At 35.8% G+C, this 137,106-nt stretch overlaps 6 protein-coding genes and 1 non-coding gene across 13 annotated transcripts in view; 2 read left to right on the top strand and 5 right to left on the bottom strand.

Moving 5' to 3' along the window:
* Positions 1-12,353: 12,353 nt before the first annotated feature.
* Positions 12,354-12,707, bottom strand: LOC133291964 (uncharacterized protein At2g29880-like). Its single transcript, XM_061490328.1, has one exon. It carries the CDS (start codon positions 12,705-12,707, stop codon positions 12,354-12,356), a length of 354 nt encoding a protein of 117 aa, XP_061346312.1.
* A 12,562-nt stretch (positions 12,708-25,269) lies between these two features.
* LOC133291913 (DDT domain-containing protein PTM-like) lies at positions 25,270-36,852 on the top strand. The gene is made up of 9 exons (XM_061490273.1): positions 25,270-26,388; positions 26,547-27,242; positions 27,469-28,702; positions 32,540-32,825; positions 33,293-33,417; positions 33,535-33,995; positions 34,107-34,135; positions 34,463-35,041; positions 35,126-36,852. The coding sequence occupies exons 1-9, from the start codon at positions 25,586-25,588 to the stop codon at positions 36,034-36,036; spliced, it is 5,124 nt and encodes a 1,707-aa protein (XP_061346257.1). The 5' UTR covers positions 25,270-25,585; the 3' UTR covers positions 36,037-36,852.
* Positions 36,853-37,127: 275 nt separating this feature from the next.
* LOC133291992 (AP-2 complex subunit alpha-1-like) lies at positions 37,128-78,037 on the bottom strand. Of its 7 annotated transcripts, none has more exons than XM_061490371.1 (27): positions 77,686-78,032; positions 66,857-66,988; positions 66,568-66,693; positions 65,192-65,254; positions 65,017-65,114; positions 64,716-64,923; positions 64,100-64,171; positions 63,927-64,019; positions 62,750-62,851; positions 62,443-62,540; positions 61,079-61,160; positions 60,849-60,937; positions 55,413-55,518; positions 55,266-55,331; positions 51,345-51,451; positions 51,152-51,256; positions 50,935-51,055; positions 50,632-50,830; positions 50,251-50,459; positions 49,822-49,902; positions 49,485-49,649; positions 49,317-49,403; positions 38,619-38,744; positions 38,364-38,444; positions 38,189-38,260; positions 37,745-37,824; positions 37,128-37,664 (listed from the first exon to the last, which is right to left on the bottom strand). In XM_061490371.1, the coding sequence occupies exons 1-27, from the start codon at positions 77,815-77,817 to the stop codon at positions 37,514-37,516; spliced, it is 3,051 nt and encodes a 1,016-aa protein (XP_061346355.1). In that variant the 5' UTR covers positions 77,818-78,032; the 3' UTR covers positions 37,128-37,513. The 7 variants fall into 7 exon arrangements, 6 of the variants coding, with proteins under 6 accessions (XP_061346355.1, XP_061346364.1, XP_061346339.1 ...); XM_061490380.1 differs by having other exon boundaries at positions 50,251-50,456; XM_061490355.1 differs by having other exon boundaries at positions 50,251-50,472; positions 50,636-50,830.
* Positions 78,038-79,352: 1,315 nt separating this feature from the next.
* On the bottom strand, positions 79,353-79,434 carry TRNAS-GCU (transfer RNA serine (anticodon GCU)). The gene has a single exon. It is a non-coding gene; the product is annotated as a tRNA-Ser (tRNA).
* An 842-nt stretch (positions 79,435-80,276) lies between these two features.
* Positions 80,277-83,668, bottom strand: LOC133291975 (BTB/POZ domain-containing protein At3g44820-like). Its single transcript, XM_061490338.1, has 4 exons — positions 83,435-83,668; positions 83,258-83,327; positions 81,156-82,364; positions 80,277-81,072 (listed from the first exon to the last, which is right to left on the bottom strand). The coding sequence occupies exons 1-4, from the start codon at positions 83,482-83,484 to the stop codon at positions 80,503-80,505; spliced, it is 1,899 nt and encodes a 632-aa protein (XP_061346322.1). The 5' UTR covers positions 83,485-83,668; the 3' UTR covers positions 80,277-80,502.
* Positions 83,669-88,217: 4,549 nt separating this feature from the next.
* On the bottom strand, positions 88,218-91,191 carry LOC133291903 (UDP-D-apiose/UDP-D-xylose synthase 2-like). The gene is made up of 9 exons (XM_061490262.1): positions 90,773-91,191; positions 90,584-90,676; positions 90,327-90,434; positions 89,747-89,861; positions 89,521-89,654; positions 89,322-89,423; positions 89,096-89,188; positions 88,866-89,001; positions 88,218-88,775 (listed from the first exon to the last, which is right to left on the bottom strand). Exons 1-9 carry the CDS (start codon positions 91,040-91,042, stop codon positions 88,663-88,665), a joined length of 1,164 nt encoding a protein of 387 aa, XP_061346246.1. The 5' UTR covers positions 91,043-91,191; the 3' UTR covers positions 88,218-88,662.
* A 41,530-nt stretch (positions 91,192-132,721) lies between these two features.
* The window catches only part of LOC133291983 (putative phospholipid:diacylglycerol acyltransferase 2), a 4,709-nt gene continuing 324 nt past the window's right edge, over positions 132,722-137,106 (top strand). Inside the window, 7 exon segments of the mRNA XM_061490346.1 lie at positions 132,722-132,761; positions 132,764-133,169; positions 133,326-133,548; positions 134,278-134,561; positions 135,198-135,537; positions 135,988-136,253; positions 136,947-137,106. The exon segment at positions 136,947-137,106 is cut by the window's right edge and continues 324 nt beyond it. Of these exon segments, the coding sequence (XP_061346330.1) occupies positions 132,722-132,761; positions 132,764-133,169; positions 133,326-133,548; positions 134,278-134,561; positions 135,198-135,537; positions 135,988-136,253; positions 136,947-137,106 (1,719 nt within the window).

The raw sequence follows: 137,106 nt of genomic DNA, 5'->3' as shown, positions 1-137,106 counted from the left end.
GGTTTTGTTATGTTTCTGGTTCGGTTGGTCTTGCTGTGTTGCTTTCTTGGAGACCAAGAAAGAAGTTTAGCTCTGCCATCATAGACATTTCGAATTCGCTTTGCATGAGATTAGCAAACTCTTCACAAAGATTAAGGTTAGTGGCACCAAAGATATATCATCAACATAAATTTGTGCAAATAATAGATGATCATCTTTCTTCTTTATAAAAAGAGTTGTGTCCACTTTTCCTCTTGAAAAACCTTTTTCTAAAAGAAATTTGCTTAATCTTTCATACCATGCTCTTGGAGCTTGCTTTAAACCATATAAGGCCTTTTTAAGTTTAAAGACATGGTTAGGTAAATCATGATCTTCAAAACCAGGAGGTTGATGAGCATATACTTCTTCTTGAATATATCCATTTAAAAAGGAACTTTTAACATCCATTTGAAAGAGTTTAAAATCCATTAAGCATGCAAATGCAAGTAGCAATCTGAATAGCCTCTAGTATAGCAACGGGAGCATAAGTTTCATATAATCAATACCTTCCTCTTGATTATATCCTTTAGCAACAAGTCTAGCTTTGTTTCTAGTTATTATGCCATTTTCATCAAGCTTGTTCCTAAAGACCCATTTGGTTCCAATTATTTGATAATCATTTGGTTTTGGCACGAGTTCCCAAACTTGATTTCTTTCAAATTGATTTAGTTCTTCTTGCATTGCCAAGAACCAATGTTCATCAATAATTGCTTCATTTATGGTCTTAGGTTCAATTTGAGAAACAAAAGCTAAGTGATTACAAATGTTTCTAATTGAGTTTCTAGTAGTTACCCCTTTGGATATATCACCTATTACCGCATCAATGGGGTGTCCTCTAGCTACTCTCCAATCTTGTGGTAGATTATTTCCATCATTGGTTTGTTGACTTGGTGTTTCTTCATTGTTTGCTTCTTTTTCTTTTTGCCTTTTGTCTTCCTCTTTGTCATTCAAGTTTATGTTTTCCATGCTTTCTATAACCTCATCATCACAAGGTTCCTTTCTAGGCAAGGCATTGTTAGTCTCATTAAATACAACATGAATAGACTCTTCAATGACCATTGTTCTTTTGTTATAAATTCTATAAGCTCTACTTGTAAGTGAATATCCTAGAAATATGCCTTCATCGGCTTTAGAGTCAAACTTGCCAAGATTTTCTTTTCCATTATTTAAGACAAAACATTTGCAACCAAAGACATGAAAATATGACTTCAAAATAGGTCTAATTAAAGCACGGTTCATAATATAACATGTGGTGCCGACGGCTTCCGCCCAAAAATATTTTGGAAGATTATTTTCATTTAACATTGTTCTAGCAAGTTCTTCCAATACACGATTTTTGCTTTCTATAACTCCATTTTGTTGTGGAGTTCTAGGAGCGGAAAAATTATGTTCAATACCGTTTTCTTCACAAAACATTTCAAATTCTCCACCATGATCGGTTCTAATTGAAACAATATTTGAAGATTGTTCATTTTGAATAAGCTTGGCAAGTCTCTTGAATGATTTAAAAGCATCGCTTTTATATGTAAGAAATAAAGCCCAAGTATAGCGAGAATAATCATCCACAATGACCAAAGCATAGTAATTGCCACCAAAGCTCATGGTTCTAGTTGGTCCAAAAAGATCCATATGTAAAAGTTGTAAAGGCTTTGTGGTAGAAACAATATTTTTTGATTTAAAAGAAGCCTTTACTTGTTTTCCCATTTGACAAGCATCACAAACTTTATCTTTTTTAAATTTGAGCTTTGGTAACCCAATTACTAAGTCTAAGGATATCAATTTGCTTAATTGACCCATGCCAAGGTGTGCTATTCTTCTATGTCATAACCAAGAGTCATCTTCCTTACTAATCAAACATTTATCGTCATTTGAAGGCATACCATCTAAGTCTATTATATAAATGTTATCCACTCTATGACCAATAAACTTAACTTGCCCATCAATTAGACTCTCAATTTTACAAGAGGTTGAGTCAAAAATAATTTTATAATTTTTATCACATAATTGACTAATGCTAAGTAAGTTATGTCTAAGGCCCTCAACAAGTAAAACATTTTCTATAGAGACGGAGGAGGAATTACCAACTTTTCCAATACCAAGAATCTTTCCTTTGTTGTTATCTCCATAGGAAACATGTCCATGTTCTTTCTTAGTGAATGATTGGAACTTAGTTACATCTCCCGTCATGTGACTTGAGCAACCACTATCCAAGTACCACTTGGAGCTTTTAGCCTTCAAACAAACCTCGGTTTCGGATTCATTTTTGTCCTCATTTGCCATTAGACATATATGTTGAGTTCCTTTACTTGATTTTTCCGGTGGTCTTCCATCTTGCATGAAGCATAGATTTGCTTCTTCCTTGGAGTCATCATCAGAAGAACTAGATTCATCATCCCAAGCAAGATAAGCCTTCTTGAAGTTCCTTCTATCCTTGCCTTGCTTCTTTTCATATTTGTCTTTCTTTTGAATATTTGGACAATCTGATTTGTAGTGACCGATTTTTCCACATTCAAAGCAAGTGATGGTGAGTTGTGAGGATCCTTCATCTTTAGATCTTCTTCTAGGAGGAAATGACGATCTCTTTATGAAATTCTTCTTAAGGAATTTTTCATACTTCTTTACGAAGAGACTCATCTCATCCTCATCAAGCCCATTTTCGGAATCTCCATCTTCTTTTTCCTCATCCTTCTTTTTGCTTGGTGTTGAGGCTTTCAAGGCAATTCCCTTACTTTTCTTGATGGCTTGTTCCTTCAAGGTTATTCTAGATAGCTCCATTTCATACTCTTGGAGCTTGCCGAACAAGGTTGCAAGATCCATAGTTTTCAAATCTTTTGATTCCATAATAGCCGTCAACTTGGGTTGCCATTCCCTATTATGCACACTTCTCATCACCTTAGAAATCAACTCAAGGTTAGTAAAAGATTTATCTAAAGCATTTAGATGAGTGACAAGGTGTGTGAATCTTTTTTGCATACTTTGAATACTTTTGTTTTCATGAATCTCAAACATTTCAAATTCTCTAGTGAGTGCATTCAATTTTGTAAATTTAACATCACTAGTTCCTTCATGGGTTATTTGAAGAATATCCCACATTTCCTTAGCATTCTTACAATTTGAAACACGAAAGTATTCATCACGACCTAAGGCATTTGTGATCAAGTTTTGAGCTTTAGCATTCCAATTTCCTTTCTTAATTTCATCTTCGGTGTAATTATCTATATTTTTAGGAATATCTTCATCTTTCTCATTTTTTTATAGTAGGTGGTGTATACCCTTTTTCAACCACACTCCATACTCTTGAATCATTAGATTGAAGAAATATTTTCATTCGACTCTTCCAATAGGAATAATCGACGCCATTGAAAAACGGAGGTCTAGTACTAGAAGATCCCTCAAGGGGCATATCATGGTTTAAAGAAGCCATCCCTTCTCTTGAAGCGGTTAAGCTCTTTACATAAGAGTTCAAGCTCTGATACCACTTGTTGCACAAGTGGCTTCAATACTCAAGAGGGGGGGTGAATTGAGTTTTACAAAATCTTTTCGCAAGGTGCCTCCTTTGATATTTTAAAAACTATTTCTTCAATAAAGTGATTTAATGAGGAAAAATCTAAGTGTGAGATCAAGTGTAGAGATTAACAAAGTAAGCAAGTGAATAGATAAAGACAATCTAAAGATGCAATTTCAATAATAAAGTAAAGAGGTAAAGGTTAGAGAAATTGCAAACTAGATATATCCTGGTTCGGTCACTACCACCGTGACCTACGTCCAGACTGAAGTCGCTCGATCAATTCTTTCACTAACTATCAAGCTTGAGGGTGCTTGACAAACCTCTACAACCTTTCAAGACTTCGGGCTCTTGATGCCTCACAATTTTTCACTCCAAATTTACTTAGGAATTTGGTAACCTCTTAAGTATAGGGTTCACTTCCCTCTCAAATCAAGAAGTAAGATTGAGGTGATTAGAAGTGGCTAAGTACTCTCAAAGTACAGATTTTTCCAATATTGTACATATGAGATCATTTGTCTTGACTTTTCTTTTAAGGATGCATGCTTTTGAAATATATGACTGATGAATGACCTTGAGCTCATGTAATGCTTTGTATCTATACATCTTTACATATTTTTCCTAAGTCCTAAATAAATATACCATTTGAGATTTTAGACTTGGATTGATGCTTGAGACTTGGTGCATGCTTTCACGTTTGCTTTTTGGATATTGCTTTGACTTTGAATCATTCCTCTTTGTTGTCATCAAAACTATGTTGACGTGGAATTATCAAGTGTACGTTGTATCCACATCATCACTTTGATTCATCAATAACAACACTCCATGCACCTTTTGTGCGATAACCAAGTTATATTCTACATAGCTGCCAATCTGGTATTTCATGAATGTACTAAACACATCGAGTTTGACTATCACTACAGCCTCAGACACAACAATATTTCAAACAATGTTGGGAAAATTAGGCATCTTCACTCTACATGCTCGAACTTGAGGGAGAGTGATTAAGTGATCACAACGCCACCAGTTATGATATTTGAATTCAAATGCTATAAGATTTGTTGTACAAACGCTATTAAGTTGTATTATCATTTGTTATTATTCGCCCTTGTATATTACAAACAAATTGTAACATATAATTATTGGTCCTTGATGTTTGTGATAAATTTTAACTTGTAATGTCTATATTAAGATGTTCATTATATTCAATCAAATGATCAAATGAAAGATACAAATTTAATAGAAACCAAATAGAATCTATAGAAAATTATGTATATTATACATACACACATAATTGATTAAAAGTTCAAAACTATATTTAAAACAAAATTGAGTTGACATACAATAATGTTTGAAAGCCAAAAACAAATTAAAGAAACCTAGTAAATGGACACGATCTATCGTTGCATTGCAAAGTAAAATGGTAAAGGTTATAAGTGAACAGTACATGTTTTGCACAATGGAATCACAAAGTTGTCCATGATTTGGATCGATCAATTTAGTCAGACAAATAAATATTTGGCCGATATCAATTGCAAATTGTGAAGATAACATACTACTTCATTGCTTTACATATTCTATTGTATTTTTAGGAAATCCCATATAGTAATGGTTAATCTCATTGCCCAAACATACAACTTACTAACCTTTACGTTATACAATTTTTTCTTGGGTTAAAACTTAAGTTCAATAGTCTGACCTTCATGATCCACCTCAATACACAAAGTCATTTTATAGGAACAGTGACCAAAGTGCCACTGTTGGCAAAAAAAAATTACCAGACTGCCACGCTAACAGTAAATTTTGTCAAAATGCCACGTGGCATATTTCGCTACACTGTGTAGCGAAATATGTGTGCAAATAATTCGCTACACAGTGTAGCGAAATATACCACGTTTGTTTTTCATATGTGTGCGAAATAATACCACGTGGCATAATAATACCACGTGGCGAAATAATATACCATAAATATACCACGTGGCATATTTCGCTACACTGTGTAGCGAAATATGTGTGCAAATAATTCGCTACACTGTGTAGCCAAATTCTCCCCGTTTGACACGTGGCATTTTTGGTTCTGACGTGGCATATTTCGCTGCACTGTGTAGCGAATTATTTGCACACATATTTCGCTACACATTGTAGTGAAATATGTCATGTGGCATTTTGGCAAAATTTACTGTTGGCGTGGCAGTCTCGTAAATTTTTTTGCCAGCAGTGACAAAATGGTCACTGTTCCCATTTTATACACAAGTAGAATCACAACACCAACAATCAGGATAATGAATTATTTGCCACATTTTTTCATCTTAATTATCGAAATGCCACACTTTAGAAATATTTTTACAGAATGTCACATTTCAGGACCTGTTATCAGCCAAAAAATAGGTTATTTTTGCCATGTGTCCAATGCTGAAGCATCTAGGACCCGCTATCAGAAAAATGTATCCAGGACATGCTAACAGAGGTGATAGTTGTAGGACCAGTCAACTGCAGTAGCTAGCCTTTGCCTTTTTCGAAAAAATAAACTAATTTATTAATATGTATAGAGCAATGAAAATTTCTCTCATATTTTCTAGAAACCTATTACAGATTCATTAATAACTTAACTTTTTCATGCCCATTACCATTAACAGTTTTTACTTTTATTTTAAATACACCAAGGGAAAGAGCCCCAAGCAACTATTGCTCTAGTTAGAAAAACAACTATTTTTATATCATAATACATTTTTGTTGATAATGGCTTAATCTATTATCCTTTAAATAATGACATATGTTATTTTCAATTTCTTTTGTTTTAAAATCAAATTATTTTGAATTAGTTATGCATATTTTTAAATTAATTTTATGCAATAGTTTACATTTAACTTAAATTAATAATGTACTTTTTTATAATTTAAAATATTTTTACTTAAATATGTATTTTAATATAAATTTTGAATTATAATTCAAAATATTCATAATATGTCTAATTTAAAATATTAGAGATATTAAAATATTTATAATATATACAAGTGTTTTAAAATTAGAATTAGTCATCGACTCGGTTGAGGGACCAGGTCACTGGGACAGTGGTTCCACCAGATTTCAAAATAATACATAATAAATATTAAATTATGAACATTATGTCCAACAAATAAAAATGGTTTGGTGATAAGTCTTTCGATCCTCAAACAAGGAAACTCCAGTTTGAATCCTGTTGTTGTAACAGGCCATTGTACACCGGTACTGTTAACATTAATTATGATATTAAGCGCAGTTACAATCACAGCAATTCTTTTATAAAAATGCGAGTAAATTTTTTCCGTTTATTACGCGAGCATCTAAAACAATAAAAAGCGTAATAAATAAAAGTTGTGACCGTAACTGTAAACTCTTTGCGGAATAATTATTTAAACTAACTAGATATCATATATTACATCTCTCAAGTCACTAAGGGGGTGTTTGGTTGAGGAGAAATTTTTTGAATACTGGGGAAATGTAATTGATAGGGAAATGGTTGGAATGTGAGTTTGGTAGGAAAATGTAAAAAAAGTTGTTTGGTTCACCGAAATATTACCGGGGAAATTTATGTAAATTTGCAAAATCTATGTTTGGTTAAAGATAAAATAGTGATGGGAAAATTGATTGAATTGACCAAAATGACCCTGTTGTAAAAAAAATTAAAATAACCACCGTATACAAGTGAGTGTTGTACCATATCTCACCCCAACGCCCATTGGTCAGTGATCAGTGATCACTGTATCAAGGTGGAAAGGAAATTAGGAGTTGGTGAGAGAGCGTGGAAAAAAAGACAAAAGGAAGCAGAGACGTGAATGGATTTGCAACCATAAGGACAACAAATGGGTAGCAGGTGATGTTGGGGTCATAACAGAAACTGAGCAAGATGCCCAGAATTCTCCTACTCCAACTTGAGCACTCTGAAGCGAACGATATTGCCATTTACTGGGGTCAAGACTTCTTTGAGGGAAGCCTTACTGAAGCATGTGCAACTTGATCAGAGGGCTCTGCAATATAAAGAGGAAAGCAGTTGTGACAAGTATGTGGGAAGCAGTAAGCACAAGGGTAGTTTTGGCACCATCCATTTTCATAGTTTTTGCTTAGCTGGGTATCCATGGAATACCACCGTAGAAATAGGATTTCATTGCCTTAGTTTTGGTCCAATTTTGCACAGAAAACTTAAATGCTAGGCAAATCAGTTAGGTAGGGAAATTTTGGGAAACCTTGTTCCAAACGTGGAGAACCAATTTATCCACCTTCAGATGCCTAGCAAAGTTTTGAGATACCTTCTACCAAACACACCCTAAGGGGTTCTCATAAACTCACTTAGCTAAAATCTCACTTTTACGTTTTCTACCTATCCGAACATTGTTCGGTCATTGAATTTCTGCGGACAAACCGCATTCTACAAGTCTCTCATCTTTTGACATGTTATTCTACACTTAAATACCTTTCTAACAAGCTATCACACGTGTCATAAAGTTCTCGTTTGCTCCGAATATCGCCGATTGAAGTTGGGCAAGCAAATCTGCCAGCCAACCTCAAAATGGCTCCAAACAGCCTTCACTCAATCAATTATTCTGGAAAATCCACTCAACCAATTGCTCTCAAATTTGTATAAAATAACCTGGACACCTCAAGCTTCAATTTTACATATCATACACCTAATTTGACCAAGAAATGAAGCGGGAATAATTTTCCCAAACTCGCTCCAGATCAGCCACATGTGCAGTGGCCAAATGAGCAGTCTGTGCTCTCTGCCTTCTACAGGCCGACGCCCAACCCATAAAAATCTCAAATTTTACCGCAAGGTAGAGGACATCTCAATCTTCAAAACGGAATATGGAACATCCCTATTGGACTATGCTCTCCCAAAGTTCACCTAAATTCTGCCAATTTCTAGAAAATTCGCCAGAGTTTCCTTTGTTTTTCCAATAAATCCCAAATTTGAAAATATGTTCTCTAACCTCAATTTGTAGCTAATAATCATTGGGTGGCACACAAGGACCAGCAATGCCTTGGTGCTCTTACAACCCTTCACAATTTATATCCAATTTAATCAATATACATACTTCATGCTTACTTTCTCATTTTACTTATTTCAATCACAAGGTCCAATTGCATGCATTCTTTAAATCATAAATCATCATTCACATCCTAGAATAAGCCTATTGCCCTTTCATCATATTACATACTTCATGGTTACATCAATTCTCCATATTACAATTTGCAACTTCACAAATGGACATATTACAATCTTCCTTCAAGTATACAAAATAAATGCTCCAAAATAAAACATGATAATCAAAGACTAAACTTAGACAAAATACATCATGAACAAAATGATAACCATAATCCTAATCATATGCATTGTTCATGACCTAAGTCTAGCCTTGGCTCAATGGTCCCAAAATGCAAAATCATCATAAGTCTACGAGCTCCTACGGGCCTCTTGTCCGCCGCTCCAACTCCACTGGCACTACCTGAAATAAAGCCCCTAAAGCGGGGTGAGATATACGAATATATCTCAGTAACTCAGAGGTTCTGGAGAATACTCCGCCCAATGACTCACTTCGATGCATATAAATAATACAACATAACATCTGAAAACGGGATAAAGCAAGGGATTTAGTGAAATACGGGAGCATAGGGATACAAAATACGACGAAGCTGGAATGGCCAATGCCAAAACCACGCAACGTCCAGCCTATTGGCCTCGGCATATAAGCCTATGGGTTTCAAACCAAGGAGTGTTCCCAGAACATCAACCAAGGCACCCTCCATCAATATCCACCCGAGACTTCCTAGTGTGCTCCTCTACGGATCACACACCACGACCCTAGGTCAACTGAAACTCCCTCACGGAGACCTATCCAGTGAAAGTCTGTAACGCCCGAAGGCAAACAGTCTACTGGCCAGAGACACGGTACATCCTATGTACCACTACACATACAATATGCATGAACATGTTATCCTATATTATTTACATACATTTCCTACCATTACCCTCAACGGGCATGGTGGAACACACAAGGGGATCAAACCCCAGTACCAAGGGATTACCTTACCAATCACCTTCTCGTAGCTCCAATGCAATACTTTCCCGAGCTAGGTACAACAGAAATGCCTACACATAAGACATTCTCAATTTAATTTCCATTCACCAATTACATGCCAATTATCAAGCATAAATGCATGATTCAAAATACTTACCACAATCCCTTTTGGTCCGGGACCAAGGGCAACCCACCAAGCTCACGGTTTCGAGTTCAATTCCGCGAGAGGCAACCTACAATGATCACACAAGGATCATCAATACAAGGTGCAATCAACCAAGATTACAAAGCACCAAAATCCTCCCCTACACAATGGTAGGTTCGGCCAACATAGTGTTAATTTTCAAAATATTTTCCTAAATTTTCTTTTTATTTTTCTTTCGCATCATAATGCTACCACAACACTATTTAAGGTGCTACTTTCCATCCTACACCATCACAAAATCCTTTTTCCATTTATTCTACTCTAGGTCCAATTGTAAATTCCACACAAACCAAGTATTTTTCTTTTATTTTTCATGCTTCCACTCATCACACAACACCTCTAAACACCATTTAACACCACAACACATCAATTACATAATTTTACAACATCACACCCTATATGCCATCTCTAGGCCGAATTCAACATGCTCACAAACCAAAGGGTATTCAATCCAATTTAATACTTCCACACACCTTACAATCCTATATTTAATTCATACAAACACTCCACAACTCAATTACACAATCATCCCACATAGTCATTTCATAAAGTGTTGAATCATCCATTCCAAAATTTGACTAAGTTACCAATAAATTCATCAATAATTTTTATGACATCAATCACTCTAAAACATCATTCTAAGTCACTTTCATCTAATATACAATTTCAATTTGAGCTCTCTAACTACATCAATTACACAACTCATGCTCTAGGTTTTCAAAATTTAGATTCACGAGTCAAGCCATAAAAGGGGTTGAAATATACTCACAAGCTTGGCCTAGGACCCCTCCAAGTGATCCCCAAGCAATGGCTTGAACACACAACTCCAAAATCACAAAAAATCCTCCAAATTTCGTGGCTGGTTTTGCCCCATTTCTCTCAAATGATAGGGTTTCAAGGAAAACTAATCGGTGGGTTGTGTTCGGATGATGATTTTCAACAACTTTGCTCACAAACTTTTCTTGATTCGGGGTTGTATAGAGAGAGTTATGAGAGAAAGAAAATTTGAAAGCAAATCTCCCCTTCCATGGAAGCAAGCACGGTTTTGGTGAGGGAGGAGGAGAGAGAGTGAGCTGATTTGGTGGTGAGGTCCAAGTGGCAAGGTCCACTTAAGTGAGGTGGGCCCCACCGCTACCTCACGCAATTTCAAACTAATTCGTACTTTTCTCATATTCCGCTAAACGTTCATATTTTCTAAACTAATTAGAAACTCTAATTTTTAACATTAATCATTGTCCTTTAATTTCCCTTGATCAGATGAATTTGTAGTTTTCCAGTCATTCGGAGAAATTGCAGTTTTAAGCTGTTACGCGCGTTGTGGGCACGCTTCTCCAAACTCACTAATTTCCGTATATTTTCCTCAGAAATCATATTTCCTAGTCCTATATATCATTTATAACTTATATCCAAACCTAGAGCTCAAAATCTATTCGGCACGCTTTACGGTGTAACTGTACCACGGTATTTTTACCTGGTAAAAATACTATTCACCAAATTTTCTGAAACTTGCCTAACCACTCAATTTTTCATTCTGAATCCATTTCCAGGGTTATTTTTATCATTTGAGATCTCCTACTCAATTTTACCTGCCTAGGGTTACGTGTTTGGCTAATTACCTTTTTACCCTTACTTTATATTTTGACCTAATTTTCAGGATTTTCACTAATTCTTCCCTTTAATCCAATGTTAATATATTAATATATAATTTAGAAATGTGAGGTGTTATAGTTGCTAAGCAAAATGTTTATATTTTATACAATTTAACATAAGATGGTTGAACCCAATTTTCGTTCTGGTTAAACACGGTTTTGGTCTGGTTCAGACTGGTCAATTGGCTCGAGTGCATAATCGATATGATGCCCAGCTCGAATCGGTGAGGGCATCGACTTATCGAAACTTTGGTCGACGCGGTCGGTCCAAGTCGGGTTTTAAAACACTGATATATACAATATTTTGATATATCTCTAATATTTTAAATTAGACATATTATGAATATTTTGAATTAGAATTACAAAATAAAAATAAAAATACATATTTTAGTAAAATGTTTTAAATTATAAAAAAGTACATTATTAATTTAAGTGGAATGTAAAATATTGTATAAAAATTATTGAAAAATATGCATAACTAATTCGAATTTGATTTTAAAATAAAAGAAATTGAAAATAACATATGTCATTATTTGAAGGATAATAGATTAAGAGATTAAGCCATTATCAACAAAGATGTATTATGATCTAAAAATAGTTGTTTCTCTGTTTAGAGCAATAGTTGCTTGGGTCTCTTACCCTTGTATATTTAGGGGAGTGTATTGGATTAAGATTTTAAAAGACTTTTTTGAGATAAAAAATCCTACAGATTTTAAAAGACATTTTAGAATTAGAGAGACTTTATAGAGTTTTTTGAAAGACTTTTTTTACAATCAAGATTTCATAGGATTTGATTTTAAAGGATTTTAACAGAATTCATAAGATTTGAAAGGACAATGTGGAGTTATAAGATTTTAAAAAATTATATGAATTTTTAACAAATATTCAAAATTACAAGAGTCAATACAAACAAATATTCACTATTCTTCCCATACTTCATCACTAGCAGTGAACGTCTTTGTAACCGTGTCCCACCCAAAGCCAGAGTTGTTATGCATAAGCGTCGACATTTTGTTATATTGGTTCTTCAACCACTTTAGCGTACTCAAGTAATGATTATAAGTTTTAGGAAACCTAGTCTTTGCATTAAGATGATGAAGTACCACTCTTTCTACATTTTGTTTGCTAAGTGATCCGTTAGCATCACGCAATCCATTGTTGATAGCATCCACCAAGAGGTGCAACAACTCATTAGTATCATCCATGGTCCAAGATTCATAGTTCTCTTTCTCTTTGCCGTTTCCTTTCTTAGTTCCTTGTTGTAAATCCCCCATTTACTATAATAAGATTAGAACTAGACAATAATTAAATAATTTTAAATGAGATTAATATCAACACAATTTAAAAACATGTTTATTCAAACGAGTAAACCAAACTAACGTTACATAGTTCAATCAACAAACAATAAAAAAAAGGATTGAATAAGCTAATTCCTATCAACATGAGTTTTTGAGTTATTAAACCAAAAAAAAGGCTTGATTTATTAGATATTCTGGTGTTGTATGTTCTTTCTTATTGCTCCCGAGTCCCGACAACATTTTTAATATTATTTTTCTGATTTTTACAATAGTATAGCATTTATTAAAAAAACCTGAAAAATAATCATTACTTGCTATATAAAAAAATATAGACGAATAGTGATGAAGCATAAAAAAATCTATATTATTTTGGTTTTTTTTTTTGGGCAGCATGGTGAAGAAAGCCTGATACTAAAATATAAACGCACATCATTTTTTTTTTTGGGCAGCATAGTGATGAAGCACATCATTTTTTAAAAAAGCTCCGATACTAAAATTATTACGAATAGTGAAGAAAAATAATAATTACTATGTGTTCCCACCGAGGTCATATTCAATGGTTATGATCATATGACATCTGTCTTTCTCCACCACTATGCCTTGCAATATCAATATTTTAATAAGTGAAAATTATAAAGGTCAAATCATTCACAACAAATATAAAACAGTTTTTTAATCAATCAGAATTAAAAGAATTAAATGAAAAATATAAGAACCATTACTTTATGGTAGGAATCAAAACCTAAAAGAGTCAAAATCATTTTTTTAATCAATCAGAATTTATACTTTATGGTAGGAATCAAAACCTATAATAGTCAAAATAAAAACCAATAATAGACGACAAACATGGAGTCAAAAAAACTGATACATGCATATATTAATGTTTTTGAAGCACATTAATATAGATTGTGATTTTTGAAGCACATCAAAAAACAGAGTCAAAAAATCAGAATTAATCACGTCGGATTTTTGAAGCACGAGATTGTGATTAAAAAAAAATACAGATGACAATGAAGCACGTTAAAATCGTCGGATTACGAAGGAAGATACAGACGGTAATGAAGAATGGATTTTCTGACTCCACGTTAAAAAAAATACAGACGGTAATGAAGCACGTCGTTAATTATGAAGGAAGAATACAAAACCCTGATAAATACAGATGACAAACACAACCATTAACCAGGAAGGAGGAATATGAGAGCCAAAAAAGAACATACATTGGCTTTGAGAAAAAAGACTTGTGAAAATATTGCAATAGAACAATCTCAAGAAATCCTAGGAGTTAGGGTGAGATTGTGAGAGAAACATCCTATTTATATTTTTCACTAAAAAGTCTCACGAAATCCATACCAATAGAAAATCCATTAAAATCGTCGGATTTTTGAATACCACGAGATTGTGATTCCATCGTTTAAAATCCTGATTGAATACCAACAGATTTGAAAGGATTCTAAAATAATCCGTTAAAATCCTAATCGAATACCATATAACTTTTTTTTAGTCCATTAAAATCCTAATCGAATACCAACAGATTTTTTTATCCAAAAACAATCTATTAAAATCCTTTGAAATCGCAATCCAATACACCCCTTAAATAGAAATAAAAATTGTTAACGGTAATGACACGAAAAAGTTAAGTTATTAAGGAATCTATATTTCCAAGGAAAATTTATGGGAAATATGATAAACAATAAATTAGTTTTTATTTTTTCGAAAAAGGCAAAGGATCAGTTGTTGCATTTTAGGTCCTGGAGTTGTCACCTTTGTTATCGTCTTCAGGACAAACTTTTTCTCAGAACATGTATTGAAACGTGGTATTTCGATAATTAAGACAGAAAAACGTAGCAAATGGGTTGTTATTCCCAATAATCACTACACCCACCAATGAGAATATTATGTCAAATTTAGAATATTTCAAATAATCTCTATAATTTTTTTTTGAGAAAAGTGTGTGTTATTTTAAATGATGTAAAGTTGTGTCATTTTAAGTAAGAGAAAGAGATAGATAAAAAAAAAAGATAATGAACCAAACAAATAAAAATGTGAGTTTTACCTCTTTCTGAGAGTGAAATGTAGAGCCGTCAAAATGCTGGCCCGTTAGGCCCTTACCTGCGCGGGTCAGGGCCAAAAAACCCACATATTAAAACAGCCCGCACGAGCCAAAAAATTATATAACCCCACGGGTTAGCAACCAGAAATCAATTTTATTCATGATACTGTTATACACGTTTGAAAATGTTGCGGATCAGAAGATAGAGAATCAATCAATAATTAAAGTCAGACCAACCTTCAGCACGGACAAATACATGCAGATACAATTTAGAGATCACTTACTAGGCACATTCAACAAGTTTTCCAAGATTTTGATTGTCCAGTATTGCCATAATCAGCTTATTGTTCTCATCAAGATACTGCATCATGTACCATGAGAGGGCATTCAAATTAAAAATGAGTTTCTTACTACATATTTGGCAAATGCCAAAAATCAATTTTATTCATGATACTGTCATACTTCATAAGCATGAAGCCCATGCAGAGTCATCTGAAGTTAAGGATTAAGATCCCCAGATTAGTGGTGGTCACAAAAATGCAGAAAAAATACTTTAATAATAATTCTAAAAATAAAGATGAACAATGCTAGTTGTATGGAAAACTCAAATTTGTAGCATGAAAATCAATTAAGACAAATATCGTATACCAGTTATCATATCCCAATGATAGAGTACATCTAAAGCATCAAGATAATTTCCTTCTTATATCAAAAACAAATATATAAAAGAGATAGGAGGTGAGGTGAAGTCATCTGAACCATTCATCACAGTTGAATATAAAAACATGTAGTCCAACTGAATGTACCAGCGGATGCAGCAAAACCAAAAAAAATTACTAGTGCAGAAAATTCAGATAGCACACGATTTGTAGTAATTGAAAGGGGTACCTGATTGAATTTCAAGCAAAATAAAAATAAAAATAAAAATACACCGAATAAATCAAGACTATTTGATATCCAATTCTGCACCAATTGTGATATTGTCCACACTAGTGAAATTGAAGTAAGTACCAAAAATTGAGCAAACATATCATTAATTACTTGTTTGCTTCAACTCTTTGTTTGTAGGAACAATGCACGCATCTTTCAGAGAAAATAAAAAATAAACAACACTCATTTGTTGGCCAGAGTCAAATTAGAATTAGAATGGAATGACAGGGACATAGTGACACCTATGAAGTAATAAGTTAAAAATAAAAAAAACATCCCGATCGAGTAGCGATAACATAAGCAGAGACCTAGAAGCAGAGGGTTGAAGAAATATCCTCCATCAACATCAACATCAACATCAATCATCATCATCATCATCAAATATGCTAGCTGGCTATATTATAATAATATCAAGACCCCATTTAATAACTGTGACTAATCTGTACAAAAATGTTTTCTTTCCTTTAACTATTAACTTTGATCAACCCAACCTATCACGGAAAGGGTAAATCAGGATTTAGGAGTGGAGGCTCAGATAATCAACTGCTACATTTCATTAATATCCATCGAAAAACAAAAGCACACAAAACCAAGGGGAGACATGATAACAGAACTTGTATTTATTACCTATTGTTTTTGTTCAACTTCTTTTCGTGGCAATAAAAGTATAACCAGAAAAAAAATATGTATCTAAAAAGGATACTTATATCACTAATAACAATATTTTGGTGTAATTTGTCTCTCGCTTAGAATATATAAAATATTTCAATGACACCAATCTATGGACACTCGTGCCTTGGACAATAGCTAATATTTATAAGGGATAGGATATTGTGACACCCAAGTTATGTTACACTCATGTGACACTCAGTCAATCTCACCGTTAGATCGCTTATGTTGATCCAACAATTATATTTATTTCCATCTTTGTATGGTCATGATTTCCCAAATTTAAAGTGAAAGCATTAAATATGGGAAATCATAACCATACAAAGGTAGAAATAAATATAAAATATTAAATTTGGGAAATCATGACCATACAAAGATGAAAATAAATATAACCGTTGGATCAACATAAGCGATCTAACGGTAAGATTGACTGGGTGTCACATGGATGTAACATAACTTGGGTGTCACAATATCTTATCCCTATTTATAATATATAAAAAGGATGCTTATATCTCTAATGAAATAGCTAATACTCAATCAGAACAAAATTCCTGTCCCGCGGCTTCTCCCTGTCTAAATGCCTTAGCTATGTCGTCAATGGGAATCAAAGGCAAATACCCAAAGACATTTTATCCCTTTCCCTATGCCGAACCACTTTTCTGCATCCACACAATAAATGCAATCACATTCGCATTAACAATACAATGCTACATAGTAATTATTCACAAAAGAGACACTTGAAAAAGGGTATTCTAATATATTATAGAATTGTAAATAATCTGTACAAAGGGTTCTCTATTTATAGAGAATATTTGACCTAATTTTAACCTAATGGGCTTGGCCCAATACAACAAATAAATGACTAAATAATAACTAAATAATTATTATTTACAACACTCCCCCTCAAGCTGAGGAATAGATATTTATCATTCCCAACTTGCTAGTAAGTTCTTGAAATCTGTCTGAAGGAAGCCCCTTTGTTAATAGATCAGCTAATTGACGCCCAGTGGGAATGTATGGAGTGGTAATCAACCCGCTATCAAGTTTCTCTTTGATGAAATGACGGTCAACCTCAATATGTTTAGTCCGATCATGTTGGACTGGATTATGAGCTATACAAATAGCGGACTTATTATCACATAGCAGCTTCATAGGTCCCTCACATTTTATTTTGAGATCATCAAGTACAATTTTCAGCCACAGTAACTCACAAATGCCTTGAGCCATAGCTCGAAATTCAGCTTCTGCACTTGATCTGGCAACCACATCTTGTTTCTTACTTCTCCATGTCACCAAGTTACCGCAAAGAAATATGCAATAACCAGTGGTAGAACGACGGTCAGTCACGGATCCAGCATAATCAGCATCTGTGTAGACTTCTAAAGATAGATTGCCATCACGTCGGAATAACAATCCTTTACCAGGAGTACCTTTAAGATACTGAAGAATTCTCTCTACTGCCTGCATGTGTTTTTCTTTTGGATCGTGCATAAACTGACTGACAACACTAACAGCATAAGTTAGGTCTGGTCTAGTATGGGTCAGATATATCAATTTCCCAACTAGCCGTTGATATTGTCCTTTATCAACTGGAGGACTCTCTTCTTCATAGCACAGTAAGCTTCCCATTTTGGGAGTGCTTGAAGAAAAGAGTGTGATCTCCTTGGCTCTGTCTGTATCCTAAAGTTATCATAACCTTAGTAAATCTTCCAAACCAAGCACGAGGTGACTGCTTCAATCCATACAAGGCCTTTTTTAATCTACAAACTTTTTTTCCCCTTCACAGAATCAAAACCATGCGGGATTTCCATGTAAACTTCTTCTTCTAACTCACCGTTGAGGAAAACATTTTTCACATCAAATTGATTTATATCCCAATTGTAATGGGCAGCAAGGGATAACAAGATTCTCACTGTATTCATCTTTGCAACTGGAGCAAAGGTTTCTTCATAATCAATGCCATAGGTTTGAGTGTAACCTTTGGCCACTAATCGAGCCTTATATCTCTCAAGAGTGCCATCAGAATTATATTTCAGGGCATAAACCCATCTGCACCCTACTGCTTTCTTTCCGTTGGGTCTATCAATAACCTCCCATGTTTTATTTTTCTCCAAAGCATTCATCTCCTCTTGCATGGCTTGAGCCCAATTCCTATCTTTCAAGGCTTCATGTACTGATTTTGGTATTGCAATAGAATCTAGTGCTGAAACAAAGCTTTTGTGCTGCACAGAAAGATTAGCAGAGGAAACAAAGTGGGAGATAGGGTATTGAGTACAAGAGGGACAGGAAGAACAAGTTTTCTTGTGACAAGATCTTTTTCCTTTTCTAAGAGCAATATGTAAGTCATCAGAAGTAGAAGCAATGGGTAAGTCATTAGAGATATCAGAAGAAATAGACAAATCATGAGAGGAAATAATATTAGAATCAGAAACAGGAGATTTAGGAGACTCAGAAGAAATAGGAGATTCAGGACTTACCAGTGGTTCAGACGATTGAGGTTGCTGGTGAGACAGTATGGGTTATATCTCAGGTGTATTTGAAGGTTCTGACACACCAGGAGCAGACACACTAGGAAGAGAGAAGATTGATCCAGACTCAAAGAAGGAAGGGGACGAGTCTTCTGAAGAACTATTCTCCCCCTGACGATGAGGACCCGGGAAATAAGATTCAGATTCTTGAAAGGTGACATCCATAGAAACAAAAAATTTCCGACTTGGTGGATGATAACACTTGTACCCTTTTTTATAAGGGTTATAACCAAGGAAGACACACTTAAGAGCCCTAGGATCCAACTTACTCCGATGTTGTTTATGAACATGGACAAAGGCAACACATCCAAACACTCTTGGTGGAAGGCTCTGCAATATGGGGACAGAAGGAAAGAAGAAAGTCATGGAATGAATATGACTGATATTGTTAAGGACCCGTGAAGGTAAACGGTTGATCAAAAAAGTTGCAACTAATACTGCTTCTCCCCAATAAGAACTAGGAACAGATGTCTGAAAAAGTAGTGCTCTAGCAACTTCAAGAAGGTGACGATTTTTCCTTTCAACAACCCTGTTTTGTTGAGGGGTATCAACACATGTGAGCTCATTAATCATACCTCTGTCTGAAATGAATTGTGACAGGCGTTGATTGACGTACTCAGTACCATTATCAGATCTGAGTCTTTTAATACCCTTACCAAACTGAGTTTCAACCATGTGATGAAACCGAATAAATATCTCTGGTACTTCAAACTTGTCTTTCATCAAGTATATCCATGTTATCCGAGTACAATCGTCAATAAAAGAAACAAACCACCTTGCACCTGAAACACTGTGCACTTTAGAAGGGCCCCAAACATCAGAATGGATAAGAGAAAAAGGTTCCCTGCTTTTAATAGTGCTAGAAGGAAATGACACTCGATGGTGTTTTGCAAATTCACAAACATCACAATGAAAGGTCTCAATTGACTTATTGAGAAACAGAGGGGAACATAGACTTCAAAAGACTAAATGGTGGATGCCCGAGACGCTTGTGATGGAGCCAAATCATAGACTCTGCAGTAGAAGGATGACGTGTCATTAATAACTGATTTTTGCTAGCATGGTCTGGAAGGAGATGATACAACTCATCCTGTTCATTAGCAACTCCAATTGTCTTCTTCGTGGTAAGATCCTGAATAAGACAATGAGAAGGAAAAAATGTGATAGAACAATTCAAATCAGTTGTAAGTTTTTGAGTGGAGATAAGATTAGTAGAAAGCTGAGGAACATAAAGAACATTTTTAAGAAACAAGGAAGGTTGAATTTGAATGTTACCAGAACCAATAACTGATTTATGGGATCCATCAGCTACAGATATAGTATGACTACCAACAACAGTAGGATGATAAGAACAAAACAACTCAGTACGACAAGCTATATGATCAGTTGCACCAGAATCCAAAATCCATGAGGTTTTAAAATCAATGCAAGAAGCAAGAAGAGATATAGAACATGTGCTCTTACCAGATAAGATCGAAGAACTATCATGCTCGGCCATTCTTTAACAAAAAAAGTTAACAACCAGCGATAAAATCAACCAAACAGAATATCAAATGACCTCTGATCAGAAAAATAATTACAGATCCAGACAGAAGACAAGAAGACGAGAAGAATGGTGGTGGTCCGGTCCAAAAACACGGCCGCATGCGCCTCCACGCACCCGAGAAAGGAGCTGCGCGTGGGATTCACTCGCCGGGAAAGGGGCGGCGCGTGAGAGCGCGTGGATGGGCTTCGCCGGCTGAGATTTTTATGGTGTGGTCGTCCGGTGAGTGCGCACCTGTCTGTGGGTGGTCGCGGTTGAAAAGTCGCCGGAAAGTGGTCCAAACGGTGAAGACAGATCTGATTGGAGGCGGTCGGAGGTGTTTCGGTCGTTTGTGGTGGAGGAACAGTGCGTAGAATGATAGATCGGAGAAAAATTAAGGTCAACAATGGTCCCCTTGGTCCAAAAGGTCCCCGGAAAAATTTTCCGGTGGCGGCTGATGGCGGCAAGAGGCAAAGAAATTAGGGTTTTGTTAAAAAAGAAGATAATATGTGCGGAAGCAAAGCCCTCAGATCGAGAGCTCTGATACCAACTTGAAAAAGGGTATTCTAATATATTATAGAATTGTAAATAATCTGTACAAAGGGTTCTCTATTTATAGAGAATATTTGACCTAATTTTAACCTAATGGGCTTGGCCCAATACAACAAATAAATGACTAAATAATTATTATTTACAACAGAGACTGAGAGAGAGAGAACGCACATCTTAGAGAGAACACATACTATCAGATTATTAGAGTTGTTCATCAACCGATTCAAACTGCGGTAACTTAACCGAAAAATCGATAACCGAATAAACTGAAAACTGAAAAACCGAGAACCGAATAAAAACCGCAAATTTTAATTGGATTGGATCGGTTTTCGGATGGGTTGATGAAAACCGATCCAATCCAAACCGATCCAATATATTAATTCCCCTCTACCTACTTTGGTCTTTCCTCCCATCATATCCCAAAATTTTTTAAACCCAAGACCTATTAACCCATCAACTAAATCCAAGAAAAAACCTAGTTACATCTCATCAACAAAAATTTATTTGTGTAGAGCTTCATATCTCATTGCAAAAAAAAAAAAAAGCTATATTATCATTTACTTTTCTGTTTAATTTTTTTTTTACAAAGCCTATTATACAAAAAAGTGTTATTTGCACAATAACCATAAAACAATTTGTAAAATTTTTAAAAAACCGAAAACCGATCCAATCCAAACCGAAAAAAATTGGATTGGATCAGATCGGATTTGAAAAAAAATCCAAACCGAATGGATGATGACATGATCAAACCGAAGAGATTGGATCAAATGATTTTTGCTTTCAAAACCTATCCAGTCCAGACCGCGAACACCCCTACAGATTACGATGAAATCAATTTGCAACAGAATCAAAAAAATCAAATCGCAAGTGAACAAAAAAAAAACCCCAGATCTCGATCTTCAGACATAGCCAAAAAGATTATTTGAAAACGAAATTAAGAATGAAGACAAACCTAAATTGAGTTCAAACCCATCAATAACGATTAAACGAAGAAGAAAATCGCGACTAGAAAAAGAAATTAGATATTTAGAGTTTAGAGAAAAAAACATCGGGCTGGCCCATAGGGTTAGTGGGTTAACCCAAAAGAGATAAGAGTTATTGGGGTTAGGGTAAAAAATAACCCTACTAAATGTGAGTTGAAAAAAAATGGGGCTGGAAAATGAGAGTGAAGGGCTGGCCCTTGGACTTTGGCCCGTTTTGACAGGTTTAGTGAAATGATACAGGTTGTGTCATTTAAAAAGATAAATATTTTTTTTTCTTCGACTTATCCATATCAAAACAAAAAGTAGTAGGAGCATCACTATGTTTACCATTCACCTTATAAAGCAAATCGCTACACAGATTCATAAAAAGGATCAAGAACCACGTCCAGAAATAAATGAGTGTTCAGATTGTTACTATCACTTCAATACGTGCCATACTTATCACATATAATTGTCCAAGTTCGTTCGCACTCATAACCCACTTGCTTAATGTTTTACGAATGCAACTGAATTTGTGAAAGTTTTGTGTGAATGACCTTGGCCTCTGATAATATAGTTGCAAAATCTTTTCTTCACAAAATTACATAGATATTAACTTTCATACGAAAATTACATTTATACATAAATTGTAATTTTACCTCTGTTTTAATAGTTCTATACTCAATAGTAATTATACCCTAGCATATATTTAAACAAAAATCTTCAAATTTATTTAAACTAAATTTTTTCAGCAAGATTTATTTATTGATTTATTTATTTTTTTACAAAATACATTACACCAATAGTGCTGAATCTTATATCAAATATTCAAACAAACTCAAGTAACCAAAGACATTTGCACGGTCATATATAATTCTCAAGGATATATGTGGGATATAATCATCACATTTTCAATTGTTTTAACAACTACCAATATCACATATATGAAATTTTACTTAGTAGGCATATTAGGGCTCATCATTTATATATTTACAAAATAACAATGATTTATCTATTGCTACATGATACTTTACACATATTTTCTAGCCTATAATAAGTAACGATGGAATAAAATCACAGTTTAAGGCATGAACAAGCGACACAAACATACAAATGGTTGCGGTGACTAAAATAAAATCATTTGATTAAAAATTTAGCGGGAAAATCTGATTGAGCGGAGAATTATTCCCGCCAATAATTTTCTTATGATTTACCGTTTTTAAAGACGTGAGCAAAAGAAAATGCAACAAGCTCACTTTCACTAGGTGCAGGGCCATTGTGCTGCCGAGTTGACTCACTCTTCTTTCCGGGTCAACTCATCGTTCAGTTTTTCATTCAAAAAATTGTTAACAGTATTATCACCGAGCCTTAGGAAAAAAAACATATAAAACAAGGAAAATAGGCATTAGTAGGTGAAAATAAAAATTACCCTCACTATTGCTTAGATTTTTGTTAATATATAATCAATTTCTATATAATAAAATAAAATTAACACTCTATTGAGAGTGAGATAACCTTTTATTGTATTTTTTTTGCTAATTAAGAACCTAATTTTACTGTTAAGTATTATTATTTTTTAAATTTAAATTTTTATTATTTTAAAATTTTCTTTTTACATTGAAATTCCTTTTTCCTTTTTTAATTCTCAGTAACTTATACTTTTAAAATAAATATTATTACAAAAATTAAAAATAAATTCTCTCATGTTTTATTTAACGTGTTCATGTTATATAGGGAATCCTAACCATACAAAAGTTAGATAATGCTGATGATTTTGTAATTGTCCATCACAATATTTTTTTTCTCTTTTTTCTTGTTACTATAAATTTATCTTTATATGATTATGATTCTTTCATATGATATAATTATGTTAAATAACACGTGAGAAAATTTACTCTAACAAAATTTGACCTAATTTTTTCTTCTTAAATCTCAATCTCTCAATTCCCAAATCAATTTATTTTTTACATTAAAATTTACTTTTATACATATTGAATTAGGGGAATGGATCCACTTACCACAATTTTTTTTTTACCACTTTTACAACCAACTTAATCACCATTGATTTTCATCAATTTAACGATTATAATTTATTGGAAATTAATAATATTTATTGGGTCGCACTTATTAATTAATTTTAATTCTCAATAAATTATAACCATTAGATTAACGGAAATCAATGGTAATTAAGTTAGTTGTAAGAGCGGTAAACTTTTTTGGTAGTAAGCATATCCGTCCCCTCCAATCAGAATACAACATCTTGACACCGACTTAGTCCTTTTTTTTGGTAGATAGTCTTATTTATTATTTCTTTAAGAATGCTATATATTTTTTTTATTTTTTATTTTAATTTAAATTTGTATATTATTCTTAATTTTTTATTTATACATATTTCATAATTTAATTTTTTTCTTTTTATACTTTTTATTTTAATTTATATTTTTAAACTTTTTTAATACTAATGAAATGCACAAAAAATGCACTGGATAGTAATAAGTTTAGGCAAACAATTTCACTGCCAACTTAAATCAATGATTATGTTAAAATTTTAATTTTAATGCTTCCTAATAGCAATTTGGTATTTAAACTTAGGAAAAAGTGTGTGTCATTTTAAAGGATGTAAAGTTGTGTCATTTTAAGAGAGAGAAATAGATAGATAAAGAAGGAGAGAGTTGACAAAAAAAATAAAGATATGGATCCCACCTCTTTGTGAGAGTGAAATGATATAAATTGTGTCATTTAAAAGGATAAACACCTTTCCCTTAAACTTAATTATCGTGTGATCAATCAGGAAACCAATTTACTTTAGATTGATAATATTCCAAAATTATAATAAGAGAACAATAACTAATATTTTTGTATTGAATGATATATTTTAATTTTTTTTTGATAAACAATAATTAAAAAAAACCACCCTTTTATATTGTATTGATGAAGAAAAAACTTACCCATTGCTGTTTTTACACATTAATATTGTAATAATAAAGGTAGTTGAGATTTTAATTTAATAATGTTGAAAAATAATAAATAAAAATAAAATGAAAAAGAAATAGATAGAATAATATGTTTTATCACAAATCTTATTGATATTTTGTTATACTTGATTTAACCTAATAACAATATTATCACAATGCATCACATTACTAGTACTATTTTACCTCCATGCAGTGTAAGGGGTTTGAACTTGGATCTGATGGCGTTGGCAACTCGGACGGAACGAGTCCACCCACAACAAAACTCGTCATAATAGGAATAATATAACTCGGTTACTGAGTCTCTAGAACAAACCATTGTTCTCTCTACATTTTGTTCCATTAGGGTTATCTTTTTCATTTTTCTTCTTCTTTTTCGTATTGATCTTCTAGAGCCTTCTTCTTATCTCAGAAGCAGCGTAATCTTCCTCTTCAATGTTGCTGCTATTTGAACCCTAACCACGAACACTCTCTTATCCTCTGTCTCAAATCTTCCAAAATCGTTTTTTCATTTCTCGAATTTCCATCCACTCCTCATTTTCCATTTCCACTTCGGTTTATGCTTTTTCAGGATCTGAATAAGCCCTAGCCTTTTGCTTGTAAAAAATCAAAGGCGCTCTCTCTCTTCCTCGAGGATCGTAGGGTTCCGATTCTCGTTCTGATTTGAAGATGGAACCGCCAGTTGTCAGATCGAGAGGTCGCCCGAGGAAACGGAGAAGAAAAGAGGATGAAGATGAAGGAAAAACGGTTCCTGATGCGAAAGGGCTAGCTGTGGGGACAAGACCGATAGCATTGGTTGGACGATACGTGCTGAAAGAGTTTCCTAGAAATGGAGTTTTTCTCGGGAAAGTTGCGTATTACGAGAGTGGGTTGTATAGAGTCAATTACGAGGATGGTGATTACGAGGATTTAGATAGCGGTGAGGTTCGTCCGATACTTCTCAATGATGGTGATTTCGATGATGATTTAGCTCGGAGGAGGGGAAAATTAGAGGAATTAATGTTGCAGAAGAGTGAAAAGGTCGCAGATATGTCGGAGAAGGGTTCTGTTGACTCGAACAAAGAGGTATCCGCGGTTGATGTGCCTGCTTCGAGTGAATTGAACGATGGGTTATCGATTGAAAACAATGAGGAAGATGATGACGAAGCTGATGTTGATTCGTCAAGGGATAGTGAGTCTGATTCCGAGACACCGCCTGTGCCGCCGCCATTGCAGTTGCCGCCGTCTTCGGGAACTATTGGCGTGCCCGAGCCATATGTCTCACACCTCTTTTCTGTTTATGGATTCTTAAGATCATTCAGCACTCGCTTGTTTCTACTACCGTTTACTTTGGATGAGTTTGTTGGTTCTCTTAATTGCCGAGTTTCAAACACATTGTTTGACGCCGTTCATGTTTCCCTAATGCGGGCATTGAGGCATCGTCTTGAAACCCTTTCATCTGAGGGCTCGGAGCTTGCATCACACTGCCTTAGGTGCTTATATTTATTCCTACTTTTTTAGTTTGGTGAAATTTTGTTCATCTAGTATACCTCTGTAGGATTGTCTATACAAGTAAGTAATATTTTATGCTTTATGCTGTTATTCTTTTTGTAAGAATTTTTTTAAGATATTAAATTTGATGTATCTACAGGTGCAATGATTGGAGCTTGCTCGATACATTGACTTGGCCTGTTTTTGTGATTCAGTATTTATTAGTTAGTGGATACACAAAAGGACCTGAATGGAAAGGATTTTATGACGAGATTATTAGTGGCGAGTATTATTTATTGCCTGTAAGTAGGAAGTTAGTGATATTGCAAATTCTCTGTGATGATGTTTTGGAATCTGATGAGCTAAAAGCTGAAATGAACATGCGTGAAGAATCAGAGGTTGGGATGGATTATGATGCCGAGGATATACTTCCTGCAGAAATGGGGACTAGAAGAGTCCATCCAAGATATGCCAAGACTTCTGCCTGCAACGATAAAGAAGCTATGCAGTTTGTTCCAGCATCAAATGCTGTGAGCCAACCTGGTAACTCTCTTTCATATTTCAGAGACACTAAAAGTACCGAGGATGGTGATGTTGATAGAAATGGAGATGAATGTCGCCTCTGCGGTATGGATGGGACCCTGCTTTGTTGTGATGGGTGTCCTTCTGCTTATCATTCAAGGTGTATTGGTGTGATGAAAATGTTTATACCAGAAGGGCCATGGTATTGTCCAGAGTGCAAAATTAATATGACCGGGCCAACAATTGCAAAGGGAACAGCACTTAAAGGGGCTGAAATATTTGGAATGGATTTGTATGGGCAACTCTTCATTGGTACTTGTGACCACTTACTTGTGTATGTTCAACATCTTTTTAGTATTACTTTTACCCTTTCATTTGTTATGCTAGATCAGTACTTGTGCTATATTTGAAGTTAATGAAATTTAAAGTTCAGTTCTGTGTTCTTGCCTTAGACTTGAATTTGTTCTTTAATTTTTTTTTTCTTGCTATCATTCTCACCATAGATGCACATCAATTTCTAAAGTTTTATCTTTATGATCTTTCAACATGGATCATTGCAGGCTCAATATTGACAATGATGAATTTCATCTTAAATATTACAATCAGAATGACATTCCTAAAGTTCTCCAAGTGCTTTGTGATTCTATGCAGCATAGACCAATATACTATGGTATTTGCATGGCAGTCTTACGATATTGGAATGTTCCAGAAAATTTCTTGCCTCTTTCTGTTTCAACTGGAACAATTGTAAACTCAGCAAGTATAAAAGAAGAGACAAAGTTCTCTACTTCATTACTTCCTCCTTTGGGTGAAGACAACCATAAACCTGTTAGTTTGGGGAAGGGAGAGTACCCTCTAACTACTGTGAGTTTGATTCATACTGATAATATGGTGCCATCTCTCTATGCTTCATCAGTTACCACCCAAAGTCCTGCTCCTGAAAGTAGTGTCAGTGCTTGCAGTAAAGAGCATCCTACTGTGGATACGAAGATTCCTGAGGAAACTAGGATGGAGTCAGTCATCTCTGCTGGTTCTGTTTCTGTTAGTTACCAGTCTGATGTGAGCTATCGAAGTTCTCTTAATAGGCCAACTACAGTAGATCCTGCTAAGTGTGCTTTGGTAAACAGCCGAACTAATTATTATGGCCATGCAAATGATATGGGGTTGCCTATGAGTTTTTCGTTGCAAACCAAAGAAAGTACTCAAGCTGGTTTTGGAAAATCTGAAGGCAATGTAACCAATGATTTTGGATACATGGGTTTCTCTTATAAACCTCAGTCATACATTAATTACTACATGCATGGTGATTTTGCTGCATCTGCAGCTGCTAAATTTGCCGTTCTTTCTTCAGAGGAATCCAGGTCGGAGGGCCATATTTCCGACAATCAGAAGAAAACTGCATCTGGAAACACTTATTTGCAAGCAAAAGCGTTCTCACTAACTGCTTCACGCTTCTTTTGGCCAAGTTCTGAAAAGAAGCTTGTGGAGGTTCCAAGAGAGAGGTGTGGCTGGTGCTTTTCTTGTAAAGCTCCTGTTTCGAGTAAGAGAGGATGCATGTTAAATCATGCTGCTCTAAGTGTCACAAAAAGTGCTATGAAAATCTTTGCTGGTTTTTCTCCTATAAGGAGTGGAGAGGGAATTCTTCCTAGCATTGCAACTTACATTATATACATGGAGGAATGTCTACGTGGCTTAATAGTTGGGCCCTTCCTAACTGCAAGCTACAAAAAGCAATGGCGTAACCGAGTGGAACAAGCCACAACATTTAGTGCAATCAAGCCACTTTTACTTAAAGTGAGTGACTTAAAGTATTTAATTTTATTTGATGTTATATTTTAGTTTTTGCAAATTGTTTATTTTTTTGTTGATGAAGGCATATGTTGGCATTTAGTCTGATATGCATTTGTTATCTCAACTTTTTTAAGTTTCCAATGCAAAATATGCTACTTGCAATATGTTACGATCCAGTTGCAAGGTATAGAACTTGGTGTCCCACATCGGAAACACAGGGTTTTGGTGTGGGGTTTATATGGACTTTGAGCTCTTCTACCTTACAAGCTAGCTTTTGAGGTGAGGTTCTTTCAAGGTTTGTATCATTTGGTATCAGAGCTTCCACTATGTCTCCCAATTGCAATCGAGTGGCGCGGCTGGTGATGCTGGCATTGGCATTGCAATAGCGCAAAGCCCGTCTGCATGGGCTCTAGGGCTGTGGAGTGTGGTGAGATGTTACAATCTAGTTGCAAGGTATAGGATTTGGAGTCTCACATCGAAAACATAAGGTTTTGGTGCGGGGTTTATATGGACTCTGGGCTCTCCTTAGGTTCATATTTGATGGGCCTTAATGTGAGTGGGCCTGTTAGTTAGTTATTCTAGAATATTCCGTGAGTAGAATAAAAAAAGGGAGGTGTGGAGAGTGGGAAGCATGTATTGAGTGAATTTAGAGTGAGACTTGGGGAAGGATCTCTTTGGGGCCTAGGTATGTTGGTCTTGAAGGGTGAGTTGAGATCTTGGTTACTGTCATAGTTGTATTTTCTGTATTGTCATTGTCCCAGTTGTGAAGCCTGGAGGATGAATATAGAGTCTGTTGATTCTATGTTCTCTCTCGTTATTGTTGAGTCTGTAAAAGGAGTTATTTTCCAATGGATTATTGAGTAATAGAAGTGTTTTTATTGTTACTTTGCTGTTGAATTTGTTTGGGTTCCATCAATTGGTATTAGAGCTATCTGATCCGGGTAGCTTTGAATAGTACTGATACAATGGTTCCAAAATTTTATGGAGAGGGAGGCGATGCTTGGGGATGGTTAATTGTTGTGGAACAATATTTTCAAGAAAACAGAATAAATGAAGATGAACAATTAGCAGAAACTCTGAGTGGGCTTCGAGGATGTGTGCTCTATTGGTATAGGCGTTGGAATTGTCACAATCCTAATGCAATTTTTTGGGATTTTACCAAAACATTTATAAGTAAATATCTACCTGAGATTTGTTTGGTAGACGAAGAGGAAGAATCGGAGCATCCGGAACTAGCAGAGAAAGATAAACAAAATTCCACTCTAGGAGATAAGGAGGGAATAACACCTCAAAAATCAGATCCAGCAATTGATGGTGATGGCGATGATGTTGCAGAAAGGAAAAAAAAAAATAATAAAATGTAGGAGAACAACCAGAGAAAAAGGAGAAAAAAGAAAAAGAAGGTGAAGAAAAAGAGGCAAAAATCAAAAATGAAAAAAAAAGAAAACAGAAGAAAAAAGAAAAAGGAAGCGTAGAAGAAATCAAAAGTGAAGAAATCGAAAAAGAAAATATGAAGAAAAATCAAAGGAAGAAGAAATAGAAGATGACGAACAACCAAAGAAAGCTGAAGAAAACAAAAACAATACTGAAGATCCAGAGAAAGAAGAAGACAAAGAAAAGGAAGACGCAGCGGAAGCAGAAACAGTGGAAGATGAAGAAAAGGCTGAAGCATTAGAAGGAAAAACAGAAGATGAAGAAGAAGAACACGGAGTTAGATCTGGAACAGGGAGACGATGCGCGAACAGATTTAGAATCGGTAGAGAGACTGCGCGCGAACAGTGGCAACGACCACGAACGGTGGCAAAGGTGGCGGCACAAGGAGCTCAGGCCATCGGCTTTGTTGCTCATTGGAGAAGATCACTAACAAAGACGTGTTGCTGGCGGGACGTGCTTGACCATGGACAACCCAAAGAAACAGAAGAAGGAGGAGAGGAAGAAGAAGACGTAGTGGAAGAAGCTGAAAAAATACAAGAAGGAAAAGAAAGAAGAACATACCTGCATTGTGAAAAAGACGTCAAACAGAAGGAGAAAGAGAGAAGAAGGGCAAAGATGGTATTTCAGAAATTGGGTCAATTTTTTGACCTAATGGGCCAAGCCCAAAATAATTATGAGTTAGAAGAAAAAAAATGGGCTTTGTCCATCCTATAAAATAACTTAAGCAAGCTTGTTGAACCAAGGCCCAAAACTTAAAAGTGATTAAATCTGAGTTAGTGTTGAAAATAGTCATGGGCCCAGGAAAAAAACAAGCCACATGGGCCAGAATCAGTGGATCAACTAAACATGATACACGTGTGTAACTTGGTCTATATGCTTTAAGTAATGGGATCCAGGTGGACTCCTAGTCTCTTCCTTCACCTTGAGGACAAGGTGAATTTTGCAGGGGGAGTATTGATGGGCCTTAAAGCGAGTGGGGCAATTAGTTAGTTATTCTAAAATAATCTGAGTAGGATAAAAAGAAGGGAGGTGTGGAGAGTGGAAAACATGTATTGAGTGAACTTGGAGTGGGACTTGGGGAAGGATCTCTTGGGATCTCTTTGGAGCCTAGTATGTTGGTCTTGAAGGGTGAATTGAGATCTTGGTTACTGTCATAGTTGTATTTTCTGCATTGTCATTTTAAATTGTCATTGTCCAGTTGTGAAGTCTGTAGGATGAATATAGAGTTTGTTGATACTCTGATCTCTGTCGTTATTGTTGAGTCCGTAAAAGGAGTTAGTCTCCAATGGATTATTGAGTAATAGAAGTGTTTTCATTGTTACTTTGCTGTTGAATTTGTTTGGGTTCCATCAATATCGCAATATAATCCTTGCATGTAGCTCCCCAAGCGCTAAGGTGACGTGAGGTGTTAGAAAAGCAATGTCCTTTCTGTGAGGCGCTTGCTGTTTGTGCCTTTCACTTTTGATCCTTGTCGAACTTCAAGGTGGTTTTGTGTTGTTTGACCAGAACAATATAGAAGATAAAACCTAAAGATCATCACATTTTAAGATAAATAGAATAATTATTATTTATATTGCTTCCTTATGTTCCTATATTGATACCAAGAGAAACAAAGTTACACAAAAAATCTGTATGATTTGCTGGTTGAGTTGTGACAAATAATCAAGTTTTCGAAGCTCGTTGTTTTGACCCCACCTCTTGAGATTATATTTATTTTTGGTGATGTATTTGTGAAGCAAGTAAAGAAACAAGAAGCCATGACAAGAAAAAGAAGGCTGACTCAAGAGCTAAGCTATCATCGAAAGAATAAAACTCACTTTCTGATATTTAAGCAGATGATGCTGATTCAGATTAGCCAAAAGATGCTGAATGACATAATTTCAATGATAACTCCATGGATGAACTATAGGGCTCCTTTTCTGTTTCTTTTTTTTTACAGCTCTTTATCTCCTTTTGTTATGAAATCTTGGGTTGGCAAAAGGGACCTAACCTCTAGTGATTTAAGGGTGCCTTTTGCTTTAAGTGACTTTACATGCTTGAGTAGATCTTGTATAACTTTGTGTTTATGATAATTTTCATGTATCCAATTAAAGGTGGGTTCCATGTGAGGGTTATTGTGGTTGAGTGATTAGACAGTTGATATGATGTGTTAGTTTGACATCATTTGGTAGCAAAAAGGGTGCTGTCAACTTGGTGATTTTCATAAAGTTTAGACGCTGGTGAAGCTGCCAGTTAAGTTTGCTTTTGGGTTTTGGTATGTACAATGTGTTTAATGTGTTCCTTGTCCAGAATGATGTATTATCATGCATGTATTGGGAATATCTTATCATGACATTCTTGCTTGTGCTATACAAGCAACTTTGTAAATCCTTCATTTTCCAATGTCTAATAAATTTTCATTTTCAGCTTGAGGAGAACATTCGTATGATTGCTTTTTGTGGGGACTGGATTAAGCTGGTGGATGATTGGTTGGTTCGATTCTCCGTAATACAAAATGCTGCACCTTCTCTTGGAACAACTCAGAAACGTGTACCTAGTGGAAGGCGTTACAAGAAGCGGTCAGCTGCTGATGAAGCTACAGCTGATGGTTGCCATGAAAACTTTGTGTGGTGGCGTGGTAGCAAATTCACCAAATTTATATTCCAGAAAGCAGTTTTGCCAAAATCCATGGTAAAAAAAGCAGCTCGCCAAGGTATTTTTGTTTTCAACTATGGGATATACTAGGAGGGGTGGAATTGAGCTGTGTTGAGCTTGAATGAGAAATAACTATCTAGGTTGTAGAACCAAGCTCAAGGTTCAGCTTGGTTTGATTTAAATCATGATTTTTTATTTTTTATTTTAATATACTAAATGATTACAAATTTTATTTTAACATTGTAATTTTTAAGAAACCATAACAATATGTATATATATCTAGTTGAGAAGACTTGTGGGCTTTCAAGCTGAATATTGGGTGTTCAAGATATATTTGAGTTTAATGCCTGACTTGTTTGATATAATCAAGGTTCAAATCGAGTTAAGTTGAGCCTATAAAGCCTGTTGAATAGTTGAATGTTATTGTCTCCCCGTATACCAGTGGACAACTATTTGCAATTTTTTCCTGTTGGTTTTAATTTGTTACGGAATAAAAGCATATGTTCTGTTTATTGTGGGCAACAGGTGGTTGGAGGAAAATTTCTGGTATATTGTATGCTGATGGCTCTGAAATCCCTAAAAGAAGCAGACAGCTGGTTTGGAGAGTTGCAGTTCAAATGAGTAGGAATGCATCGCAGCTGGCACTTCAGGTTCCCTATTTTTACTATGATGAGTTCTATTCCTTGCATTGGCTAATTTTGTTTGGCTGTAAGTATATTTGATCTTGCAAGCCTTTTGACTTGGTGAAATTTGATTATTTGAATCAGGTCAGATATCTAGATTTTTATCTCAGATGGAGTGATCTGATTCGTCCGGAGCAGAACATCCAGGATGGAAAAGGTCAAGAGACTGAAGCTTCTGCTTTCAGAAATGCAAATATTTGTGACAGAAAACTTGTAGAGGGAAAAAGTTGTTATGGAATAGCTTTTGGGAATCAAAAGCATCTTCCTTCTCGGGTGATGAAAAGTGTTGTTGAAATAGAGCAAGGTCCAGAAGGAAAGGAAAAGTATTGGTTTTCTGAAACTCGCATTCCTTTATATTTGATAAAAGAATACGAGGAAGGTAATAAAAAAGTACCGTCTGATGAAGAGCACCTGAGTGTTGCACCTCAGTTGTCCAGAAGGAAGTTGAAAGCTACCTGCAAGGACATATTTTTTTACCTTACCTGCAAGAGAGACAACTTGGTCATGCTCTCGTGTTCTGTGTGTCTGAAGGGTGTTTTAATTCGGTAATTACTCTTACTTGGTCACTCCTTCATTGATGTATTTTTATTTTCTTCTCCTTTCCTCTTTACACCTGTTTTTTCCATGACCATAATCTTTATCTCCTTTGATTTCAGGAATGCTCACAAGTGCAATGCATGCCAAGGTATGCGGTATCCATCATCCTTTCCCTTACTATATTATGCTGTCATGAATTTCTAAGATAATCTCTGTGAGAGTCTCGTGATGTTTCTTATATAATAAGTCATATATTATTTTACATGTAATTAACTCAATTACACACACGTGTACACACACACATCAGCAAAGAACAGTTTGTGTTGATGTTAAATTTTGAAATCCAAGATCAAAATCTGTTGTTGGTATGTGAAAAGATGTGGCATATGGTTTTCATTTTTCTGTATCTTAGCTTTTAATATTATTCCTGTTCATAATTGTATTGTTTCAATATCTTGTTCCATATGGGCTTTAGGTTATTGTCATGAGGGCTGTTCCATGAGTTCAGCAGTCTCTGGAAATGGAGGTGAGTACTTGACCACATGCAAGCAATGTTACCATGCCAAATTACTTTCTCTGAAAGAGACTAGTAATGAATCTCCAACCAGTCCCTTACTCTTACAAGGACGACAAAATAGCTCTCGGACAGTTTTGAAGGGACCAGGGTCTAAATGTCATGATGAAACACTGAAATCTGCCAGGACAAAGGCTAGTCATACTGACATGAATCAAGTTACTTCTATGACAGTTTTGAAGGGGCCAAGGCCTAAATTTTATGATCAAGCACTGACTTCTACCAGGACTAAGGATAGTCCTGCTGACATGAAACAAGTTGCTTCTGATTCCACTTTGGCAGCAAAAAGCCGTCGCAAGAATTGTTCTTGGGGTATTATATGGAAAAAGAAAAATAATGAAAGTACAGACATTGATTTCAGGCTCAAAAACATACTTTTAAAGGGAGGTTCAGGCATGCCTCAATTGGAACCTGTTTGTCACTTGTGCCGTCAGCCATATAGATCTGATTTGATGTATATTCGCTGTGAGACATGCCAACGTAAGTTTTTTCTGTAATAAATAATTGATAAAGTATCAAAGTGCTTATACTTATTTATCTGGTCTCTGTGTTTGGCTTTCACAGATTGGTATCATGCTGAAGCTGTTGAGCTTGAAGAATCCAAAATTTTTTGTGTGTTGGGCTTCAAATGTTGCAAGTGTCGCAGGATAAAATCACCTGTGTGTCCTTACTCTGATTTGAAGCTTAAGACTCAGGAGGGCAAGAAATCACACACAAGGGCTTCAAAGAAAGAGCATTCTGGAGCAGATTCTGATTCCGGAACATTTTCTGATGTTAAAGAGTGTGAAGCTGCTACTCCTGTCTTTCCTGTAGAGGATGATCCTCTGCTTTTCTCTCTTTCAAGTGTTGAGCTGATTACAGAACCCAAGTTAGATGTAGATGTTGAGTGGAACACTGTCTCTGGGCCAGTGCCTCAGAAACTACCAGTGAGAAGGCATGTTAAGGTTGAGGGGGATGATGATGGTTCTTTTGGAGGTAAACCTTCACATGCTGAATTCTCAACACACAATGAAGCAGGTAATCTGTCCAAATCTACAGAGGTGTTATCACCTTTAGAATATGACTCTGCTGTGCGCTTTGACAATGATCTGCTGATTGACTCTGAAAGTTTAAATTGTGAATACACGGAGTTTGAACCCCATACCTACTTCTCTGTAACGGAATTGCTGCACCCAGGTGATGGTGGCCAGTTTGAGGAAGTTGATGTGTCTGGGGACTTGTCAGGATATTTGGAAAATTCTTCTACCCTTGTTCCTGAAGAATATGGGGGTTTTAGTTTAGTTGATAAATCAGATTCTGCAATTTCCTTACAAGACAGTGTTTATAGTTGTTGGAAGTGTTCTCAAATGGAACCAGCCCCTGATCTCTGTTGTGAGATTTGTGGGATTTTGATTCATAGCCAGTGTTCACCCTGGGTTGAATCACCATCCAGGCTTGGAAGTTGGAGGTGTGGGAATTGCCGTGAATGGCAATAGTTGATTGATTGACTGGTCATCCTGTTGAGCTATTTTGCTGTTGAATCTTGGAAGCTCTCTTGGGCGTAGGCGGTGCAAGTCTTTGAGAAGTAATTTTACAATAATAATCACGCGAGCTGGGTCAATTAGGGTGCATAATTGGTTTCAGGTAGCTCACCATGGACGAGTTGAATTCATAACTGTGGAGCTTGGGGTCAAATTTATGTTGTGCACCTTCAGAGGTTAATTGGCTTCTGCCAGTGTTGTCATGGTTTACTGCTTACGGTTCACATAAATGATTGCTGCTTCCTCGGTACCTAGTGGACCCAGTTTTTCCAAATCGAGTGATATGGTGTGATTGTTTGTCAACTTGCAGTTGTTGGATTGGTTGATTCTCTGGAATCATGGGATATCGGCTGATTTTATCACCTAGTCAAGTATGGGATTGTTTTTCCCATTTCACAATTCACAGAAATATGCTGATATGAGATAAGCAGGTATTTTTTATGATGCTTATCTGACAGAATTATTTGTATAGATTACAATTATCATTTTTTTTGTTGAGTTCCGTCAAAATTAAGAAGCTTCACTCAATTGAAAAAGAAGCTTCTATACTGCTCCATTCATATTACTCGTAGCGAAGGCGCTTTAGGATCAGTGCTATTCTCAATATTATCAGATGTTATTAAATGATTTTTGTCATATACTCCATCTAGCGAACAAGGCTTGCGTTAATGTTTTAGGTTAGTAGCTCACAGTTCGCACCCGAACCAGACCTTAGTAATGAAAGCATTTATAGCTGCTAATTGTATAACTCGTACCGCTGAATTGAACATGCCAACGGATTCGCACTGGTGGTTACTTGTGTTTGTTTGTATTTTACTTTTTTTTTAACGATATAAATCATTTTTCGAAATAATTTGCTTCACTTTAATCACAACATATTCTATGATTTAAATTTTGGATGTTTGTTTGCGGTTCATTAAGTCTCCTGCCAAATCGCATAAAGCCAGCATGGCACATTATAATCTCGTGTCAAATGGATTGAATTTTCAGACATCATAACACTGAATCCAAAGCATTTTGAAGCAAAAATATATATACTCCCCAAGATATAATTTTAGGGTATAAATATTTCAAACCGATAAAATTTGTTCTTTCCTATGCAAGATTTTACATGCTATAAAATTTATGTGCACCACAAGCAATCCAGTGAAAACAGGAAAGGGTAAAAAATATATGAAAAAAAAACCCTTGCCCAAATATGATAATAAAATCGCTTTTAAGGAACAACCACTTTATGCTGAAAGAACCTAAAAAAATGCCGATCAACCCAGAAATATCAAACACTCAGCTACTAACAAACTAAGTCAGCCTCGATTCCGCCAGCCCTTCCATCATGGCTTTTTTATCCACCCCACTAGCTTGAGGAAAGGGGCTGTGTAATTCAGGTTTACAAGTGTAATGAACATCCTCATGAATTGTCGCCTTTATATTGTCACAGAAGAGCAGCCAGCATCGCCCCAGGGTCCGTCAATGCTTCGTGTGCATTGGCTTGTTGAGCTATTGGTGGTGTTGGAGGTTCTTGAGTAGGTATATGGGTTGCTGTGGGGATGTTGACTAGTTGTTCCTTGATGAATTCCTTCAACCTGCAAAACCAAAATCAGAATATGTACAAAAGCTGTAGAATCTATCGATAGCTTCCTGTAACTTAAAAACTAAAACATACTCAAATGTTAGTGATGGGTCCCCTGAAGCAACTGTCATTCGCAGCTGGGTTCTGTCTGCTGGATCAGTTTCAATTCTTACCTGAACATCATTTAAATAAAATGTTAAAGAAACTATCTCAAATTATTTCCATGATTTTAGAAATGCAGAATAATTTAATAAGTTCAATAACGAATGCATGGCAAATGTAATAAAACCAGAGTTTAATCACAGTTTAGTGTTGACAATCAATCAACATCACAGCACTCCATCCCTGTCTGCACGTAGGTACTTACCAAAACTGACAGTTAAAGAAAATAATCATTTATGATCCTGAAGTTGGAGCAGGCGAAAATAGCTTCTTTCATTTCCCCTCATTTTCGTTTAAAAGATTACTTCAAGAATTCTAGATTATACTCTTTAGCAGGAACTGCAATGAGATATGCTGTTCAACATATATACTTACCAAACAGAGCATGGCCTTTGTACTTTCTGAATAGAATGTTGTACTTGCAACAAGATTGTTTGGATTGGGGTCCTAAGGCAGATAGAAAGCAGAAAAAAATTATAAATAAATATAGGTGTTAACGAATTAACAGGAAAATGAACAAAAGCAAAAAAGTGGGACTTCAATATCATACAAGCCCTGGGCAAATGGTCAAAGAGTAACTATTGAAAAAGTTTGCCAATTCAAGCAGTTGAAGTGGTCTAACACCTCTAACCTGCAAAATAAACAAAATGAACCTATGACTGCAATGATCAGAAACAAGACAGTCAATCAGCGAAAGATATGTGCAAGGTTGAATTTAACTTGACTGAAATTAACACAGCCTAATTGGCAAATATACAAACTTCACCTAATAGCATGTTAGGTGTACATAATTCAGAATGCATACCACTTCTTGAACCTTTAAAGGTGGTCCAGTAAGTGATCTCCATTGAGGGAAAAACTCCACAGCAGATACTACTATAGGCTGAAGAAATTTATTCAGGACAGCCGGAAGGCGAAGTCTGGCATTGACCTATGAAATGACACAGATGAGTATGCAGTCACAGATTGAGTACCAGGGTTTATAATTGTCGCACGTTGAAAATTTAACTCTATTTTCCCAAACTTACAATTGAAATTCAAAATCTTATTATTACAATCATTTTTGTGATATTTCGATTTCTTCAATAACAAGGATCAGTTTAATATAAGGAACATGTTTTCTATAAACTAAAAAATTGCACTAAATCACAACTTCGATAAGTAATTCCCACTATCCAATTGAACTTTGAAGCAAAATCAACATGATAAGGTTTAAGATTCCATGTTGGACTTAATTAGAAACATCTCTCAAGATAATTTGTTTTTATGGGAGTAATATAATGTTGCAATTAACCAAACTCTTTATTTTCATACATTTGTTTTTATGCAGTACATGATTAACTGTGTTGGGCATTGTTAGAATAGATATGATTAGATTACTTTTTATCTGTAAATATTCTTCTTGGATTAGATCTGGGCTTCTCACTTAAGCCCATTAGGGTCTCTATATATTGTAATTCTTTGTATTAGATTAATATACAACACGTTATTTTATATTCAAGTTGGTACTAGAGCTCTTTTGTTCTGGGGACCCTCGCTTTCGCTTAAAACTTCGTTCTCGCTTTAAAACCTAAGCCCACTGCTTAGGAATCCTCTTTTCTTTGCCGTGCGTCCTTCCGGCAAGCCATACAGGGTTGTAAGCTCCCTTAGAATAATTTCCGAACGCGTCAGCACCTCCGACAGCCACCAGAACCGCCGTCCAGCACTGTTCAGGCCGCCAGAGAAGTTTTCCGGTGAGTTTTCGAACCCAACCACCCGCGATCAAGAGCCTCTCCTCCCGGCGACCAAGTCTGTGGAAGTCCAACCACCATCGCAGCCGTCACGCGCCGTTTTTCTCCTCTGCACGTGGTGCTCACACGCCACCTTCTTCCGGCGCGTATGCACTGTTATGGTGGAATTTTTCGGCCGTTTTTGGACAGAAAAGCTCGTCCTCTCCTCCCCTTTTCAGATCTGTGATTGGATCTTTGTGGGTCTCACTTTTTGTGCGCGCCTCTTCTTGATTTGTGATCAGGTTCGTTCCTATTTACCCGGTTTATACCCTTGTGATTTAATATAATGGCAGCAACTCCTCCTGTTCATTAGGAGGTCAATTCTCCCTGTCGTCTTGTCAAAAGTTCTCCTAATATCATCTCCACCAATGTTGGGCTCATTACCTCTTCAAAGTTGAAGGGTTCTGTTAATTACAAGAACTAGGCCACCTCTGTTCGAGTTTGGTTCTTTGGACAGGGACATGGGAACCATCTCACGACTAAATCTACTGATATTCCTAAGGAGGAAAAATCTGATTGGGAAAGGATTGACAACCAACTTCTCAGTATCCTTTGGCAGTCTATTGATCCAGTCGTCTTGGACATCTTCTATTCTTTTCAAACTTGCACTGAAGTGTGGGAGGAAGCAAAACACCTCTACACTAATGATGTTCAGCAGCTCTATTCCATCATGTCTCAGTTTATGGATCTGTGCAAATCATTTGACACTCAGATGGAGACATATGTTGGCAAAAGTCGATCTTTGATGCAGGCATATTTGGATATGTTGCCTTACCCTACTGATGCTTCTGCATATCGGAAACAGGTGGAACGTCTCTTTATGGTTGTCACACTTTCTGGTCTCCCCGAAGAATATGATAATGTCCGGGATACTATCTTGACTAGTGGGGATCCTGATCTATCAATGACGTATCAGCGTCTTCTGAATCTTAATAAGAAATCTGCTCCTGCATCGTCTGCTGTTGTTGATTCCACTGCTCTAGTTTCCCGTACTGACTTTCGCGGGTACATTGGAGGTGGACGTGGACGTGGTAGAAGCCAGGGAGGACGTGGCCAGCGACCTCGTTGTCATTAGTGTCAGCAACTTGGTCATTATGAGGAACGTTGCTACACAAAGTATCCTCACCTGCAACCTTCTCATGCTGCTAATATAGCTCAATCGGATACTGCTTCAAATGGTACAGTCTCTCTCCCCTCTGAAGACTATGCAGCACTCCAGACCCTTCTCAGGAAGGCCTCTCCTCAGTCTCAAGCCTCTACTTCAGAAACTGGTAATCCTGTTGCTTGTGTTTCTCATTCTGCATCACTTGGTCCTTGGATATTTGACTCAGGTGCTACTGATCACCTCTGTGGTAATAAGGAACTCTTTTCACCTCTTACATATTCTGACAATTTACCCTCTTTTACTCTTGCTGATGGCACTAAAGCCCCTGTTCATGGGATTGGACAAATTTGTCCAACCTCCTCATTGACCTTGACATCAGTCTATTACATTCCTGATATCCCATATAACTTAATCTCTGTTAGTAAGTTGATCAACTCTCTTAATTGTTTTGTTACCTTCTCAAACCATTTTGTTTCTGTGCAGGATCCGGGTACGGAGAAGACAATTAGAGTGGGCCGTGAGTCACGGGGTCTGTTCTACCTGGTTGTGCCGAGTCCTTCAGTTGCTTGCTCTCTCATAGAATCTCCACAACTCATTCACAGTCGCCTCGATCATCCTAGTCTTTCAAAATTGCAAAAGATGGTTCCTCTTTTATCTGGTCTTCAGACTTTAGATTGTCAGTCCTGTCAGCAAGGGAAGCACATACGCTCCTCCTTTGCCAATCGAGTCAATAAACGAGCTGATGCTCCCTTTTCAATTATTCATTCAGATATTTGGGATCCAAGTCGTAGTGTCTGTTTTAGGGTTTCGATATTTTGTTACCTTTATTGATTATTTTTCACGTTGTACTTGGATTTATTTAATGAAAAACCGTTCTGAGTTATTTTCTATTTATCAAAAATTTTCTGCTGAAATTCAAACTCAATTTGGTGCTTTTATTCGTATTTTACGTAGTGACAATGCTAAGGAATATGTTTCTGTTGACTTTTCTAATTTCTTAGCCACACAGGGTACTTTACACCAAATTACTTGTCCTCACACTCCACAACAAAATGGAGTAGCTGAATGTAAACATAGACATCTCATTGAGACTGCACGAACTCTTCTTATTCACATGCATGTTCTTCTTCACTTCTGGGCCGATGCAGTCCTTGCCTCTTGTTTTCTCATCAACCGTATGCCTTCATCTGTGCTTAATAATGACATTCCTTATAACTTGTTGCTTCCAGATGTTCCCCTCTATCCTCACATGTCTTTGGTTGTACCTGTTTTGTTCATGATCTCACTCCTGGTAAAGACAAGTTAACATCCAAAGCCTTTAAATGTATTTTTCTTGGTTATTCTCGTCTTCGAAAGGGTTATCGTTATTCTCCCGATCTTAAGCGTTACTTTGTTTCCGCTGATGTCACTTTTCTTGATCAACAACCCTTTAATTCTATCCCATCTCAATTGTCACAGGTTGATCATGTTCTTCCTGTTCTTTTTCTTGACTTGTCTTTGCCAGCTGCAGGTACTTCTATTCCAGATGAGCAACCTATTGCTTCCATACCTGAAGACCGTCCTCTTCTCACCTATCAGCGTTGCAAAACTGTGCCTCCTGTCGACTCGACTCTTGCTGACTTATCGCCCACTCCAGTTGATTCTTCCCCTTCGGCTCCTTCACCAGAGGCTCTTCCCATTGCTCAAAGAAAAGGCACACGTACTACTCGTAACCCTTATCCTCTTTATACCTTTTTGAGCTATGACCGTTTTTCTCCTCCTCATTTCACCATTGTTTCTAGTCTTTCTTCTGTTTCTATTCCTAAGACCATAGGTGAAGCACTTTCCCATCCCGGGTGGCGCCAAGCGATGCTTGATGATATGACTGCACTTCATTCCAATGGCACTTGGGACCTTGTTTCTGCTCCTCCAGAAAAGTCTATAGTTGGTTGTCGTTGGGTTTTTACTGTGAAAGTTGGACCTGATGGCCATGTTGATCATCTCAAGGCACGCCTAGTTGCAAAGGGTTTTACTCAAATCTTCGGCCTTGATTATAGCTGTTAGATATGATTAGATATGATTAGTCTGTAATTCTTCTGATTGTATTAGGTGTGGGCCTTTCCTATAAGCCCATTAGAGTCTCTATATATTGTAACTCTCTGAATTAAATCAATACACAACATATTATTTTATATTCAAGTTGGTACCTGAGCTCTTTCGTTTTGGGGACCCTCGCTTCCGCTCAGAAACTTTGTTTTCGCCTTAAAACCTAAGCCCACTGCTTAGGAGTCATCTTTTCTTTGTCGTGCGTCCTTCCGGCAAGACATCAAGGACTGTAAGTCCCTTCCAAGCAATTTCCGAACGCGTCAGCACCTCCGACGGTCAGCGGAACCACCGTCCGCCACCGTTAGCCACTGTTCAGGCCGCCGGAGCACTTTTTCGGCAAGTTTTCAGCTCGGTTAGAACACGATCAGAACCCTCTTCCCCCGTCGACCAACTCTGCCGAAGGCACATCACCGGCGGCCAAGTCACGCGCCCTCACGCGCGGCTGAGCTTCTCTGCGCGTGGTCCTCACGCGCCGCCTCTCACCGGCGCGTGAGCACTGTTCCGGTGAAACCATCACAGACAGACTCGCCCTTCTCTCACCTTTCCAGATCTGTGGTCCTTCTGTCGTGGGTCTCTTCCGTTGAGAAGATATCGGACAAAAGCATTTTGTTCCATAGCCGTTGGTCTCTTTCCGGCACTGTTCCGTACGTTTGGTCATTCTGATTATTTATTTTTTGCGTGATTTCTTGTGAGTTTGCAGTTCTTTGCTTTTATCTGGTCATTTTTTTTTATATTTTTGAGATGGAAGGCTTAGGTAGTATATCCAAAAACATTACCAGTACTACCCCCTTCATTACAACGATCAAACTGACCGGAGCTGTTACTTACAAGACCTGGTCTACCTCAGTTAAGATCTGGTTTACTGGTCAGGGATACGGTCAACATCTCACAACTAAGTCTCCCAAGGATCAGGCATCTGACTAGGAAAAGATTGATGCTCAACTCCTAAGTATCCTTTGGCAGTCCATTGATCCGACACTTATAAACATTTTCATCTCCTTTGAGACCTGCAATGACGTATGGGAGGAAGCTAAAAACCTGTACACCAATGACATTCAGCAGCTTTATTCCATTGTGTCTCAGATAATGGAATTGCGCAAATCTCCGGAGTCTCGAATGGAAACTTATATTGGTAAGATTCATTCTTTGATGCAAGAATTCTTAGCTATGTTACCTCATGCTGCAGATGCCACTGCGTACAAGAAGCAGGTGGAGCGCTTCTTTATGGTCGTAACCCTCTCTGGTCTTTCTGAGGAGTTAGAAAGTGTTCGTAAGAATATTCTAACCAGTGCTGAGACTCCTAGCCTATCACACACTTTCCAGCGCCTTCTGAATCTTAAGAATAAATCAACAGCTCCCACACGTGTGCCAGCTACCGATTCCACTGCATTCTTTTCTCGCTCCAATGATTCTTGGAACAGTGGACGCGGTCGCGGACGTGGCCGTGGACAGGGTGGCCGCGGACAGAGGCCTCGTTGCAATTATTGCCAGAATTTTGGACACTTTGAAGAACGCTGCTACAGGAAGTACCCTCACTTGAAACCACCGACTGCCAACTTTGCTTAGATTGATGTTACACCACCTTCCGCTGGATCAGTAACTCTTTCCAGTGCCGAATATGAGGCACTTCTCAAGAAGGTTTCCTCTCAGCATCCCACTCAAGAAACTAGTAATCATGTTGCTTGCCTTTCTCAATCATTTCTTGGACCCTGAATAATAGACTTAGGTGCTACTCATCACCTTTGTGATAATAAGGATCTTTTCACTTCACTTTCTTATTCTAATAATTTACCCTCTGTTACTCTAACTGATGGCACTAAGGCTCCTGCTCGTGGAATTTGGGAAGCCAACCCAACTCCCTTTTTAGCCTTGACCTCTGTTTATTATATACCCGACATTCCTTTTAATTCAATTTCTGTTAGCCAGTTGATTCAGTCTCTTTCATGTATTGTTACCTTCTCTAAACAATCCTTCTCTATGCAGGATCCGGGTACGGGGAAGACGATTGGAGCGGGCATTGAGTCACGAGGTCTTTACTATTTGATTGCACCACCTTCTCCAGTAGCATGTTCACTCACAGAGTCTCCTGAGCTACTTCACAGTCGTCTGGGTCATCGAAGCCTCTCCAAGCTTCAGCATATGGTTCCTTTTTTATCTAGTCTTAAGTCTTTAAATTGTCAGTTTTGTCAGCAAGGAAAACACACTCGCTCCTCCTTTGCTAATAGAGTCAATAAAAGAGCTGATGCTCCCTTTTCTATTGTTCATTCTGACATTTGGGGTCCGAGTCAAACAATGTCTGTTTTGGGTTTTCAGTATTGTCACCTTTATTGATGATTTCTCTCGTTGTACTTGGGTTTATTTAATGAAAAATCGTTCTGAATTATTTTCAATTTATAAAAAAATTTGTGCTGAAATAACTACTCAATTGGGTGCTTCTATTCAAATCCTGCGTAGTGATAATGCAAGAGAATATGTGTCTTTTGAATTTTCTAATTTTTTGGAGAAACGTGGAACGATACACCAGACCACTTGCCCACACACTCCACAACAAAATGGAGTGGTTGAACGTAAAAATAGACATCTGGTTGAAACTGCACGTACCCTACTAATTCACATGAATGTTCCACTCCGTTTTTGGGCAGATGCTATAATCACCTGTTGCTTTCTCATCAATCGCATGCACTCTTCCGTACTTAATAATGAAGTGCCATATAGTGTTTTATTTCCAGGAGCACCTTCCTATCCTCTACCTCCACATGTATTTGGATGTACGTGCTTTGTTCATGATCTTACTCCAGGTAAAGATAAGTTAACATCCAAAGCTTTCAAGTGTGTTTTCGTTGGATACACTCGTTTTCAAAAGGGGTATCGTTGCTATTCTTCTAATCTCAAGCGTTATATTGTTTCGGCTGATGTCACTTTCCTTGATCAACAACCTTTTCATTCTATCCCGTCTCAGATAACACAAGTTGATCATGTTCTTCCTGTTCCTTGTCTTGATTTGTCTTTACCAGTTGCAAATGACTCTATCCCGGAATAGCTACCCCTTGCCTCCATCCCTTAGGAACGTCCTTTTCTCACCTATCAGCGTCGTCAGCCTGCGCCTCCAGCATATTTGACTCTTACGACTCACCACTTGCTCCAGTCGACTCTTCCCCTCCGGATCCTCCATCAGAGATTACTCCCATTGCCCTTCGCAAAGGTATTCGATCCACTCGCAACCCTCATCCACTTTATAGTTTCTTGAGTTATGATAGACTTTCTTCACCACATTTTACTTTTGTTTCTAGTCTTTCGTCTGTTTCTATTCCTAAAACAACCGGTGAAGCACTATCTCATCCGGGTTGGCGTTGGGCGATGATTGATGAAATGCAAGCACTTCATTCCGATGGCACCTGGGATCTTGTTCATGCTCCTCCCGGAAAGTCAGTGGTCGGCTGTCGATGGGTATTCACTGTCAAAATTGGTCCTGATGGCACTGTTGATCGCCTCAAAGCTCGTTTGGTGGCCAAAGGTTACACTCAGATATTTGGTCTTGACTATGGGCATATTTTTTCTCCTGTTGCCAAGATGGCATCTGTCCGCCTATTTCTTGCTCTTGCTGCTGTTCGTCACTGGCCACTCCTTCAACTTGACATCAAAAATGCCTTTCTTCATGGTGATTTGCAAGAAGAAGTTTACATGGAGCAACCACCGGGTTTTGTTGCTCAGGGGGAGTCTGGAAAAGTGTGTCGTCTTCAAAAATCCTTACATGGTCTCAAGCAGTCTCCTCGAGCATGGTTCAGTCGCTTCAGTTCTGCCGTTCAGGCGTTTGGCTTAATCCGCAGTAAAGTTGATCATTCTGTATTTTATAGGATTACATCTCCTGACAAGTGCATCTATTTGTTAGTCTATGTTGATGACATCATTCTCACTGGAAGTGATCAAGACGGAATTCGTCAGTTAAAACAACATTTATTCAGTGCATTTCAAACAAAGGACCTTGGGAAGCTGCGTTACTTCTTGGGAATTGAGGTGGCGCAATCTAGACAGGGCATTTCTATTTGTCAAAGGAAGTATGCCTTGGATATCCTTGAAGAAACTGGTATGTTGGAGAGTAAACCAGTTGATACACCCATGGATCCTAATGTCAAGTTATTGCCCGGACAGGGGGAGCCGTTATCTGATCCTGGACTTTATCAGAGGCTAATTGGGAAGCTCAATTATCTTACGTGACTAGGCCAGATATTTCTTTCGCTGTTAGTACGGCTAGTCAGTTCCTTGATTCCCCTTGTGATTCCCATTGGGATGCTACTGTGAGGATCCTCCGATACATCAAAGGAGCACCAGGAAAAGGGTTGTTGTATTCAGATCAGGGAAATACAAAAATTTGTGGTTATTCAGATGCTGATTGGGCAGGATCACCCTCGGACAGGCGCTCTACTTCTGGCTATTGTGTCTTCTGTGGAGGAAACTTAATTTCGTGGAAGAGCAAGAAACAACCTGTAGTTGCTCGGTCTAGTGCAGAAGCTGCGTATCGTACAATGGCAAATACTACCTGTGAGTTAATCTGGTTAAAGCAGTTGATTCAGGAACTTCATCTTTGTGAACAGAAACAACCAATGACACTCATCTGTGATAATCAAGCTGCGCTACATATATCCTCTAATCCTGTCTTCCATGAGAGGACCAAACATATAGAGATTGATTGTCACTTCATTCGAGAAAAGATTCAATTAGGAGAAATCAAGACTGCTTTCGTCAACTCCTCTAATCCACTCGCGGATGTCTTCACTAAAGCTCTTAGAGGTCCTCGGGTTCAATACATTTGTAACAAGCTTGGTGCTCACAATATATACGCACCAGCTTGAGGGGGAGTGTTAGATATGATTAGATATGATTAGTCTGATTAGATATGATTAGTCTGTAATTATTCTGATTGTATTAGGTCTGGGCCTTTCCTATAAGCCCATTAGAGTCTCTATATATTGTAACTCTCTGAATTAAATCAATACACAACATATTATTTTATATTCAAGTATAGCGATACATTCTCTCCGGTCGCTAAGATGGCGTCAGTTTGCCTATTTCTTGCTCTTGCTGCTGTTCGTCACTGGCCACTCCTTCAACTTGACATCAAAAATGCCTTTCTTCATGGTGATTTACAAGAAGTTTACATTGGAGTAACCACCTGGTTTTGTTGCTCAAGGGGAGTCTGGGAAGGTTAGTCGTCTTCACAAATCCTTATATGGTCTCAAGCAGTCTCCTCGGGCATGGTTCAGTCGCTTCAGGTTCTACTGTTTAGGCGTTTGGCTTAATTCGCAGTAAAGTTGACCATTCTGTATTTTATAGGATCACATCTCCTGATAAGTGCATCTATTTGTTAGTCTATGTTGATGACATCATTCTTACCGGGAGTGATCAAGCTGAAATTCATCAGTTAAAACAGTATTTATTAAGTCAATTTCAAACAAAGGACCTTGGGAAGCTGCGTTACTTCTTGGGAATTGAGGTGGCACAATCTAGACCGGGCATTTCTATCTGTCAAAGGAAGTATGCCTTGGATATCCTAGAAGAGACTAGTATGTTGGGCTGTAAACCAATTAATACACCCATGGATCCCAATGTCAAGTTATTGCCCGGACAGGGGAGCTGTTATCTGATCCTGGTCGTTATCGGAGGCTAATTAGGAAGCTCAATTATCTTACTTGACTATGCCAGACATTTCTTTCGCTGTTAGTATGGCTAGTCAGTTCCTTGATTCCCCTTGTGATTCTCATTGGGATGCTGCTGTGAGGATTCTCCGATACATCAAAGGAGCACCAGGAAAAGGTTTGCTGTATTCGGATTAGGGAAATACAGAAATTTGTGGCTATTCAGATGCTGATTGGGCAGGATCACCCTCAGACAGGCGCTCTACTCCTGGCTATTGTGTCTTCTTTGGAGGAAACTTAATTTCTTGGAAGAGCAAGAAACAACCTGTTGTTGCTCGATCTAGTGCAGAAGCTGAGTATCGTGCAATGGCAATTACTACATGTGAGTTAATCTGGTTAAAGCAGTTGATTCAGGAGCTTCATATTTGTGAACAGAAACAACCCATGACACTCATTTGTGATAATCAAGTTGCGCTACATATATCCTCTAATCCTGTATTTCATGAAAGAACCAAACATATAGAGATTGATTGTCACTTCATTCGAGAAAGGATTCAGTTAGGAGAAATCAAGACAGCTTTTGTCAACTCTAATGATCAACTAGCGGATGTCTTCACTAAAGCTCTTAGAGGTCCTCGGGTTGAATACATTTGTAGCAAGCTTGGTGCTCACAATATATACGCACCAGCTTGAGGGGGAGTGTTAGAATAGATATGATTAGATTACTTCCTATCTGTAAATATTCTTATTGGATTAGATCTGGGCTTCTCACTTAAGCCCATTAGGGTCTCTATATATTGTAACTCTTTGTATTAGATTAATATACAACACATTATTTTATATTCAAGTGGCATCATCTCTCAATGATTTGTCAAATTAGGAACATAAAACACAGGTTTAAATCAAAGTACCATATCGTTACCAAACTTGTAGGAGAAGTCAAGAACAGCCACATCCCTGCTCGGGTGGAGATTAATGATTTCAAGTGGGCATTGCACCTATGCAACCATGAGAGGAAAATTATATATAAATCTAACAAAATTAGAAAAGAATACTTTACAGTAGCAATGGTTTCTCACCTGTGCCCGGGGAGGTATAGTTTCTGGTACTAGTGAGAGCTCAATCTTCAAATGAGTGGGAGGCAATATTACAGCTTGAACAGAGACAAGAGGATAAGTATTCTTGTTCCCCAAGAAAAGAACAAGACGCCCATGATGAGCTCTCCATTCTGCTTTGATGCCAACCTGTTGCAAATACATGAATATACAAAAAACCCATGAACACAAGAAATCTACTATAACCTTGAACGTAATTAATATAAAAAATAGAGGTCTCTACAATTGCAAGAATATATGATTTAGTCAAAACAAAAACTACTCAAGATTCAATTGTATTGGAGAAAAATGAAGAGAAAACCTGAATGTAAGGATCCTCATATAGAACCCCACTATCCTTCAAGCACAAAGAAAGAAATCTTTCAGCAGTATTTCCAATTGGCTGCACATACAAAGGGTAAAAATTGTTATTTTCCAATACATACAATTTGTTTAGCAGTAATATCATTTCAATGTAGAACAATGAGGAATGGAGTCTATAGGGGAAAGAGGATGCACGCCAAATGGACTATCATAAACTTGTGCAACATTCAAGTAAAGGAATAACTTTGGCATACAAATTAACAATGTGGTTCATCCTGAATTTTCATCTTTTGTGTAAAAGAAAAATTAAATTAATATATAAATACATGGTTCTAGATTACAAATGGTCTGCAGTAACATTCCAGTAACACATTGGGTAAAGCAAAAGACTTCATAATTATTATGGTACTTAAATCAATGAAGGTACCTGCAAAGAATTGCCCTGCTCTCCAGCAGGTACTATGGCTGAGGATTCAACTGCAGTACCTTCCAGTTCCCAATTTGTACTGGGCTGAGGTTGGACACTGCTACTGGGAGGGCCCTCAATAGCCAAGAGATCACCGAGGAGATCGGCAGGGGGAGGTTGAGAACCTACTTTACTCATAGTCCCATTTTCCTGGGATAAACTTTGATCTTCTGAATTATTATCCTGAATAAAAATGAAGTCAAGATCAAACTAAGAAGCACTAGGAGGAAACATGTTTTGGATAATATGGATAATAGTGTAATACTGTAACCCATCTAATGTTGACAAAAATGATAATGTAAAAAACAAAACACAAAAAGGGGTGGGCATGGAGGGAAGAACTAACCACATTACTGTTTGAGCTGGGGTTGGGCATCTTTACAATACCAAGTTGGCTGACAGGTGGCGTTCCATTGGCAGGGCGTTGGTCAGTTACAACCAAAGTATTTGAAGTTTGAGAAAGCTGCTGAGCTCGCAACTTTATAGCACTTTGTTCTGCAGTATCGACTTCAGTATCTTCAGCCTTTTTTATCAATGCAGACTGAATTCAAAGAAGAGCAATCCATGAGCATTATCCCGTTGATGACTAAACTGATCAAACAAAAATGTAAATAAGATGGCTCTGAAATAATAGAGCAAAAATACCTGCCGCTCAGGGAATTTAGGCATTTCAGCCAATATATCTACTAGAACCGCACCTTTTCTACTCAGTGCAAAATATTCAACAGCTCGTTGCTGTATCTCAACTTCAATGCAACTCTCATATCTTAAAACATGAGAAAATGGGTCAGAAAAACCTACATCATTCTGGCAAACCATAGACCAATCCATAATAGATGAATTGCAGAGAGGTAAATCTCACTTCTTAAATATTGCCCATATCTGATTCTGTAGTTCAGGGTCTGGTGGTTGAGTGTGCATAAGAATTTTAGCATATGTTGAGAGGAGAATAGGAATAGTGGAAGTCCTGAAAATAAAGCATGTCTCATAAGGTATCTAGGCCAAATGGAACCCAGCTATGAATTAATTGAGGAATATGGTCTGATTCCCCTTACGATACAGTAGGAAGCTTCTCATGTATAATGTTAAATATTTCTTTTGGACTACAACCGGGTTGTCTCACTAGAAGGTGTCCAAACTCTCCAAGGATGTATGCACTAACCTGTTGAAGTGTATCCAGATGAGAAACCGATATTAGGTTAATACAGGACTAAAATCAGACCTCATGCTCTGTCTCAGTGATTTGATAAACTAAAAAATGATTTAGTAACCGAATGAAACAATAGAGAGTAAAATTCATGAATAAACAGAAAAATATACTCATCAATTGTTAGAGATTCCCAAATGTTAATAGTTAGTTACAAATAGTTACAGTACACTACCGATAGCTAGTCAGCGCAATTGAGCTCAGTTTTAGACCTAATGGGTCAAGCCCAATTCACCAAGGAAAGGGAAGAGGTCATGAGGCAGGGAAGTATGGTCTGATCAAATGAGGAGGATTTGCTTCAAAGGACAACCAGGCTATCATTAGATGTTGGGTCACCTTACCATGCACAGCCCCGCCTCCTTGCTGGATACTTTCAAGCTCAATAATATACTAAGATCCAGCTTTTGTCGTGGCAGCAAGTTCAGCAAAGCTCAAAATCACATATTCCCTGTTTAGTGCACCCAAAACAGAGCTCTAGAATTCAGCAACCCGACCAACCCTTCACCTTGAAGACAAGTTGAATCTTGAGGAGGGAAGTATTGTTAGAGATTCCCAAATCCCAAATATCAACAGTTAGTAACCAGGTTTAATAGTAAGGTACCAATAGTTAGAACTATAAGTTAGAGAGGTTGGAATAACAATGGTTTAGCTTAAATGGGAGGAAGGATAGAAGGAGATTAGTTAGTGTGGAAAAACAGAGCAGTGGCTTTGCAAGGGGATACTGCTAGAGGAGATTTTTTTCCTTTGTTCTTTGTTTGAGATTCAATAAACACTATCAAAGTACTCTTTTTCCTTTCCTTTCTCCGTTTTTCTCAGATCTTTCTCTCTGGAAACTCACAACCCATTTCTAAGTTCCTAACATCATCATTCAGATTTAACTATTTAGTTATCCAGCACTATCCTCATTTTGTAAAGGTAGTTTTAGTTTTTATAAAGCGGCCAATTCAACCCAAAAAGTTAAGCTCTTAAGTGAAGATCATATTATTAATTTTATATTATATTCCTCTATCACGTCCCCTAAAATAAGATCTCATTAAATTTGAAGGGTGCACAATGTACAGGCCAATCTATCCATGTCAAGAAACTCCATAATATTTAATCATTTAATAATAAATTGGGACGGTGAGGATCAAACTCATAACCATTTGATCACAGTGACTCTGATATAATATAAAGCGCCAGTTCAATCCAAAGATTTAAGCTATTAAGTGAAGGCCACGTTAACGGTTTTATACTATATTTCTCTGACAGTTTTATTACCATAAACTTTGAAATGATAAAAAAGGAAAATATTCTAAAGAGATTTGCAAAAACATTACAAACTGATAATCAAATTTAACAATGGAAACACTTAAACGGCCACAGTTACTAGAATCGCACAATTCATGATTCGAAGCACACGATTCAATATGATTTGCTAAGCCAGTGATTCATATCACGTGATGAATCGGAGATGACTTTGAGTCGTGCAATACAAGCATGAATCAGTATGATTCCATATTACTGTTATGAATCGCAATATTCAACAACTCTGCATAACAGAGAATTGAAAAGTCAAATAAGCTTTAGTTGTTAAATCAAAAGAAACTAAAGGAGGAACGTCATTAAATGCATCTTATTTGATTATTTCATTGCCTTGTTTTCATTATTTTGAAACAAGGCCTCACACGTCACTCGTTCGCTCTATGCCTCCTATTTGGCTATTACATTGCTTTGTTTTCTTTCTTTTGAAACAAAGGTCTCCATAATTACTTGCTCATATATGCCCTTTATTTGGCTATACCATTGCTCTGTTTTTGTTCTTGTAAAGAACTAATTCAACCTAAAAGATTAAGCTGTTGGGTAAGGCTACCTTAATGGTTTTATACTTCTCTAACATGCCCCCTGACACGAGAGCCTACTCGTCATGAAGGGTGGATAATGCACAGGCTCTAAGAAATTCCACAAGAAAAAATGGGGGGCGGTGAAGGTCGAACTCGAGACACGAAGCTCTGATACCATGTAAAGAACCAATTCAACCCAAAAGCTTAAGCTATTGGGTGAGGCTACATTAATGGTTTTATATATCTCTAACACGCCCCCTTACAAGAGAGCCCATTGGGCTTGAAAGGAGGATGATGTATCAAGCCCAACCTACCTATGCTAAGAAATTTCACAAGAGAAAGTGGGGGGAGGTGAGGATCGAACTCGTGACATCGAGGTTCTAATACCATATAAAGAACCAATTCAACCCAAAAACTTAAGTTGTTGTGTGAGGCTAGAGTTAACCTCCGAGTGATCAAGTGATGATGCTACCATTAAAACAAATTATAAATGCAATAGAAAAATTTGCAGAACCAAGTGAATGGAGGCAAACAATAGCCAATCAAGAAGAAACACGAGCCGAATGTGAGACCCACAAAGAAACAAGGACAGATCTGGAAAGAGGAGGAAAAACTGAGTTGTTCTGTCCCGGAACAGTGCACACGCGCCGGTGAAGGGTGGGGCGTGAGCACCACGCGCAGGGAGAGGAAGCCAGGCGTGAAGGCACATGGGGGCTCCTCTGGTGATGGATCTTCCATAGAGCTGGTTGCCAGAGAGGGGGATCTAATCGTAGGTGTTCCGGTTGAACGGAGGTTGTGGCGACGGATGGTGGTTCTAACGGTTGAAGAAACAAGGCGGAGGGGCACGCGACGTAGAGGACCTGCCAGAGGGACACACGGCTGATGAAGATTTGCCAAAAGGACGGATGGCAAAGTAGAAGAGAACTTCCAAGCAGTGGGCTTAGGATTTTAGCGGAAGCGGATCCCCAGAACAAATAGTTTTGTACCAACTTGAGATTGAATAATTGTGTATTACAACTGTACAAGAGTTCTCTATTTAAAGAGACGAAGTGACCTAATGAGCTAAGCCCACAAGATGTGAGACTATTCTATTATATACATTGAACTATTCTAACAACTACTCTAACAGTTCTTATGAAACATAAGCTTCATAGAATCACTTTATGTGACTTAGTTATGATTTATGATCTTGTTTTTTGAAACTTATAGTTGTTTGGTCAATTCCTTGATCCAAGTTCAAATTTAATAGATTGAACATTATAAATCATTTATGTGAAATATTTCCAATTCAATACGATTGAGGATTTGAATTGCAATTTGATAACTTGATAACGGATAATGAATTCTCAATACATACAAGGTTGAGGATACAAATTGTTGGGTGAAAAGTTTCGTTGTTTACTGTTTTTTATTTTCCCTTGTCAAGAACCAAATAAACTTAAACTATTAGGTGAAGACAAATGAATGATTTTATATCTTTAACACGACCCTTCATGCAATAGGGCTTGAAGTATAGATAATGCGCGTACCCACTTAACTTGTGCTGAAATACAACTTTTATTTAAAAGAATAAAAGTGGCAACAACTCTTGACCACTTGGCTATAGAGGCTACAATATCATGTCAAGGACCAACTCTCCCGTATGCATAAGTTATTACGTAAAGGCAAATGAATAGTTTAATATCTCTAACACCACGACTCCCTTCCTAGAGAAGGCATGGAAACAGCCCAATAGATTCAACCAATACATATCTTTTCCCTCATATTCTGGCTTCCTCATGAACCTTTAATTCATTTCGTTCTAATATGAATTAATGCCTTGCAAGCACATTTTAGAATTTAGAAACCATCACCACTGAATGATACGTTAACAGATAAATCTTATGCAATATCAACCAACTAATACCAATCGAACAATTACTGAATAGTGATTAAAGCACACATACTTTAACCATTGTCTCGTGTATGGCAGATTTATCAAGATACTCCCGAGCTTTTGCTGCAGCGTAGGACTGATCAAAGACATAAAAAGTCCTTGTTAATGATGCTTATACAAGAAAGAAATAAATAGTTGCTACAAACTTCAAACTAACCTGTAGGTCTTCGTTGTTTGTAACAAATTGCACCACACGGAACCAGATGTCATCACTAACAAATTCTCCAGCCTTGTCAATTAATTGAAGAATCACATCAACATACCTGTAAAATACAGATAGTATGATATCGATATATAGATAACATCAACAATAAGTTTGCCTCATGATGGCTTGGGAATTTTAGTACTTAACTACAGGAGTATTTTATCAAATACTGCATAAAATTTACATTTTCTTACATCCCTTCACAGTTCCAGAAATTGTTCAGATATCAATGATTTACAGTTCATATGCTCAGTTAAATGTAAAAGAATACGTTGTGTATTGATCTGTGTCAGGGAGTTACAATATATAGAGACCCTAATGGGCTTAAGTGTAAGGCCCAAACCTAATCCAAACCTAATCCTAATACAGTCAGAATACAGTCAGACTATTTACGGATAAGACAGAATCCAATCATATCTAATCAAATCTAATCATATCATATCTAATATTCTAACACTCCCCCTCAAGCTGGTGCGTATATATTATGAGCACCAAGCTTGTTACAAATGTATTCAACCCGAGGACCTCTAAGAGCTTTAGTGAAAACATCTGCTAGTTGATTAGACGAGTTGACAAAAGCTGTCTTGATTTCTCCTGATTGAATCTTTTCCCGAATGAAGTGACAATCAATCTCTATATGTTTGGTCCTTGCACGATATATGTAGCGCAGCTTGATTATCACAGATGAGTGTCATGGGTTGTTTCTGTTCACAAAGATGAAGCTCCTGAATCAACTGCTTTAACCAGATCAACTCACAGGTAGTATTTGCCATTGCACGATACTGAGCTTCTGCACTAGATCGGGAAACAACAGGTTGTTTCTTGCTTTTCCATGAGATTAAGTTTCCTCCGAAGAAGACACAATAACCAGAAGTAGAGCGTCTGTCCGAGGGTGATCCTGCCCAATCGGCATCTGAGTAACCACAAATTTCTGTATTTCCCTGATCCGAATACAACAAACCTTTTCCTGGTGCTCCTTTGATGTATCGGAGGATCCTCACAGCAGCATCCCAATGTGAATCACAAGGGGAATCAAGGAACTGACTGGCCGTACTGACAGCGAAAGAAATATCTGGCCTAGTCACAGTAAGATAATTGAGCTTCCCAATCAGCCTTCGATAACGTCCAGGATCAGATAACGGCTCCCCTTGTCTGGGCAATAACTTAACATTAGGATCCATGGGTGTATCAACTGGTTTACACCCCAACATACCAGTCTCTTCTAGGATATCCAAGGCATACTTCCTTTGACAGATAGAAATGCCTTGTCTAGATTGCGCCACCTCAATTCCCAATAAGTAACGCAGCTTCCCAAGGTCCTTTGTTTGAAATGCACTGAATAAATGTTGTCTTAACTGACGGATTCCGTCTTGATCACTTCCGGTGATGATGATGTCATCAACATAGACTAACAAATAGATGCACTTGTTAGGAGATGTAATCCTATAGAATACAGAATGGTCAACTTTACTGCGAATTAGGCCAAACGCCTGTACAGCAGAACTAAAGCGACTGAACCATGCTCGAGGAGACTGCTTGAGACCATATAAGGATTTTCGAAGACGACATACTTTCCCAGACTCCCCCTGAGCAACAAAACCAGGTGGTTGCTCCATGTAAACTTCTTCTTGTAAATCACCATGAAGAAAAGCATTTTTGATGTCAAGTTGAAGGAGTGGCCAGTGACGAACAGCAGCAAGGGCAAGAAATAGGCGGACGGACGCCATCTTAGCGACTGGAGAGAATGTATCGCTATAATCAAGACCAAATATTTGAGTAAAACCCTTGGCAACTAGGCGTGCCTTGAGACGATCAACATGGCCATCAGGTCCAACTTTCACAGTAAACACCCAGCGACAACCAACTATAGACTTCTCTGGAGGAGCGGAAACAAGGTCCCAAGTGCCATTGGTATGAAGTGCGGTCATCTCATCAAGCATCGCTTGGCGCCATCCTGGATGGCAAAGTGCTTCACCTGTGGTCTTAGGAATAGAAACAGAAGAAAGACTAGAAACAAAGGTGAAATGAGGAGAAAGACGATCATAGCTCAAGAAGGTATAAAGAGGATAAGGGTTACGAGTAGTACGTGTACCTTTTCTTTGAGCAATGAGAAGAGCCTCTGGTGAAGGATCCGGAGGGGAAGAATCAACTGCAGGGGGCAATGAGTCAGCAGGGGTCGAGTCGACTGGAGGTACTGTGTTACGACGCTGATAAGTGAGAAGTGGACGGTTCTCAGGTACTGGAGCAATAGGTGATTGCTTATCTGGAGTAGAAGCACCTGCATCTGGCAAAGACAAGTCAAGAAAAGGAACAGGAAGAACATGATCAACCTGTGACAATGGTGATGGGATAGAATTAAAGGGTTGTTGATCAAGAAAGGTGACATCAGCGGAAACTAAGTAACGCTTGAGATCAGGAGAGTAACAGCGATAACCCTTTTGAAGACGAGAATAACCCAGAAAAATGCATTTAAAGGCTTTGGATGTTAACTTATCCTTACCAGGAGTGAGATCATGAACAAAACAGGTACAACCAAAAACATGTGGGGATAGAGGAAAGAGAGGAACATCTGGAAGCAATAAATTATGAGGAATGTCATTGTGGAGCACAGATGAAGGCATGCGATTGATGAGAAAACAAGAGATGAGTACAGCATCTGCCCAGAAGTGAAGGGGAACCTGCATATGAATAAGAAGGGTACGGGCAGTTTCAATGAGATGTCTGTTTTTACGTTCAGCCACCCCATTTTGTTGTGGAGTGTGAGGACAAGTAGTTTGATGTAAAGTACCTTGTGTGGCCAAGAAATTAGAAAAATCAATAGAAACATATTCCTTAGCATTATCACTACGTAGAAAACGAATAGAAACACCAAATTGAGTATGGATCTCAGTAGAAAACTTTTTATAAATGGAAAATAACTCAGAACGATTTTTCATTAAATAGGTCCAAGTGCAACGGGAAAAATCATCAATAAAGGTAACGAAATACCGAAAACCTAAGACAGACAAGGTACGACTTGGACCCCAGATATCTGAATGAACAAGAGAGAAAGGGGCATCAGCTCGTTTATTGACTAGACTGGCAAAAGAGGAGCGTGTATGCTTCCCTTGTTGACATGACACACAATCTAAAGACTGAAGACCGGACAAAAGAGGAACCATTTTCTACAACTTTGAAAGACTTGGATGACAAAGGCGACTGTGGATAAGTTGTGGAGATTCTGTGAGAGAGCATGCTACTGAAGGACGAGGCATATCCAGATAATAAAGCCCCCGTGACTCACGACCCACTCCAATCATTTTCCCCGTACCCGGATCCTGCACAGAAACAGAATGGTTAGAGAAAGTAATGGTGCAAGTGAGGGAGTGGATCAACTTACTAATAGAAATTAAGTTATAAGGGATGCCAGGAATGTAATAGACAGATGTCAGGGCCAAGGTAGAGGTCGGACGAGCTTGTCCAATCCCACGAACTGGGGCTTTGGTTCCATCTGCAAGGGTAAAAGACGGTAAATGATCAGAATAAGTAAGAGATGTAAAGAGTTCCTTATTACCACAGAGATGATCGGTAGCACCGGAGTCAAATATCCAAGTGCCAAGTGATGTAGAATGAGAAACACAAGCAACAGGATTACCAGTATAAGGCTGAGACTGAGGAAAAGCCTTCCTGAGAGGGGTTTGGAGTGCGGCATAGTCCGAACCTGAACCAAATGATGCATTGTCTGACTGAGCTATATTTGCAACAATAGAAGGAGAGTTAACCTCCGAGAGATCAGGAGATGCTGCTGCCATTTAAAGATAAAATATAAAAGCCGTAAACGAAGGCAAACGATATCCAATCAAGAAGAACCACGCGTCTAAGGTTAGACCCACGGAGAAACAATCACAGATCCAGAAAGGGGAGGAGAAGGCGAGCTTCTCTGTCCAAGACCGGCCGGAAAAAGCCGCCGGAATAGTGCTCACGCGCCGGCAGAAGGTGGCGCGTGAAGCCCACGCGCAGTGAAGACAGGTGGCGCGTGACGGTGCGTGGGAGATGCGTTGCTGACCGGACCACCACAGACCTGGTCGCCGGGAAGAGAGGGTCCTGATCGCGTGAAGTTTGGTCGGAAAAGTCGCCGGAAAAAGTCTCCGGTTGCCTGAACAGTGATTCTGACGGCGGGCGGTGGTTCCGGTGGCCGTCGGAGGTGCCGACGCGTTTGGAAAAATCACTCAGAGGCTGTTTACAGCGCTAGAAGGCTTGCCGGAAGGACGCACGGCAAGAAAGAGGACTCCTAAGCAGTGGGCTTAGGTTTTTAAAGCAAAAAACAAGGTTTCTGAGCGGAAGCGAGGGTTCCTAGAACGAAAGAGCTCTGATACCAAGTTAAATGTAAAAGAATACGTTGTGTATTGATCTGTGTCAGGGAGTTACAATATATAGAGACCCTAATGGGCTTAAGTGTAAGGCCCAAACCTAATCCAAACCTAATCCTAATACAGTCAGAATACAGTCAGACTATTTACGGATAAGACAGAATCCAATCATATCTAATCAAATCTAATCATATCATATCTAATATTCTAACACAAAAAGGACCCAAACTAGTTTCTTTAATCTGTCTATCACAAAATTTCTTAATTGGTCATATATTTTGGCGGAGGCATAACTAAATATTAATATTGAAATTAGTAGGCCACCTGTTATTTTAAATTTAATTGTTATCTTGCTTTTTTTTCAAGCATAAATATTAAGAGAAAAGAACAAGGTGCAAAAACTGAGAATAGAGCATCCTCTTAAAAAAAGCTGCAAAGAATTAGGGATACACCAGTAATTTTGAACACAATTAACTACCTAAAGTAGTCCACGTCCTTGGTCTATTATGAGTAAAAAGCTATATACAACGGATTTTTATTTTGAAAAAATCTATTAGATGCACTAACTATAGTCTATGCCTCTATGGATGTAACCAATATGAGCAGTTCAACAGCTACACACACACGAGACATTAGTAGTTACAAAAACTTAAAATTTATTTTCAAGAGATTACTCAACATAAACTCATTCATCAGTATGACGATCGTCAGTTCTAACATCACTGTCTTCGGCTACGTGCCTACATCTAAACTAATGTCAACTGCTGAAGAAAATCTCAGGTTGATCAAATGCAGATGTAGTAAACTTCAGCATATAGTGTTAACATGAGACAACAGAAGTTACAAAAACTTCAAATTTATTTTCAAGAGATTACTCAACATAAACTCATTCATCAGTATTAGTAACGACTGACGATCTTCAATTATAACATCACTCTGTCTTTGGCTGCATCTAAACTAATGTCAACAGTTGAAGAAAATCTCAGGTTGATCAAATGTAGATGTATTAAACTTCAGTACTGTGAACATATAGCATTACCATGAAAGATCTGGCGCAAACTTCTCAGCAACAATAGCTGCTTTCAGTGCTAATTCCTCTCGCATTGCAAACTCTGCTGTGCTGAGATACTATAAAACAGTCCAAATTTCAAAGTAATCATTTTATGGTTCACCTGTAACAGCTGTTCTTTCTTTTTTTGGTGAGGATGGGGGAGGGTATACAGTGAGATTTCCAAAACCACACAAATTACTCTGGATCTAGCTTCATACCTGCAGTAGTTCTTCAACTATATCCTTTGCATTTGAAACATCACACATGCTATAAAGCAAATCTAGAGCTCGCCTCCGAATACTGAGTATAAATTCAATGCCAGTTAGAAATATTAGATTCAACATTTTATGACAGCAAGAACAAAGGAATTAGCTCTGTATCATACTTGTATTTTCAAGCACTCTAAACTTTTTTAGTACAAGAAAACTAGTTCCATAAACAGCATTAACTTTCTCTTATAAATTACAAGTTTGCAAATAAAATAATAACAATAACAATACAAATAAACCAACTTATCAGCAACACATGATTACACAGCAATAAAAGACAGGATACTCAATAAAACCCACATCTCTCTTCATCTTTGCTTTTAAGCACCTTAAACTGTAAAGCAAGGGAGAAATGGAAGCGTGCTGAGAGAAAACTAATATTATGTAAACCAAACAGTAGTTTTTTCAGACGGTGGGGTGATTCATATATATTATACTACTACATGATTCAGATTTCTGCAAGATATTCAGCATTATCGAAATGCAACTGGATAGCAAAGACTAGTGTATGGCAGTGAAGACCTAAATATAAGAATCCTTCAATCAACAAGCACATTGCGGCTATCGTACATTATGTTTCCAATTTAGTTCTGTAAAGAACCAATTCAACCTAAAAGCTTAAACTGTTGGGTGAAGCTACATTAATGGTTTTTATATTTCTCTAACACGCCCTCTCACACTAGACTCCACTGGACTTGAAGGGTGAACAATGCACAAGTCCACCTACCTGTAACTCCACAAAACTAAATTAATTATTAATTAAATGAGGGGCGGTGAGGATTGAACTCGTGACCACTTGACACGGAGGCTCTGATACCATGTAAAGAACCAATTCAACCCAAAAGCTTAAGCTGTTGGGTAAGGCTACATTAATGATTTTTATATTTCTCTAACAAGTTCAAACTAGTTTAGCAAATATGAATATCAGATGCTGGCTTCAAAGAAAACAGATATACAAATGTGTTCATTACTAACCAACAAAAATTAAAAGACAGTCCAGTTTGTGAAAGGAGAGATGGCAAAACAATGTAGGGTCAACCCAAGTATTACATTCATACAAGGTCTTTCAGCTATCAGAAGATAGAAAACTGCAACAGAAATTAATAATCCTTATTAGAATAGTAATTAGTAACATATAGCCTTCCTTGTAATGACTTCAGAACCTCCATGAAAGGGCGTGTTTCGCTTTATAACTACAACTTAAGCATATGTGTATAATTATATGTTTATGAATAGAATATGTGCAAACTGGACTTGACCGGCAAATAATTAGTGATGATATATAAAGGATTAATGATTTCAGCACATTTAACCTGATGTCAGGATCCTTCAATGAGGTAATAATCTGAGCCTGATGTCTTTTTATGATATCTTGCACATCAGTAACCATAAACATTCTAGTCATATTTTCCTGCATCGCAATAGCATATATGTTATGAACTGTGATATTGCATTCTGGCAGCAAATTTTAGTCTTCTAAACTATGATACAATGAGATCTACCACATAATATTTATATTTAGATCATGCAATCCTCCCCCTTGGCCTCTCCCCCAACAAAGATAGGGAAAGACAAGAAAAACATAAACAGGGATAAATCAGTAGTGTGTCTGTAACTTACCAAGCCAAGATATCGAATGTTTGGCTCACGGACAGCAATAAATTTTCCAAGAAGAGCCACACATTGAGACATCATCTCTTTTTCAGCATCAAGATGCATCACCTGAACAGGGCAATTAGAATATAGAATATAATCCCAATGCTTCAATGTGAATAAAAATCTGCAAGTATGTAAAGTTTTAGATTATGGGTGCACATCCCTATCAAACAATCATCTATGTGTCAAACAGAACCCACATTTTCCTACACGCTTGTGGATATAAAGATACCCATGCTAAATTTGGAAGTGGGGAGGGAGGTAACTGAATACTAAGAAATGACATTGCACCTCTCTAATTGTCTTTGTGTGAAGAATGGTGTAGATGACCCCCCCCCCCCCCCCCCCGATCTTACCTGAGATCACAAATCCCAAGTTTGTCTATGAAGAGCAGATCTAATTAGATTAGTGTCTCTCTAATTGTCTCTTTGACGTTAGATTATTATTTTCCTTTATGAGTGAAGAATGGTGTAGATGACCCCCCCCCCCCCAACACACACAACAACCCGCATAAAAAAAACCAAAAAAAACCTATATTGGAGCACTCCTATTTCTAGCTTCATAACTGCATCTATTCAAGCAGCTAAGTAATACTCAATATGAAAAACTTGGAGCATCTTTGTTTGAAACCCTAGAAATCTGAGTGCGAAGGCACTAAACTACACAGCCATTTGCATATTCCTTTGCACCATCTGTGGAAGGTCGGTCTGCAGTAATTATATAGGTTGTGAGCGTCTACTGTATAATTCTTTTATTTATTCATTTTCTGTTTTGTAAATACATTGCTAAGGGGACATTTTGTATAAATGCAATTTCTTTTCTATCAACGATTTATATGTTATTGGTAGGGATTTCTTATTAATTTGGATTTAGTTCATAACAAGCCATAAAAAACCTAAGGCCGATTTCCTATAGTCATCGGCTTAAAAGTCCCTCTAGGACTCTCCCTCGCATGACATGACATTCCCAATGAAATCAATTTGCGTGGGCCTAGTATAATATTTAGAGAAATTCTGCTAAGATTTTACCTAGTTTGGCCAACACCAAGGATTAGCTTTTACACAGAGTCATCTATATCAACAGAAGTATAATGAAACTGTTTTTATTGTTTTATATATAAAGTGCCATGCAATGACAATACCAGAGCAAGGGCTTCAAAAAGAACAGCATGGGATGCATTATTTTTGTTCACATTTTTCACAACATCAGTGCCCATCAGTATCCTTTGTAAAACCTGAAACAATTAATTCAAGGTTCACTAAAATTCATTAATTAAATAAAAATATTTGCAAGTGTTAATGAGACATGACAGACCTCAAACAATGATCTTCTGGTATTTGGATCTTCAATGGAAGGAAAATACTGAAGAGCCCTCATTGTTTTGACCTACATTAAGCACAAATCAGGTAAGCATTAAAGTGAACTTGCAGGATAAGAATAAACATTTATAAATGGAAAAGACACTAACCATTCTCAACCTATACTTCCTTCTTTTCTCACTATCAATTTAAACAAATATTTGATCTCCATTAAAATAAGTTTGAGATTTGCAATGAACTTTGATTACCACACAAGATTTGATTTCAATTTATAGTTTGAACTTTGAAGAGCTCCCAAGTCCCATCCTCTAAAAGATTGTGCAGTATCAAATCCCAAAATATATTACAACCAGTGCATTATAAGTTCAGCACAAAGCCAAGTTTTCTCAGAGACATAAAAACATCAGTAAACTTAGCTTATCTTCACATCACAACAATGAACCAACAAATAATATAAAGTTGTTAGAAAAGGAAATTTTGCTAAAACAGATAAACTATAATTTTAGTTCTCAATCTCATTAAAAGGCAAGCTACAAGAATATCACCTGAAAACCTCCCTAAAACCAAGGTTAACACCGAAATAATTTAGATGAAAAGTAAAATTCACAAACCTGAAGCCAGGGAGATGGGATACCATAGTAAGTGTATTCTTGTGGAATATCCTGGTTCCTAGCAAGGCGCTCTAAAATTTTCACACATTTTGGAAGACAACTCCAATATGCCTCGTAATTGTTTGACACTAAGGCAACAAGAAGACTCATAGAAGATGTCAAAACACCAAGGTCTCGTTCGTCCAAAAGTTGGGCCATCCGATCCGCCCTTAAAAATATGGTAAGGGACTAATAAGATACATTTGAAGGAAAGCTTTAACGGAAAACAGCATATTACCAGCAAAGTGACATTCAAATTTACCACCCATCTACATTGACGACATCAGGATTTTTCCTGTACAACCTCAGCAAGCACAAAGCAGCTTTTTTTCTCACAAGTGGTCTACAGCTGCTAGATAACTAGATAAGAAAATATAGTGAACATAAATGATTTTCCAATCACTCCACCTATTTAATAATAATGTAGAGTTTCTTACCAGCAACGTCTGTACATCAGGTGCTAAGGACTCGGAAAATTCTCTCCCACCAATATTTCCAACCTGCGGAATAAAGACATAAATGGTGGCAGTGACTCAAGTTGAAAAGGTAATAGAGTTATTATTGTAAATTTTAAGATAATCAAACAACTATAGCTACACTTGGTTCTCTTCCAATATTTAAATGCATTTAAAAAAGATAATTTAATCGGTCAATAAAAAGTGAACTTTTGTATGATATAATTAGAACAGTGAATCATATATTAAGTGTTTAGCAACTAGAGCCCAGATAACTATATTCATAGGTACCAATCCTCACACCAAAGAAGAAAAAAAGAAAGAACATGAACCAGCTACTGTGGCTGAGAGTTCCCCCCCTCAAGCACCTCACAACAAGCCATACACTACCACTCACTAATTTCTTCCTTACCTCACTCTAGTCTATTCTACTCTTTATAATACTTCGTAAAAGAATTCTGTTATTCCCACTACACCACTATGTCCCCTGTTACTGCACTACGTGTGCTTAGCATTTTGAGCATACACCCGAGATACTAAGGGTTTATCATATATGATTCCACGCAGAGATCTTCTATCCAAGCAGATGAAAACTATAACCTAAATAAGTTAAACCGATAGAGAGCTACTCACAATCAAATACGCAAAAGAAAGGAGGGGAGTTTACTGTAAGTAATTTAATATGGTCATATCTGATCTGATTAAATTAGGTACTCGCATGGGGTTTTCTTGACAATTACCATCAGCAGAGATTTATTTCTGGAGGAAGAATACACCCTAGCAGTTGAAATTGAAAACTATAACCTAAATAAGTCGAACCAATAGAGAGCTACTGAGAATCAAATACGCAAAAGAAAGGAGGGGAGTTTACTTTGCCCATATTTGATCTGATTAAATTAGGCACTTGCATGGGGTTTTCTTGACAATTTTCCATCAGCAAAGATTTATTTCTTGAGGAAGAATAATCGAGTGCCGAGACTTATCAGCTTTTGCAATTTACTAAATGCACAAATTAGCATCTGTAAACTCTTAAATGCAAGAAATTTTAGATAACATCTCCATAGTGTAATTTTTTAATTCATATATGTTGCAATCATAATGACCAAAAAAAATACAGAGTAGAAATTTGTCAGTTTATAAATTATATATTCATTTCATTGCAAGTCCATATTCTCAGGTAAATTTTTTTGTGTCAGATGCAACAACAAAGGATGGTCATATACAAAGATACAAGCTCTTTTTCTAGGGCTTCTCATTAATATTAAGATACTAAGAGAAGCACAGTAGAACCACTAATAAATGATTTAACATGAAGACAACAGGCCTCAGAAAAGTTGACAGTTTTTCCATTACCATACCATGGTCAATGCTAGGCATTGGAATGTTTCATTGCGACCAATAATATCGTTGCGCACAGTATTTATTGCCAATCTCAGAAATTCATGATTTTCATTCAGCAAAGATGATGTCACAATGTATCCAACCTGTAGTCAGTTATTGCAATATTAGAATTCTATATTCACCCGGTAGACATTTGAATGCACTGAAATGGCACCTCATAAGAATTTTAAAGGGGGAGAAAAAAGGGGGGTTGATATACCAATAAGTCAAAATATAAGGTTTCATAAAAGGAATAAAAAAAATTACCTGCTTTTCTGGATACTTTGGAGCAGATATGAGAGAAACAACTTCCATGTGGCCAAAATCCACATCATAGCCAAGCATATATATGTAAAGCATTTTCCAAACATATTTCTTTTTCTCATATGGTGCCACACCCTAAAATAGAACCAAAAAGGATAAAATTAATATACATCATAGCCACGGCTATGTTTGTGTTAGAAATAATATTAGTTTTATTATTATTAGTTTATTATTCTAGAAGGTTATTTGGGCTTAGCCCATTAGGTCATTTAACCTCTTTAAATAGAGAACTCTAGTACAGTTTTATACAATTGAATACAATACATTCATACATTATAATTTGGTACCAGAGCTCTTTGTTCTGGGGATTTTTCGCTTCCGCTAAAACCCTAAGCCCACTGCTTAGGCGTTCTCTCCTTCCTCTAACGTCGTGCGTCCCTCCGGCTTGGTTCTACATTGTTCACGCGGGTTTCAAAAAAAAAATATTGTTCACCGCATCCGTACAGATTTACTATTCACTCGTCCGTACGATCCGGTGTGTCAATAGAATTGATGAGCAGAATATTTGGCATTATTTGTGCAGATTTGTAATTATATCCTTAATTAATTAGCCAGTTGTAGGTTATGATTGTATAGTTATGATTGTGTAATTATATCATACTATTTAAATGAGAATTCTCCAAAGGAGAACATAAGGTTTTATCCCAATTTCTCTAAGTTTAACATGGTATCAGTCTAGGTTTGGTTACTAAATTTTTCACTGTGCTCACAGTCTCTGAGTTCCCAAGTTCTAGTCTTTTGCGCGTACTGTTCACGTCGCGATTCTTGTTTTTTTTCCTCTCGCGATTTTTCTCAGCATCATGTCTACTGAAAAATATGATGTTCTTTTTGTTCGTCTTAATGGAAAGAACTACTCCACCTGGGCATTTCAGTTCCAGATCTTTGTCAAAGGCAAGGAGCTTTGGGGTCATGTTGACGGAACTAATTCTGCTCCTGACAAAACTAAGCACCAAGCGGCACATGCCCAATGGGAGGCCAAAGATGTACAGGTAATGACTTGGATCATAGGCTCTGTTGAGCCTAGTATTGTCCTCAATCTCAGACCCTTCACAACGGCAGCAAAGATGTGGGACTATTTGAAGAAAATTTATAACCAAACAAACACTGCTCGCAGGTTCCAGCTTGAACATGAAATTTCTCTTTTTCAACAGGATAGTCTCTCAATTTCTGAATTCTACTCTCATTTCATGAATCTTTGGGCTAAATATACTGACATTGTCTATAAAGATTTGTCGACTGAAGGACAAACTGCAGTCCAAAATGTTCATGACACCACAAAACGAGATCAATTTCTTATGAAATTGAGATCTACTTTTGAGGGCATTCGCACCAACCTAATGAACAGGGCTCTTGTTCCCTCCTTGGATGAATGTCTAAATGAATTGCTTCGTGAAGAACAACGTCTCCTTACTCAGACAAACATGGAACACCAGAAATCTGCCTCCCTTCCTGTAGCGTATGCAGTACAAGCCAAACCACGAGGTCGAGACATGAGTACTGTCCAATGTTTCTGCTGCAAAGGCCATGGACATTTTGCTTCAAACTGTCCTAAAAAGTTCTGTAATTACTGCAAAAAAGAAGGTCACATCATCAAAGAATGTCAAATCAGACCACCACGGAGAAATGCAACAGCCTTCACTGCCATTGTTGGCTCTTCTACTACTCCTGTTTCTGTGGATCAGAATCCGCCTGTTTCTGTGCCAACTTTAACCCCTGAAATGGTTCAACAAATGATTGTTTCTGCATTTTCTGCTTTGGGTCTTTCAGGTAAAGTTTCTTTATCCAGCTCTCCTTGGTACTTTGACTCTGGCGCATCCAATCATATGACCAACAATGTTGCTTCTCTTACCAATGTTACAAATTACTCTGGTAATTTACAAATACACACTGCGGATGGAAACAATTTACCTATCACAGCAATTGGTGATATTTCTTCATCTCTTACCAATGTTTATGTTTCCCCTGATCTCACCAGTAACCTTATTTCAGTTGGTCAATTAGTTGACAGTGATTGCAAAGTTGAATTCTCAAAGTCTGGTTGTCATGTGCAGGATCAACACTCAGGGAAGGTGATCGCGAAGGGGCCTAAAGTTGGACGTCTTTTTCCTCTTTATTCATTGTTGTCACCATGTTCTTTTCAGCCTTTTATTTCTTGTAATTCTGCAACTGTTAATTTTCAATTATGACATAAGCGTCTTGGTCACCCAAATTCGAATGTACTTCATGCCTTAATGAAATCTGGAGTTCTTGGCAATAAACATTTCCCATCTTTTAGTGCTGTTCAATTTGATTGCAATTCTTGTAAACTTGGTAAAAGTAAAATTCTACCATTTCCAGTTCATCAATCAAATGTAAATCAGCCTTTTGACATAATTCACAGTGATTTATGGGGCATCACACCTGTAATATCTCATGCACATTACAAATATTTTATCACTTTTATTGATGACTATAGTCGTTTCCCATGGGTCTATTTTTTGCGATCTAAAGCTGAAGCTTTCTCTGCATTCCAATTTTTTCATTCCTATGTTCAAACTCAGTTTGCATCAAAAATTAAAACTCTGCGTTCTGACAATGGGGGGGAATACACATCTCATTTGTTTCAAGAGTTCTTGCAGAAAAATGGTATATTATCTCAAAGGTCGTGTCCTTCCACACCCCAACAAAATGGGATAGCTGAAAGAAAAAACCGTCATCTTCTTGATGTTGTCCGTACCTTAATGTTGGACTCTTTAGTACCCTCCCGTTATTGGTGTGAAGCTCTCTCAACTGTTGTCCACCTTATTAATCGGCTGCCTTCTCCAGTCTTGCACAATGATTCCCCTTTCTTAAGGTTATTTGGTAAGCAACCGAATTATTGAACTCTTCGCACCTTTGGTTGTGTCTGTTATGTTCATCTTCAGCCACCAGAACGCACCAAACTCACAGCTTAATCTGTTAAATGTGCTTTTCTTGGTTACTCAGCCCATCAAAAAGGTTTTTTATGCTATGATCCTCACTTACATAGGATTCGGGTTTCTAGAAATGTCATCTTTCAAGAAGATACATATTTTTTTGCTACTAACCAAGACACTCAATCTTCTACATCCAAATTTGTGTTGCCATTGTTTCCTAACAGTTTTGCAGAAGACCAAGCTCGTCCTCCTGTCATTGTCTACCAAAGACGTGCGACTGTTCCACCAATTCAGACTTCAATCCCTTCAAGGCCCCCTTCTAATCATTCTCTGGCTGCTGATCCAGTGCATGCACTAGAACCTGCCCCTTTACGTCGCAGTACTCGCATTCGTAAACCACCGGAAAAGTATGGTGTTTCTGAATCTTTATCTTTGACAGCAACTTTAGCATCTATTCCTATTCCTTCTTCATATAAACAGGCAATGGAGCATAAATGTTGGCAGGATGCTATAGAGACTGAACTTCTTGCACTAGAGGAAAATCAAACATGGGACATTGTTCCATGTCCTTCATCGGTTAAACCTCTTGGCAGTAGATTTGTATTCACTATAAAGTTGCGTTCAGATGGATCCATCGATCGATACAAGGCTAGATTGGTTGTTCTTGGAAATAAGCAAGAATATGGCCTAGACTATGAAGAGACCTTTGCGCCGGTGGCCAAGATGACTACTGTGCGGACTATTATTGCCATTGCTGCATCTGAATCTTGGCCAATTCACCAGCTAGATGTCAAAAATGCCTTCCTTCATGGTGACCTCAAAGAAGAAGTTTACATCAAACTTCCTACGGGTATGCCCTCACTATTACCTAATACTGTTTGTAAGCTAAAACGTTCTTTGTATGGATTAAAACAGGCACCAAGAGTGTGGTTTGAAAAGTTTAGCACAACATTACTTGGTTTTTCCTTCATCCAAAGTAGCTATGATCCATCTCTTTTTCTACAAAGGACCTCCAAAGGAATTGTGATTCTCCTTGTTTATGTGGATGACATTATCGTCACCGGCTCAGATCAAGAGGCTATCACTACAATCAAACAATTGATGCATACAAATTTCCACATGAAAGATCTTGGACAGCTCACTTATTTCTTGGGATTAGAAGTACAATTCCAACAAAAAGGCATCTTTGTCACTCAGCACAAATATACTCAGGATCTAATTCAGCTAGCTGGTCTCACCACTGCAACTATGGTTGACACTCCCATGGAAGTTAATGTAAAGTTAAGACGGGATGAAGGTGACCTTCTACAAGACCCAACTTTATATCGAAAGTTGGTAGGAAGTCTCATCTACCTCACCATCACAAGACCTGATATCTCTTTTGCTGTCCACATAGTCAGCAAATTCATGCAAAATCCTAGACACTTGCATCTTACAGCAGTACAACGAATCATTAAATATTTGTTGGCCACTCCCAGCCGTGGTATCTTCTTTCCGACAAATGCAACAATACAACTTCAAGCATACAGCGATGCTGATTGGGTTGGATGTCCCGACACAAGGAAGTCTACTACTGACTAGTGTATGTTTTTAGGAGATGCCCCTATCTCCTGGAAATGCAAGAAACAAGAATCTGTCTCTAAATCCTCCACTGAAGCAGAATATCGGTCCATGTCTGCAGCATGCTCTGAGATTATTTGGTTACGGGGCCTTCTTTCAGAACTTGGTTATTCACAAGCAACACCAACTCCGTTGTATGCTGATAATACAAGTGCCATACAGATTGCAGCAAATCCTGTATACCATGAAAGAACAAAGCACATAGAGGTCGATTGTCATTCAATCAGGGAAGCTTATGACCGTAGAATTATCACTCTACCTCATGTCTCAACATCTGTTCAACTAGCTGACATCCTCACCAAGTCTTTGACACGTCAACGACATAATTTCCTCGTCAGCAAATTGATGCTTGTAGATTCACCAACATCAATTTGAGGGGGGATGTCAATAGAATTGATGAGCATAATATTTGGCATTATTTGTGCAGATATGTAATTATATCCTTAATTAATTAGCCAGCTGTAGGTTATGATTGTATAGTTATGATTGTGTAATTATATCATACTATTTAAATGAGAATTCTCCAAAGGAGAACATAAGGTTTTATCCTAATTTCTCTAAGTTTAACACGGTGTTCATAGTGTCCGTACATATTCGTTGTTCACAGTCTATACGGTTTCACTATTCATCGTGTCCGTACAGTTTTACTGTTCACGCGTCCGTACAGGTGCTGTTCACGCAAAAAAGAAAAAACTTTCGACCATTCTGAGACAGAACAGCTCGCCTTCCTCTCCTATTTTCAGATCTGATCATCTCCTTTATTTTATTTTGTGATGGAGGGCTCAAGTAATGCTTCCAAAAACACGATTGGCATCATCTCCAGTACTACCCCATCTTCATTCTTTTCTCAAGCCAGTGATTCCAATTGGAACAGTGGACGCGGTCGCAGACATGGCCGCCGACAGAGGCCTCGTTGCAATTATTGCCAGAATCTTGGGCATTTTGAAGAACGCTGTTATAGGAAGTACCCTCATTTGAAGCCACCGACTGCCAACTTTGTTCAAACTGATGCTACACCACCTTCTACTGGATTAGTAACTCTTTCAAGTGCCGACTATGAGGCACTTCTCAAGAAGGTTTCTTCTCAGCATCCTACTCAAGACACTGGTAATCATGTTGCTTGTTTTTATCAATCATCTCTTGGACCCTGGATAATAGACTCAGGTGCTACTCATCATCTTTGTGGTAATAAAGATCTCTTCACTTCACTTTCTTATTCTAATAACCTACCCTCTGTCACTCTTGCTGATAGCACTAAGGCTCTTGCTCGTGGAATTGGGGAAGACAATCCAACTCCCCTTTTAACTTTGCGTTCTGTTTATTATATACCTGACATTCCTTTTAATTTAATCTCTGTTAGCAAGTTGATTCATTCTCTTTCATGTACTGTTACCTTCTCTAAACAATCCTTTTCTATGCAGGATTCGGGTACGGGGAAGACGATTGGAGCGGGCATTGAGTCACGAGGTTTCTACTATCTGATTGCACCACCTTCTCCAGTAGCCTGTTCTCTCACAGAGTCTCCTGAGCTAATTCACAGCCATCTGGGTCATCCAAGCCTCTCCAAGCTTTGGCATATGGTTCCCTTTTTATCCAGTCTTAAGTCTTTAAATTGTCATTCTTGTCAGCAAGGAAAGCACACTCGCTCCTCCTTTGCTAATAGAGTCAATAAAAGAGCTGATGCTCCTTTTACTATTGTTCATTCTGATATTTGGGGTCCGAGTCGAACAATGTCTGTTTTGGGTTTTTAGTATTTTGTCACCTTTATTGATGATTTCTCTCGTTGCACTTGGGTTTATTTAATGGAAAATCGTTCTGAATTATTTTCAATTTATCAAAAATTTTGTGCCGAGATAAATAATCAATTTGGTGCTTCTATTCAAATTTTGCGCAGTGATAATGCAAAAGAATATGTGTCTCTTGAGTTTTCTAATTTTTTGGAGAAACGTGAGACGTTACACCAGACCACTTGTCCACACACTCCACAACAAAATGGAGTGGCCGAACGTAAGAATCGGCATCTGGTTGAAACTGCTCGTACCCTACTAATTCATATGAATGTTCCACTTCGTTTTTGGGCAGATGCTATAATCACCTCTTGCTTTCTCATCAATCGCATGCCCTTTTCCGTACTCAATAACGAAGTTCCACTTAGTGTTTTATTTCCAAGAGCACCTTCCTATCCTCTTACCTCCACATGTATTTGGATGTACCTGCTTTGTTCATGATCTTACTCCAGGAAAAGATAAATTAACATCCAAAGCCTTCAAGTGTATTTTCCTTGGATATACTCGTTTTCAAAAGGGGTATCGTTGCTACTCTCCTGATCTCAAGCGTTATATTGTCTCGGCTGATGTCACTTTCCTTGATCAACAACCTTTTCATTCTATCCCATCTCAGATAACACAAGTTGATCAAGTTCTTCCTGTTCCTTTTCTTGATTTGTCTTTACCAGTTGCAGGAGACTCTATCCCGGAGGAGCAACCCCTTGCCTCCATCCCTGTGGACCGTCTTTTTCTCACCTATCAGCGTCGTCAGCCTGCGCCTCCAGCGGATTTGACCCTTACTGACTCACCGCCTGCTGCTGTCGACACTTCCCCTCCGGATCCTCCATCAGAGATTACTCACATTGCCCTTCGCAAAGGTATTCGATCCACTCGTAACCCTCATCCACTTTATAGTTTCTTGAGTTATGATAGACTTTCTTCACCACATTTTACTTTTGTTTCTAGTATTTCGTCTATTTCTATTCCTAAAACCACAGGTGAAGCACTCTCTCATCCGGGTTGGCGTCAAGCAATGATTGATGAAATGCAAGCACTTCACTCCAGTGGCACATGGGATCTTGTTCATGCTACTCCTGAAAAGTCAGTTGTCGGTTGTCGATGGGTATTCACTGTCAAAGTTGGTCCTGATGGCACTGTTGATCGCCTCAAAGCTCGTTTGGTGGCCAAGGGATACACTCAGATATTTGGTCTTGACTATGGGGATACTTTTTCTCCTGTTGCCAAGATGGCATCTGTTCGCCTATTTCTTGCACTTGCTGTCATTCATCAATGGCCTCTTCTACAACTTGATATCAAAAATGCATTCTTACATGGTGACTTGCAAGAGGAAGTATATATGGAGCAACCACCAGGTTTTGTTGCTCAGGGGGAGAGTTCTGGCATGGTATGCAAGCTTCGTAAATCTTCATATGGCCTGAAGCAGTCTCCTCGGGCCTGGTTTAGTCTCTTCAGTTCCGCTATTCAATCCTTCGGTTTAACCCGAAGTAAAGCGAATCATTTTGTCTTCTATCGGCATAGCTCTTCTGGCTAGCGCATCTATCTCCTGGTCTATGTTGATGACATCATTATTACTGGCAGCGATCAAGCTGTGATTGATCAGTTAAAGAAGTACTTATTCAATCAGTTTCAGACCAAAGATCTTGGCAGACTTCGATATTTCTTAGGAATCGAAGTAGCACAGTTTAGGAAGGGCATTTCCATTTGTCAGAGGAAGTATGCACTGGATATCTTAGATGAGACTGGTATGTTGGGATGTAAACCCATTGATACACCTATGAATCCTAATATTAAGTTATTACCTGGACAGGGGGAGCCATTGGCAGACCCTGGTCGTTACCACCGGCTAGTTGGAAAGTTGAACTATCTTACTGTGACAAGACCAGACATCTCTTTTTCAGTTAGTGTGGCAAGTCAATTCCTTGACTCTCCTTGTGACTCTCATTGGGATGCAGTTATCAGGATTCTTCGATATATCAAAAAGGCACCGAGAAGATGTTTATTATACACTAATAAGGGGAATGCAGAAGTGTCTAGCTATTCAGATGCTGACTAGGCAGGTTCTCCTTTAGACAGACGATACACCTCGGGCTATTGTGTTCTTCTCGGAGGAAATTTGATCTCTTGGAAGAGTAAGAAGCAAACTGTGGTTGTCAGATCAAGTGCAGAGGCAGAATATCGAGCCATGGGAAATGCGACATGTGAGCTCATCTGGCTAAAGCAATTGCTTAAGGAATTACATCTCTGTGAACAACGGCCCATGAAACTCATTTGTGACAATCAAGCCGCATTGCACATATCCTCTAACCCAGTCTTTCATGAGAGGACTAAACATATAGAAATTGATTGTTAGAGAGAAGATTCAGTCAGGCGAGATCGAGACATCATTTGTCAATTCCAGTGATCAACTTGCAGATGTTTTCACCAAGGCTCTTAGAGGTCCCCGAATAGATCATATGTGTAACAAGCTGGGTGCTTATGATATATACGCACCAGCTTGAGGGGAAGTGTTAGAAATAATATTAGTTTTATTATTATTAGTTTATTATTCTAGAAGGTTATTTGGGCTTAGCCCATTAGGTCATTTAACCTCTTTAAATAGAGAACTCTTGTACAGTTTTATACAATTGAATACAATACATTCATACATTCATAGCCAAGTATATATATGTAAAGCATTTTCCAAACATATTTCTTTTTCTCATATGGTGCCACACCCTAAATATAGAACCAAAAAGGATAAAATTAATATACATCATAGCCACGGCTATGTTTGAATATCTAATGATGGTTGGAATGGGAAGGAATGGAATGGAATAAAATTACCATACCATTGTTTGAATATTCTAAGATTGAGTGAAGTAAAGTTTCCATTCCATTGATTGGGAAGTGGACAGAATGGTAAGGGGATTAGTGAATAGTAAGTTGGTTCCATCCAATACCTTCCGATTTGGGAGGGAAGAAAAATAGAGGTATTGGATGGAATCAAATGGAATGCATTCCATCTTGTTCCATTTTATTCCATCCTATTTCAAACAATCCAAACAATGGCAATTAATTTCATTTCGAAGTCACTTTCGGAACCATACTTCCTACAGCTAACACGTGTCCAGTCCAGCGGGAACGCGCAGCGCAAAATAACGTAAGCTGCTCGAATCCCCCGCTGGCCATCGGGGACCGAGTGGTAAGGCCATGATCCGCAGGGGAACGGATCACTCATTCTTCCATTGGGGACAGGTGCACGAACGACAACCCTTCATTCGGACCACTAGAAATCGAACTTGAGTAACCTTATTTCTTAGAATTATATGATATTCTTTAACTTTTTTCCAAATGTAAGATAAATTCAAATGGATTCTCCAGTGGAATGGTTAACGTGATTTTATCAGTAAAAAGATCATGGGCTATATCAGAAGTCAACGGTTCTCTACCATATGCCGTTTGGCAGGTGCGGGTTTTAGGACCCGGTCTCTCAAGATAGAAAGGCGGTTACCCTTCTCGACTAGCTCTGGAAAGAGCGCTATATGTAATTTCTTTCTATTCCGCTCCATTCCATGTCTTTCAATCAATCCAAAAGTAGCCTAAGACATTTAAGTGTTTTGATTAACAGCAAGAAGCAGCCAAAGATGGGTAATAGATGAGCAGTTTTTTTTTATTTGCAACCAAAAAAAAAGCAGATAAGAAAAAGAAGCAACTTAACTTGCAAATGCTAAAATACTCATAAAAGTTGTCAGTAATGCCTAATAGTTTCCCAAATCAAACCTCACAATCCCATCCCGCCACATGTGGAAAGCCCCAAAATAAGTACAATAGTCGGGATTTATTAATCAGCAATCACTTGAAGTTAGCCCAGAAAGCAACTATCACTACTTCTGGATCCGGTGAAAGTAAAAAGCATTGACCTTCTAGTACAATGGAAGCAACGCAGCTCAAGTGCAATGGTAGAGGAAGACTAACTTCAAGGCATCACCAATAAAAATTTTCAATCCAATTTTCAGAGAATCAGTTATGGGCTCACCAAACAGTCATTCGCAGTCAACATCAAGTATATTAATACCCAAGCTCAAACTATTAAGTAATTGATGCTTGCCATTCCATCTTAACTTGAATTAAGCAACCAAAGTGACATGAGAAGTGGATATAATTAAACTAATAAACCTAACAGTACACTCAACAGGCACCTGAAATTTTCCTTACTATGAGAAAATTGCTGATCTGTTTACAGACACCTCAACACACAAGTTATCATGACTGCTTTTATCTCCTATCAGCATACCAACACACATTCTTATGCTTTTTCAGGAAACAGCCACTTTCTATGCCAGTCAAACTCACTCTCAACATATCAAAATATGCTTAACAACATCTATCTACATCAATTTCGAGCCAGAATAACCACACATGATGACTCTACAAACTCAAATTCCAATTCCGTGATGCAATTCCACTGAAAACCAAAGAGCGAAACCCTAACCTTGTCGTTTTTGAAGCGAGTTCGGATGTTGCCGAGCTCCTTGTCGACGCGGAGTCTCTCCTGCTCTTTGTTCTGGCTATTGCGAACGTCGCTGATGAACACCGATAGACCTCTCATCCCGGACAACGCCATCTCCGCTCAGATCCGCCGCCGGGAAGGAGCGGAATCCGGTGCTCTTCACCTGCCAAATTCGCAGAGGACAAGATAGATCCACCAACACAATTCGCGCTTAGATTCAGATTCAGCTCCAATTCAGTAAGGAAATTTCGCAGAGAGAATCTAGAGCGAGAGTGAAAAATGAAAGAGAGAGAAAGAGAAAATGAAGTGAGGAAAAACACTTGAAAGTAAGACAGCGCTGGAACAACCACCTATATTTACCAATTACCATTACAATATCATACAGATAATCATTAATTATTTAATTAATTAATTAATTTTATGTTTATCTAGTTCCTTTGCTTCCAATGCGATCGATTTTGTTCTCTCTATTTCAACATTTCAAGTCAAGATTGGTACCTTGCCTGGGTCAAAGTCAACAAAAAAACTGCACAGTGCGTGTACATATATACGTGCTGTGTTTTATAGCTTGCACCGTAAATTCAATCTCAAACAGACACTAAACTTTACCTGATTGAAACACTATATTAATTACAGTTTTTCTCTTTAAAATTATTATGTTAAACTAAAGTTGAAGTACTTGGTTGGTGACATGTTAATTTTAAAGCATTGTGTTCACAGCTAGACTGGCCCCTCTTGAATAAACAATCGAGTAATTGCTGCGCAATTTCTATATCCAATGGATGATGTAAATGAACATTTAGTGTTGTTGGTCTGCGAGCAACAAAGGGGAACATTGCAAGAAGGGTACTTTACCTTTGAACTTAGTAGAAGCTCTCTCATGGTTCTCTTTGGAATTTTAAGTAATATTATCTTTGTGCAGTGCAACTTTAAATAGTTTGATCATATCATTTAGTTTTCACCAATTTACTAATAAAAATAATTGATTACATGATAGCATCCTTTCTCATACCATCATATATGTTCTACCAAAATCGCACAGCTACTGTGAAGGCCATTGCAGCAAGTGGGACCTTCTTTGCAGCATGACCTTCAGACAAAGTTCACATTATAACTTTGGATTGGATCGATCCAAAAATTATCTAATTCAATTTGTTCGGTTTGATCATTTATTCTGTTTAAATTTTTTTAAAATTCAATCCAATTTTATTCGATTTGGATTAGATCAGTTTTCGATTTTTTAAAAAGTCTAAAATTTCAGTCCTACCAACCACTAACTATATTAAAATAAAGTCATATAAAATTATATATCATCGAAAAATTCAAGTTTTCAAACTAAAACAAGGGTAAAAAATCTTGAAGAGTTAAAATAGATTAATAGACAATAAAAAATTAAAACAAAAACTTGCTATTAATAACATCCAATATTCCAAAACAAAATTTCATTCACCGTCTTTTAAAAATAATAAGTTTTCACCGACCAAATTAAAAATCAATTTAATTCAATTAAAATATATTAGTTATTATTTTTTCAATTCAGCCACCACGATTCAAATATGTTGACAGACGCTGAAAGTTACCCGAAACAATCCTCAGTGACGTGCTTTGCAAAAGACCCAACCGAAAAAGGAAGAAAAAAAAGCATGACACGTCGCCTGAGAGATTCGAACTCTCGCGGGGAAACCCCATGTACTTAGCAGGCACACGCCTTAACCACTCGGCCAAAGCGACGTTATTGGTGGTTATGTCTTTTATTATCTAATTCTCATAACAGTTTGAGTCACAATTATAATATTCACTGTACAAACATTTTCATTAAAATATAATGAATGTTTAAGAAGAACATTTTAAACTCTCACGACACGACTATTACGTATTAAAATACTTGCAAGAATCGAGTATTTTACTCCAAATTGCCAACCCTAGGATAACGAGGAAAAAAAAGGTCAGATGCATGCCAACAAGCATACACAATTATCATTTATAAAAGTAATTATAATAGTGTCACAATTATACAGTAACGACAAAGCAAAATGCAAAATTGAGCTGTTTAGGTCACGAAATCGCTGGCAATTGTTTCATTGCACTGAACAACAGCACTACACATATGCTTCTGTTAGGTTATATGAATATAATTATGACAGTGCCATTACCCGAATATTTATAATAATGCCATTCAGAATATTCAAGACAGTATACATTCATATAATTTATTCGGTAACAATTTCGGGTGCCTTTTTTAGGAACATGAACAGAAAACATGCAACATATTTTTAGTGTCACAAACATAATTTATTTATGTTCTGCTGTACCCTATAAACGTAATAAGTTCTAGATGATCCAGAACATCAACTATATAGATCAGTAGCACATTTCTAAACTGTAACGAACACCCATTTGTGAGTTCCAATCTCTGTGCATCAGCTTTCCATCTTTAGCAGGAGAACTTAAATGTGATTATTTCTTCGACAACTATAATGACCTTCATAAATGTGAGTCTAAAAAATAATCTTCCATTATCAGTAACTTAAATATGAAGAATAAATTCAATGTATAAATACATGAGCTTTAGAGGAAAGATGTTGCTTGTTCTGTGTCAAAATTGCCTCTATGAAGTGTACAACCAACTTTAGAGGAAAGAAATAGAAAATGTCCAGAACAGTAAACTTGTGTTGTGAAAATTAAAAAAAAGAAATGGATTAAGAAACATTTTCCTTCCCTTTCCTCGTACAAAAATTTTAAAACCACACAACACTGCTATGTATATGAAAAGAAGAACTTCTGATTTCTTTATATTACTTAAACCAAAGAAAAACTTTTTCTGTGTCCAGATTGATGGGATCGACTTGCACGCTCAATTGATGCTCTTGGTGGGGGTCCAGTGCGGTCAAGAGATTCTGGTTGAGCATCTGAAGATCTTGGAACAAGTTTACACCCAATTTTCCTGGCAACTAATCGAGGAGAACTAAGGGAACTATGACATTTGGTCACACTTTTCATTTCTTGCTTTATTTTACTAAATTCTTCTTCAAGTTCTCCAACTCTAGACATCATCCTTTCCATATCCACCTTTAAAACTTGATTTTGATGTGCTATAGTCACCCATCCATCCCTTTGTACAATTTCGCCGGCCAAGTCACCTGGGGCAGTTACCGGAACTTCGGGGGCAATTTCACTGTCCAATGCATGGAGACATCCAGCTAATGCTGTTCTCAACTGCAGCTGTTCAAAGAACAACACTTGAAGCACAACTCTGAGGGGAAACCTATCATTTTGGGATGCATGAGTACAGGCATGGATTGAGAGTTTCTGGTAGTCAATGATGCTGCATAGTTCTTCCTTCTCTTTATCTGAGAGCCAAGGATGTGCCTGCATAATACCATAAGCAGTCATCAAACAATCTGCGACCGCAAAGGAGCCTTTATTTAAAGTGCAGCTCAAGAAAATCAAACCTTGAAATATATGTCCAGTGCCCTGTAAAGTCCATCATGCAATGATCTTGATGACTCGGGGAGGGCCTCTGCAAGAGTGCGTATCGTTTTGGGTTTCAAATTTACGTCAGAAGCAATTTCTGCAATATAGCTGTCCATCAACTTTGCAACTTTCCTTAAAGATTCAGATGATGGTGATGCTTGCAGGTCAAGTGATGAAGGAGAAAAGGCAGTTATACTTGATTCCGAAGACATAAAATAATGGACAATACGTTCAATACATTCTGTGTTATATAGTATATCAGAATCTGAATAATTAGGAATCAGAAGGCTATCTAGAGTTGCCAGTTCCAATTGCATCCCTACTCTCCTCTCTAAAAAGTCCTTGCATGTTTGATTAACATTCAATATCAAAGCCACACGAACAAGTCCCAATAGAAAACGGCAGAAGGATTTTCCCTTTTTTTCAGGAAGAAGTTTCTCAATGCTTTCCAACAGAATCCTCTGATCAACAGCAGCAGGCGTCAAGCTCAAACTTGCAATTGTTCTGGTTTTGCCACCTTGTCCACCCGGCCAGCGATCAAGCCCCGGTAAGTACTTTCTAGAATAGTACATTATGGCACCTGCCAGGTTTTCAGATCTTACACCTCTCACTTGCATTGTCTTAATAAGCCTCTCAAACAAACTCACACTCAAATATGAAACGTCTTCGAACCACCAGTCAGATTCTGAGCTTCGGATTCTGGCACCAGTATTTATACCATTCCATAGAATGCTTCCACCAGGGCTCTGTAAACTCCCATACATCATCATGGGCCATCCAAAAAAGCTTGGATCCGTACAAACCATCATAGATAGGGCATTCAAACACTTGCCAACTAAATGAAGCTTTTCAGCTCTTGGTAGAACAGGCTCAGAACTTTGAAGAGTCAAAATACAATCTTTCCAGTTGTGCAGTACATTTTTATGGAGAAAACTCGCTGATTTTGACAACAAGTTACCTTCTCCAAATTCATCTGTCATTTCAAGATAATCTGCAGCACAGGAGACCAATACTACATTTCTGGCTGTCAGTTCTACACGAAACCCATAACAGAATTTGGCAACAATTAAGAAAGTGTCAGGACCACCAGGGAATTCTTCCAGCACCATAGTCAGAGTTTTCGCATAGGTATTCTTGGACTCTTCATGTGCTCGAGAAATTTTTCCACATTTTGATACAAGAGGGAACTGCATTAACATAGCATATCTAGCTCAAACTCCAGTGCAACAGTACAACTCGTAATTTTTCATATCAAACAACAGTATGACTACCATAAACAAGGCTTATATTATCCTAGCTCTCCGCAATTTACGCATAGTGGAACCAAAAAAAAATAACAAACTGACTGTCATATGAACTTTGTCCAACATCTCAAAACACTTACTTCTGTCTCAATCCTAATGGGAGGGCCTGGAAAACTACTTGAGTAGGAAATGGCATATCATGTAATTAATCATGTTAGAAGTTATCTTGTTGTGGTTAGCATAGATGACACATTTGGAAAACTAGACAAATATTTAGCTCTTTCACCTACTGGACAGTTTGATCTGTATTAGAATTTCCATTCGTAATTAGTTAGTTAGTTAGTTACCAATCTGCACCACTTGAGGTGTACACCCAACAAGAACCAATACTATTTAAGCAGACATCCATAGCAATCATGTTAAATAATACCAAATGATCTTAGAAACAATCCATCATTAAAATAAAATTTTCCCTTCCTCTTCTCAACTTAAACTGCAGGTATTTCAATTTAAGCCTAAAAAATAAACAAACAATAAGGCTAAAGGGTCTATATCGTGAAAGCTGTGATCTTTGCAAAAGGCTCTATCTCTAGTATGAGTCTTATCAGAAGCATATCAATTGGTTTAGATCAAAGTTCAAAGAAAACCATACAGAGCATGAGGGGCAAAAAAAAGTAAGCTAATCCAAATCAAATAGGAAAAAGTCCCAACTCCCAAGATGATAAGTTGCGGATGTTCTTGGCAAAGTGAACACCTCATGCTGCAGCTCAAAGCACCAGATATATCTATCAATACATTAGTGAAAGGAAGAAAATTTTGGAAAGGAAGCCATGTACCTTATGAAGATGGAAAGTAACATCCTGGATAGAAACACTTATATCGCTGGGCAATTCAGCATTGCAAAACCTACCAAAACCGTGGAAATCAAATAAATTCCGGTATCATAAAGCAGAGATAGAATTGAATTTTGAAGTTTAGAACTTCAAAATAAAAACTTTAGAGAAAGGGAATACCAGTCATTGCCTTCTCGACGAAACCCAGAAAGCTTCCCAGCTTGAGCCATGAAGCAAAGACCCTCTTTTCCCCTCTTACTCTTTCTACCAACCCAACAACATTTTTTTTGGCCTAAAGCTTTGCCCTTTTAATTTGAATAAAAGAAGTAAGAAAAAGGGAAGAATGAATGATGAGAAGGCAAAGAAGGAAGAAAGGAACAGAGCAAGAACGGAACAAAGACGACCCAGAGTCAAATAAGGTCGTGTATGGAACAATGGGTTTTAACAGCTTAACACAATTAACACTCCCATTTCAAAATAATGCCTCCACCACGACGAGTCGACCATAAAAAAGAGTATGAATAGTACAATTAATAAGAATATTTAAAATTCGTCAAAATACACATAAAAAATGTACAAGATCATTAAACGGTGGTAGCTCAATTAATAATAAAAAACTTAATAAGTAAAAAAGAAAGCGTCTTGATTAGTTTCTCACACATCACTTTTGAAAAGATTTAAATATTTTTATTTTTGATTCGCATCGTATTTCAGATTAATCCTATAATTGTCTCAAAAATTGGAAGCATAGAAATATCAAAAATAACTAATTCACCTAAAAAAATAATTAAAATAGAGTTAATTAAAAAAAAACACATGAGATCCATGTAAAAAAGAGAGATAAAAAAAATATATAAGTTCCACATATTTTTGTACATATTTTGATCAACATCCAAAGTTATTGAAATTAATTTTAAAAACTTTAAATTCGTTAATAAAAATCAAAACTATACCTAAATAAGTGGTTTTGTGGAACAGAAAGTGGTGCACGGATCACGACGCCAAAAACGGTCGTGTAAAGTTGAGGTCAAATAATATAAGAAGCAATGTTATGTTTATGTGTGTGTCTTAAGCGTAAAGGGAAACAAAACCTTAGTATAATGCTAGAATGAATGATACAGAGTGGAACGTCACATGCTGGGGCTTTAGCCGGCTGAGAAGAACACTAATTACGAGGTTAAGCAGTGATAAGTGATATGGACTTATAGAGTGTTAATCAATTTTTTTTAATAAAAAAATGTACACTTTTTTGGGCAATTTCATTGATTATTTAATGTACGCGGTGGCTGAAAGGTTGAACGGGTCTTAAATGATATGTGGTGATTATTAATTCAAGTGATTGATTGACTGTGTACTTGTCTTTGGATTTAGATAAATATTGCAATTTAAGATTGCTTAGTTTATTAAAGCATTTTCCCAAAATAAAAAATCTTGATTCGATAATCAATTGATACACCGTTTTTAACCAGTAATTTATTATTATTAACAAGTGCTTGGAATATGTCAATCTCTAACTGTAGAATAAACATTTGCCTTTGCGTTTTTTTGGCAGTTCAACCAAAACATAAACTTTGCTTATTCTTTTGTTTTTAATCATATGAATTCAGCTCAAATGATACCTTCCAAGCTGCTTTAATAATTAGTTCAACCCATTAGCATATATAATTATGTTGGAGATAGTGTTGACCAGTCATCCCTCTTCATGATAATGAGCTTTTACATCATGTCCAAAGCAAAATAATGAGACTGATTTACCCGTAAATTACTACTCTTGGGATTGTGAAAATATTTTATCTTGTGTAATATCCTTGGACAGTGGCAACCGAAAATGGGGTGTAACGTCTGATAACCTGCAAGAATCAACGACTATTCCCACACACTAACACGAGATTTTTCAGTGTGCTTTGTCCTCACTCGCACACTTCCTGAAAAAACTTCCCAGGAGGTCACCCATCCCTGAATTGCTCCAAGTCAAGCACGCTTAACTGTAGAGTTCTTTCGATCCGGGCTACCGAAAAGTAGATGCATCCTGTTAGTATAGGTAGTACCAATTAATTCTTATAAGCCATTCCCAACTGTACCGTCCCATACCAGCACAGTCTCTGGAATCCCTCTCTTTCGGGTGTTGATTCGATTCAATCATGTACCCCGTCCTTAGGAGCCTGCCAAGAGTCGCTCCTTGTCCGTGCCCTTGCGCACCGGAGATCACTCCCGGCCCTCCTCAGCGCCCGGGATGTTACATGCCCACCAGCTTCCGCCTGGTTCGTCCTCGAACCACACCGTACTGGATGAGAGGCCCTGCTCTGATACCACTTGTAACGCCTGGCAACCTGCAAGAATCAACGACTATCCCCACACACTAACACGAGACTTTTCAGCGTGCTTTGTCTTCACTCGCACACTTCCCGGAAAAACTTCCCAGAAGGTCACCCATCCCTGAATTGCTCCAAGTCAAGCAGGCTTAACTGTGGAGTTCTTCCGATCCGGGCTACCGAAAAGTAGATGCATTTTGTTAGTATAGGTAGTACCAATTAATTCTTATAAGTCATTCCCAACTGTACCGTCCCATACCAGCACAGTCTCTGGAATCCCTCTCTTTCAGGTGTTGATTCGATTCATTCATGTACCCCGTCCTTAGAAGCCTGTCAGGAGCCGCTCCTTGTACGTGCCCTTGCGCACCGACGATCACTTCCCGCCCTCGTCAGCGCCCGGGATGTTACATGGGGTGTGCAAATTTAACTTGTGCAACTAAATAAACTTACACAATTATTTAATTTGAAAAGATTAATTAGCTGAATATATATACATATATGATGATATTTTATTTAATTGATTATAATAAGGAGATGATTAAGTATAATTAATATGTGATTGGCATTAAAATATATTATCATGATTGATTAACTTTGATATTTAAAATAATTATTTTAATTAATTAAACTCTTGGTATTAAGTCTAAATTTGTTACTTTTACAGAAATAATTTTAAGTTTGATTAATCAAAACAAATACTTTAAATATCAAAATTAATCAATCTAAATCAATCATGATATCTCAAATATCCATCACATACTGATTAGATTTAATTATCTAATTAACATAATCAATTAAGTTAAATAAAACATCATCATATCCCATATTCAGCCCCTCCCCAATGGGTGCAGCTCAGTTGGTAACTTGGCGCTGAGTTAGTGGGGTTGGATATATGTTCGATTCTCGCTGAATGCATTCTTGGGGAGGGGGCTAAACCTTTAGCTATCATTGTTCCCCCGCACTCCGGATTAGTCCCATAGCCGGCTCAAAGAGTCGAAGCTCGTGGGGATACCGGAGGGAGCCAACTCGTCTCAAAGAGATAATTAGGGTTGGTAACTCCAAAAAAAAAAAAAAAAAAAAACATCATCATATCCCATATTCAGCTTTTTAATGTTTTTTAAATTAAATAATTGTGCAAGTTTATTATTAGTGCACCTTGCTACATGATAGCACTCTTTTTAAAAATAAAATAAAAAAATTGCACAAATTATATTTGCACATTTCCTTTACCGGTACACTAAACCGATCAATGAGCAAAGAATGAAGCTAACAAAAATCACATGTATGTAATTTGTATGCATAATGTCGATATAACTATATTATTATGATTTAATAAGTGCAGCCTTATCACCAAACACGTAAATTAATAGATAAAGAGTTATTTCAATTTAACAGGTGGTTTGGACCAAATTAATCGATTATTTGATAAATTCAGTTATGTGTATCTTTTAATCTCTTTCACAGGTCAGTTACCCGGCACACCAGAGCCCTACGGATTGTGTTATAGCTTTAGCCAAAACTTTTGAGTGCAGGACAATAAACGGGACAATTATTGGATGATATAATTGTTTACAATGATAACGATTTTTTTTTAGTCTCCTTAATCGATTCATCTTTCAAAATTATTTAATTTATTCTTAGACTCGAACTCGAAACCTCTAATTAAGAAATAGAAATTTCTTAACACCAGTGTCAATGATATGTAATACAATAGTAACGGCTTTTATGGTTCTGTTATGATTCTATAAAACATTTTGGCATAAATGTCCGTATTGAAAAAGACTAAAAAGGCCTCTCTATAAAAATACATAAAAGACGAGAATGTTCTTTAGATACTGTGTCGTCAGAACTGCATTTGTGTCCAAAAAGGCCAAAAGAACAATATTTATATAACTAGGTTATACTTGTTCAACCACGTAGGTATAATTCTGGCACACTATCCTAAACTTGGTTAATTTGGAAAGTTCACCACCGACTCACCGAAATGATTTGAATATCGTATTTTTAACGGAGCTGAAAATGGAACTCAGACTACTCTGAATACGTATTTGAATTTTGTTTACACGTGATTAAACTAATTTAATTTTGAAACAGTATCCGTTTACAAATTTTTTTTACAATTACACTAATGTAAGATCGATCGTACACTGTGTGATTAATGTAAAACCGGTCCTACATAGTGTAGTTTCTAAAAAAAAAATTTATAAATATAACCTGCCCCGATCAATCACCTCCGGCCTAAAATCTTTCCAAAAAAAAAGAAGAAAGAAAGAGACTTTAGTTATTGTTGTAATATAATTGATAATGAAAAAATAATTTGATTGTTATATTTAAATAATAATGAAATAAAAAACGCCTTAAAACAATATATAAACCACAAAACAAAATAAGAACAACTAATACAAACTAAAGATACCATGTAAGCATTTCCTATAATGTGAACCGAAAACCTATTGAAGAAGAATGAGATTAACCTTATGCCTGGGAAGGATTTAAATCTCTTGGAAATCCCAAAGAAAACAATTCATCCTTTTCACAAAATGGGAAGCCTCTCCTTTCAAACCCACCCAAGGAATTAGAATGTGAACCGAATATAATTCAGCATCCTTTCCTAATAAAATATTTGATGGATAGATACCAACCATGCAAGGGGGAAATTGGAGCTAACAAGAATAAAAAGTGATTCATAAAATAAATTAATGACAAATAATTTAGAACACATGGCTTCTGAGTGTCAAACAGAATGTTACAACTTACAACTGAGCTGGAAAGACATATGCCAGCAATGACCGACAGACCTCTAAAACATGAAGAAAAAAAAGAAGAAACAAAAACCACCTTTCCTCTTATATAAAATGCCTCCACATGTTTTAGTAGCGCAAAGCTCTACATTAAAATTACATAGCAGCATCACAGATTAAGGCATTTGGGCTATTTACCTTTTGGTACAGAAACCAAAACGAGGAAAATTTATCATGTATATAAAATCAACCAGTAAAAATATATGTAAGGTCCTCGATGACCAGAGAACTTAGGCAAAAATACCCTTCTCAAAGGTAGCACATCCACATCACCATCACCATCACCATCATAGGCTTAACTTGCAACGGGTTTTGCAAGGACTTTCTTAATGGCTTCAGCATATGTCCTGTGCTGATAGGTCAGAGTGGATTCAAGCAGATCCCAAAGCGAGGTCTTAGGATTCCATCCTGAAAGAGGCAATAACCCCGTTAACAGGTAAAAGTAAAGTAACATATAATCTCAAAGTTCAAATAGGGTGAATGAATGAGGAAACCTACCAAGTTGCCTGTTTATTATGGTCATGTCAGGAATTCTCTTGTCACTATCATCATATCCTTCCCCATAAAATTCTTTCGAGCTCACATCAATTGTAGGTGTTTCAGGAGGTTGCTCTCCACTCACCTTTGAGTAAACCTGGATAATCGAATAACAACAACTCTTGAATCCCCTAAACAACATGATTATATTCTAACATTAGAGCCAAATGATACAAAATTAATCATTTCACCTGAGTCATCATTTCAGCAAGCTGTCTAACTGTAACCTCATTGTTTGGGTTACCTACATTGAAGATATGGCTATTGGCCCTGGCAGGATTTTCCTGTTAACAGGTCACAACATTCAGTGGACCAGCCGACAATAATGAATAATTTAAGATGAACTTCTACAACAATCACATGACCTGTATTTATAAAACAAATAGTCCACATTAAAGATTGGATATGAGAACCTACAATCATCAATAAGACAGCTTCAATAGCATCTTTTATGTAAATAAAGGTTCTCTGGGATTGGCCACCGTCCACAAGCTTGAGGGGCTCTCCTCTTAGAAGATTCTGCAGTAAAGGTATAAAGAGAAAATTTATAACTACGGGAAAATTTGGCTAAAATATCTACAAACTTCAACAGAAGCTAAATCGAAGAGTAACTGACATTGCTAAAGCATGCAAGAACCCGAGGAACGCCCTCACTTGGACCATCAATGCCAGGAATGAAATCCATTCGAGGTCCAATCCAGTTAAAAGGCCTCACAATTGTGAACTCCATGCCATTTTCAGCACCCTCAGCTGTCAATCATCACATGTCAGTGAGACAAGTAAAGATTTAAAAAAGAAAAAAAGTTTATACCAAAAATAAACAAAATAAAAAATCAGCAAACCATAAATCAGCCTCTCAATCAACTGCTTTGCACAGGCATAGGACCATCTCTGCTTTTCGATTGAACCAAAAATGCATGGAGACTCATCTTCTTTAAGAACATAGTATGCAGGATCCTGACACAACATTGGTAACAATACAGCTCAGCTCATTACAAGAAAGAAACAACCAACCATAGCTCCCAATACAAAAACAGAAGATACAGAGACAAAAAAACCAGATTGGGACAATTGATTGAAAAATGTCAATATGGATAAGCTAACAAACCGAGGAAGAATATATGGATAACTTATGACACTTCACAATATATCAATCTCCTGTAACTAACAAGCCAAATACAAGTGGAAAATGTGCAAAGTCAACATCATACGATAAGAGAAGGTATCACAACCTAAACAGAACGGAAAAAAACCACAAAGTTTTGTTACTTGATAGAACTCAGTGGGATGGGACTACCACCGACATTTTCCCAATCATGCAAACGCAAAACAAATAAATCACGAAGCACAGATCTGGAATATCTCAATCCAAAGAAAACGATTAAAAAAGAAATAGCAAAGATTAGGATAGTGAAAGGTTACCTGACGAAGAGGACTATCTTTGGGGAGAAAACTTCCAATCGTTTTCCCATACACTTCACAAGTAGAGAAATGAATAAGCCGCTTGTTATTTTCCGAACAGTACTTCACCTGAAAAGAAAAAAAGAAAAAAAAGAAAACACATCAAATCACACATCCCCTTCAATCAATTCCACCACCCCAACAGAACAATACTCATAAAGATTCGAGCTTGAATCTTGATTCACATTTAAATTCAACAGAAACACAAGAACACGTACCACGGGGAGCGCATCAATGAAATTGCTGTAAATGGTGTCAAGGGGGCGCGTGTTGTAATCCGCTGGAGTGCATATTGCAGCCAGATTTATGGTCTGAAACAGAGACTTTACTTTGAGCACATATCCAAGAAACCCATAATTCGAAAAAATAATAATAGGAAATTTAAAATTTTGGGTTATTGGGGTTACCAGATCTGCCATCTTGATGAGACCCTCGAGCCTGGAATCGTGTTTAATGTTGAGGCGGTGGAAGTGGATGCGACCAGCCCAAGGGAGCGTGTCGGGTTCCAAGAGGTGCTTGATCTTGTCGTTGTAGACATCCAAGGCGAGAACCTTGTGTGGTGTCTCCGACATGAGCTTCTCGCAGAGATGGGAACCGATGAACCCGCCGGCGCCGATCATGCAGATTGTGATTGGCTTGATGGGGTTGCCGTCAAGATCTACTCGTGTCGACGCCATTGTTATTGTTGTTGTTTCTTCGAGAGTGAAGAATGTGATAACAACGGTGAAGGCTAATTATTATTGATTTTTAATGGGAGTGATGGAATGGAAGACGAAGAAAGAGAAGTGCTAAATCATAAATAATATAGTCAGTTATTTAAAGGGAGAATACGAAAATGAAAAGACCAAGAAGAGAAGAAGAGAACATGTTTCACGTTGTGACACCCTCGCGAACATTATTCACTTCCTTCTTATCCAACGCGCGTTTAGCGGTTTAGTGCCTACTCGCTCTATATGCCTCACACGCTCATCGGTTTAAATGTTTTTTTTTGGATTTAATTTGTTTTTAAAAATATTTATCGTTTTAAAGGTTGATTATTTTATTTAAAAATTTATATTAAAAAATTATTAATGGGTGGATTGGTTTTGGACAAAAAAATCTATTGGCATTCAATTAAAATTTTAAAGGATTGAAAAAAAAATCATGTGGTATTCGATTAAGATTTTAAAAGATTATTTTATAGTCCGTCTAAATTCGTTGATATTCAATTAGGATTTTAAACAAAGAAAAAATAATCTCGTGGTATTCAAAAATTTAACGATTTTAATGAATTTTCTATTGGTGTGAATTTCGTGAGATTTTTTTAGGTGGTGTTTGGTTGGGTGGATTTTGAAATAACCCCATGTAAATGAAGTTGGCATTCCTCAAAGCATGCATTTGGTTGAGAGTGAATTGGATGAATACCGAGGCAAGGTTGATGCCTACCATTTTCATTTTTGTGCCATTTTCCTATGCTTCCACACTGTTTAGAATCCATTTTAGAAGGTGGTTTTTTAAAGAAACCCAGCTAAATCACGTAGGGCCCACAACATATGAGACCACAATACCCTCCGATATTATATGTCCGGGGCTTTGCCGTCGACCAAGGAAACAATCTCTTTTTGGGGTCTCTTCCCATTTGCTTAAAAAAAATGGACTCTCTCTTTCTCCTATCTCTGTAGTATTTAACTTTGCTCGTCTAGAAACCTTTCTTTTCTATCTTATTAAAGCCAAGAAACTTTGTTACATTTCAGTGTGAGTTGGTCCTCACAAGTGGGGCCTCTTCTCTTTACTTTTCTGGGAAATTTTCATACAACTCTCAGGCTAACTATGACTTATCGGATTTAGCAATCAACTATTGAGTAGTGATGATGGGCGTGAACCAAGGGCCCGAGCGTTGAACTGAGAAGCAGAAGCAGAGGAGACTTTGGTGATGGGGTGGTGCTTTTGTTATAAAAGAGGGATATTTTCATAATTGCTATTTATTTTTCCATCTATATTTGATCTCAAACCAAACATAGACTTTATAAATCTTACCTAATTTGTCCGGAAATTTTTTTTCTAACCAAACAACTTTTTTTACATTTTCCTACCAAACTCATTTTCCAACCATTTCCCTATCAATTACATTTTCCTAGTATTCAAAAAATTTCTCTTCAACCAAACGCCACCTTAGTGAGAAATATATATAGGATGCTTCTCTCACAATCTCACTTTAACTCGTAGGATTTCTTGAGATTTCTCTGTTGCAGTGTCTTCTTCTTCCTTTGGCGGGTCGACTTGCTTAAAATCGGGTTCCGCCATGGAAGCTTCATCAAAACTCAAAACAGCAAATTTTTGGGTGATTTTCATCACAAAACAACTCAGAAACAACAATCCAATAAGATTTTAATATAATCCATCTCAAAAACAGCAGATTTTTGAGCAATTTTTAAGAGTTTTTGGAAGTTTAAAAAATAATTTTTCAAACTATTGATCGCGATTTTTCTTAGCACACAAATGTATAAGATTTCTTTAGATTTCTCTATTGCAGTGTCTTCTTCTTCCTTTGGCGGGTCGGCTTGCTCGAAATCGGGTTCCACCATGGAAGCTTTATCAAAGCTCAAAAACAGCAAATTTTTGAGCAATTTTCATCACAAAATAACTCAGAAACAACAACCCAACAATATTTTAATCTAATCCATCTCAAAAACAACAGATTTTTGAGCAATTTTAAAGAGTTTTTGGAAGTTTAAAAAATGATTTTTCAAACTATTGATCGCAATTTTTCTTGACACAAAAATGTATAAGATTTCTCTATTGCAGTGTCTTCTTCCTTTGACGGTTCGACTTGCTCGAAATCGGATTCCGCCATGCAAGCTTTATCAAAGCTCGAAAAGCAGCAAATTTTTGAGCGATTTTTATCACAAAACAGCTCAGAAATAACAACCAAACAAAATTTTAATCTAATCCATCTCAAAAATAGCGAATTTTTGAGCAATTTTTAAGAGTTTTTGGAATTTAAAAAATAATTTTTCAAACTGTTGATCGCAATTTTTCTTGGCACAAACATGTATAATTTTTGTATTAAAAATAACATAAGACAGTGGGAAAACAACAAAGGAACAAAAACTCCCAAACCATTTTTCATTTTAAATCAATGGAACAATATTGATTTAAATAAATATTGAAACTTTTATAATATGAACCTTATGTTTAATAACAATACATTCATGAACGAAAATTTCTCTGCTATAGGAAACGATTTCAAACAATTTTTTTGTCAATAGATCACTAAAAACTTATTTTTCAAAAGTCCCAAAACAATTTAAGGTTTCAATGTATCGATTGAAAATAATTTGAGTAATTTTCTAAACTTTCATGTAATAAAACTCATAAAATCAGATTCAAAATTTTCTTGAAGACATGCATGTGATATATGGCTTTTTGACCCTTTTACCCTTCATTAATTAATTAATAACAATTTCACCCCTTATTCAAAACTATCCACTAATTTGTCCCTCTTCAATCGATTAACTTGAATATTTAATCTATTAAATGGTCAAAACAGACAAAAATAGTTTACTCAAGATTAAATCTCTCTCTTTAATCGATTAAGAGGGATATTTAATCGATTAAAACTTATATTTAATCGATTAAATATCTCAAATGAGCGTGAAAGCATTGATTGAATGAGGCAAACAAGGAAAACTCGTTGGTTTACCGCATAGCGAGAACCAATCTTGATTCATTAACGCATTTGAGTTGTTCCATGAATACAAATTTTCACATAATGCTTGCCAAGTGACCTTTGGCTCCCAACTCAGACCTGTCCCTAGTTTAAGAACATCCTGAACTATGATTGGTTTACCTTTAATCCAACGTTGTTGGAAGAGAAATAGTCCTTCTTCTGACAAGTCATTTGACACTGGACAATATATGTTATTATCATTCGTGCCATCTCTAAAAGCAGCTCTTATCATAGATTTACTGCTTAATATTGCTTATTTCTGAAAAGTTTTGTGCTCAATTTTGCAAAAATTCTTCAGCATGTCACGAATTTTGGCTTCCAACTTAGAAATACATCCATTTGGAAGTATGGACTTCAGCTCCCATACATAGTCACCACAACCCCTCATTTCTTTTAGAGCACATATAATACTTCCATCACTGTTAGCATTCCAATCAGTATATATCTCAACAGTACTCTCTGAAGTCCCTAAATCACAATATATGGTTGAGGATGACCACCATGCATGTACTCACTGCCCTTATTAATATATTCAAACTTCAGTTCAGGCCGGGGTGAAATACTTCCATTTCATATTTCTTCACAACAAGTAAGACAGATTTCAAACAAACACTTGGGACAGCCAAAACTTAATTATTATAGTAAACTAAACCTTAATCATCCCCTTTGAATGTAGCGAGTTTTCCTTGTTTGTCTCATTCAATCAATGCTTTCACGTTCATTTGGAATATTTAATCGATTAAATATAATTTTTAATAGATTAAATATTCAAGTTAATCGATTAAAGAGGGAGATTTAATTGATTAAATCTCGAGTCAACTATTTTTGCCTATTTTGACCATTTAATCGATTAAATATTTAAGTTAATCGAGTAATGATGGGCAGGTTAGTAGATAGTTCTGGGTAAGGGGCAAAATGATTATTAATTAATTAATGAGGGGCAAAAGGGTCAAAAAGACTATGATATATGGTTAGAAAACTCTCATCACGTAGAATAATTTACAAGATCAATTGCAAAAAATTTCAAAAGAAATTTTATCATGAATTTACTGATTGAGAAAATTATATTAAGTTTTACTTTTTTTATTAATATCATTGCATTTCTTTGTTATTTTTTTTATCGCCTCTTGTAATTTTGAATGTTTTTCAAAAATTCATATGGTTTTTTAAAATCTTATAAACTCATATTGTGTTTTCAAATCTTATAAATTATATTAAAATCCATTAAAATCTAATCTTATGAAATCTTGATTGTAAAAAATGTCTTTTAAAAAGTCTTTAAAGTCTCTCAAATTCTAATAGTCTTTTAAAATCTATTAGATTTTTTATCTCAAAAAAATCTTTCAAAATCTTAATCCAATACACCCCTAACTTTCTTTTATCATGATTTTTGTGGGAAAAAACGACCATCATATAACAGGAAGCAAAATAATTTTTCCTAGTGAAAGAAAAATGCATCTGGGTCTCATACATGTAATAAAAACAAAAAAGGTTGTTGCGGAAACCAATGGGTCAATAGGTAAAAATTTTTATATCCTGTTACGTATATTTATTATTTTAAAGGATGATTATTTTATTTAATTTTTTTTATCCACTTTCTTTTTTCATTATTTTTATGAGAAATTATCCGTTTACAATTTTTTTTTATAAATTTTTACAAATTACACTATGTACTTTCGGAAATATATAGTATAACTTAGTGTATTTCTGGGAGTACAAATATAGTTTGTAAACAAAAAATATGTAAATATAACCCTCTATTTTTATTATATATTTTTCTCTTACTTAAAAGATATAATTTTATATTTTTTAAAAGGATAATTATCAAACCCTTAGTTTTAATAAACCGTAACTGCAAAAAAAAAAAAAATTAATTTAATAATTTGAATATCAAGTGTTAATACGTGAAATTTGTTTATTTTTAGTAACTATTAATAGGAGTTTGAAATATTAATAGACCCGATTAATTCAGTTTCGGTTTGTAAGAATTGAGGTTTCCAAAAGTCAAATCCATTATCTTTTTAAGTAGGTCAAATCTAGCTAAATAGACAAAAATTAGATGACCATACCAAATTAGACAAAAATTATCTTAGTAAATGAAAGTGGGAATAGAAAATTAGATGACCATACCAAATAATAGTTTTGGAAAAAGCTATATGGTGCGGGTGGTTATTTATTTGAACGATTTAACAGCAAAAAATGAACAACGAGTTCAACGCGTTTCAATCAATTAAGAGAGTATGCGTTTCGCTGAAAAGACAGGCTGACGATGTTATTAGCAAAATTAAAACATTGGCGTCCACCACCGTCACATCGTGGATAGAATAGCTGGACATGTGGAAGTTAGGAAGCCAGTGGTGTGGCGGTGAGCTGTCCCAAGTTTCATGCTCCCATGCTTCGTACTTCAAAAATTTTGTGGAATATTTACGATATTGGCAACAGATAATATAAAAAATTTGGTCCTGATAAATCTTCATAGATAGATAGCAATTTGGATTGACACAATAAAAATTTAACACGAATGTAAATACATTTAATATAAATACAATATAAATTTAAATTTTGGTTGACACTTTTAACACAAATATCATTTTTTTATTTTATGGGCTAACACAATATAATACAAATAATTGATAAATTTATAATATATTATATATTACGCTGGTTGACACGATATGACATATATAAACTATTAATTATAAAATTATATTATTTATTATATGAATCGACACAAAATTATATAATACGAATAATAGGTTTATGATACAATACGATATAAATAATTTATAAAAGAATTAATTCATGACAATTTTAGGCTTGCGAGTTGACATGTAACACAATATTTTTTTTTTTCAAATCAATTTTTTCCCACTCAAATATAATACAAATTTAAAATGAATTTATCCAAATACTAACTTTTCATTTCGTGTCGAAAGTTGTCACTCGTGTAAAATATCACGAAAATTAATATATTTGAAATTTTATATTTTTAAAAAAGATGTATTTGCTATTTTTTATAATTTAAAATTTTCTTTTCTGAAAATATCAAAATAATATAATAATAGTTCTTTGTATTCATATTATACTTTAAAATTTTAATTTTAACTTTTTATAAATTAACAAGGCAGAGTAAAAAAATTGTAATTAATTATTAAAATTTAAGTATGAATAATTTTAAAAAATTTCTCAATTTATAAAATAAATAGTTTTTAATTATTATGCCTTACACTAAAATATATTATAAGTTACTCAGCTTTTTAAATTTTTTCAATTAATTATTTATTCTATAATTTTTAAAATATTAAATTAATTATGCATACATTTTTTATAATTTTAAATATTTTATAATCTATACTTTTTTTGTAAATAAAAGATTAGAACATGATAGTTAAAATATCGATTTATCACTATAATTTTATGATTTTTTTCATCAAAATAATTTTACCAATCTTTGAAGAACTTTACGATTTTTTTTATATTAAAATTTTGTGTTTTATAATTTTTTTCCATTTTTATTTTTACATAAAATCTCAATTTTAACTAATTTGAATTAAATATCAATATCCCATAGACAAACACAAAATATTTATTAAGTGAAAGTACATCGGAAGATGATAACCACGATTTTCTTCCGAAAAACAATGTTATATTTTCCTAGTAAACTGTCACAGACTCACAATATAAAAAAAAAGAAAAAAACAAACTATAATAAAATCAGAAATATTATTTTTAAAAATAATTCACAATTTTTTTAAAAACTAGTGGTCCTTCTTCCGTTCTTCGTTCCAAACAGAAGTATCACGTAAAAACCAGATGTGATTGTTTAATTGATAAAATTCTTGATCATGAACTGCATTGCATGCAAGAGGGCACAATTAGAACACCGCAACTTCCGACCGACACGCTGTCAACCATAAATGGTTGCACGCGATTCCTGGCGCTTGCATACACAATAGTTTTTCAATTTTAAAAGTCAGTTCTGTATTAAATGATAGTTTAGTTGACATATAAGAGATGAGAAAATGAAGGTAAAAATAGTGACGTAGTCACATTCACACCAGCAGGTGCCAAGGCACCTGCTTGTTTTATTTTAATTTTTACTTATTATATATATTATATAATTGATTATAATTAATTAATGTTAAAATTATAATTTGGTACCACCTAAATAAAAAAATTAAATACTTAATACAAAGTAACGACAAACTATCTAAATACAAACAAATAATGAGGAATGTGTATAATACGGTTATTTTTGTGTTTCACCTTTTTTACTTTTTATCTTGTTTTTTTTTCTCTTTATTCTAATCAATTATGTTATTTATTTTTATTCTTATTATTAAAAAAAAGACTTCTAAACTTAATTACAAAAATGATTAGTTGATCTATTTTAAAATTTGGGTACAACTAAACTAAATAAACCCATTTAAAAGTAGGGAATATGGTTTATCTTTTTAAAAGACACAACATTGTGTCCTTTTAATTTTTGATATTATATCTTACTGATAAGACATAGTTATAATATGAAAAAAAATTCCTCAATCACTTCAACTGAAGTAGAGAGAGAAAAAATGTAACTTTTGATAATTTGTGTAATTACGATAAATATTTTGAAAATTTGATATGTCAAATTTTTTGGCACCACCTAAATTTTTGGGCTAGCTTCGCACTGAGTAAGAGTATGTATTCAATCTTCTCCAATATTATCTCTGGGAGGAATTTAAAACTTTAATAGTAGATTTGTTCCGAATAAAATTACTGGTAAAAGACATATGTGATTGATCTAAAAATAAAATAAAAAGTCAGTTTTTTACTTTTCTTTAATCCAAAATCAATTAATAAAGATACAAGTTTAATCAACTCGCTGAATTATTGATCATGAAATCTACCACAAAGATTTGCGGGCGTCAGCTATTTTATCCCTAATTAGTAGCTATATATTCGCGGATAGGTACTGTAATATTGTTTAGAAAACACTTACTATTTTAATAAACATTTTTATTGGAGGAAGGTTATACTTACAACTTTTTTTTTTACAATATTTTACAATCATATCTTATCACCGTTGATTTCCGTCAATTAACGGTTATCATTTATTGTGAATTAATAATTAATTAATGAATTTAATTTGTTAAAATGATAACCGTTGATTGACAAAAATCAAGGGTGATAAGATATAGTTGTAAGAGGTTGTATAAAAAAAAATTGTAACTATAACCTTACCCTTTTTATTATATGAATATTATAGATATGTTTATTAGAAATATTATATTTATAAATTTTTTATTTATAAATTCTTACAAACTACATCTTAATAATATATAAAATCTTCATCCAAACTTTGGCAACTTTACTGACGTGTCACTCTCTCCTTCATTCTTAGGTTTGTGTTCACACTTGAAAGAATTTGAAATGTTTTTTCTTTTGGAAACTTTTAAAATTCGAATTTTCAAAATCATGGGTGAGAAAAATAGTTCAAATTATGTAGTGGAAGACACATGCATTAATGATCCACTACTTTCTACATAGGTTATTGTAAGGACTAATAATTGTTGGCAGCTTTGTATTAATAACTCATTACTTTTTGCATTGGTGGGTGGAAAAGTATTTAAATTCAAAATTTAAACTTAAAAGTGAGAAAAAAGTTCATCATTAATATCTCACTACTTTCTGCATAGGTAATTATTAACCCTATTAATATCCCACTATTGGGCTTAATTATTAAAAAATGAAATTATTTTGAGTATAAATAAGATATGTGTTACTGAGTTTTTTCATTTGGTAATTAACTTTTGTTCATATGTTTCTTTTTTTCTCTGTCTATTTGTCTTCTTCATCTTCTCAAGTTGTTCTTCCATTATATGAACATATAACTTTTTTTTTGTAGCTCTATTGTAGAGTAAAGCTGACAGGATGATTTGGAATCACTAGAATATGTACTTCTTTACTTCCTTAAAGGACGGTATGACATTCTTCTCTATCTTTTTTTCTTTTACAAGTATTTTTCCATAACCCAATACCATGAACGATATGATATAATAAAATGTCTTTACTTTTAAATGACTAAATATGTTTAGCCTTGTTATCAAAAAAAAAATATGTTTAGCCTTCCTTGTTTGTGCTTTTTGTGCACCATCTCAAAATTCAACACGGTAAAAATTTATCTTTTATGTTAAAGTGCTTATATTTTCTATCTTTAATGTCTGCAAGAGCAAGATGAATTTTTCCTCTATTCTTTTTGTCCATACATAATTTATTACTAACTGTTGTTGTTCTTTAATTTATTTTTGTTCTTGACATATATGTTTACCGAGATGGTGAAAATGATGATTTTGATATGGATGATATTACTTTGACCTCATAAAACCATCATATATTTATTCAAAGGATGTTCGAAGTGTGCCATATACTAGACCAGTGCAACCCAGCAACGTAGTTTCAAATGGTAATTTAGAAGAAGACAAGATAGAATAAACTAGAATGTTGCTCTAGTTCTATACTTTTGTTGCTGGAATGTTGTTCTCACATGTTTGTCATGAAATTGTAAAATGTCATTATGCATTATGTGTAGGGAACGAGGAGTCAGCATCTCATTTTATTTTTTACTTGATGTTTTACTTTTTTACAATAAGCTACATGTCTTTTAATATTCCTAGAATCAATAATTATTATAGTTGTTACATGTATTAGTTTATTCATCATTGAAATCCTTCAAATTTAACTCAACAGAAATGAGTAGTCATTCAAATATAAATTCCTTTGTTTTAATTTCAAAAAATAAATAAAATTTAATAAAATGAATTTATATCAAAACACATACAAGGGAAAAAAAATTCAAAAAAATAAATTATGCGTTATGTTTTAGGAAACAAGGAGCCACCATGTCATTAAATTTTTTGAGTGTCTTTAATTTTTCCCCCATAAGATTGTGCATTAAAATTTTTATATAGAAATGAATAGATGTTGTTAAATGGACATTCATGTTAATTAAATTACTGCAATGGAAAACGACAAACTACCAATGGATTGTCATCTTCATAAGGTTACATATACAAAAAGTAATCGTGCATAATCATAATCATCAAAAAATAGTTCATAAAGCATATTATGGTTGATTATTATTATTACAATTATGGAAAATCAATAGATGCTTTTTTTACAACTAACAGTATTTGAAAAGGCAAAACTCAAGCAATCTATCCATTCGTTTTTATCATAATATCCCCTCAAATTTTCCAGATAATTGCATTGGAAAAGTAATTAGATGGCTTAATTAAAATTATTAACAAATTAAAATGGAACATTATTTAGCAAAACTATTTTTTTTTAAATAAAGAAATATAGGAATGCAATTAGGTGGGACATAGCAGCCTAAACTATATTTTAATATTTTTCTTTTAAAAATTATATGGCTTAATTGAGCAATATAATTAGGGATTGGAGATATCTGCTTTAAATGCTCATATTGAAAATATTAAACTAGAAGAGAAATTGGTGGCTTTTCAATTCCAAAATATAATACAGGTGTGTGAAGTTTTTTTATCTTCCAATAAATTTATCATAATTAGCATTGAAACCACCGTCCTATAAAAACAAAAGCGAAAATTCCATAAGGCAACAAGTTTTTTTTTATAAAAAAAACAATTCCTAAATATAATATAAAAAAAAAAAAATTCAAGTATTTTTTTTAAAAAAAGTTTAACATATATGATTTAAATATTTAAAAAATTTAAATAAAAACAAAAAATTATAAATTAAAAGCATTTTTCGTCTCAACCATAAAATGCTCTCTCGATTTAATAATAGTATAGTTATAAATTCAATAATATTTCAAAGTACTCGGAATAGTAAAAGTTAAAATTTAAAGATAGTTTACCAATTTTTTTTTAAGATAGTGAAACAATATTGACTGCAAAAACACCAATATTTTATGTACAAGTATATTTTTTAAAAAACTTTTAACATAAATATTTTAAATATATATGTAGAACCAATATTAAATTTATTTAAAAAAGTTATTAAAAAAAGCTTTTTATAAAATATATACAATTAATACAAATTATGTTAAATTTTAAATTTTAAAATTAAATAAAAAAATGACATCTATTATTCTGTAAAAAAATAAAATATAAAAATTTAATCACTGTAAAAATGAATGATCATTCAATAACCAGTGACCATCCAACTCTTGCATCATATAAAGATATTTGTCATTAAGTATTTTACATACAATTTTAATATTTCTCACACTTTCTAAAAAATTGTTACGCCTATTAATAATATTTTTTTTCATAGATAGCCTATTGATAATATTTATTATTATATCTATTAGGTGGGAAAATATTTAATAGGGTTAATTTATATTTTCTGAATTTAAATTTTGAACTTTATAAGTGAGAAAAAAGTTCAGCATTTAATGTTTCTGCCGTGCAAAAAAAGATATATATTAAATTTAATATAAAATTATAGATTAAATAAAAAATATTTAAAATTAGAAAAATAAATACATAGTTGTTAAAAAAAATTCAAAATTGAAAATTAAATGAAAAAAATAAGAAGTGACATATTTAAACTTTAAAAGAAAAAAAATTAAAAATTGCTCTTAAAAATAAAGAAAAATTCCGTACAAGTATTTTTAAATTTTCATTAACATAAACATTTTAAATATATGTGTATAACCAATATAAAAAATTAAAAATTATAGAAAAGATAAAAAAATTAATTTTTCAGAAAAACATTTATCTTTAATACAAAATGATTTAATTTTTAAATTTTAAACTTTAATAATAAAAATGACATCTATCGTTCTCTAGAATTATACAAAATTTAAATAAATATAAAATTATATATTAAACAAAAAAATATTTAAAATTAAAAAAATATATGTATAGTTGATAAAAAATAAAATGCAAAAGAATAAAAAATGACATATTTATACTTTAAAAGAAAATAAATTCAAATTTTAATTCAAAAAAATAATACAAAAAGAAAACATTTTTTCGTACATGCATTTCTTTAAAAACATATTTAACATAAACGTTTTAAATATATATGAATAACCCATTTAAAAAAATATGAAAAATTATAAAGAAGTATAACCAAAAAATTGAATATATATATACTTAAAACCAAAGTAAAATTACACTTATAATTATATTTAATTATTTGAAATTAAAATATAAATCAGTCATAACTTATTATTTTTAAAGGTTCTTTTTTTCTGCAATGACTGCAGCTAACTTATTTACATTAATCTCAAAATGACGTCGTTTTGGAGCAGAAATTAATGTATTCTTATAATTTTAATTTATTTCAGGGTTATAATAGTATTTATCATTATAATTTTTTATTCTTTCAATAGAGAACGATGTCATTTTGAGAGTAAATGAAAATAAGTTATATGCAAACACTGTAGAAATACTTTTCTCTATTTTTAAATATAAAAATCTTTGTGTGGCTAAGAGTTTATTACAATATTAAATGTAATAACTCAAATTATATTTGTCCACTATTCATCTAATATATATATGTCACAAATACACACTCTTTATAAAGTCGATTTAGAGACAACTATAGAAAACATAGATAGATAATCATATAGATGTTTATAAAGTCGATTTAGAGACAACTATAGAAAACATAGATAGATAATCATATAGATGCAACTATAGGAACTTTTTTTTTTTATAAATATAAAAGTTTATTACATCCTGATATAAAATAATGACAAATAGAGATGGCAAAATAGGCTCGGCCCGTAGGGCCGACCCATTCCACCTGGCAACACTTTTTTTCTTATATTTATTGTATAACAAACCATGCCGACGTAAAAAGAATGACCATTCAGTGAACAATGATCATCTAACTCATGTATCATAAAAAGATATTTTCTATTAAGTATTTAATATTTAATATTTAAAATTTAAACTTTTCAAATTTGATTTTTGAACTTTAAGACTGGAAAAATAGTTCAACATTTAATGTTTCAGCGGTGGGAGAAACGATATATAAATTAAATTACTGTAAAATTATAATTTAAACAAAAAAAGATTTAAAATTATAAAAAAATATGTATAGTTGATAAAAAATAATTTAAATGCAAAAAAATAAGAAATGACATATTTATACTTTAACAGAAAATAAATTTTAATTTTAATTTAAAAAAATAATATAAAAAGAGAACATTTTTTGGTACAAGTATTTTTTTAAAAACATATTTAACATAAACATTTTAAATATATATGAATAACCAATTTAAAAAAAATATAAAAATTATAAATAAGTATAACCAAAGAATTGAATATATATACTTAAAACCAAAGTGAAATTACACCTATAATTATATTTAATAAATCTAAATTTTATGTGACTTTAAGATATAAATCAGGTATAACTTATTATTTTTAAGGGTTCATTTTTTGCAACGACCGCAAATAACTTATTTGCATTAAGCCCAAAATGACGTCGTTTTGGGGCGGGAATTAAGGTATTTTTTAATTTTAATTTATTTCAGGATTATAATAGTCTTTATCATTATATTTTTTAATCTTTCAAAAGAGAACGATGTTGTTTTGGGAGTGAATGCAGATTACTTATCTGCAATCACTATAGAAATATTTTTCTGTATTTTTAAATATAAAAATCTATTATATGCTGATATAAAATATTGATAGTTAGAGATGACAAATTGGTCTCGATCTATCCCGTCTGCCAACATATATTTTTTTCTTCTCATATTTACTGTCTAGCAAACCCATCATTGTGTGGCTAAATGTTTATTAGAATATTAAACGTAATAACTCAAATATTTTTTAACTCTTCATCTAATATATATATATATATATATATATATATATATATATATATATATATATATATATATATATATGTCACAAATACATAATATTTAGAAAGCCGATTTAGAGACAACTATAAAAAATATAAATAGATAATAATATGGATGCAACTATAAGAACTTTTTTTGATAAATATAAAAACCTAATACATGCTGATATAAAATGCATATAAAATGCTGACAAATAGAGATGACAAAATGGGCTCGGCCCGTAGGGCCGGCCCACTCCACCTGGCAACATTTTTTTTTCTTATATTTACTGTCTAACAAACTATGCCGATATAAAATGTTGACAATTAAAGATAACAAAATAGGTTCGGCCCGGAGGGCCGACCCACTCCGCCCTCCAATACTTCCCCATTATATTTATTGTCTAACAAATCCGTCTTTGTGTGGCTAAGATCATTGGATTTACTGTTATAAATATTTCAGAAACAAACATCTATAAAAAATGAACAATTATATCATGATAAATGAAAGTCTATCTCTAAAAAATACTAAAAGAAGTCTAGTCAAACTACGTAATTTTTGAATGATTACGGGACAACCGAATATAATGGCATTTGCATTTTATATCAAATGACAATGATGCCTTTGCAAAGTTTGGTGGATCGTAAGTAATCACTAAGCCGAGGCCATAGATATAGAATTTTATACATGGAGTGGAGTTCCATTAGAACTAACAACAAAATTAATTCTTATTGATTACTCAATTAATACTTATACAATTAAGGTAATGAATAGTCATTTGAATTACCACATTCAACTTCAACTATGAAGTGTTTGTTAGAATATTAAACATAATAACCCAAATATTTGCCAATTCTGTATGTACAAAAAGTTAGAGTTAAGTACCTAATAGTTTTGATTTAAATAAAATGCAGAGATATACTTTTACGATTTGCGTTAACTTTTACGATATAGACAAACCGATTTCTTTTTTCTCCGTGCATCGCACGAGTAATAGACTAGTTATATATTATGGGTAGACAGGGTAGTACATATTAGAAATGTTATTAGAACCGGATCGGCCATTGACCCGGATGAGGTACCGAGTCACTGAGTTAATGGTTCAACCGGCGGGTCACTGGTTGAACCGCATAAATCAGATATATATATATATAAATTTATATTTTATATTTAATTATATAATAAATATTTTAAATAGTGCCATTTAAACAATAACCTGATGTAGTTTAGTGGTATTTGCTATGTTGTATATAATCAATACAAGGGGTTCGAATCCCATTAGATGCAATTTTTGAAATAATTCGGCGCTCCTCACTCTAATTTGTTGGGTTCGAATCCCACCCTGGTCCAATTTAATAACACTGCGTATTAGAATGTATGTATGTATTACCTATAGTAGTGTAATTTGTAAGAGTTTAAAATTTTTTACCTTAAACTTCAATTTGAATACACACAACACGTAATACAAATACTTTATGTCAACCACGCATTCAACAAGCAAGCACAAATAAACAAAACAAAATTATTTCAAATTTTATTTATTTGAGAACATGTTTTAAGGGGGCGTATTGGATTGAGATTTCAAAAGATTTTAATGGATTATTTTCGGACAAAAAATCCACTGGTATTCGATAAAGGACTGAAAAAAAGTCACGTAGTATTTGATTAGGATTTTAAAAGATTATTTTAGAGTCCATCCAAATCTATTGGTATTCAATCAGGATTTTAAACAAAGAAAAAACAATCTTGTGGTATTCAAAAATCTAACGATTTTAATGGATTTTCTATTGGTGTGGATTTCGTGAGACTTTTTAGTGAGAAATATAAATAGGAAGCCTCTCTCACAATCTCACCCTAACCCCTAGGATTTCTTGAGATTTCTCTATTGCAGTGTTTTCGTCTTCCTTTGATGGGTTGACCCGCTTAAAACCAGGTTCAGCATGGAATGGAAGCTTCATCAAAGATCAAAAACAGCAGATTTTTGAGCGATTTTCATCACAAAATAACCCAAAAAAACAAACCAATAAGATTATAATATAATCCATCTCAAAAACAACATATTTTTGAAAGCTCTTGAAGTTTAAAAAATGATTTTAAACAAAGAAAAAACAATCTTGTGGTATTCAAAAATCTAACGATTTTAATGGATTTTCTATTGGTGTGGATTTCGTAAGACTTTTTAGTGAGAAATATAAATAGGATGCCTCTCTCACAATCTCACCCTAACCCCTAGGATTTCTTGAGATTTCTCTATTGCAGTGTTTTCCTCTTCCTTTGATGGATTGACCCGCTTAAAACCAGGTTCAGCCATGGAAGCTTCGTCAAAGCTAAAAAACAACAGATTTTTGAGCGATTTTCATCACAAAATAACCAGAAAAAACAAACCAATAAGATTCTAATATAATCCATCTCAAAAACAACATATTTTTGAGATCTCTTGGAAGTTTAAAAAATGATTTTTCAAACTATGGGTCGCAATTTTTCTTGGCATAAAAATGTATGATTTTTGTATTAAAAATAACATAAAATCCTCAAACCAATTTTCGTTTTACACCAATGAAACAAGATCAATTTAAAGAAAGATTGAAACTTTCATATTATAAACCCTATATTTCGTAACAATACATTCATGAACGAAATTCCTTCACTATAGGAAACGATTTCAAACAATTTTTGTATCAATAGATAACTAAAAACTTATTTTTCAAAAGCCCAAAACAATTTAATGAATACTTAGAAATTCAAGTTTTAATATATTGATTGAAAATAATTTGAGAAAGTTTCTAAACTTTTATGTAATAAAACTCAGAAGGAATTTGGATCCTCTGGTCTACGAAGTGGTGTCAGGTTGAACCCAAAGAGCAGTCAAGTCAGATGATCCATATGAAAGTAACAGTGGCTAATAATATGTCTTTCCTTTGTACGGCTATCTATGCCAACCCGAGAGAAAATGACCGTAAGCTGCTCTGGGAAGATTTAAAGAATCTTAGCAGAAATATTTCAGAGCCTTGGTTAGTAGTGGGGACTTTAACGAGATCTCTAGTGTTATGGACAAAACATGTGGCACCCCCTAATAAAACAAAGTGTGATTTCTTTGCTTATGTTCTACAGGAGTGCGAGCTTGGTGATATGGAATTTTCTGGTTCTAAGTTTACTTGGCAAGGTCCAAAATGGGGCGATCTACGTAGAGTTTACAAAAGATTGGACAGATTTGTTGCAAATCTCAATTGGCGTCTTCAGTTTGATAATGCCAAGGTTTGCCATCTTCCTAGAATTTTATCAGATCACTGTCCCATTTGGTTTAATCTATTTTCTAATTGTGATCCGGGAGGAAAGAAACCTTTTAGGTTCCTTGCTGCATGGCAGGAACATAGCAGATTCAATAGTTTAATGGATTCTCAATGGGAGAAGGAATTTGACATCCCTTATATGTTACAGCGGTTCATGCCAAAAGTGAGAAGTTGGAATAAGAAAGTATTTGGGGATATTAACAAGAAAAAAGAAAGAATCACAAAAAATATTGAGCGAATTCAGAATCAGGTAATCTTGAATGACTCAGAAAGATTGAAGAGAATGGAATTGGATTTGCAAAAACAACTTCAAATTGTCCTAGAGGAAGAGGAGCTACTGTGGTTTCAAAAATCCAGACATAAGTGGATAGAAGATGGGGATCGTAATACAAGATTCTACCATTTGAACACGGTAATAAGAAGAAACTCCAACAGGATTAATCGGCTTCAGAATGAAAGTAACCAATGGATTTCGGATCCGGAGGGACTAAAAGAAATGATTATTCTGTTCTACAAAAGCCTATTTACAGAAGATATTGCTAATAGGAGATGGTTGGATTCAGCGAGTTTGTGGCCTCCTTTAACCAGCTAGGATCAATGTAATATGGTGAAGAATCCCTCCCTGGAGGAAATTAGGCACTATATTTTTGACATGCAACCTTATAAGGCTCCAGGAATTGATGGATTCTCGTCCTTGTTTCATGCAACCTTGTTCATGAAGTTTGGCAGAATCCAAATCTGCTATCAACAATTAATTCCACATTATTGGTGCTTATCCCTAAGGTCCAGGGCCCAACAAGCATCAAACAGCTTAGACCGATTTCACTTTGTCCAGTTCTCTACAAGCTAATTTCTAAATTGGTTGTTCAACGCTTGAGACCGATTTTGGAGAAGCTCATCTCACCTACACAAGCTAGTTTTGTTCCAAGAAGGCATATCCAAGATAATATTGTGATAGTTCAGGAACTCATTCACAGTATGCATCGTATGAGGGGAAAGAAAGCTTATATGGCAGTGAAGATAGATTTAGAAAAGGCTTATGATAGGCTTAACTGGAATTTTATTCATCGGATATTAAAGGAAGCTCAAATTCCGGAGAAGCTAATCGAGATTATAATGGTTTCAGTGAAATCTACCTCTATAAATATTCTTTGGAATGGAGGAATGACTCAAGAATTCCATCCATCACGAGGTATTCGGCAAGGTGATCCAATTTTGCCTTATCTTTTTGTCCTGGGAATGGAGAAACTCTCACATATCATTGAAACTGCTGTTAAAGGAAATCTTTGGTTGCCTATTAGAGCTGGTAAGGAAGGGCCGAGCATCTCACATCTCAGTTTTGCTGATGATTTAGTGTTGTTGCTGAAGCAAATGAAGATCAGATCCAGAATATGTCTAAATGCCTTAGATTATTTGAAGAAACATCTGGCCAAAAAATTAATGTGCAGAAGAGTAGCATATTCTTCTCAAAAAATACAGATGGAGACTTGGCTTTGAGATTAACAAATCTGAGTGGTTTCAAAAGAGTGAAAAATGTTGGGAGATATTTGGGGGCTTGGATGCAGCATGGTAGAGTGACTAAGCAACATTATGGAGATATTATAGATAGAGTCAAGCAAAGACTTTCAGGTTGGCAAGCAAAATGTCTTTCACAAGCAGGGAGGGTCACTCTTACACAGTCAGTGTTGGCCACTATACCTTCGTTCCAAATGCAATGTGGAAAACTGCCCATTGGAGTGTGTAATGAGCTGGAGAAATTACAAAGACAGTTTATATGGAGGGACAAGGAGGAAAAAAAAGAATGCATCTGATAAACTTGAACACTTTGACCACTCCTAAGTTAATCGGAGGTTTGGGATTAAAGAAGACAACATTATTCAATGATGCTTTTTTAGCTAAAATGGCTTGGAATATATTCACTAATCCGAACTCATTGTGGGCTAAAGTGCTGAGGGCTAAATATTCTGGAAACAGTACAGGTATGGAGATATTTTATTGCAATATTGAGGATTCTTTGCTTTGGAAAAATATCTGTCGAATGTGGAAAAAAATGGAAGACCGCACTAGTTGGGAAATAGCAAATGGTAATAGTATCATGTTTTGGAAAGAAAAATGGGCAATAGGGGACAGTAGACTCATGGATCGGTCATTGTCACCAATTCCTTGGGAAGAAGCCACAAAAAAAGGTAGCTGATTATGTGGATGATAATGGTGGATGGAAGTATGAAGAGCTATCAGTTTGGCTCCCTTATGAGATACTACAAATTATTAGAAGTCACCTCCCTCCCAATTCTTTAGATGGCCCGGATATGTTAAAGTGGCAGGTTTCAGGAGATGGAAGAGTTTCAGTGAGTAATATCTATAAGCTATTGGATACTCAGACAAGATCCTTTACTAATAATTCTGAAGTTTGGAAATTAATTTGGAAATGGAAAGGCTCACAGAGAATTAAACTATTTATGTGGAAGGTAGCTCATGATAAGTTACCAACAAAAAAGAGATTGGCTAACTTGCATTTGGGTGATCCGATGTGATTGATGTGCAACGATGGAGAAGAGTTTGCACACATTGCGGGACTGCTGTTTTGTAAGGAAAATTTGGAATAATCTTGGTTCCAGTTCGGTTTGTAACAACTTCCTTACATTTGATGTTCAGGAATGGCTCATATCCAATTTGAAAGTGCAAACAGAAGTCTTGAGAGGAACTCCTTGGCATACTGTGTTTGCGGTGACAATTTGGAAAATATGGTTATGGCGAAATGATAGGCTTCATGGCAATCAGGGCTACTCAAATGAAATTAATCTAAGCAGTATTATTAGCTATGCAGAGGAGATCTGGTCAGTGGCAAGTAGGAAAGAGGTTGGTGACACTCATCGAGGGAGAGAGGAGATTCTAATTCGTTGGAATTTTCTTGAAATGGGATGGGTCAAAGTAAACACAGATGGAGTGGTCAAAGGAAATCCGGGTATGGCAGCTTGTGGAGGAGTGATTAGAGACTGCGCTGGCAAGTGGTTAAATGGATTCTCTAACCGAATTGGTATTTGCAATGCTATTGTGGCAGAACTTTGGGGAATTTTAAAGGGGAATGAAATAGCTTAGGAAACAGGTTGGCGAAAAATCATCATTGAAAGTGATTCGGAAGTAGCAATCACGTGGCTCACCCAGATAGGAGAGCCAGCCTGTGAGTCTCACATTGTGACTCGTATACGGGCATGGATGAATAAAGATTGGTTAGTGAAGATAAACCACACTTATAGAGAAGGTAATTGATGTGCTGATTGGCTCTCTAACCTTCCCTTCGAAAATCTAGAGCAAGAGGATTATTGTTCCTTTCCTGATCCTACCTTAGGAATTTATTTGCTGTATTTAGCTGATTTAAGTGGTTTGGGTAGAACTCGTTGTATTTCTTCTTTTTAGCCTGGTTGGGGTCATACCCCATCTAGGATACCAAAAAAAAAAAAAAAAAACTCAGAAATTCAGATTCAAAAATTTCTTAGAACACTCAATGAAAACATGCATATGATATATGGTTAGAAAACTCTCATCACGTAGAACAAAAACCCCAAGGTTTTCAAGATCATTTGAAAAAAAATCCAAATGAAATTTTATCATGAACTTTAGGTTCTATATGTAAATTTAGAATAATTTTAATAAATAAATAAAAATTGGGTCTTATAATAATATATGCATAGCTCTGATACCAAATGAAGAAGATAATTTTTAATTCATTAGTCAAACCCAAGAGCATGAACAAGAAAATGTTAATGCATGGAGGACTAGTATAATTTTAGGTATGTGAAGAGTTGTTGCTAAGTAATTTTAAATGTTTGTTAAAAATTATATTACGTTTTATTGATTGAGAAAATTATATTAAATTTTACTTTTTTTTATTAATATCATTGTATTTCTTTGTTTTTTTATTGACTCTTGTAATTTTGAATGTTTGTTAAAAATTCATATGGTTTTTTAAAATATTATAAATCCATATTGTCTTTTTAAATCTTATAAAATCTATTAAAATCCTTTAAAATCCAACCTTATGAAATCTTGATTGTAAAAAATGTCTTTTAAAAAGTCTTTAAAGTCCGCCCAATTCTAAATAGTCTTTTAAAATCTATAAGATTTTTTATCTTAAAAAAATCTTTCAAAATCCTAATCCAATACACCCCCCTAAATAAAAGCATCATGTGGTATTGTTTTAATTTGAATAATTAATTTAAGCATAACGAATTCTATTAGTTAATTAATTTACTACATTAACTATAAGTCTATAATTTATGTCACACCACTTAAAAGTACTACAAAAACTTACATTGGTTTGAATCTCCATGTTTTGACTACTTGCAAAAATATATTAAGTAAAAAATTGATTGTGTATTGTTTTGGACCTTTTTTATAGGCTCATAACTTCTAGAAGCAACAACTAAAGATAAGTGATAAGTTAAAGAGATAAGAGATAGGATTCTCTATCCTATGCCTAAAGGATAAGCGATGAAACATTTTATCCTATCCCCCATCAATTTGACTTAGGACTCTTGATAGAACCCAAGTTTTATCATGGAACAGAATGAAAGAGATGAGAAAGAACAGAGAAACAAAGAGATGAGAAAATTGAGAATTTTTTTATTCAATCTTTCAACAACCTCCACAATTACCTTTCCCCCCTTTTTATACTCTCTAGTAACAGGACTCAAAAGATCCCTTGGACCAACAAATTCCACTTCACTACCACCTATGAAGCACCGACACTTCTAAAATCTCAACGTGTCGTGTCCGACACTTTCCGACACTCTCGGACACTTCGACACTCCCCGACACTCCAACACGCGTAATAGAAATTTAAAAAAAGGTTCAAATGTTACGTTTGGTTGAGTTTTTAGTTTCAACTATTAGATTCGTTGGATTACGATTACCATTTTATTAAGTTTAATATAAATATTTGGAATATCTTATGTTTTTTTCCAAAATTTAGGAATATTATAAGTTTAGATTCATTTTTTTGTTAAATTATTAAATATTAAATATAATATATACTACATAAATTAAAAATATTATTTAATATCAAAATGTGTCCTAACGTGTCGAAATCTAACATTTTTTAAAATTAACGTGTCAGAGTGTCGTATCGTATCGTGTCACGTGTCCCGTGTCAGTATCGGTGCTACATAGACTACCACTATGTCTACGTAATCAATTTCTACCCAAATCATTTACCAACAACAAGAACAATTACAATACGCTTTGTAACAATCTAACCTCGCATCCAAGCTTAGCTGTCATAATCTTCAAGTCTATGTGGCTTTCTTCTAATCCTCCTTGGTCTCCCTTCAATATTATTGTCGGTCTTGATTTCTTCATGTGCTTCGCTGGAGCTCTCCATATACTGCAGCTCTCCTTCATTTTCTTTTTCATGGGCCTCATGATTTGTTTTGGACCGAGAATGACTTTATACACCTAGGCCCATATCAATACCCCACTCTTTAAAATCAACCTTGTCCTCAAGGTTGAATGTTGGATACTATTTTTTAAATTCTTCCCACAACTCCCATGTAGCATGAGCAGAAAACAGACCTTCCCACATAACTTGAATTTCTCTCACAGGCTTATTATCAACTTGGATTTTACGAGAAGCCAATACTTTTGTAGGTTCTAATATTGGTAATCTATTGGAAAAAACAGATGGCAGAGGAAAAAATGGTATAACTTTGTCCCCTTGGTACCATTTAAGAAGTGAAACATGAAAGTTATGGTGTATTTTAGCTTCTGGAGGAAGATTAAGCTTGTAAGCTACTGTTCCGACTCACTTAAGGATTTCAAAGGTCCAAAATATCTTTTTAAGAGTTTATAAGACATTTTATTGGCTATTGATGATTGACGATAAGGCTCAAGGTGAACCCACACAAGCTGGCCAATCTTGAATTGAACATTTCTACGATGCTTATCTGCTCTTCGCTTCATAGTATCTTGAGCTTCTTCTAAATTTATTGTAAATTGCTATAGCAGCTGGATTCTTTCTTGTAATAGTTGATGCACTTCCACTAGAGTATTAGTACTTTGCAAATAATTCAGAATGGTTGGTGGTTCACGTCTGTAGACTACTTTAAATGGGGACATTCCTGCTGCTGTATGAAAAGTAGTATTATAACACCATTCAGCCCAAGGGAGGATCTTGGACCATCTTTTGGGATAATCAGCAACAAAACAACAAATATATTATTCCAAAATTCTATTAACCACTTCAGTTTGTCCGTCTGACTGTGGGTATTAAATAGTAGAACGCTTCAAACTAGTGTCACTGGCTGTGAAAAGCTCAACCCAAAATTTACTGAGAAAAAGAGGGTCACGGTCTGTCACAATTGAACGAGGTAGGCCATGTAATTTGCACACCAATTTGAAGAACATATATTCGACTTTGATAACTGTGAATTTATGTAGAAGAGGTCGAATTGAGCCTGTTTAGACAAATGGTCTACCACCACAAAAATGGTAGAGTAACCATGAGAAGTGGGTAGGCCAACGATGAAATCCATTGCCTAGTCCTCCCAAATCTGCTTCAAAATTGGCAATGGTTGTAACAAGCCAGCTAGTGGCTGGGTTGGGTACTTCACTTGTTGGCAGATCACACAAGTTTTGACCAAGTTGATAACATCTTTTTTAAGACCTGGCTAGTTAAAGCTAGCATTTGTTCTAGCTATAGTCTTTTCTACTCCTGAATGACCACTAGCCAATGTGGCATGGTTTTCATGAATAACTTGGTGAACTAGTGGAGATGAAGGGCTCAACAACAATTTCCCTTTTTATAATAACAGTCCATCCCTGATAGCGAAATCTTGATGCTTGCTTGGATCAGCAGCTATTTCTTGGTATTTGGTTTGAAAGAATGGTGATTCTAAATTCTCTTTTTTCAAAGTTTCAAAGATCTCATGCTGCACTATAGAGAGTCATGAAAGTTGCTACTGTTAGGTATCTTGGCAACGCATCAACCACTCTATTGTCCTTCCCCGATTTATACACTATTGAGTATTGATATCCCAATAACTTTGTAAGATAATATTGTTGTTTGGGTGTTTGTATAACCTGTCTAGCAAGGATCTTATGCTTTTCTAATACATCTGTATTGTAAACTTCTTCCTAAGGAGATATTGTCTCCATTTCTTGACAGCCTCAGTAATAGCATAAAGTTCTTGCACATAAGCCGAGGCATTTTGCATCCGAAGAGCTAGTTTCTTACTGAATTAAGAAATGGGATGATCTTTTTGAAGGAGTACTGCACAAATTCCCAAATCTGTAGCATCTGTCTCCACTATAAATTCCTCATTAAAATCAGGCAGTGTCAAAATCAGAGCTGAAGTCATGGCAACTTTGGCTTCTCAAATGCTTGTTGGGCTGTGCGGCTCCATAGGAAGGAATCCTTCTTAAGAAGATCTGTAAAAGGACATGCTATAGAAGCATAATTGCATATAAATTGCCTATAATAACCGGTGAGGCCCAAAAATCCCCTAAACTGCTTAATATTTTTTGGAATTGGTCAATCTATCATAGCTTGGACTTTATTACCATCCATAGTAACTTTTTTTGCCGATACTACATGGCCCAAGTACTCCATCTTTGGTTGAGCAAAAAATATTTACTCTTTTTAACAAAAAATTAATTATCTTTCAATTTTGTAAGGACCAACTGTAAATGCTCTAGGTGCAGATCTATGGAGGGGTTGTATACTAAAATATAACAAAAAAAAAAACAACTACAAACTTAGGAAGATATGGCTGTAGAAGCATGTTCATGGTAGCTTGGAATGTAGAGGACCCAAACGACATTACAAGGAACTCATAGTGGGCTTGATGAGTCCTAAATGCAGTTTTGTGAATATCAGTAGGATTTACTCGAACTTGATGGTACCCCGCTCCTAAATCCAGCTTAGAAAAGACTTGTAAACTACCCAATTTATCCATTAACTCATCAGTCGTCGGTATTGGAAATCTATCACGGACTGTGATGTTGTTTAAAACTCTATAATCAATGCAAAACCTCAATGATCCATCTTTCTTTTTAACTAACAATGCAGGAGAAGAAAAAAGACTAATATTGTTTCTTATGAAACCTGATTCTAGCATCTGTTGGACCTGCTTATCTATTTTTTCCTTTTGAAAATGGGGATATCTATATGGTCTGACAATAACTGGAGGAGCATTAGGCTCTAGGTGAATCTTATGATTCAATTGTCTATGAGGAGGCAATCCACTTGGTTCTTGAAAAATAGAGTCGAAATCTGCTACTAATTTCTACACACGACAGTCAATTTCAGGTTCCTTACTGATTAAAATAGAATCTAACAGAGATGATATAAAAATGCTATCTGCCCAGCATGATGGATTTTTTGAAATTGATTAAGTGAAATAGGGACTGGATTTTTGTCACCTTGCAGCTTAATAGTCTCACCCTCCCAAGTAAATTGCATGGTGAGTTGGTTGTAGTTCAACACTATGGTCCGAAAACTTGTAGCCATTGGACCTCAAGCACTGTATATGCTCCTTGTATTGGTAAATAAAAATCTACCAAAAAACATGATGTTGAATCTAAACAGGAACTGCTGGGAAAAACCCTTCATACTTCAAAATTTGCCCATTTCCCACTATGACATTAAATTGTTTATCAGTTGCAACTATTAGATTGAGGGTAGAAACTACTCTTGGTTGAAGGAAGTTATGAGTACTTTCCCAATCCACCAATAGGGATAATTTAGATTTGCCAATACGTCGTGTGAAACGAAGGGTTAGGGGTACAAAGAAACCTGATAAGGCGTGTAGGCTGATTTATGGTGGAGGTTCAGGTTGTGTCACTAGTTCTGATTGGTCTTGCAGATCATCATTGTTCTCAACTTCATCTATTTCTTCATCAAGTACAATCAAGACATGAACAGACGCTTTGCATTTGTGGCCAATGAAATACTTATCGCCGCAAGAAAAGCATAATTTCTTTTCCCATTTTTCTTGAATTTCACTTTGGGTTAACCTTTGGATAAGATTTTTGGTTGAGGCTATGAGTCAATATTGGACACTAGTTTACTATTTTTGGGTGGATTGGATGGTGTAGGTAATAAAGGAGGATATGTGGGTTGAAGTTTGGGGTAATTGGTTTTGGTTTAATAATGACCCTCACTGGTAAATTTTTATTATAGAGATTTAATTTGAGGATTTGGATGCTAAAAATATATGTTTAGAATGTGATTCTGTATAGTCTGGCACTTTTCGCGAAAATCTCATGAACAATGATTCTGCCTAGTATTTTGTATCGCTGTTTAAGCAACCGGTAGAGTACAAAAATGAATAAATGATGTTAGGAGTATATGGAAGTCCAATATATACCAAACAAGTCATGTTCTGATCAAAACTAATAAGTTTAGAAATTTTACGGTTTTACGTGCACACAGTGCACAATTAATGATTCACAGTGCATTTCATAAAAACGGTGCAAAAACCTTCTGCGAATTGCTAATATTGTTCCTTAGGCAAAAAAAGTTAATGAAAATGAGCTCAAAAAATAAATTTCTATCCATAGCTTTGAGTTAATACCGGGTCAAGTTAAGTGAAATTATGTGAGAAGAAAACATCCGTTAATTGGTCACATTGCATGTAATTGCTTGGGAGTTTGGAGGGGAAGGAAAGGAAGGGGATCCAAGGGGGAGGGAAATTGAAGGGTATTTCCTTCCCTTGTTTGGGAGTTAAAAAAATGGTAAGGGAGAAAAATGGAGGGTTAATGAGATATTTTTATCATTTTACCCTTTTTTAAAATAAATATAATTATTAAAATTTAAAATTTATAACAAAATTATTTATGTACTTTCCACAATACTAAAAAAGATCATATTTCCGATGAAAATTTTACGATGCAAACGAAAAAAATGTCCTCACAAAATTATTTTTTGATCGGAATGTTTTCCATTCAAAATTTCGATGGAAATGTGTTCTGATGAAAATTTTGACGAAAATTGTTCTGCCAAAAACTTTGAAGGAAATGTTTCATTCAAAACTTTCGACGAAATTTAGATTTTGTAAAGAATTTTGACAGAATATTTTTTCCGTCAAAATTTTCTATCGAAATATATTTCGTCAAAAATTTTTACAAAAATATTTTTTGTCGAAATTTTTTGACAGAAATGTGATCCTTGAAATTTTTGATGGAAATGTTTTTTATCAAAAAATTTGACAGAAATATTTTTCGTCGAATTTTTTTGATGAAAATGTGTTTTGTTAAAAATTTCAACAGAAATTTTTTTTTTGCAAAAAGTCTAACGAAAATATTTTCGTCGAAAACATTCGGCGAAATTTGAATTCTATAAAGAATTTTGATGAACTTTTTTCCGTAATTTTTTTTTGGTGGAAATGGTTTCGTTGAAAATTTGGAAGGAAATATTTTTCGTCAAAAAAATCGATGAATATGTTTTTTTTGTGAAATATTTTGACGAAATTTAGATTTCGTAAAAAATTTGACAAAAAAACATTTCCTTCAAAATTCTTTACAGAAATATTTTTACTCACAAATTTCATGGAAATATTTTTCGTCTAAAATTTTCGCGAAAATTTTTCGTGGAAATATTTTTCGTAAATTTTTTTGATGTTATTGTTTTACGTTGAAATTTTTCGATGAAAATGTGTTTCGTCAAAATTTTTGACAGAAATATTTTCGTTGAAAGTTTCGACAAAATTTAAATTCTATAAATAATTTTATTGAATTTTTTTTCCGTAAAAAAATTATGTTAGTAATTATGGCAAAATCTGGTTTCGTCTTTAGTTTTGACGAAAATTTTTTGACGTATATGATTTTCATAAAAAAATTTATCACTATTTTTGACGAAATATTTTTCGTCGATAAATTTTGTCGGTGTTTGAGACTTTTCTAATAATGTCACATTTAAAAATGATTCGCATTTATGTAATTTTCACATTTTAATGTTAAAGGTAGATAAGTAGTTTTTAATATTTTTCCCCTTAAACCCACCAAATTGAGGGAACCTTAATTTTAAGAAAAATGAGGGTTTTGGAGGGTTTAGTAAAAATTCCCAATTTCTTCCCCTCATTTTTTTAAACTCACAAATAAGGGAAGAGCTTACTAAAATCCTCGCTTTCCTTTCCTTCCCTCCTAAAATCAACTCCCAAACAAAGCCTAAATAACTTAAAAGGGGACACTATTCATTCATCATCTTCCTCTTCTCTCTCTTCATGGTCGAAACCCCCTCCCTTTGGATGCTTAGGTTTTTAGTTTTTCCTCCTCTTGATTTATCCTCCCACACTCAACCAATGCATAAGTGTATTACACGAAATTGATATGAAATTCTCAACTGTATCAACATAATTGAAATTAAAACTCAAAATAAAGAAAAAGAAATAAAATAAAAAGGAATAATAAAAACTCATTGGGTTGCCTCCCAAGTAGCGCTTGTTTTACGTCCCGAGCTTGACGTGATAGCTTGTGATTATGGTGGCTTGTAGCAAAGAACCAAAGCTGGCTTTTTTCCTTTACTCATAGTCATCTTTTTGGATTTCTTTATCTTAACCTTGGGTTTGCTTTTCATTCTTAATAGATGAGGATTCTTGATCTTTGTTCTTCCATATCCATTATCTTTTACAAATTATACTTGTACATCTGAGGGAAAGATTGTAAGTGATGAAAAATTAATTGTAAAATCAAGAATACTTATCTGGTCTCCTTCCACCTTATGAATTGCCTCATCTTTTAACTTATCTTCCACTACATCTGTGGTGGCCAAGAATGGTTCTTCAAGAAGGTGAGCAAAAGCAGGGTCCACGTCCATACCCATGACTGCAAAATTTTCTCTGTAACCAAAGTTTCCCGCCTTCACCAGTACATTTTCAGCAAAATTAACCAACACTTGAATAAAGCGATCGGGAAAGTGTAGAGTCATCTTCGCGGATCTTATATTCCTTATTCCCATTTTCTCTAATAAGGTCATTGACACTTGATTTGCATTAGTCTCAACATCACATAAGGTTGCTCAACATGTATGTCTACCACGGGGCCATGGGTGTTAGTGCTTCTTTCGCTGTATGCCTCAATTGAATTCACAAGATTAACTTCCTCGCATTATTCCTCACTTGAAGATCTCATCTCTAGTTCCTATAGTTTGCATCTTCTTCAGTTTTATACTCCTCCATTTCAAGTGTTTCATCATGAGAACGTAGAAGGGTAATTAACATTGGAGAGGGGGTCTCTTCCCTATATGCTCTATCTTCTTGGTCTTCCATTACTTCAAAATATTCTTCAACTTTGGATTCTTCTTCTATAGCAGATTTCTTCTCGGTTTTGAATTCTTTAGTAGCTATTGTCACATCCTGATCCTTTAAGTATGAATTTCCCTCAACGTCTTCCGTGAGTTGCTTAAGAAGAGGTCCAACATTTTCTATATAGTTCTCTTGAGCTAGAATGGATTACTCCTCAGCTTCTTGTTCAACTATTGGCTGGTCCTTGAGTGCCTGGTATTCATTATAAACCACTTTCTCGATCAACGCCGGAACTTCTTCAAGTTTCCTAGTGTAAAGTGGTATTCCAGCTGCTAGATCTAATTTTATTCTTGAAAGTCCACGTACCGCTGTGAAATATGCGAACAAATTCCCAATCTTCAATAAGGTGATCTGGGCATTTTCTGTATGATCTCTTAAGTATACCCCAAGCTTGATATAAATGTTCTTCTTCCATTTGTGCGAAGGAGTCGATCTCCTTTTTAGTCTTTGTGGCTTTGGATGGTGGAAATATTTGTTTAGGAATCTGAATTCTATGTCCCCCCTATTGTGATGCTTCGTCGAGGTTGAGACTTCAACCACGTCTTAGCTCCACCTTTCAGAAAGAAGGGAAACAAATGGACCTTAATGGAGTCTTCAGTGGCTCCGTCTATCCTTATGCCATTGCAGAATTTCAGAAATGGATCTATTACATCGTGAGGATCCTCTGCATATTCACCCCAAAACGTTTTGCATCTTCAATGTTGAGCAATTCTTCCTCCAAATCTAGTGGAATTTCAAATTGTTCAACCATGATGTTAATAGTATATCATTGAGAACAAAAAAAAATTTTTATCAAAAAATAAAAATTGAAATAAAATAAAGTAATAAAAAAGCATATTAGTAAAAGAAAAATAATGTCCGATCTCAAAGATCGAAAGCTATAAATAATTTTGATGTAATTTAATCCCCGGTAGCGGCGCCAAAAATTTATTGCGATTACGGCAAGTATATCGATTGTTTCAAGTAATAAAATATGAGTAGAGTATTGTCCCACGAGGATTAATGCACCAAATACTATTTTTACTATTCCCTTTAATTTGGACAACTCAATTTGTGTAGAAAGAGTAATTTTGAAAGACAAAATAAAAATAATTATAATAAAAATAAATTCAGATTAAGAATAAAGATGAGTAAAGATGAATTAAGATTTTAATAACTAAACTGTAGCTAGGAATTATTTAACCTCAGATCCTCCTAGAGTAGTTTAACTTAATTTCAATATTAAATTATCTCGGTATTTCAGATAATTCATCTTCTAAAAATAGTTGGTTAAATCCTAATGTCTTAGTGACTTTAACCATTTACTCTAATTATAATCCTAATGTCTTAGTGATTCCTCTTAGAATAAGCATTAGACACAATGAATTATGAAGTCTACAACTCAAGCAAGCCTATGTCTAGATCAAACAAGAATTGATATTTTACCCCTGTAAGGATTAAAACCTCAATATTGTGAGCCCTAACCCTCAAATCTCTATAAGAGTGATCAATTCATACAAGGATATAGAAATTCACTCAAGGTAAAATACAAATAACTAAAACAATTTATTAAAGAAACTAAATTAAACCACAATTAGGATTCACGTCGGATCTATAATCCTAATTACAAAAGAAAACTAGCCAGACATAGATGGCTTAAACAAAATAAAGAATGAAAAGAAAATAAAAAAAGTCATAAAGAAGAAGAAGAAAAAGAAGTCAATGGTGCTCAAATTCTTCCAGTTCCTCTTTCTATGAAATTCTCCAATCTCCAGCAAAAGCTTCTCTGTACTCTGAATGTGCCAACCTCCTGTGTATTTGCAAGAGTTGTCTTTTTATAGTGATGAAACCATATCTTTTATTTTTCCATAATATCTTCAATGAAATCTTCACTATAATCTCTAATCATATCTTTAATCAAATCTTTCAAATCTTTCAAATCTTTCAAATCTTCCCTTTTATATTTAATTGAAAAACTTTCCTTAAAAATATTTAAAGGAAGATTCAATAAGATCTTCAATGATTCAGAAATCGAAAGCAAATCCACTTGAGCTCTTCAATTTATCTCTTTGTTGAGCTAAAAATTACTACAAAATATAAGAATTTTATGAGAATATTACTGAGAATAAAATAACACTTTAATTATAATTCTCATAACTTTTAATTATTTTTAAATCAATTTCATGCTCATATTAATATATAATAAATTGGAGACTCATCAGAAATCACCCAAGGAATCCATTCCACTACTTATTTTGGGTTGAAATTACTTGTGTGAAGAGATTTTTCCTTCCCCCAATTCGTGGCACTATTTATCAAAGTGTGAAAATGTGCATTTTGATGGAGCTAAGCTAGTTTTTGTTCCTTAGACCTTGCACAAGTGATTGGAGGTAAGAAATCTCTATTCCTATGGTTTGATTTTCATGATGTAAGTCTTGAAATATATGAGCATGTTTTGGTGGGAAATTATTAAGTTTGAAATTTGAATTTGTGTTGGATTATTGATGTATATGAAGTAGTAAATTGAGATGAACATGTATATCAGTGTAAGTTTGGAAAAAAATCCCATTGAAATCCTTCCTATAAGCTTCAGCCATAGTGTGCCCAAGTAGGGTTTGGTGTGCAAAATTTAATTGTACATTTTGTGAAGGTTTATAAGTGTGTGGATGTTGTGAATTAAGTGGCAAAGTGAAAGTATAAAAAAATCCTTTGTGAACCCCTCCCTCTAGGTTCAGCCATTAGGGTTCATATAGGGTTTGATTATGTTAAAATTGTTTTGATGATATGTTGAGGCTCCCATGTATTGCATTGGTATAATTATGAAGTGAAACGACTTAAGAAATAATGAGAAACATCTTGGTTCCCTCTGTATTCCTCGTCCTTGTGAAGAAAAATAGGCATGAGTTGTGTTTAAATTGTTAAATGGATACATAGATAACTTAGGGACCAAGTAAGATTTATAAGAACCATTGATTTTGTGAATTGAAGAGATGAAAATCCTTGGCTCTCCCTAGGTTATAGCTTCGTCCTTTTAGGGCTTTTGGGGCTAGGAAGTGTTGAAATTTGTGAAAGGTATCTTAAAGGCCTGGTTGTGTCATTCCAAGTATGTGCATAAGTTAGAAACCATGTAATTGCTTGTGGAACAAGTAGTCCCCTATTTGTTGTCTAAATAGTAAGTTTTAAGGAAAAATGGCATTGACTTGTGTATTGGCATATGATTGGCATAAAGGATTAAAAAGTGAAATGTGATAAGACTAAATGGCATAAAAATCTAGGGGTGTGTCATAATGGTCTAAAAGAAAGTAAACAATAAAGTGTGTGTATGTGTATTGAATATTTACACGGCATGGTATCATTTTGTTGAGTTTCGTTTTGAATTCCTTCTATAGGTGTGCCCAGGGATTTCAAAATTGTGGATCCTTTTGGAGGAAGTTAAGTAACTTGTGTGACAAGGTATTGTTAAAGCTTCAAGAGGTAAACTCTATGTTTAAGGAGTGCTCTCCTATCTATGTGCTCCACCATGGTTAGTGGATTATGGTTGGTATTATATGTTTGTCTTCTGATACTTGGCAAAGATGCATTCATATAGAGCTATATGATAATATTATATATTTTGTTCTGATGTGATTACTGTGATGATTCTTGGCCAATGAATTTATGCACACTGATTTTCGCTTGGGGTCGCCCCTTGGGAACGCGTGCGTTGATTTTTGCTTGGGGTCCTCCCTTGGGAATGACTGCGTACATCTTTGATATGATATGTGAATATGCTCAGTTCTGTTATGATATTTGTTTATATGATACTTTGTATACTCTATATCTGACTTTCATGCAAGAGTGGCCCCAGGGTATGGAGATTACTTTATGAAATAGAGATAAAACTATTCATTTATAACTGAAAGGTCACTTTTTGAATCTCATTCCTATCGTGTCACATTTGTAGGATCCACGTAATAAAAAGTAATCAACTTTGATTAAATTAAGGTAAATTGATAAGTAATTTTTAAAATAAAAATAAATTGATCATTCTCATAACTTTTAAAAATGATTCATAAACACGACATCACAGAATCAGTTCTTCCACTACGTTCTTTATATATGATTTTAAAGATACAAAATCTTCTTGTCAGTTAGATGTGGTTTAGTGGGGAATCTATTTGTATCTTTGAGAACAAGAGTTTAACTGTTGCAACTTTAAAAAATGCGATTTTACACAACAATTGAACTTGCACTGCAGCTAAAGGAAGTTGTGGAAATCTTTGAATTTGATGGTTATATCCTAATCATAACTTGCATATAGTAAGTTAGTAACCCCTTTCTTATTGAAGTCAAGCTATAGATTTAATTTATTGATTGTCGTCATGCATACTTAAATATAATATTCAGCTTCATTGCATAGAGTTCTTGGACTTGCCAAAATTCGATCTTAAGAAAGAAGAACTAATAAAAATGAACACAAATGACAGAGTATCGATGCTTCTAATCTCGAACAGAATAATGATTTTGGGCACCAATTCTTTACCACTCTGATATGCACCTTCCCACTGATATGAATACCAGTCTTAACCAGGAGAGACAGAGTGATGAAGATATAAGGATACATGGACAACGTAGAGAAGGAAAGAGGGAGAAGAGGACACCTCAATGGCTAAGGGACTTTGTAATCCCAACAAGTGGTTGAGTTTGGTTCTGATGGAAGTGGGGTATTGGGCTGGGAAATGGAAGGCCCATTGTTTAGTTGCATTATAAGTAGAATAAGATAAAAGGGCTTAAGATACACATAGGCCCATCGTATGTTTTCCTATAGTTTTGTTATATCTAGTTTGCCATATAGCACTGGTAGGGACCACAAGGGATTTTCAGCCAAATACTTGTAACAAACTTCATCTTCTCTCTTGCTGATACCTTTTGGAGTTGCCGACATCCTTAAATCTACCGTTGATAATATCATTTCCATAGTCTTTTCTTTTCAGTGATTGTTGTTTAGATAGTTAATACTATCGATTTGGTGCTCTCGTTGAGAAAAATTTCAAAAAAAAAATGGCGAAAGGAACTCGTTCAACAGTGAAGACGAACATGATGGAAGACTGTATTGCCAAGCTTGCTCGACACGAAGAACAGTTTAGTGCCTTTGGGGAATTTCTCCAGAGCATGAACCTAAAATTGACATTAATGGAAGCCAAGTTGAGTCAGAATCAGAAAAACAAATCTGAAACCAGGGGTGAACGCAGTAACGATACTGGATTAAGTACCTTCTTTGGAAATAATTCTTATAAATCGGTGAAGTTCACAGTACCTAGGTTTGCAGGAGGAAATCCAGAACCATGGATCCACAAGATTCAGCAATTCTATGGATTCCACAACTTACCCGATGGTGATAAGCTCACACTGACGTCCTTCTAAATAGATGGAGCGGCCGAGGACTGGTTCCATTGGATGGAACGAAGCCAGAGGTTAACAACTTGAGATGCATTTGTGGTAGCATTACGCTCCCGGTTTGGTCCTTCCAAGTATAGAGATGTCAGAGGCGAATTGGGGAGGCTGACATAGAGTTCCACAGTAGAAGAATATCAGAAGGTGTTTGAACAGCTATCCAATCAGATCATAGGTATTGATGACATTACCTTGCAAAGTTACTTCGAGAATGGGCTCAAAACAGAAATCCGGAAAGAAGTCTGATTGCATCTACCTGAGTCATTGAAGAATGCCATTGAATTGGCTAAAGTGGTTGAGGATAAATTGAATGATCGAGCTCCAGCTAGATTTGGATACCGAAAATTTCTGCCAGTAGCCACACGGTTATGAATCAAGTAGGCTTATTACCAACTCCAACCAAGGGGGAGATAAACACTGTTGGAATATCAAAAAATATCGTACCTATCAAGCGCTTGTCAGCTGCAGAAATGATGGAAAAAAGAGAGAAAGGGCTCTGTTATTATTGTGATGAAAAATTCAACCGAAGTCATGTATGCAAAGGGAAAATGTTCCTAATGCTTACTCAAGAAGGTGAGGAGGATGAGGAATTCGAAGTCACAAATGAGAAGATTGGAGGTGAGGAGTAAATACCCGGCATTAGCTTACATGCTATGGACGGGCAATATTCTTCTAGCACCCTGAGGTTGAAAAGAGTAATCTACAAGAACCCTGTACAAGTTTTGGTGGATGGAGGGTCTACCCATAATTTTGTGCAAGAGAGAATGGTCAAATTTCTTGGGTTAGAGGTGAAACCCATTGCTCAGTTTAAGGTGTTAGTAGGGAATAGAGCCAGTTTAGGATGTGAGGGGGTTTGTCAACGTGTAGGGTTGGAATTATAGGGGCAAATTTTTTTTCCAGATCTGTTTGTTCTCCCTATCCAAGGAGCCAAGGTGGTCCTAGGTGTACAATGGTTATCAGAGTTTGGGGATATTACTACCAATTACAAACAATTGGTTCTGAAATTTGAAAGGGAGGGAAAGATGATTGAGCTGCATGGAGAGCCACAGATGCAAGTGGAACCAATAGAATTACACCAGCTTCGCAGGCTAACCAACTTGGATGTTGTAGATACCTATTTTCAATTACAGACTATTGACCGCAAGTATTTGAAGGAACCACACATTGAGGAAATGTGTCATTCTTTGATACAATCAGTATTGCAGGAGTATGAGAATATTTTTGCTACTCCCAACCAGCTACCCCCCACACGGTTGGAGGATCATCGAATCCATCTTGAACCTGGCACCAAAGCAGTAAACGCTAGACTATATAGGTATTCCTATTTTCAAACCTTCTGATATTCTTCTATTGTGGAACTCTGTGTCAGCCTCCCCAATTCGCCTATGAGATCTCTATACTTGGAAGGACCAAATCGGGAGCGTAATGCTACCACAAATGCATCCCAAGTTGTTAACCTCTGGCTTTGTTCCATCCAATGGAACTAGTCGTCGGCCTTTCCATCCATTTGGAAGGACGTCAGTGTGAGCTTATCACCATCGGGTAAGTTGTGGAATCCATAGAATTGCTGGATCTTGTGGATCCAAGGTTTTGGATTTCCTCTCGCAAACCTAGGTACTGTGAACTTACACCGATTTATAAGCATTATTTCCAAAGAAGGCACTTAATTCAGTATCGTTACTGCGTTCACCCCTGGTTTCATATTTGTTTTTCTAATTCTGATCCAACTTGGCTTCCATTAATGTCAATTTTAGGTTCATGCTCTAGAGCAATTCCCCAAAGGCACTAAACTGTTCTTCGTGTTGAGCAAGCTTGGCAATACATTCTTCCATCATGTTCGTCTTCACTGTTGAACGAGTTCCTTCCGCCATTTTTTTTGGAAGTTTCTCTCAACAAGAGCATCAAATTGATAGTATTAACTATCCAAACAACAATCACTGAAAAGAAAAGACTATGGAAATGATATTATCAACGGCAGATTTGAGGATGCCAACAACTGCAGAAGGTATCAGCAAGAGAGAAGATGAAGTTTGTTACAAGTATTTGGCTGCAAACCCCTTGTGGTCCCTACCAGCGCTATATGGCAAACAGAATAACAAAACTATAGGAAAACATACGATGGGTCTATGTGTATCTTAAGCCCTTTTACCTTATTCTACTTATAATGCAACTAAACAACGGACCTTCCATATCCCAGCCCAATACCCCACTTCCATCAGAACCAAACTCAGCCACTTGTTGGGATTACAAAGTCCCTTAGCCATTGACCACAAGTCTTTGAAGGAACCACACATTGAGGAAATGTGTCATTCTTTGATACAACCAGTATTGCAGGAGTATGAGGATATTTTTGCTACTCCCAACCAGCTACCCCCCATATAGTTGGAGGATCATCAAATCCATCTTGAACTGGCACAAAACCAGTAAACGTTAGACCATACAGGTATCCCTATTTTCAAAAATTTGAAATTGAAAAGATGGTGAAAGAAATGCTAGATACAGGCGTCATTAGGCCTAACTTGAGTCCATTTTCATCTCCAGCCTTGTTGGTAAAAAAAAAGATGGGACTTGGAGGTTATGTGTAGATTATAGGGCCCTAAACCAAGTTACCATACCAAACCGGTTTCCAATTCCTACAGTGGATGAAATGTTAGAAGAGTTAACAGGGGCAGTGATCTTTTCCATAATGGACCTATGCTCAGGGTACCATCAAATCAGAATGGCTCCTGAAGATGTGTACAAAACAGCTTTCAGGACACATTAAGGACACTATGAGTTTGTAGTGATGCCTTTTGGGCTCATAAATGCACCGGCAACCTTTCAAAGTATTATGAACTTAATTCTGAAGGAATTTCTGCGCAAATTTGTTATAGTGTTCTTTGATGACATACTGATATATAGTAAGTCAGTATGGGAGCATGTAGAACACCTACGATAGGTCATAAAGTGTCTTAGACAACATCAGTTGTATGCCAAAAGATCAAAATGTACATTTGCTCAAGAGGAAGTGGAATACTTGGGTCACATGGTGGATGCAAAAGGGGTACGACCAGATGTGGGGAAAATCCAGGCAATAATGGATTGGATTTCACCATTAAACAGTTGCGTGGTTTCCTTGGGTTGGCAAGGTATTATCGCAAGTTTGTTCGCGGATTTTCTCAAATTGTAGCCCCCTTAACTGCTTTACTACACAAGGATGCCTTTATTTGGAAAGATAGAGCTGAGCAATTTTAGCACTGCCAGATTTCACTAAAAAGTTTGTATTGACTACAGATGCTTCTGAGAGCAGAGTGGGAGCAGTGTTAAGCCAAGACAATCGACCCATAGCCTACTTCAGTAAGAAGCTCAACCCTAAAACGCAACAGGCTTCAACCTACGTGAGGGAAATGTTTGTGATCACTGAAGGGGTTTCTAAGTGGAGACAGTACCTCCTAGGGGGCCTTTTATTATTAGAATTGACCAGAGAAGTATCAAGGATATGATTGGGCAAGTTATACAAACCCCTGAACAGCAGCGCTTTTTAGTCAAATTGCTTGGTTTTGACTACACCATAGACTATTACCCTGGAGCTATAAACAAGGTAGCTGATTCCCTATCTCGAAAATCAGAAGTTGAACCACCCATAACAGCAAGAGAAGCTTGCGCAATGGTCATCACCAAGGTAACTCACAACCTGATTGAACAAATCAAGGTAGAGGTTCAAACCAGTGCAGAATTAATTCAGTTAAAATAAAAAATTGAAGAAGAGACTGAAGGGTACAGACATTACATTGTACGAGAGGGACTTATACTCTTCAAGGGAAGAATCACGATAGCTTCTAATTTAGAACTCCACACTGTCATTCTACATGAGTTTCACTCATCCTTGATTGGAGGCCACGAGGGAGTGAAGAAGACTTTGCAGAGGGTGCTTCCCATATATTATTGGCCAACCTGAAACATGATGTTCAAGAATTTGTGAGGACCTGTCCGATTTTCCAAGTGACGAAGTATCAGCCCCTATCCTTGGCGGGATTACTTCAACCTCTATCGGTGCCTCTAGCTAATTGGAAAGAATTGTCCATGGATTTTATCATTGGACTACCCAATTCAAAAGGAAAAACTGCTACTTTGGTAGTAGTCGATCGGCTCTCCAAGTATGCCCATTTCATAGCTCTGCCTCCAAATTTCACAACAACGAAAGTGGCTTCAGTCTTTGTGGAAAACATTTGCCGCTTACATGGGATCCTTCGCTCGATTACATCTGACAGGGACAGTATTTTTGTGAGTAAATTTTGGGCTGAACTAGCTCGTCTGAGTGGTACCAAACTCTGCTATAGCATCGCTAACCACCCTGAAACAGAGGTTACAAACAGGGGTTTAGAACAATATTTACGTTGTTACACTATGGAATCACCAAAGCAATGGGTACACTACCTACCTTGGGCGGAATTTTCCTACAACTCGGCATATCATTCTTCGATTGAGGCTTCCCCTTTTCAGATTGTGTATGGGAGAACTCCTCTGAGCATTCCACCGTATAAGGGTACTGCGTCCTCTGTAGAGGCTGTTGACGCATTGTTGACTCGTCGAGATGCAATGATACGGCAGCTCAGGGAGACTCTATACAGAACCCGACAGCGGATGAAGATCCAAGCGGAAAAGAAAAGAAGAGATGTACAGTTTGAGGTAGGGGATCTCGTCCTAGTTAAACTCCAGCCATATCGTCAGCGTTTTGTCCGCAACCACACCTTTTCCAAGCTACGACGTCGTTTATATGGCCTTTTTCCAATCACTGAGTGCATTGGCCTTGTGGCGTACTGATTGAACCTACCTGAGCAATCCCGTATTCATCCGGTGTTCCATGTGTCACTCCTTAAACAGTATCGCCAGAACCCCTCCTTTCACTTGGCATCCCTTCCCCTGTAAGCTGGGACAATCCCACAGTCACCACACCCGTGGCTGTGCTTCGTACTCGTGCCTTACAGCATGGAAAAGAGGAAATTTTACAACTTTTAGTACAATGGGAGGGATTACTGTTGGAAGACGCTACCTGGGTTTCATACTCAGAGTTCTGCCAAACTTTTCCAAGCTTCGATCTTGAGGGCAAGATCGTGTCTTCAAGGGGAAAGGAAATTGATATGCACCTTCCCACTGATATGAATACCAGTCTTGACCAGGAGAGACAGAGTGATAAAGATATAAGGATATGTGGACAACGTAGAGAAAGAAAGAGGGAGAAGAGGACACCTCAATGGCTAAGGGACTTTGTAATCCCAACAAGTGGATGAGTTTGGTTCTGATGGAAGTGGGGTATTGGGCTGGGACATGGAAGGCCCATTGTTTAGTTGCATTATAAGTAGAATAAGGTAAAAGGGCTTAAGATACACCTAGGCCCATCGTATGTTATCTATAGTTTTGTTATTCTGTTTGCCATATAACGATGGTAGGGACCACAAGGGGTTTTCAGCCAAATACTTGTAACAAACTTCATCTTCTCTCTTGCTGATATCTTTTGGAATTGTCGGCATCCTCAAATCTGCCGTTGATAATATCATTTACATAATATTTTCTTTTCAGTGATTGTTGTTTAGATAGTTGATACTATCACACTCTTTACCATTATTAGTTAGTAAATCTTATAGATGAACCATCTATTTTGACTTTTGAGTTTCATATATAATTCATGGAGGCTTATTAGTGAATGAAGTACTGTATAGACATAGATTTTACCAATTAAAACTAAAATAGAAGACAAAACGAGAAACGGCAAATTTTTGAAGTTTAATAAATTTATATTGGTATGTTCTCACATTATTATACCAACTAAAACTTTAAACATATATTATTTCCAATAAGTGACATCCTCAAATTATATACTAGGGATTTTCAATAGTGTCAGAGGAGGATAACATTACAGAAATTGGACTAATATGAATGAGGAAGTGTTGGCTGCAAAACACCAAATAGGATTTAGAAGCCCTTTTGTCCACTTTCAAATAAATTCACATTTCACAGCATCAAATTCAGAATGAAGACGAAAAATAGAGTAAAATATGAAATCACAAGTCACAACGATATAACACTATCACCTCTGTGCCTTCCACACTCTTTTTGGCTACATGCATCATCGTATACTGTGTTTTTTTGTATATGTACTATCTATTTCCCATAATTAGGGACACACACATCATATTCCCTTTCTCTCTCACTATAGGGACCGTAAACAACTCTTTCATCTCTATTACTTGCCACTCTAACGACAAGAATACAAGATAATAAAACCCATAAAGGCTTCACAGTCTTCGCTTTATGGTTGGTGCCTCGTTCTCTTTTGTTCATTGTGGTGGAAAGGTCCAAAAGGGTTAAAGAGGGTATCCACGTGAAAGCATAGAATAAAAACGTCTGGAACTCAATGGTGACAATTGATACAAAGCTGCATGCACATTTCAAGACAAGTGTCTTAGTGAAAACACAAACGTTGTTAGGTGTACACCCTTTGGTTCACCCACCATTTGTTGGAGAGATATAAAGTCATCAATATAGCTTCATCATCGTCTTTAAGGTATTGGGTTAGAAATTATTTTTTACATAATATATGAGTCTCGTAATTAAATCTTGTATTGTCTACTATTCAAGTCCAATAAGCTGTGAGAGGCGTTTTAAAGAAGTATAAAACTATTAATGTAGCGTCACTCATGACTTAATTTTGGGTTGAATTGGTTTTTACACCATTACCAACAATGTGATCTGAACCACTGCACAGCATGGTTATCATGATGAAGAATCTCCTTCATTATTTACATGTCTCAGTGTGTCTGTGAATAGTAAGTACCTTGAAAATGGTTTCAATTATGAAGTTTAGGAAGCTCTGCTATGTGGGTATGTGAAGTGCTCCTCACTTGGTTTTCAATCTTTTGAAGCTAACAAGAAGAAGGATGAGGGAGTGGAGAACGAAGTGGAAAAGAAGCAGCAAATGAAGCAAAGCAAGATGAAGTACAAGGAGTGGAGGTGCATTGATTACTGTTTAAAGATGATTGGGTACATGTGCAGCACTTGGTGGCTTCTATGTTTCTTCTACCAGTGCTTGCCTGCCACATTACCTGGCTTTCATGTACCAGAGTCACCTGGGGTGAGGCTAAGCCGTGAGGGTGTGACTGCACTTCACCCTGTTGTTATGGTACCTGGCATTATAACTGGTGGGTTGGAACTCTGGGAAGGAAGGCCTTGTGCTGAAGGCCTTTTCAGAAAGCAGTTGTGGGGTGGTAGTTTTGCTCAAATACTCAAAAGGTGTGTGATTATGAAGTTCATACTCATAAGTCATAACTCAGAGTAGAGTAATTCAATTTATTAATTATATTGTTTTTGAAGATGTTGATGTTGTGAATGTGAATCCAATCAATATATGTATAAGCATTTTTTATTATTATTTGTGATGGCATTCAGGCCTTTGTGTTGGTTAGAGCATCTCTCTCTGCATAATGAGACTGGTTTGGACCCACCAGGCATTAGAGTAAGGGCAGTAACAGGGCTTGTTGCTCCAGACAACTTGGCTTCTGGTTATCTTGTTTGGGCTGTTTTAATTGAAAATTTGGCAAGAATTGGTTATGAAGGGAAGAACTTGTACATGGCTTCCTATGACTGGAGACTGTCTTTTCAGAATACAGAGGTATAATGATTATTTTAAAAAAAAATCACAATACCTTATTCATATAATGTTTATTGAATTCAACTTCATACTTTCATTGTTCATTTATGATTAGGTAAACTATAGATAAAAATAATAAAATCAATGGTGGGGTTGCAATAACTTGATGTGGGTTGGAATTTGGTGATAGGCTTTCATATGTTGAGGAATCCAAGTGTGAATGATTGAGTGAAAAAAGTCCCACGTTGGTTAAGAATGGACTAAGTGAGCACCATATAAGTGGAAGGACCCATGCACTTAATGCCTTAAGGTTTTGAGTTTGATTGTGGTGTTCCAAGCCCACTTAATGTTGCTGTTCACTTGGCCCATGGTTGGCGGTCTCTTCCTGCCATGAGCTCCCTGTGCACGGCCCAACATTGGTATCAGAGCTAATGGTGGATTGGCCTGTGGTGATCCGAGTATGTCTTGATGTGGGAAGCCAAGGCCTTGATGAGGAATCCCATGGTGGAAGGACCCATGCACCTAATGCCTTAAGGTTTTGGGTTTGATTGTGGTGTTTCAAGCTCACTTAATGTTGCTGTTCACTTGGCCCATGGTTGGCAGTCTCTCCCCGCCATGAGCTCCCCGTGCACGGCCCAACATCATGTTCATGTGCTTTTTCTCTTGTTATAAAAAAAGAATGTGACATTTGCTTTTAATTTCATGGGGAGCTTATGTGTCAACTAATTTAGTTTTAATTGGACAAAGCAGATTAGAGACCAAGCTCTTAGTAGATTGAAGAGTAATATTGAGTTTCTGTTTATAACAAATGGATATAAGAAAGTGGTGGTGGTGGCTCAATCTATGGGGGCTATTTATTTCCTCCATTTCCTAAAATGGGTTGAGACACCTCCTCCCATGGGAGGCGGTGGAGGTCCTGGTTGGTGTGACAAGCACATCAAAGCAATCATGAATATTAGTCCAGCATTTCTTGGTGTTCCAAACGCAGTTAGGAATATATTTTCAGCTGAAGACAATGATGATGCATTTGTCAGGTTAGTCTTATGCAACAAAATCCTCTATTTCAATTTGATTCTTAATATGAAATATGAATATATGATTTGAAATTCTAGAAATCATATATCATTAGCGGATTGAATGATGTCTCTAATAATCAACGGGGATTTTAATACGAATTTCAGCTTAATATTGAAGGTATGATCAAATATGTTAAGTTAGAAAACAAAACGATAGATAGGGAAAAGAAAAACCAGTTTTTACTTTTATTGTAAATAAAATGAAAGAAAATACAGCTTAATGAATAAGGTAAAACTAATCATCACATTTTAAAGAACAGAAAAGGTTGAACCCAACAGAATCTCTGCAAGTAATGTGAAAAAAGAAAAAAATTGGAACAGTGCTTATGTGTATGCAAGTCTTTTTCTTTTCTAAATGTAAATTTTTTGTAATCAACTTTTGGATTGATATTATCTAATTCACTAGGTTTGATATTGTTGGCAAGACTATTTGAATCTGAAAATTTAAGGGTATCCCCTAAACAACTAAAAATTAGGCTGTAACTATCATATGTCAAAATCTGCTTACACCAATGGATGATTAGTACACATTCTTTGTGACCTATACCTTATTCATAATATGCTTAGTAGCTGATGGAGTCACAACTTTTGTAGAGCTGTGGCCTCTGGCATTTTAAATTTTGATTACCTTGGTCTTCAAACGCTAAAGCATGTCATGCGGGTATGTAGAACATGGGATTCAATCATCTCATTGATGCCAAAAGGGGGTGAAACCATATGGGGTAATTTGGATCGGTGTCCTGAAGAATGGCATAACTGTGATCAGGAAAAGAAGGGATATTTGAAGCACTTTGTAAGTGACTATACTGATAAGGGCAGTCATATGCAGGAAGGTCTCCAAGTAAAAGAACCTATGGAGTATGGAAGAATAATCTCTTTTTGCAAGGCAGTCTCACAGTTTGCTGCTTCACTTGTCACCACACTTGATTCAGAGGTACCATAGTTACTTGTTTTTGTTCTAAATATGATATCACTTCATTTTTTATTTTATTTTTTGGAAGAATAAAAGAACTAGTTCTATTTTCAACTGTTTAGTCATGCACTAGAGTAATCCGTCTTAAATTTCATGCTTTAAGTATAGTCTTCTACCATCTATCAGAAGAGGCCGGGTTTTAATTTCCCAGTGCTAAGTCCGTTTATTCTTGAGCATCCAAGACTTTAGATATGTTATTTGTTTCATAAATGTAAACTATTGTACATGTTTTATAAGGCATTCCATCATTGATTGAATCATAATTTAAACTCTACTGTTCCATTCATGGTAATTATTTGGATCCGCCATTTTTCTAGTTTGATCAATGTAATTATATATATATATTTATGGTAAAATGTAATTATACATATTTTAAGAACAATAATGATCCATATGTTTCATCATAAGCAGGAAATTTCATGGAAAAGTAATTCTGCTACTTTTAACTTATCATGTGAGGATTTGTGGAATGAATGTGATGAGATAAGCAGAGAAATCATCCCAAAAGTTGCTAAGAAAATGGCTTATACAGCAAGAACTGTTTTTGATCTACTTAATTTTTTGGCTCCAAATATGATGAAGCGTGCTGAGGCTCACTTCTCTCACGGGATAGCAGAGAACTTAGATGACCCTAAATATGCCCATTACAAATACTGGTCTAATCCACTTGAGACCAAGTAAGTATATAGATTCATGAAATACTTTTGACTAGTTTTTCCTTAAAAGATTATCCGTGACATTTCTTTAATTGACACAACTTTTCATAGTTATTCGAAAGTACCTTATGTGGGATATCTAAGTTTAGAATTATATATATATATATATATATATATAGGAGGGTTATATTTACAAAAATTTTGTTTACGAACTACACTATGTACTCCCGGAAGTACACTAAGTTACATCATGTACTTCCAGGAGTACATAGTATAATTTGTAAGAGTTTGTAAACGAATCATTTCCCATATATATATATATATATCACAATTCCAGAAAAGACCAACACTCCACTCCCCGGTAAACCCCAACTAGTGAGGGTAGAGCAATACCAGAAAAGACCATGTTTACAAAATTCTTACCACCCAAATTGAGCATCAGCATTAGATCAATTGGTGTGATTTTCTTTTCTTTTTCTAATGAATTTAAGCATCATATACATAGGAAGCTCTGAGATATTGATACTATTTGTTGAGATATATAGTCCCACATTAGTTGAAGAGCAACTAATGTGGAGTTTATAAAGCCTTGGGCACTCTCACCCTTTGAGCTAGCTTTTGGGGTGGTGTATCCTAAGGTTCTTTATACCACTACTCTTGATTATTCCCATTTGATTTATTTGTTTAAAAAATAAATGTGGCCTTTTGATTCAGACTACCTGATGCTCCGGATGTGGAAATATATTGTCTATATGGTGTTGAAATTCCTACTGAAAGATCATATTTGAACAAGTTGTCACCTTCTGACAAGTGCAAGAGTATTCCTTTCCAAATTGATAGTTCAGCAGATGGAGAAAAGGGAAATTGTATACGA

This window comes from Gastrolobium bilobum, unplaced genomic scaffold (assembly GCF_033153095.1).
Source record: "Gastrolobium bilobum isolate Gb01-03AN ecotype WA unplaced genomic scaffold, APGP_CSIRO_Gbil_v1 utg2246, whole genome shotgun sequence".
Taxonomy (NCBI): domain Eukaryota; kingdom Viridiplantae; phylum Streptophyta; class Magnoliopsida; order Fabales; family Fabaceae; genus Gastrolobium; species Gastrolobium bilobum.
Note: the sequence above shows the minus strand (reverse complement) of the source record. Positions and strands in the feature narration are given on the sequence as shown.

Coding starts and splice junctions, on each gene's coding strand:
- LOC133291975 (XM_061490338.1), bottom strand. CDS start 83,484: ATGGCTCAAGCTGGGAAGCTTTCTGGGTTTCGTCGAGAAGGCAATGAC. Junction 83,328..83,434: donor CGTCGAGAAGGCAATGACTG/GTATTCCCTTTC, acceptor CGGTTTTGGTAG/GTTTTGCAATGCTGAATTGC. Junction 81,073..81,155: donor CACTGGACATATATTTCAAG/GTTTGATTTTCT, acceptor GGTATTATGCAG/GCACATCCTTGGCTCTCAGA.
- LOC133291913 (XM_061490273.1), top strand. CDS start 25,586: ATGGAACCGCCAGTTGTCAGATCGAGAGGTCGCCCGAGGAAACGGAGA. Junction 26,389..26,546: donor CTTGCATCACACTGCCTTAG/GTGCTTATATTT, acceptor ATGTATCTACAG/GTGCAATGATTGGAGCTTGC. Junction 28,703..32,539: donor TCAAGCCACTTTTACTTAAA/GTGAGTGACTTA, acceptor TTTCATTTTCAG/CTTGAGGAGAACATTCGTAT.
- LOC133291992 (XM_061490355.1), bottom strand. CDS start 77,817: ATGGCGTTGTCCGGGATGAGAGGTCTATCGGTGTTCATCAGCGACGTT. Junction 38,745..49,316: donor ACAAGTTTGGTAACGATATG/GTACTTTGATTT, acceptor GTCATTTCATAG/GTCAATGCCAGACTTCGCCT. Junction 37,665..37,744: donor GACCCATCACTAACATTTGA/GTATGTTTTAGT, acceptor TTGGTTTTGCAG/GTTGAAGGAATTCATCAAGG.
- LOC133291964 (XM_061490328.1), bottom strand. CDS start 12,707: ATGGGGGATTTACAACAAGGAACTAAGAAAGGAAACGGCAAAGAGAAA.
- LOC133291903 (XM_061490262.1), bottom strand. CDS start 91,042: ATGGCGTCGACACGAGTAGATCTTGACGGCAACCCCATCAAGCCAATC. Junction 89,655..89,746: donor GATTGAGAGGCTGATTTATG/GTTTGCTGATTT, acceptor GATGATTGACAG/CTGAGGGTGCTGAAAATGGC. Junction 89,424..89,520: donor TTCTTGCATGCTTTAGCAAT/GTCAGTTACTCT, acceptor CCTTTACTGCAG/AATCTTCTAAGAGGAGAGCC.